Genomic DNA, 144,179 nt, shown 5'->3' with positions numbered 1-144,179 from the left:
CGCCCCAGCAATTAGTTCTGCTGTCCTTTAATCATTCAGTAAGGATAATAATATTTCATTACCACTGTATCCAAGACTTAAGTGAATTTTAACCCAAAACAGTTAGAACTGATCACCTAGGCAAAATAGGTGTGTCTATTCAAATAGGGTCTGCTCCTGAGGTCTTGTCTCCCCGTTCATCAATAAATGGCAAGAGAGAGATCATTAAGACCACTGGTTTATACTTCCTTGATTTGTGCGTGTGTGTGTCAGTGAGAGAGAGAGAGAGAGTTGTCTCTCTCACTCTTAAAGGCCCTTCATCCTGAATCATCTCACAGCACACATCTTCCCAGCAGACCAGGAGAGGACTCCTCATATGATAGGTGAATTATACAAGAAACAGAACCAACATCTCCTCACAGTTATATAGCTACATTCATCCCATTCCAAAGCTTCTAAAATGAGGAGTCCTTCTCAAATATTTTGGGCCTGATTCTGCTATCCAGTCTACATACAAAACTTCTGTCGGCTTTGGTGAGAGTTGGCTTATTATTATTTAACATTTATATTACAATAGTGCCAACAGGTGTTAACAGACCAGGGCCCTATTATGTTAGCCACTGTACAAATATATAGTAAGTCACAGTCCCTGCCCCAAGAAACCTACAATCTAAAAGACAAGACATGGCAGGTGGATGAGACAAACCAGGAAGCAGAAGTGTAGGGGAAGATGAGAGAACAAAAATAATGGAAGGTTTAAGCACAGATTAGCAGCACGTGCACAATTCTTAGCCAGTCAGGAGCAGTAATCACAACTCACCATTTGTCTGGACTTGAAAGAGGATAAGGTTTAGGGGGTTTTGACTGGAAACTTTCCCAAGTAGAAGGGGTGGTGTAGGAGAAAGCACAGAAGTACTTTTGGAAGAAAGAGACAAGTGGGCAACTGAAACTGACATCACTGACAAAGTGAAGGTGAGGTAGGGCGAGTAGGTCAGGAGGCATTAAGGTAGGTCAGGAGGGCTTTGAAGGTGAGGAGAACACTACTCAGCAATTCCAGAATAAATAGAGGGAATGATGCTTATTATTAAAATAAAGTTACTAGTGTTGTTAGCTCTCACAATACTATAGTGAATCTTGTGATATTGTGTGTTTTTCTTAAAGCCCCAGATCATGGGGGAAGGTGATTATATGAGAGTCTCAGCTGTTATTTTAAAATAAACATAAGTTTCTAAACCTCATGGTTGCGGAGAAAAGCTTGAAAACAACAACCTCAGTGTGCACCTTTAAGGCTAAAAAATAAGAAGGCAAATAAAAAGAACCCAGCACTGTATTATTGTTTAAAATTCTTGTGCTTTTACAGCCAGCCAATCTCATGACTGGGCGAGGACTTGACTCATGATTTTTTTAATGCTTGGGATTGGCAATATTGCCGAAGGATGAAATGTAAAGAGCCAGATTCTGCAACAATTATTCCCTTTGAGCATTACTTAGTGCCGCGAATAATTCCACTGACTTCAGTGGGACTACACACCTGAGTAAGGAAGCATCAAGGTAGGAATTGTAGAATCTGGCCTAAAAGTACACCAAGACAGTTAATGATAATCCTGTGGAATTAGTTTGTTTTAGCTCTGTCCTGATGAGGTTTATGGTCAGAAAAAAATCCCTGTCTACATTAGTCACACCTGTTAAAATAACTGTATTTAAACATGTTGTTTGTATGCCATTATATGCCAGCAATGCCCCTCTGCCATGTACATTGGCCAAACCAGACTGTCACTACGCAAAAGAATAAATGGATACAAATCAGACATAAACAATGGTAACATCCATAAGCCAGTAGGAGAGCACTTCAATCTCCCAGGACACCCTGTAGCTGACTTGAAAGTTGCCATACTTCTACAAAAAACTTCAAAAACAGACTTCAGTGAGAAACTGCAGAGCTGAAACTCATATGCAAACTTGACACAATCAGACTGGGTTTGAACAGGGACTTGGAATGGTTCTCTCATTACAAGAAGTAATTGTCACTGTTCACACATTCTCACCTCCTAATCAACGGTTGTGAATAGGTTTCATCTACCCTACTGAATTAACTTTGTTAGCACTTGCCCTCCCCATTGTTATGTTTCTTACCCTTGGATGTGTATATATACCTCCCATCTGTGATTTCCACTTCATGCATCTGATGAAGTGGTTGCAGCCCACGAAAGCTTATGCCCGCAGAAATTTGTTAGTCTTTAAGGTGCTACAGGACTCTCAATGCTTTTGCTGTATTTAAACACTGCTTTTGCCATCTCCAGTCTACTCCCAGTGTAGAAGGGCTGAAGAAAGCTCACCTGATAGGATGGCTTCAGAGTTTTCTTCAAGATATACTAAAAGTCCCTGTTAAATATTTTTTTGCATGTGGAAAACACAAAGCCAGACAAAGGGTCTGCACTTTAATAAAATGCCCTCTGTTGTTGAGTCTAGAGGCCTCTGTTTTCCAGCAACTGCTTAAAGCTCTTCTTTGATTATCAGAATATGACAATAGCTGAGGGATTAGGAAACTAGCCTTTCACAACTAATACTGAGTTCATTTTTCTTTACACTGGAGAACAAAATATTATTCAGTTCTCAGGAGAGCAGCGGGTTCATTAAGGAAGATAGCGTGACAAGACATCATCAAAGTGAGGAAACCTAGGTTTAAGATTCTAATTAATTAGACACTCTTTACCAGCTTTACAGTTTCAATTCCTGGCAGACTGCTCTCCACATCACATGGCCACTGGATATATTATAGGCAGAGCTGGCGGTGGTTCCTATTGCTTCCCATTATAAGACCCTGTTTTCCTTTGCCAGACTTTTCACTGTTTTGGCTGAACTTTTCAATGCTGGGTTTCTGCCTCAAGCTGAATTTTTTTTTAAAGTTGCAGCTGAAAGAGTCCCTCCATTTCTCAGGATGAGATTAAGGCAAAACACATTGCTTTCCCGATATTAAAAAAAAAAAGTTTTACAACCATTTCACTGAGAAGACTTGGCACTCGCAGGCTTTACAGCAGGAGCTTAAATTCAGCAGCAAAGGAGTCAAACTCAATTAAAGACAAGTGATGATGTTTAGTCCTTGTTTGGGAAGGACAGAAAAGAGGAGATGGGGGAGAATTAGAATACACCCATATCCAGAGCTGAGCAGTGCGTGGCACAGAAAAGGGAGGAGGGAACTGAAGGAGGAGAATTATAGCATGTGTGTCCTGAGCTGGGCAGTTATTGCTGACTGGTGCCAGGGAAACGTCATTGTAATTAAAGACACCAAATGAGGGTGCGCAAGGAGGTAAAAGTATCCAAGCCCTAAGAGGCCAATACTTGTTTATAGTGTAACCTAAGTACACTGATAGGTTGCTCAATATATTTAGAGCAGCAGTGATTGATCACAACCACCAAAAATAAAGCTGCCCGCGTACTCCACTGTATTATATATCATTCTAACACTCACCAAGTTTCGGGGCCAAACTGAGACATCTCGGGTGCTCTGAAAGTTACCCCTATAGGAGAGTCCTATAGAATTCAAGAAAAACCATTTCTCTAAGCTTTTCAGCCAGTCTGTAGAATTTAGTAGGGCATAATATCCCTGCAGTAGACTTCTATAGAACTTTTCAAAACCAATAGAACAGAAAGATCCTGCATCCGAAGACGCAGGCACCACTTGTGAATTTCTCCAGCTAAGAATGGACGCCATAGGGAAACGCATTGGCACTGAAGGACTGCACTGCTCCTAGAGGAGGGGATGTTGAGAATGCCCTAGGGCAGTGGGTCCCAACCTTTTTGGTTTGAGGACCACAAATATAATATTTAAAACCCTGAAGGGCCACCAGTCTATCAACTCATAAAACATGTATTGATGTGTGCACCATTAACTACAAATCACTACATGTTTAAAGTAAACATTTTGATGCTACTGTGCTCATTTTTACATTCACTATTTTGCACTTATAAATTAGTCACAGTAAGTCACGCTGACCGGAAGGCACTGATTTTTGGAGTCCTGCCCCTCCTCAGGCATGGTGGGTCCTGGCTGCTCTGCCAGCAGCTCCGCCTCCCATCCCACTGCAGCCAGATGGAAGGAGTCAACAAGGAGGTTGCCTCCTCACTGATCTCCCATCCCCCTGGTTGCAGCAGGGAAACCACATGCATCCTGTGGTCCCGTGCACTCCAACTGGATCCCTAGGCAGTAGCTCCCTTCTAAAGCCAGGGAGATGAGAGATCAGTGCTCCCCTCCCTCTGGCTCCATCAGGGACCCAGCGCCTAGGGACCCAGATGGAGCGCTTTGCCGTGCTCCCTGCTACAGAAAGGGGGAGGGGAGCACTGATCTCCCCTCCCCTTGGCTGCAGCAAGGAGCCTGCACTGATCTTATAGCCCCCAGCACTCCGTCTGGGTCCTTAGGCAGCAGCTCCCTTCAGCAGCCAGTGGGAGGAGTGTGGCAGGCCACTTTGAAAGACCCACCGGGCCACGGATTGGGAACCACTGCCTTAGGGACTGGCATTACTGGACCAGTCAGAGACATTTTCAGAGTCCAGGAAGCTGGAACTGAGGTCTGTAATCCACCCATATACCCCTTGGTGGTGGTGTTTCTACATCCTCCCGTGTGGCAGCACCATATCCCCTGGTGCTGAGGCTCTTGAAGGCAGAGCAGAGTAGATCCAAGACTTCTGCAAACATTGGGCCTGACAGACTTTGGATCTGAGGGAAACTCAGCACTGACAAAAGGATGCTAAGCCGGAGGTTTCCCCAGTGCTGAGATGGTCACTGGCACAGAGAGAATTGCACTAGCCAGCTCCAGCCTGAGAATAGGTATTTTCAGAGCCCTTGGCACTGACGATATCCCAGCACTAATAGCTTCAGACGATGGGTTTAGTTTCCTCACTACCAGGGAAACCCCAGAAACAGACAGTGCATTCTGCTGGCTTGGAGGATGCCAGTCCTGCCATGAAAGCCTCCTGTTTCCCTGCTTTAGGGGATTTGAAACCTGACAAAGGCCTACTCTTTTTTAGCATGGTAATGGGGCCCTGGCCCAGGTATGGATCTGGCACTTAAAGACTCTGTCTTTGGGAAAGCCTTGACGTGAGTGTGCCTGGTGTAAAGGGGTTAAGGCCTGGCGCAAAGAACAATGATCCAGAAAAAGGTCCTGTCTGAGACACATCAATCAGTGGGAATGCGTGTCCAACTCCAGGAGGATAGAAAGGCACAAAACACAAATGCTTAAACCTGGTCTTTTTCTCTTAATCTTTGCGGTCCAGCTCAGATCAGATGAGCCCAGAACCACAGCAAGAGCCAGGAATTTAAACTGTGATGGCACAGAAATGACCTAAAATTACCCGAAGCCTGTGTAAATAATTGATCCCATGTAAAACTACAGTTCTGCTACAAGGTAGCAGGTGATTTGTGTCAACAACAAACTCACTCACTCTTTGGTCATAGAATGGAGATCCCTATGCACACAATTAGCCATGAGCAGGAAGGAATTGAAGAAGGTGGGGACCACCTAGCCTTTTATAAACTTGTCTGTAAACCTGGGTGTGGCCCATGTGGTCCCAACATGCACTGCTCTTCTAGAGGGTTCCCAATGCTCATCCACATTGGGCAAAGAAGTCCACAAGTGAGAAGATGCAGAGGCCAGCTTGAAAATGAGCAATAATTATTGATTCTGTTAAAACAGGACATTGCCTCCCAGCTGCCATTCTACCACGCAGCAAAGCAGCTCATATTGTCCTAGGCAGCACACATTCAATTGTCGTAGGCTTCTTAGGTTTTGATTTTGCTGTCACTGCATTAAATTTCCTGCACTCATTATCATATTGTAAAGTGCCTTAAAATACTAAAGAAAAGAATCACATAAAACCCCAAACTATTTAGTCTGTGGTGATCCCCACATCAGATGTGAAAAGGCCCACCTCTGCAAACCATGCGCTGTCCTCCATTTCTACAGCCCCCTGGTGAAAAAACACCCACCGACAACCCACATTGCTGTGCACAGTGACACAAGAAAGGTAGGACGGTGTATGTTCTCAGAGAGATTAAATGATTAGCTGTTGTCTCTACAGCCTGTGATTCAAACATTCAAAAGCTATGTGTGCTTTGGATTGAAATCAATTAATAGTTAAAGAAATAAAGACTCAATTCTGCAGAACCTTATTGAACTGAGCAATCTTTAGTCATGCAAGAAATCATACTGAAGTGAATGGGATTCCCTATATGAACAGACCTTATGCAGGATCAGATTGGCAGATCGAGTTGTAATATAGATATTCTTTATTCTTTCGGTAAAACATCCTTTTGTTTTGGGATGAAAAACTGTATTTATTTAAATTTCCTATAATATACACAAAAAGGCTCCTATTTATTGCTCTCAGTACCTTTCACATGACACCAAAAAAAAATCAAGTTATAGTAGCAAACCTGCCAGCAGCCCCCAACAACAGTCTCAGGAAACCCAGCCAATGGCAACACTGGGTGGGTGGGCAAAGGACTACTTTAACCTGCAGTTAAAAACAATTCCAATATAGAAAGAAGACCTCATTGATTTTTCACTATACTGCAGCATGTGAAGAACATTACTGTGTAAACTAGTTGCTCTCTGCAGTCAGTAGAGAAGAGGTCATACCTGCTGCAGCTAGGCAGAGAAATCAATGCCCTATATTCAGATTATCCAAAGTGCTGAGCTGGTTTAAGTCATTAAACACTAGAAAAGCACACTGGAAAGAGTTTGTACCTTCTAAATAGGTAAATGAAGATATAGGAATGGAAACAGCAATATTATTCCCAGCAAAATATAGAGTATTTTATGAATACAAAAAATCTGTATCTTCTGAGCCATTAAATCATTTAAAACTTGGCTGGAAAAGAGCCCTAGAGCCAACCATTCAGCTTCCCCGAGTTCTCAGGAGAAGAGGACTAATATTTTTCCATTTTAATTGTTGTCTATTTAGCAGTGTTTTGAATCTTAATTCCCCTATTTACCAGGCTCCGTACACCCACTGAACTGCAGACACTTACTATCTGTATTGTTCTGCAGTGCCTTACTTCTTCTTTTGTATTTATTTAACAGTACCGTTACGATGGCAGTACAGACAAGTGAGAACTATTAAGGGAGCTTCTGTGGGCTTTAATAAAAAAAGACTTTATTTTTCATTGCGTGTGGTTTAACGCTAGACTCATTGCACTGTGAAAGATAGGTCTCCTTTCTGGGAAAGAATATTTGTTAAGTTAAGTTAATTAGCTATTTATGTCTATAACAGCGATTTGATTTGTATTTAATGTTTTTATTGTATTTGATATCCTATTCTTTATTTCAGTGGGATATGTTCTACTTTGTTGCCCAAAAATCATAAGGGAGTATTATTTTAAAAGTGTGCTAATTACTACCAGTTATGAGGGTGGTTTTGTGACATAGGCCTCTGATTATTAAGAATTAGTCTGGGCTCATTAGCTCATTTCACAAAAGTCACCATACAGCTCCCAGATGGTGGTGGTAGCATTCTGAATACTTTTATTTACCAAAAATACTGAAACAGTGTCATGCAACATATAGAACTTTTTATAAGTTCTCAAGGTTTTGCAAAAACTCAGAGTCCTTTGGGTTCTTTCCTAGTAGAATATCAGGGTAAGTCTACACTGCTGGTTCTGCACAGATCAATGCAGTGGGATCGATTGAGCGGGCTGTGGAGACCTGCACAATCAATCCCAGAAGTGCTCTCCGGTCAACGCAATAAATCCCCCTCACCCCCGAAAAGAGTAATGCTGCGTCGATCGGAGGGCGTCTCCTGTTGATGCAGTGCAGTGGAGACGCTGCGGTAAGGAAACATAAGTAAGTCAACGGGAGATACAGAAACTACGGTACGTAGCTTGCATATCTCCCGTCAACGGCCGCCAACAATGTAAACCAGGCCTTACACAGTTACAGCAGGGTTGTATAGGGGTTTTATTTTGCTCAAGTTAGCATAACACAATGCATTGATATTGCTGTCAGGTTTTGTTGAATCGGGGTAAAAGAGGGGAGTTCTCAGATGGAGAGCTCTCATTAAAAAGATAAGTGGTATGATATGTTCTTGTGACTTAACTATGGTGGGGGCTTTTTTGCTTTATCTTTTTCATTTAAAGCTGAATAATGGCATGGAAAGTGAACGTGGAGCAGAGACATTGCTAAATTTTATAGCAGGGTTGAGAATCTGCTCGAATCCCAAAATGCCCTTGAGCCTTTGAGTTTCTAAACCTGGGAAGAAGTTACAGGGAAAATAGCGAGTCTTGCAGTAATGCCAAAGGAGCAGCAGAAATACCATTAAAACATAAATGGAACAGTAGTTGCAGGGAAAATGTATAGTAGTCAGAAAAGAGGTATCAGCTAAATAGAACTGGCTGTCCATACGTACACATTTTATCACAGCTCTGAAAGTCTATCAGTGATAATCCACTTAACTCCAACTACTTTGAGTCAATGCTCTCATGTATTGGGATGGTAGTGTCTTTCTAAACTTGTGGTCACATACAAACCCTTTCGTCTGTTGGCTCGTGCTTTGACCACATCAGCATTTCTACAAGTTAGTTCCTCTTGAGAACTGAAGAAATCCTTCTGTTTGCCAGGAATACCAAAGAAACATAGCACACTAGCCCAACTATCATGACACTGGATTTCTTCCCACCAGGATCCGTGTCCTGAAAGCATGCCAAGTAAAGCCTGGTCCACACTCGAAAATTTGGTTGGTTTAACTACGTTAGTCAGGGGTATGAAAAATCCACAACCCCTGATTGGCAATGTTCAGCAGACCTACGTCCCAGTGTAGGCAGGGCTAGATTGATGGATGAATTCTTCTGTCAACCTAACTACTGCCTCTTGGGGCAGTGGATTACATATGCCATTGGGAGAATCCCTCCTATCATGTCTACATGGAAGCACTACTGTGGCTCAGCTGTGCTGCTGTCACATTTCAAGTGTAGAGATACCCTAAGGAATGTTCTCAACTCCTGGTGTGATTTCTTTATTACAGTGACAATGGAAAGGCAATTGTGAAGGGATCCCTAGTGATATGACAGCTTGTATAAATAGGAGCTCCTCATTTGGTATGTCTGCTGTCATCTTGGGGAAAAACAGTCTGTAAGCATATTGGGCTAGAGATGATGTAGAAGCCTTTTTGTTCAGCTAGTACATGTTTTGAGAGTAAATTCATCCATGTGTATAGGGCAGCATAAGGCCAATAAACCACTGAAGTCCTGTTTAAACCATCAAGATATGACATAAGTGGAATTTCCATGATATATAGAAGAGCTGGTGAAAAATGATCTGTCAAGACTGTTTTTCATAGGAAAATTGGATTTTTGACAGCCAGGAATTCCCATAGAATCATAGAAATGTAGGGCTGGAAGGGACCTCAAGAGGTTGTCTAGTCTAGTCCTCTGTGCTGAGGCAGGACCAACTATACCTACAACCCAGACAACAACACTGCAAACTAGACCATTCCTGCACAGGTGTGTGATGTTTGTCCAACCTGTTCTTAAAACCCTCCAATGATGGGGATTCCACAACTTCCCATGGAAGCCCATTCCAGTGCTTAATTATCTTATTTTACAAAGTTTTTCCTAATATCTGACCTGTCTCCCTTCCTGCAAATTAAGTCCATTACTTCTTATTCTACACAGCTGTGCTGGAACAATTTTTATAGTGGGAGTGCCGAGAGCCATTGACCCAAACTGTAAATCGTGTGTATGATGGAAACCATGTCAAACCAGGGGGCGTGAAAGCATCTATGGTCCTACATTCAGTGGATATGGGGAATGATGAAGCACGGTCCTCTTTATAACAGCTCTTAACATATTTAAAGACTTATAAGGTCTCCCCCCCCAGACTGCTTTCCTCACAACTGAACGTGACCAGTTTTTTTAACCTTTCCTCATACACCAGGTTTTCTAAATCTTTTATCATGTTTGTCACTCCTCTGGACTCTAACAAAGATGTGAACAAATTGGCAAAAGTGTAGAACCCAAGCTTGTACACAATACTCCACCAGAGGTCTCATCAGTGCCAAATAGAAACAACTACACCCACATCTTACTTACAACACTTCTGTTAAATACACCCCAAAATAACATTTGCCTTTTTCACAACTGCATCACATTGTTGACTCATATTCAATTCAACTTCAAAAGTACTCCCCCCTACCCAGTTATTCCCCATTTTGTAGTTGTGTCTTTGATTTTCCCTTCCTAAGTATATGCTTTGCACTTACCTTCTCTGAATTTCATCTTAATGATTCCAGACCAGTTCTCCAATTTATCATGACTTACCATGATGCATTGGTCTCCTCTCAGAGACCACAGTGCATGATGGGAGATGTAGTCTGACCAAAGAGCTGTAGAAACGAATGGGAACATGAGACACCCAAACTATATTTCCCATGAGTTGCTATGGCAGCATTTCCAAATTGAAGTATTTCAGGTTTTTTGCCAAAATTTGTGAGCTTTCAGTCAACATTTTTCAGTATTTGAATTTTTTCTGAAAAATTGTAATCTCCTGCAGAAAAAAAAATCCATTTTCTGACCAGCTGTAGAGCCTCAGCCTTGTGCTGGCCCTCTGCACAGGGAGAACCATACCCTGAATGCACAAATGGAGCCCCCACCACTCCCTCACTTATTTAGCATCTATAAACACAGTGTCAGCACATCTGCCTTATATGAGCGTGGGAGTAATTATTATTTATACAGCACCAGCACATGCACTACAAAGAGGCAAGAAGAAATGGCAGCTGTCCTGAAGGGCTTATCATTGAGGCAGACCATCCTAGACCAAAAGGCAGCTCTGATCAAAGTAACGTGACTAAGCAGTGGTGTTGGAATGTTGTGTCATCCCTGTGGGCTTAGGGTTTGTTTTTATACATTTTCGTGTCGCAGTTTGGCAACCCATGACTTTGTGGGAAAGAGTACTAGGGTTTATAAGGCCTCCTCGGGAAATTGTGTAGTCAGAAGGGGCTTGAAGCAGGTGATGATAGACTGGTCTGGGGAGAGGGTTCCAGGCTTAATGGACCATTTAAGAAACTCAAGCAACTCTTTTGTCCATTCCCATCCCTTCTCGAGGTGTGCTTTATTAAATTAATGACCTTCAAAGTAAAGTTTTTCGAGTCCATCCAAAAGTCCACACAAACAAAGGTTTCCCTTCTTCCTGCCTAGGGTCTTTCCTGCTTTGGCAGGGCTCTCCCAGGCCCTCTCTGGCTGGAGTCTTAGTCCTCACTCAGTCCTAACTCGCAAGACTCTGCTTATTACAAACACTCTCTAAACCTTGAGCATTCCCCCCTGCCGCTCTCTGTAGGGCAATCACCCTGACCTCGGCCAGATGTTGGCAAGCCACCCTGTTACCGACCCAAATTAAACAAAAACACAACCCCCACATCTGTAAATGCTGTCCCTTTTCATACCTCAGTATGAGTCCCCTGCAAAATTCAGTATCCACTTTGTAAAAGCTATAGGGACACTAGCAACTCTGGTGGAAAGGGTACAATACCTTATACTTTACCACATTATATCCAAGGAGATCAAAGTGCTATGCTGACATGTATGTAGATCTGGAAACGGGGTGATTGGGAGCTACATCACCTCCTTCCCCACCACCTAAAAATAAAAAAATATTTTTTTTCCCTTCTGTAAATGCCCCCACTTTAAATATTTCCATTTGCGGCAGCCTCCAGAAACTAAGAATATTCTGCTTCCAATGGCTGTAGCAGACACCCACCACCACCACTTGGATGGATACAATTAGCTGAACTTTTTATCGTGCCAAGGAAGGACAACTGTTCATCTTGAGCTGATACTATATATTCTTAACAGAGAAAGCAAAGAAGGGTCCATGTGCAGCAGGCGACTCTTATATAAACCATTCCCATCAACATTAAGAGCAGCGCACATCAGAGAGCAAGTATGTGTCAGGCTAGCGTGAACCCACACCTGTCATGCTGTTATCTCTGCTCCCTATCATTAATTCACTAGTGTTGCTTTTGGCCTGACTGGCTGGTAATTTGATCTCTTGTTATTTTTAATACATGTTCTTTTCTGCTTTATCGGAAAGAGCAGACCTTCCAAATGAAGGCTATAAAAACAGGCTGTCTCCTAGTAAACAAGTGCCAGTGCTGGGTGATAACTTGAAAATGAAACATTTCCTTAAATGTATGATAAAGTGTGTGAATAAAACATCAACTTTCAGGGTACCCCAGAGGAACCTAACATGGTGGATCAATTCTGGGTTATTCTTGACTCATTTGTTGTGTATGTTGATTTTTTTCATCTTTTGTTAAAAACATGGGATGGCTCCTCTGTCCTTCCCCCATCCAAATCCCCACTGGATCTTTTTATTTGTTATAACCAAACTTGACTAAATTCTGCTCTCAGTTACACAGGTGTAACTCTCTGGCCCACGAAGTGTATGACTGGGTAGAGGGACAGAGTGTGAGTGTGAGGAAGATTGGCCTGTGAATGTGCTTAGGTCTTTGGAATAATGTAGCCCTCTGTTTTAGACAGCACAATGCTAATAAGTGAGATATCTAAAGATGCCGAGCAGCTGCAGCTCCCATTGAATTTCAATAGGCGTTGTGGGTGCTCAACACCTTTGGAAAATCGGACCATGACTTCTGAAAACTAACAATCAATGTTGGTTATAATCACAGCAGTGATTTTACTTTTCTACATGTAAACAAAATATTCTCTACATTTTGTTAAATCCATTTTAACATAGAACCACAGCCATCTCTGGAGAGAGAAAATCCACCTTTTATTGATGGAACATTCACATCTCACTTGGAATGTACCCTATGGGGCCACGTAGGTTTTTGGATGGGTGAACTCCCAGGAACACCTAGGGGCTGTATAGGAAGTAGTATCAGAGATGCAGTAAATTACACATTTCCTTGCCACCAGTACGGAATCCATGTTCTGACACCATTTTAGGAGACATTGCTCTGTTAGAAGTGCTATCTTTCAAATAAGAAATAACATTGAGATTCTGAGCGCATGTAGTTAGCCATGGAAATTTCCATGAACAGAGGTGTGTTGTTAGCCCTGCTGTCCCAGCAAAATTCCAAATTGGTGGATTATATTCTGCCTCCCTAAATTCCCTTTATAGTTTCAATTAGATACAGTATTCTTCCTGGCCCAAGTAATTATGTCACGTTGCTGTACGCTGTTAAACAATGCTGCGTTTCGCACCAAAGGTGGTTACATTTGAGTAGAGTGCAAAATGATTCCGCTGTAGAGTTTGTATATCAGCAAATTGTAAAGCAATTTGGGTTCCTACAGGACAAAAAGTTCTGTATAAGTATTCACAAATACACATGTGTAGTGTACACATAGTGGCTTATACCTCTGAAAAATTCATGGGTTTATACAGATAGATCTCCCCCTTTCTGCTACTCCAGAGAGTTGGAGATTTGCTGGTGATGAGTCATTCCTTTGAGCATTTGAGTTCTGGCAAGGAGGGCTGTGTTTTATCACACTACGATCTAACAAAACTAAAATAATTTCAGCCCTGGCATCACAAAGCCTTCTCTTATCAATGGCCTTGCACACTATAGCCTTTGTTCGTGTGTTCTCAGTATTATAATTAACACCTATAGCCACACACAGGCTGTACTTGGCATTTGGGCCCTACAGCTGCTAACGGGTAGTTCCTTGTATGGTATCTTGGCTCTTCATGATGCTAGCTTGGTTGTTAGCTAGGGAATTAAACCGGAGGCTGTTTAAGGTTGTACTGATACTAGGCTGTCCTGTTCTTGTCTTTGAACATCCTACTCTCTTCTGCATTTTAATGCAGTCGCCCTGAATGTTAGTTGTGTCTCTAATTATACAATAAAGGACATGATTACTGGGAGTTGGGTAAGATTAAGGAGGGGGACTCGAGTGGTGATTTTTTGTTCATTAAATTTGTGTAAAATACTATTTTAGTATTTTACCTTGTTGACAAGGGTAGCCAGAGCCTGGAACAATTGTTATTTTATTTAGTGTAGTGGAGATCCAACCAAATAAAAAATACATGACATCAATACAGTTCTAGCCTTCATTGTCCTGAGGCATTTTATTCTGATACATTTTATTTCAGAATAGATCAGCCTCAGGATCACAAATTCTTTGCCCTGCCAAAATAGTGAAGATTGCCTTGGTAGAGAGGACCTAGAATGTCATTGCTTTTGAGGTTATAGACTTTCTAGTGCTCAGAGAAAATCAGTCCATCAATAATCAGGATCCATTTCTTGTGCGAAGATATGGCCCTACGTTGGAGGGGAGCTAAACTCTTCAGGTCGAAGTTACCACCTTCGTGTCCAGAAGTGAGCCTCCAACATGTGACTAATTAATTTTCTACGTAGCAGCCCTCAAACTATTTCTTTTTAAAGAAACTAACTAAAATATATCCTTCCCTGGAACTAGCTATTATATAGCACATTATAAGCTGCTTTATACAAATGTATAACAGACAGACTTCATGGAAGTAAGTTTGTTTTCGTAAGTAGTACTGAACGATAGTGAAGAAGGTAGCTTTGTACAGTCTCATGATTGTGAAGTTATTAAAGAATCAAATTCTGAGATCCTTATACAAGCAAACTATGCCCGAGTAAGAACAGAGTAAAAACTAGAGCTGAGTGAATAGTTTGTGGCAAATGATTTAGTTGATGAGTACCCATTCTATTGACTTTAATGAGCGTGAAGCCTGCTTGCGCCAGAGTTTCATTTGTTCCATTGTTTGGGAGAGTCATTCACAACCTGAGCCACAAACCTCTGATTTCAAACTCTCGGTTCCCAGAAGTGATTGTGTAACTGAGACAATGTTCCACTCTGTGAAGGAGAGATAAGTGACTTTCAGTACAAGGCAAGTGCCTAGCTGCCCTCTGGGCCTTTGAAAAATCAACCCCTACAGATTTTCCCCCTGAGAACTTGCTAGCACAACAGTGAAAAAGTTGGATCTCAGTGATAATATGTTTAGTCAAGTTTTCAGAAAGTGAAGTCTAAGATCAAAGCACAAAAGTGTTTGTTCACCTATGTTTGTATACAAATTTATTGTGTGCAGTAAGATTATATACAAACATAGATTATATACAAACATATACAAACTATTGTATGCAAGTCCAATATTAGCATGTGCAAATGGATATTTAAGTATACAGCTAGCCATGTATCTGCACACCGACCTGATTTGCACATGCATGTTTCATTGTGGCTCTCAGGTTTCTCTTTCTGAAAATTTGGCCCAGACTGTTTACTCCATGTGTCCAGTATTAAATCAAGCCATGTTGTCAGTTGCAAAGGTGTAAGTTTTCTCCCTACCCCCATTTTAAAAGCAGGAGTTGCATAAGGTTGTTTTACATAGCAATACATGGACAATATAATCTTCTAAAAGTGCTGTCTGATTTAAACAGGCTGAAGTGTTTGGTTGACTTAAACCAATAGATCCCAACAGGATCTGTTTATACAGCTGTGACTTTCTGCAAACCTGCCACATCATGCAAGTACCATATAAATATAACTTACTGAGAAGTACTTGAGGCTATAAGCCCCATAGCAACTGATGCTATATAAATAGAAAAATAGTATTCAGGAGTCCAAACTATATTAGACTTTCATTTCTTTTCCTCTGCTGGTAGCCTACAGCTTAGCACACTACCTCTCATACCTGAAGTGACCCAAACTAGACACCACTCCCATGGAATAACCCACAATCAGGAGCCAAGGAGGAGGAAATCTCTATCAGTGTTATACCAGTGGGGGGAAGGAGGGAGAAGAAGTAGTTTCCTTTCCCCAAGCAACGAACTTTTGAGAGCAAAACATGGATTACTAGTTCCTCTCCTCTGCCCCTTTCAGTCTCGCTCATATGCAATACCTCTTAATGGAAAAGACCTGTATAGATTGTTGCAGGGAGACAATGCACATAGCATACAAGGTCCTGCCCTCACCAATGTGGAGATCACTGACCCAGTGGAATGTGTTACTTGAGGGAAGGAAGAGATGGAAGAGAAATGGTGCCATGGAGGCAGCCTCCCTCTGGAGGCAGGGACTGTTGGTTGGTTGCTTGTACAGCACCTTGCACAGTGGCACCCTGATTCTAGATGAGGTTTCCAGGCACTACCATAGTATAAACAGCAATAATAATCAAAGTAACCAAAAAGCAATTAAAGCAGCTAGTTAGCCTGGTCACCTTCTGGTGCTGGAATTTATAAGTAGCTTATTTAATGTGGGCCAAATCCTGAAGTCCATACTCAAGTCTTTACTCAGGGAAAATTCCAATGAAGTTAATGGGAATTTCTCTGAGCAAGATGTGACAAATAGGTAACAAGGAGCACAGATTTTGGCCAATGAACATGATTTTACCCGGCAAACAACACGTCTGCCCATGATCTGTGCTTAACCAAAACAGATATTCATTGTTCATAATAGAAACACAAATTGTTAGTCAAACTCTTTATGTAAGTGTTAATCCATTTTATATTGTGTAACATTTATAGAAAGATTTAATGGTGTCAAGCTGAGTTTCCTTCAGTGATGGTTTTACAGGAGACGACCTGGAAAGTCACAATCCTCTGATATCAGTTATTTTTACAGTAAATAATTATGTCAGAAGATCATGACTTCAGAAGGGGCTAAGCAGCAATAGTTGAATTAGAAAGTGCTCTAAGGCCATTGGCATGAAAAACTCCATCCCCCTTAACCCCACAGAAAATACTACATAAGCTTATACCCAAAATTCTTCATGAGACATTAGTGGATCTTTAAAGTTAATGTTGCTGACATCATTACTATGTTAGAACACATTTCCATAGCACCCATTGCTTTGTTATTCGGATGCTAGAAATTTTTCCCTCTTTCCAAGAGAACTGCTTCTCAATGTCTAATACAGGAATGTGAAATTCCTTAGGTGATGGAGAGGAAAAAGACCCTTTTCATTGATGCCAACAGTCCAACAGGCACTGCAAACTTCCCGGGAATGTTAGCTTCAGTCAAGGATATATTTTAATTGTCTAGAGTTCTTAGTTTTCCAGCCCTGTCCAATCTTCAACCCCTTTAAACTTTGCCTCAGCATTCAAAAGCATGTTTAAGGTAAGCATAATAGTAATATGCAGTGGCAAATGGGTGGTATTTTTAATCTATTTTTCTCCTTACATAGTGACACGCATCCCTGTTCAATTAGATGAATCATCATCTACTCCATCAGTAGCATGCACTAAAACCAGGGCAAAATAAATCCATAACAATTAACTGCTTCTTCAAAACCTTATAATCAATGAACTATTATACAATGAAACAAGGTTAAATTCCCTGTGTGTCATTTTAAATGATATCTTATTTGGTCTATTTCACTGCAGCTCCCTCTTTTTAAAAATGGCTGTACATTTTCTGATTCATATCCATGCCCCCCTCCATCATATAATCACATGTTTAAGTCTATTTCACTGCCTACACACAACAACTTGCTTTTTACCTTCACTGTTTGCTCTTTCGTGCTTTGTGTAGGCTCAGGCAGGTTCCAGTGCTCTTTTAAGCAGCAATAATCAAAACTGCTTTATTCTTAAGTTTCACATTCAGAGCTGCACCTGTTCTCAAAACTCAATTCATAGACATTTAATTGTACATTACTACTTTCCTAAAATGTCGTCACAAAACGTAACAAGTGTTAAAAGCACAGCACAACAAATACAATCACAAATAAAGTTTTTTTGCCTGGTGCAAACCTGTAAACAGCTGTAAACAGCATAGAAAGGAAGTCTGTGCACATGGTAACTTTTCAGCCGATTCCCAGTGGAGATGGCCCTGCAACAAAACTCCAGCTTTGAACCCCCTGCATGCCCCCACACCCCATATGTCAGCTACACAGTTTGGAATCCAAACCAACATTTGGATCTGAATGTAGTGGCTAGCCTGTATGTCTGCAATGGACCAAACAAATGCTCCCAGATCTTGAACTTTTTGGGGGGAGTGGTTTAAATTTGGATCCAAGTTTTGCAGCACAGCTCCATCTCAAGTTCCCAGAATTTGGAGACTAACTCCTCTGCAATACAGATCTCATGATGTGCACATTTTGGGGTAATATGAAAATGTCACCAATATGCTTCACACACTTCACTTTGTTTCTAGAATTCACATGTCCAGTAATGCCAAAAGGCTTGACTGTGCCTTGCAGGCATAACCCAGAGCAAAGGGTGTTACGTGAAGCTGCACCATCCCTAAAGGAAAGAACACTGGGCGGTGTTCTGCCTGAACGCATCCTGCATATCCCAGGAATAGCACTCAACTGCTGCACCCGTTGCCACCTTCCATAAAAGGATGGAGCTTATTTCCTGCCATGCTGCCAGCCAGTCCTACTGACTGGCGCATGGAAAGGGTGGAACCATGGCCTTGCCTCCTCCTGCCGGTCCTCACCTCCTTCTGGGTGTAAATCACGTATGGAGAAGTAGGATGAGAGCAGTCGCTGCAGGCCATTGGCATATTTCAGGGGAAGCATCTCCCGGAGGGCTAGTGTGAAGCTCCGCATGTTGGGGTGAAGCTCCTATGCAGAAAGTGCCGTAAATAAGTAGCCTATAGAACTGGAGCAGAGCTTATGAGGTCATCGGGTGAACATTTCAGCTGCTTAGACACCATTGCAAATCTAAGATGAAAATTTACTATCCTAGACACAAAATCTACTCACACAAGCCTTACCATAAAGATTGCTGGTAATAAGAACGCCAATTCTATTTTAATTGCCCAACAAAAAAATTAGTTACCCAGGATAAGTAGGATATTGCAAGGCTATTGCTGGGTGTCATTAACATGGTAAAAGAACACAAACGGACATTTCTACAAACTGGGTACTACCAAAAGACCTCGACATTTTCAGGTGGCTACCCTAGGCACGGACAGGTCACAGGGAAAAAATTGTGAAAAGTTACAAGAGATTTCCATGTCAGAGAGAGTCATAGTCCTAGAGCTTAAGGCCAGAATGGACCACCAGATCATCTCTAGTCTGACCTCCTATATAATCACAGTCCATCAACACCCAGCACCACACATTAAATGCAATGTGTTTATCTGCAAAGATTTTGTGAACCTGTCACCATGATGTCTAGGCAAGGAGATACTCAGCAGCGCAGAAACATGGCTTTAACTCCATTTTAATTTTTCATTTGCAGCTCTCTTTTCAAAGATTTGTCTATTTAGAAATGTATGCCGTGCCTGTGACTATTGTATGCCCTGTGCTATACAGGTGGTCAGCCTAGATCTAATAATTCCTCCTAGCCTTACCAAAAAAATCTATAAATGTTAATTGATTCAAAACATAGGTTCTCTCCATTATTAATTTTTTCCTCCACCCAACCTTATACATGTGGAGTATTTTCAACTTTTTTTGTTAATATGCTTAGGGTGGGATAGATATGTCAAAAATAATTATCTTAGATTAGTTCAGAAGGATCTTGTTTAAGGTCATTCTTAGTGCTTTTAAAGGGTGGGGAGAATGGCGTTCCACAGCTGCAGGCCAGGTGTTGAGCAGTCACTGTCATCCAAATCCAGTCGAAATTCACTACTGTAATTAACAGTTCTTTTGTGCCCCAATGAACAAAATTGTCAGTTTGCGTCTGTCAGGGAAGAGGTTGCAGTCCCTCAGATAAACTAGAGCCAAACCAAGCAGTGCTTTGGAAATCTAAATTAGAAGCTGGAGTTTAGATCAATATTCAGTGCTAGTGCAGAGACTGGAATGCCAGGAGGATGTTTCCATTATATCTTGCATAGGTGAACAGGGAGGATGTGGCACGATGCACCAGCCAGTACACATAGTATCCTTCTCAGCCGTGAGGCATTGCAATAGTGAAGCCTGGCAACCACAAAAGTAAGGTCTAGTCATGTCTGTTATGGTGGGCTGCAGTCTCCTGGCCAACCAGACAGGGGAAGGAGACATTTTTTGCAGCTGTTGCTCTTTGTGTATATGGTATCAGTAAGGAATTCAGAAGGACATGCTTTGATGTCAGTTGGAGCTTTGCCCAAGTAAGGACTGAGTCAAAGCCAAATAAGACTTCAGGATTTGACCCAGAGGCAGTGGCTGTATTCATTTAATGTATTTGTGTGTGTCAAGAGCAGCCAGTTCCACAAAATAAATGAAATGTCTCATGCTTATTTGTTCCTGAGATACCCAGCATAAAATGAGTCAACTAAAACAGTTTCCCAAGCCAGCAGAAGGGTCCCATTCAAAATCTAGGGGATTGGAGGGCGCAGTGCTCTTTTTATACATTTTAGCTCAGAGGTTGGAGCACACACCTGGCATGTGGAAGACCTACATTCAATTCTCCACTCTGGTAAGAGGGGGAGAAAGGATTCGAAGTGATCCTGTTTTCTGTGCGTGTATTCATGGTTGGGAAGCATTTACCAGGTTGTTTTTGTGAACACATTTCAATTTATGCGTTGCTCATGAACTGATCATTTGGTTCGATTGCTATATTGTGATTGGTTCCCTAAGTCACATAGTTTCTGCTTATTGACTGGATAGGTAAACATTTTTAAATAGAAGAAGAATGAATGAGAAACAATGAACAAAACACTTCTAGCTAGCATGACTTTTCAGATAATCATTTGCACTAACATTCATGGAACTTTAATGAGCCACAAGCATTGTCAAAAATAAACTGACTGTCATCTGAATACTTACAAACAAAAAGTAATGTGGTCTGACCAAAACCAGACAACTCACCACGTTTATTCACAAAAAGATTTGCAAATTACTTTGCATTAATTGACCAACTCTGCTATGCCTCACTTTAGAAATACGTGCAGTGGTTTAATGATGAGGAGAAGCATAGTTGAGATCTGAAGTTATCATTAATATTCAAGTTTTTAAAGTGGAAATGTCACAGAATAAAAATCAATGTAACATCTAGTCCCTTGAGTTTTATTCTAATTCAGATTCATCTAATGCTAGCCTTGCCTGCAATTTATCCTCTTGGATACAACAATATTACATGGATAAAACATCTATAGTTAGGGGATGAACATGTCTTTTTTTCCTGTGAGTCAGAATAAGATGGATTGAAATATTCAGGTTAACTTTTTCTTGTCTTTATAGTTTCCATAAGAGGGTGAAAAAAGCCCACTAAACTTTTGGATGTTTTTTGTCATTTTTCACAACATTAAAAAAATGCTACAAATCTAGGAAGCTTCCTAACAAACAAGGGAAACTTACAACTTTTTTCTAAATTGACTTCATCCACACTCATTCCTATCAAAGCACATCAAGTGAAACTGATCAAATCAGCCTGTTGGGGAAGAACTGAAAGCATTTCCATTCAGTCACGAACCTGGCAGTCTATTCTGCAATTTTCACTCTGAGTGAAACTAAATTGTGCATCAGTGGAGGCGGTGGGAAAGCTAAAGGTCAGTGTTTAAATTCAGCAGTTCTCTCATCTACTGAGCATCTAGAAACCAGCCCACCTTGTGTCTGAAATGTGTCAGCAGACAAAAGGAGAGAGACTATGCAAACATGGGAATGTCAGCTCTGAGAGGCCACTTGAGAAATACCAGCACTAGAACCACACTGGGGCAGTACCAGAGCCACAACAGCTTAAAGAGGAGTCTGTATTGATGTGAGGTCCCTCATCACCCACACATACGTCCCACTTCTTGCAAGTCATTTTCACCATAAGAGAAGCATCTGTGCAATGGGCAGCTTTACATCTTAAAATGCAACCTATTTTTCTAGTCTCTACCTGTTCCTACTAACTTCAAAAGACTTTAGATCAGGACATATATGTTGGGGGGGACTGTGAGCAATACATAGGCAATAATGACTGCAGTACTTCAACACTGATATGGAGGGACATCTGTATTTAACACCTGCTCCTTGGGGGTTTTTAGAAACTGGATTCATAGAGTAGTAAAGGAAGTGGTTAGATAGACTTGGGAGTTTTTTTAGCCCTTATATTTGGATTTCAATTTAGAAATGGATATATAAGATATAGGAAAAAGCTATGCAACCACATATAATACCTGTAAGTCACTTACAAAAGAAATAAAAACAAAAAAACCCAGAGAAAAGAATTGAGGGACATCATTACATGACCTTTAGAAAAGGATAATCTTTTGATATTGTACCAGTAATCTAATGGAATCAATATATTGTAAAAATACAAACAAATACTCAAAACTCATATGCTAAATAGCACAGATTAGAAAAATCTGGTAGTTAGAGTGAAATTTACAGCACCGCAGCACAATGCTTAATTGTATTAAAGATACAATGCTGGAATATAAATAGAAGTGCTGTGGTGAGTAAGTGAAAAATATTTCTGACACAGAATGAAAGACTTCTTACTAGTGAGACCACATTAGAATACTGGGTGGAGAAGGGATACCGTTATTAGTAAGGCCTTACTTAATTTGTGATATTGCGGGAAATTCCGGATCCCACAATATTAGGCCTCCACCACAATTTTGAGGCTGAATTCAGGTGTATGTATGTTACATTTTATCTGTCAGCCTTGGGACAGGGCCAGGGCTGTGGTTGTCAGCCCCAGGCAGCCAGTGTTTCCAAATTACCACAATTAATAGAGCTCCATTATTACTTTTCTGTGATTTCCCATGTCTTGTCCACAACTCTGCTGCAATTATTTGACAATCATCTTGTGATTCGAGTAAGGCCTTACTTATAAGATTAAAGTATACCACAGAAATGGAGAAGGCCTAGTGAAGGAAAACCAGAATTGCCAAATATTCAAAGAGCTCAGGTGTTCAAAAAGGCTAGAGCAACTACACCATATATAAATTGTTAAATTGAGATTGTAAGTACCTATCAAAGACTTGAGTGTGAAGATCTTCACAAGATGGTATAGTTATCAAAGATCAAGCATTAAAAAGCCACAAATATTTTTTTTTAAAAAATCAGAGTTAAGGTTAAATTTGCAAGAAAAAAAAAACATACATATGAAAGTATGGAAATACACAATTAAGTTACCCAGACAAACTTAACTGTCTAAGATGATTATATGGTCCCCATCACTGTAGTGTCTGGGCATCTCACAATCTTTAATGGATTTATCCTCACAACCCCCTGTGATTAAGGAAGTACTGTGTTGTCCATTTTACAGATGGGGAGCTGAGGCATAGAAAGGCTAAGTGATTTGCCAAAGGTCACACAGGAAGTTTGTGGTAGAGCAGGGAATTTAAACCGAGTCTCCCAAGTCCCAGGATAATACCCTAACCACTGAACCATCCTTCTTCTGCCCAGGAGCAGTGCACTCAGAACAAGCAGAATTTCTAATGTCAGCAGGAGGGTTGACATTGACAATGTTATGGGTCCTGGGTGCATCAGTGCATCTAAGGACTGTGTGTTACAGAGACTTGCTAGTTCTACCCTACTGGCTGCTCATTAGCCTCCTAGCGGTTGACCACCCCAGGTGAGACTAACCCTCCCCCCCCCCCCACCCCCATTATATTCAGCTTACTTACTACTAACTACTTCTCCCAGTAATTAAACTTTTGAGGTCCTCCTTACTTGGTGCAGTAATGGTTCCAGGAGGTGTGCAATTTTCCCAGTAACATGAGCCTTGTTAAGTCTTACATGTCTGGAGGAAAGGGACCTGCTGGAGAAATCAGATAGCCTCTGTTATGCAGATACTGGGAGACTCTGAAGGTTGTGTTGTAGTAGAGCTTTGGAGTTTTGCAAGTCAGGCATTTTCCTCAGCAGCAGACCTCCTACGGTCCACAGGAGGCAGCTAGAGCATGTTCCTGATCATGCGGACACGTAATGGAATGGACTGAAAGCTTTTGCCTCTTGGAAAACGGACTGCTCAGTGACAGAGCTTCCCTTTACTAGCATCAAAACATCCAGAGACAGATGGCCAGCTGTAAATTCCGCTCTCTAGAATCTAGATTGCAAACTCTTCTGGGCAGGGGACTCTGGGCCTTGTAACACTAAGCACAATAACAGCACTTAAACAATAAAAAACAAAAATGTGTTTGTGACTAAACGCAGTGTCTGCTGTATGTGAAATATGCCTGGCACAAAACAGTAGTCAAATTCAGAACAGTTCATTTGCCTTGAAGAAGTGTCTGAACTCTTTTCCTTACCTATGCAGTAAAGAAAATAGACTTTACACTTGGATCAAAAGAAACCTTTAAAAAGTCTCCAATGGGTGCCTGGTCTGATTTGACCACCTCATCATAGTGTTACCCAATATTATATCAAGAAAATATTGTGATGGAATTTTGAGGTACTTTCCTGCAGTTCTGTGCATGACTTTAACCCCCAGTACTTTCCTGCACCACCCACGAGCTGAGGAAGGGAGACAGAACACACAGTGAGTGATTTTCCCCCCACCCCCTTAAAGCTGATTTCTCAATGAAATTTGCTGCAGTACAATCTGTAATTGTTCTTGATCTGTAACTGAATCTGGTCTCTTCAGAAGCAATTGAAATTTAGAAGCCACTTAGTGATTTATTTGTAAGGAACATTGGGGAGTTAGGAGAGCACAGTACTATCCCTTTCCTGGCTCCAAACACTCAGTAACTTCATAGCCAGGTCGTTTGTTTTCCTTGTCCTCTCAGAGGCTTTTCCTCTGTTTGTGTTCTAGTTGCTAGATATTTGACGACCTCAGTCAGCAGCAATGAAATCTTTGCCATCTTTAAGGAAATTCACAATTAAATCACTGAAGTTGGAACAACCTTTTTTTTTTTTAATTGCATCAGAGGCAAGTTGCATTCCTCTCTGTAGTTCACATGCAGTTTGATTCATTGGAAATGCTCAGTCATAAAGCAGTCCAAAAAGTGACAAATTATAGCAAAAGTAGGGACTTAAGTGATTGTGGATATCTTCCAACTGCCAGTTCAAGAGCCTCCGGATTGTCCACCTATTTTAGCAACAGAAAATCATAATTCTCCAGCCCCACCCAATTCCCTCTGCAGATAAAGACCCTGGGTATGTCTACGTTAGGGTCCATTCAAGTTAATTGATTGCTAATTTAATCAAGCTAGATAACATGTTTATACATGCTAGTCTGCACACACAAATGTTTGTGATTTACCCTCTTATGAGCCTTAGGATAAACCACAAATGTTTGTTTTATATGTGCTTTAGTCAAACACAAGTTATTAGGCTCAATGCAGGAGTAACTGAGTGAAACTCTCTGACCTGTATTATAAAGGTGAACGAATGGTCCCTCCTGGCCATAAAATTTATGAATTTATGTACCTGGAACAAATGTGTGGAGTTCCACTCTGGCACATACAAACCTGTTAGCTAATTTAAGTTAAGTGGCAATCAATGAACGAGTATAGACAAACCTCATGTGTCAGCTTAAGGAAACTTTATAAGCCTTATCAAGACTAGGAAAAAAAAAGTGTTTTCTAAAAGGTATTAACCAACACATTTTAATTAAATACTGTTTAAAAATGTGTTAGCACTTAGGGTATGTCTACACTGCAGCTGGGAGGAGAAATTCCCAGCTTGAGTAGACATATATGTGCTAGCATGCTAAAAATAGCAGTGTGGTCACCGCAGCAAGAGCTTGGGCTAGCCAACGAACCTAGGATATATCCAAGATGGGAATTACCCTTCCCAGCTGCAGCGTTGATGTACTCTTAGGGCTTTTCTACACTCGTGCTTCTGCCAGCAAAACTTTTGTCACTCAGGGGTGTGGAAAAAAAATGAGCAATGTGTTAGCTAGTCCTGGTAAACCTTCAGCTCCCCCATAGCATAGTTTCTCAACCTGTGATATGCGTACCCCTAGGGGTATGCGAGACACAGGAAGGGGGTACACGGCAAAAAATCCAGTGAAGGGAGGTGAGTGGCAGCCGCCGACTTCTGGGGAAGCCAGGTTGCAGCTGCCTGCTTCCTGCCCAGTCCCAGCTGGGAGGTAGATGGCAGCCGCCCCAGTGCTGGGAAGCTGAACAGCAGCTGCCAGCTTTTTGGGACTCTGGGTGACAGCCGACTGACTGCTCACATCCCCGGGTCCTAGCCTGCACAGAAGTCTCCTCCACCCCAGCTCGGAGCAGGTGGCAGTCGCCCACCTCCCCAGCTGGCAGTCAGATGGCAGCCGACTGCAACTTGCCCAGGTGGCAGCTCCCCTCCTCGGCTTAAAGCCTGGTGCCCAGAAAGCCAGGCGGAGAGCCCAGGCTCTACTGGCAGGCTTACTTGTCAATTTCACTGCTCTAGCTGAGCAGTGAAATTGACAACTATGGACAGCCCCAGATTTTACCACTATAAAAATCTTAAGAGGCGCCCACACAGAGTGATTTGCCCCAGGCCTGCACCCCCCTAGGGACGGCCATGGGGAGAGCTGCTATCCACTCTGGTGGGCTGCTCGTGCCTGCTCATGCCTCACAAGTTCCCGCCTGTGTGAGGAGAACACCATGTGACCCTACCATCAGGCCATAGTGATTGACTGGCATTGACCTTTGCCCCTATATGGAGAAAGGAGGGGAGAAACAGCAGGGGGTTTTGTGATCTGCCACAGCCATACAGAATTGCACAACTCAGAACTCTCCTGTTTTACGAGAAATCAGTTGTCCAGGGGTAAAGGGGAGAAAGATTGTATTTCTCAGAGTGGAAAATTGAGTGCTGGGGTACGTATTAAAATTTTCAGACATTAGAGGGTACTTGCTACTTAAAAGGTTAAGAAACACTGCCCCATAGGGCTTGTCTTGATGGGCAAAATGGTGTGTTTTTCCAATTGTGTTAGGGAGAAGCCCTCTTAGCACTTTTTAAAAAAGCAGGCTAGCATGTTTGAAGATCCGGTCTAGCACAAGCACGCCGTAGGCTTTAACTTTACCAATTTAGCACATGTTAAAAGGTAGTGGGCCTTGCCTACACTAGACTCTTCAAACCTGCTGAATGCATTAGAACAATACTCGTTTCATTCTAATCTAGAGAAGGCCTCCACTTGTTTCCAAGGGAAAGCTGACTAGAGAGATACTTGCAATTAAAATAGAATCTGTAATTATATGGCAATTTTGGAGAACTGCCTAGAGAACTGCCATCCATGCCAGGGTTGAGCTCATTGGCAGGCCAGTGCTAAAAAAATCATACTACTTGCTGTCCATGATGTCCCTGAATTGAGGGATTTCATTTCTAGTCCTATCAACTAGGTATCTTCAGTGAGCACTACAAATCAGAAAGGAGACAAAAGCCAAAGGCCCCCTGTATTCACTCTCTGTCTTAGAAAAAAGACCCCATACAAAATGCAGTGCACAGAAAGGTACAACTTAAGCATATATTTCCTAGAATAATAATGTATCAGAACAGCAACATCTCAGCCAATGTAAGCAACCCAGCTATTTGTATAAATAGGCTAAGAGCAAGGAAGCACTATCCCTTGTTGATGCCAAGAATTGGGAGTCAGGCTTTTCCTATGTGACAGTATTCCCAATATGGCACATGTTGGCACTTTCGTGCCAGCACCTAAAGGCTGTTGTGAGAATGCTTTGGAATCTGTCAGGCTCGTACAAGCAAAACATCAGAGCCACAATTTAGGAGATAATTCTTGAGACTGGAAAGAGGGATATCCAAGCTGCTAAAAGCAGCAGAAGCAGAAACGCTGACTTCTGTAGCATTATAGTCAGCAAGTCATCCCACTTGGCTAACAGAAAGCATTACCTGTGAAAATATGCAAATCAAAACAGAGTTTTAGAGATAGTTACCTTTGAATAGCCTTGATGGAGACAGGCTTGTGATACTGCAGTTTCAAAATTTGTACCATTAGGGCCCATTAATTATGAAGACATTTTCTCTCTCCATATATATATTATATCCCGAGCTCATATTAAAAAGTCTTTCATACAGTGAAAGATAGACAATAAGCTTTGAGGTGCATTTATGCTGTAAATGTTTTGTTAAACAGGTCATGCAGTAATAAAATGAATCCAATTAAGCTGCAATTCGGATATTCGGTTAATTAAATTAGTCACCCTTTTTGAAATAATAAATTCCTGCATGCTTGGCACTAACACTGTTTAAAGTGGTCAGAAAAAGAGTTAATAGTTGGATTCTGTAAGGCTTGACTGTTTTCAGCTAACAAGTTGTACATGAAAACTCATGTAAATGGCTAATTCTCAAGGACAATGGCTCGTGCAGACATCTGATGACCCAGGTAGCCAGATATCCTCTTAGTGATTTTAATTCCGATAAAAACACCACATTTGCTTTTAGAAATTCTGTCTGTCTGCTACCTATCTGTAAAGATTTCCCCCCCCCCCACTTCTCCCTCCACTCTCCTCCCCACCAAGTGTAACCCTAGCATCCTTGATGTAAGTAAAGTATTTAAGTTTCTCTGAATGTATGTAACGACCATTATCACTGTTCTCTCCGGATGGAACAATGTCTGTATTTGTAAGTGAATAGATAAAGAATCTAAACGTACTATGTAATCGATAAGAAGGGTATATAATTGACCACTGTAACCCCATGAAGTTGAAGCTGATTTTTCAGACTTCCCGGTACCGTGAATAAACCTCTCCAGTATTGCCTGTGCTGCCTGATTTTTGGAAAAAGAATCCTTCTTGCTTTACAGTTCTTACGAGTTGAGATCATTTTCTGTTCTCTGCTATGACCTTTTCTTTGTTCTGTTAGTTAACTCTTCACAAAACATTGTGATTATATTGCATCAAAACTGAAATACATGAAAAGAGATAAAATAAAGTATCTTTGGCTTATAACAGAAACTGAAGAGTATGGGATTTTCTACTAATGCCTTCACTGGCACTTTCACATCAGTCTAGTTGAAAATAATCTCAGCCAGATACATGAATCAGTGTGTGGTAAATGCTCAGTAATCCCCTCATGCCAGGATAAAGAACCATGATGCCTTTATCCCTGTGGCTTCAGCCTTAACGAACAAAGCAGGAAAACAAATTTCACCAACTTTCAACTTCTAGAAACATTAACATTTTGGCATCAGAAATTAACTGAGTCCTTTGGTGTGTGTAGTCTTAAAAACAATGATGCTTAAAAACAGATATCACTTCAGAACAATGAAAATACATCTGGAGGAGGGCCGACACCGTTAAAGAAAATTACTATGAAATACTTTATCAGTAGCACCTGGCTCCATTTCAGTTAAGGAAATATATATAAAAAAGGGAGTCAAATGCTGTAGAGCAGTGGTTCCCAACCTGTGGCCCGCAGGGTGTTTCAAAGTGGCCCGCTGTTCCCCTCCCACTGGCTGCAGAAGGGATCTGCTGCCTAAGGATCCAGGCAGAGTGCGTTGCCATAGGGCTAAAAGATCAGTGCAGGCTCCTTGAGGTAGCCAAGGGGATGGGAGATCAACGCTCCCTTCCCCCTGGCTGTAGAAGGGAGCACAGCAAAGCACTCCGCCTGGTTCCCTAGGCTCTGGGGTCCCTGATGGAGCCAGAGGGTGGGGAACACTGATCTCCCATCCCCCCAGCTGCAGAAGGGAGCCACTGCCTAAGGACCCAGGTAGAGCACATGGGGCTACAGGATGCATGCGGTTTCCCTGATGCAGCCAGGGGATGGTCTATCAGCAAGGACTCCTTCCGTCTGGCTGCATGGGGGGAGGAGGGGACTGCTGGCGGAGACTAGTGGCCCTTCACAGTAGTAAAAATTATAACTGTGGCCCTCGAGTCAAAAAGATTGGGAAGCACTGCTGTAGAGGATGTGGAAGAATAGGGGCCTTTCTGGATTTTTGGTGGGAATTCCTAAAATAGAATTTGAGAAAAATAAATAGAATTTTCAAAACAACTAACGTAAGTTTCCCACAGAACCCATGATGATTCTGTCAGGTTACAGTTCCAAGAAGATCACTAACTCAGTGAAAGATCCATTGATAACACACTATTAGCAGCTAAATGAATGATAGTTTGTTTTTGGAATAGAACGGCTCCCCCAACATTAGCAGCATGGAGAAACAAGGATGGGAAATCATTTTAAAGGAGAAAAAATGATAGACTTATATTAGGATTGAGCAGATTTTACAAGGTAAATATGCAGACAATGATATAAAGTTGACCAAGCACAAATAAGTCCTTTAAAGGTGACAAATACGGCAGAACAAATAGAAATGGAGCAGGGCAAATGATTTGTTACAGGAAGGGACAAATACAACAGCTGCTAATGACTTGCATTATTTACAGAGGAAACAGAAGAAAAACATTTCTAGACATTCTCATATGTAGCAGTTGGAAAAACTTTGTATTTGGACAATGTGTGCTTCAGAACTAGTCCTTCTAAATTGATATTGCTGTTGTTACCAGCTAGAGGCCAGAGACCCTGATTTTCTTTTAGGTTAATCAAGGTGAAATTAAAAGGTGAGATGTGTGGAAATTGTTATGAATAAGATTTTAAGATGTGGTTATTAGGTTAAAGTTCATAAGGATAAATATCTGTGTAATTTGAAAGATTAAATTTTTCTGTTCCATTTTTGTTAATAATGACAAAATAAAAGGTTTTAATAAAACAATTAGGCTTTTTTGGTTTTTGGTGTGCTGCACCTTTATATTTCTAAGATTCCTCCCTTTGTCCATTGCTCAATAGCCATTTTGTTTTTAAAGGAGCTGTACACACTGTGCTCTCTCCAAGAAAAGAACAAAAATAAAGTTTCTTGTTGTTTTTCCTTACTCTAAAATGAAAGACACTCTAGATTGGAAGAACAACTTATTGTTTTTTGTGTAAGGAAACATAAAAGGGCCAATGTGTCAGTGTGTGTAATAAAAACAATACAAAAGTTTGTGTTACCAACGTAATTTTCAACTCTGCATTTTGCATCAGTTTGTCTCAAGGTATAAATAATCTGTGAATAATTCTGCTCTGATTGTCCTCTGGTGAGCACCTAAGGTACAGTAGCAATGCTGATTTCCTTGTCTACATGATATTATAGTAAAGGAAAAACTAAGTGACTTTAAACACAACATAGTTTTAATGAGAAAAACCTAAAAAAAAAAAAAATCTCAGTAACACACATAAGCACGTGCTTATCTTGAAGCAGCGGAGTAGTCCCGTTAACTTGCTTACATGTTTTGCTGGATCAGGGCCATAATACCCATTATGGGCTATACTGTGATACCTTTTAATCCACACTGAGTAGCAGCTGACGCCACAAGTCACTTAGGAGACCCTCAAGGAGTAAGTTTCTCACTGTGAGTAAAGGTATAACAATCTTCCCCTATGTGAATTCTCATCCAAACCTCTCAAGTTCTCCCTTTTCTTCCTCTCCCTACTTTACATCCTGCCTTTCCAGCCAGATCATTCTTCCATTCCCTTCATCTCTCGGCTCCTTTTCCCTGATCCTCCCAAATTCTCCCACCTTTGGAATGGCCATTGGGATTGGCACTCTACTTGGCTTTGGTCAGAGGCACATATCAATTCTTACATACTCCAAGATTATCTGTGGGCAGAGGCAACCCCCAAACCATTGCCCCGATCTCCAGAATTTGGAGGGTGAAGGAGAGAAGGGGTTGCTCATCCAAATCTTTTCTCAATCTAAAATTTACTGGAAACTGAAGATTGGTGTTTGCATTCAAGATAGTTCTTGTTTTCTTTCAAAGCCAGTTCACCCAGGCCTAATTTTGAACTGCTCCAGCTGAATCAGCTCCTGACCTGAGCTGCATGAATTGTTCACACTGAAAAACACAAAACACAATCTCAGCTGATCTCTGGTTTCATTCAAAACTGGAAACTCAGACCAGGTAGGTCCACAGGTTCATAAAGATTCATGCAAGCAAATCTGAGCCCAGGTTCCAGTGAAGATGGACTGCCTTCTGATTTTACAATTCATTCATGCAACATTGGTAATTTCTTACCCCCACAACAAAACTCAAGGATACAGAATTATGTGAGCTCTCCTGTTTCTCAGGGTAGGTGAGGCACAGAACCAAACAATTAGTGCTGGGTACTCATGAAAGAGCCACATGTTTACGGCACAGAAGACCACAGCATCCATCAGCTGAAACACAAACTGCTCTTCAGTGATCACAACAGCAATAAATCCCATTGAGTAGTTTGCGTCGTCTTATGTAACAATGAATGCTGGGTTCAAGATTGATGCCATTGATGGAACCTGATTTCATACATTAGGCAACTTCCACAGACGTACACATGCCATACACACAATAGTTACTGCAAATTACAAAATCTATAACTTTTAATTCCTCCCCCAGATTTTGTCTGGGAAGGGTATGGACCCAGGGAGTCACCACTCTGTCACTTAGTTGACAGTCGGTCATGGCATACACTTCACTGGCATGACAGCCCATCTTATTTAGTGGGTATTAAAAAGGGAGAGAAGACAAGATCTTAAGAAAAGGCAGAGGAGAGACAAATTAAGAAATACATGGAAGCAGAACATCAGTGTTAATCCTAGCAAGTTTCACATTCCGTTTTCCCCCAAATTAAAAAAAACAAAACAAAACCAACCTCAAATTAAGGACAAAATAGTACTCACCATGTCAGTGTTTTTAATACAGGTATTACACAACATACAACACATATCAATTTGCTTTATCTGAATGGAATTTTCCATAAGGAAGAAGGCCCCAATGTTGCAATGAGATAGACCTCTGCACCCACAAGAAATCCCACTGAAGTCAATAGCGCTTTCCAGAGACACAAGTGTCCAAACAGTTCTCATTGCAGGATCAGGCGCAGGCATTTAAAAATGATATTAAAATACATAGTTTATGTAACAGTATTGAAAATACAGGATACAAAAATCCAGAGTAAAATGTGATTCAAAAGAGTAAAATAGGGGGCTAGAATACTTGCAAAAAACAGTGGTTATCACTCAGTGAAACCAGTAAGATGTCTCTGATGGAATATGCTTAATTTTAAAAAGCAATATATTAAATGCAGCGTGCCACGTATCCTTTCTGACTGCAGCATTAAAAGATCTGATTCATTAAAGCAAGTTTATTATATTATTTTTAATATAAAATGATTAATGTCAAGGAGTTTTATAGAAAATATTCATTTCAGCATTTTAGGAAAAACACTACTTTTTCTCTACTTTTTGGCTCAAACTGAGAAGTGATGGGAGAGAGATTATAAATTATGCCTTAATATACGAGTGTAACTTGCACACCAAAGATTTCAACAGAAAAAGCAACTAACCAGAAAGCAGGAGGAAAATATGCTGGATTTTACAAGCTGCTCTGTTTGTTGGTTTTTCTGCTACAACCTTGCCATTCCTTTCCTTAGGCATGCAGGTTCCTTTCACATGCACAGACCTACCAGTGTGTAACTTGGACCATAATTTACATCACTTCTGAATTTGCATCTAACTTCTTGCACAGGCCCTTACATACTTTCAAAAATACTGGGCCAAATTAATCCCTGGTATAATTACACTAAAAAGTCAGTGGCATTACATAAGAGACTAATTTGGCCTATTTATAGATCTCAGCAATGCTTTTGTTTCCACCATTTAATTGCCACTTGAAAAACTTCTTGGCATATGGGAACCAATGAATATACAAATTCTTCATTTACTTACCAGATGTCGTGTAGATTGTAGGTGGTTTAGTACTCAAGCAAACAGTGCTTTTGACTCATGCATGATTACAAACAAGATGCAAGTCCACAGTGTCCTTGAGAAAGTCAGATGAAATTATTACAGTGGAGAGCTATCGATCATATGCGTGTTGAAATAGTTTCACATTTTTCCACAGGTATTTAGTTATACATGGACACTTTTTAGTCCCCAATTCTGCAAATCCTCATGCATGTTTATCAGGTCATTAGAGAATTTTGTGGGTATCACAGCGAATTGGGACCAAGGCGATCTGTGTTCAGTTTCAGTTCTGCCACAGATTTCCAGTACGATATTGGGCAAATCACTCTAATCTCAGAGTGCCTCATTTCCCTACCTATAAAGTGGGAAGGGGAGAAAAATGCTGCCTCTCTCTCACCTTTTGTCTGTCTTGCCCATTTAAGTAATAAATTCCTCTAGGTAGAGGCTGCTTCTTACTGTGTTTATACAGCATATAACAGAATAGGGTCCCAGACTTAATTTGGGCCTCTAGCTAGTGTAATACAAATAAATAAATCATAAATATTAAGCTAAATTGTCAAAGCTTGCTTCAAGATAGCATAAATAAGTCTATTGCAAATGGCTAATGTATTAGGTGAAAAATGTGTATGCAGAAGCTTGTTTAAAATTTCAGATTGACAATTCACATGTAATAAAACATACAGAGGAGAAATGATAGAATATGAGTGTGACAAACTTTGTTATGAACACAAATCAGAGATTTATTAAGAGACAAGAGGAAAAGAAAAGATCACATAAAGAACTGGGAAAAGAAACATTCTGGAATATAGGTTATGACAATTGGGACTGAGTATATTTCAGTATATTGCTTCCTAAATTGGCTTTCGATAGCTTTCCCTCACACTGAACCAGAAAAATAAATCCGAAGGGAGCTGCTTCCATTGTTCCAAAGAGGGTGGGTGAAGCCAGGTAGTGTGGGATATGCAGAAGATATTTTGGGAATTATAGGTTAAAAGAAGACAGAATGCTTGCTACTGTGTTATTGCAGGGGCTGTTGTCATGGTAACATTTGCTGTTAAGAGTATATTTCTAAAGCCTAGTGACAGGTCAAAACATTTATGAAAGAGCTCAGGTTTTCAAGGCCAGTTCAAATAAAATGTGATCCCCTGCAAAAGTGTCAGAAACGGAGATGTGGAGGGTCATGCCTAGTGGTTGGTGTGGTGGTAGCCAGACCAGGAACCACAGGTCAGAGGCGGTTTCAGAACAAAGCACGAGTAAGGCTGAAGCAAGGGCAGGACTGCAGCAGGACTGGGAAAAAGGCCAGAGTCAGACCAGGGCTGGAGCAAGGGCAGGGCTGATGCAGGCTAAAGCCTGTGGAGTCTGTCACCACTATCAGAGCTGCAGGCCATGAAGTGAAGTTGGGCAGACTGAGCTGCTGTTACTTCTGTGAGGCTTATAGACCTGCCTTGGGAGTTACCACACCAGCTCCTGGCTTGTAACGTGGCTGAAGTTCAGAATAGGAATGACTCAATGGACATGGCATTATTTCAGGGATGACTCATCTCACAAAAAGCCATGCAATTGCAGAAAAGTCAAAAATGTAATGTGCCTGCTCACCCCCATCCATGCTCTCAACTAGATCTGGTTGGAGAAACTTCTGTTGGAATATGAGGTTGCGTCAAAATGGAAAGGCTTCACAAAAATCTGGTTTTCTTCTGAAATGAAATACCAGCAAAATCAACCTGAACAAAAAAATCTAACTGTTGAATCATTCCATTTGGACATTTTTTGGAATGAAACATTTTTATTTTAGAATCATCGAATATTAGAGTTGGAAGGGACCTCAAGAGGTCATCTAGTCCAACCCCCTGCTCAAAGCAGGACTAACCTCAGCTATATCATCCCAGCCAGGGCTTTGTCAAGCCTCAGCTTAAAAACCTCTAAAGATGGAGATTCCACCACCTCCCTAGATAACCCATTCCAGTGCTTCACCACCCTCCTAGTGAAAAACTTTTTCCTAATGTCCAACCTAGACCTCCCCAACTGCAACTTGAGACCGTTGCTCCTTGTTCTGTCATCTGCCACCACCGAGAATAAGTGACTTTGTTTCAAATTTTTTATACTGAAAAGTAATTGAAACAAAATTTTGTACAAGGAAAACATTTCAACGGACCTGAAATTATCTTCCCCTCCATCCCTCACCTACATTTTTCTTTGGAGAGAATTTTTAAGTTTTGGGGGTTTTTACTCTGGTTTGGAATGAAGCCAAATTTAAAAATCTTGTAAAACCCCTTTGCAAAACCAGATCTTCTGTCCTTCCTGCAGCTGTGCTCTAAACTAATCTAGCCAGGGGGCTCAGTCCCATGAGGGCAGGGGCCAGTAGGGGACCAGTGCATAGTCACCATGGCAATGCGTACCTTACAGATAGAAAAACATTTATGGAGAGCGTTCTAAGGAATACTGGGTGCTGGTTTAAAAAACGGTTGGCCTGAATTATCCAAGGACTGCCTTCGTGTATGGCCATCTAATGTTTTTATTCTCTCCTTTACTCCACTAATAATTTTCCACTTGCATTAGTATATTTGAGATTTTTTTTTCTACTCACTGACCTCTGGCACAAAAAAAAAAATCATTTGCTCATTATGCACATTTGCATTCAGTTGTTTGCTTACTATGTGCATTTTTTCCCATGTATATTGATGTACCGCCTTCACAATAACTCAGTTTGGTTCTCTGCCACCCACACCTTTCTGCACCAAGTAATCTTGTATTTACTTTAACCTCTTCATCTTAGAGAGGAATTTGTGCCACTCCTTAATGTCAGACATCTACATGTATATAAAATTCCTCCAGAGAGATACAAGTGAAGGCAAATGGGATTTACACAGTTCACTAGCAACTTATGACAATGTGATAGCTTTGTTACTCCCAATGGGAGTATCAACACATCTGGCTTGTGGGGCACCCAACAGGAATTCAGAGTCTATTCCCAGGCAAAAAAATAAAAGTATACATATTCCACCTTCTGCAGCTAAACATCTGAATCAGTTATGCTTAAGTCTGAGCCCTGTTATACAGGCAGGGAGGTAGGATTCCTTGGATGGAACAGCTCATGAGGAGAAGGATTTAACACCTTATTTTATTGGGGACTCTCTTATTATGCTGAAAGTCACAAACAACTCATCTTTGAGTTAGTGAAGGAGGGGTGCAGACAAAGATGGGGCCCATCAGAGTATGGGGCCCATTGGCACATGTTTAGCAATCTGGGAGGGGTTCCAAAAGGAAGGCCCAAGACAAAGCAGGAGATCTTTCTGAGCACCTCCTTCAAGGAAGCAAGTACAAAAGAAGGGGGCGGGAATAGAAAATTTAAAAACAAAAGGAGATGGCACCAGCCCAGGCTGATCTTTAAATTCTCCCATATCTATCCCCCATTGCATAGTATTTGTATCAGTAAAAAGGCAGCACCATCCTCTCCTCCGAAGACAGACATGCTTTCTCTCTGGCCTTCCAATTCTGCAGGTTTTCTAGAGTGTGGTGGTTCACTTCTGCACAACATATTGAATCCACAGGAAGCTGCTTAGGCAGAGAGGAGACAGGCACTAATCTAAAAGACACATGCAAGTTATGAGTGAAAAACACTGCTGCTGTTGTATGAGAGCCATGATTGGTAGCCAGACAGCCACGCTTTTGCCAGGTGGGCAAGTATCATGCCTATCTTGCTCCAAATAAAGTCTATTCACTTTAAAGGGTCAGATTTACCCAGTTCCTGAGATCTGGCTTTGTAGGTTACTCAGATAACAAGAGAATATAAACCCCAAGCTAAACTTTCTCCCCAAAGTCAGGTCACTCTTCATGTTTCCTGCAGGACTTCCCTGTTACTGCCTCTGCCTCTAGTTTCCTCATTCTAACCTCTCTCAGGTTACATCTACACTACCACTTATGTTGGTATAACTTGTCGCTCAGGGGTGTGAATAAGCCACCCCCGAGCAACCTAAGTTACACCAACCTAAGTGCTGAGGTGGACAATCCTATGTCAGCAGGAGAACTTCTCCTACTGACATGGCTACCACCACTTGTTGGGGTGGATTAAGTAAATCGACAGGCAAGTTCTCTCCCATCGGCTTAGAGTGGCGACACTAGAGAGCTTACAGCAATGCAGCTGCACCACTGTAAGTTTTCTAATTTAGCCTCAGCCTCATATTCTGGTGGATTTAGGTCACACCTGCCATGATAAACCAGCAGAGCTCACTCAGCAGCTTTTTACAGGGTTCTAATTTCAGCTAACAGGTGGGTCAGCAGAAGAGTCTTGCATTCCTCTATGTAATCATAGAACGTACCCACCATGTTACATAGTCCCAAGCAGGAAAATAAAAGATGATGGGGCGGAGGGGAAAGAGGGAGAGTTAACCATTGTTTTCCACACTCAAAGTTCAGTTCTGTTTAGATTCAGGTTGAGGTTTGGGCTAAGATTCAGATGAGATTTTCTTTTGTCCAGACCTATCTACCAAGGCCTAGTTTGGGAGTAAAAGTGAAACTTCTTTTCTTTGGAGCAGCAGCAGCCGGGTGTATGGCAGTGGCAATGCTTTCCATTTCAGTGGGAAGGCATAGTTTATGTTTATGTTATAGTTATAGTTTCTAGAACCACCAGATCACTAGGATTATGGAAATAAATGCTTGCTCCCTCAGCTGCAGGGATGTACTGTGATGCAGGTGCTGCTGTTGATGCAGACTGGGTTTAATGGAAGAAAAATAGGACCTAGATTCAAATAAATGTGAGAGCCAAAACAGATTAAGACAATATGGTGCCCTAAGCACAGCACGGTATAGGGCCTCACCCCAGCTCCAAGTCCCATGCTGTCCCCCCTCTCTCATACCCTGGCTCCCTTCCCCCACATGGAGTGGAACTAACAGCGTTGCCCACCCTCCTCACAGAGCATCGGGGCAGGAGTCTGGGGCCACCTATCTTACTCCAACAACAGCATCAGGAGTCTCTCCCCCCTTGTGTGAAGCAGAGGTATCAACAAGGGTCCATGCTACCCTCCAGAGCGGCAACAGAGGATCCTACTATGTCTAGCCCATCAGCTGGAAGGTATCTACTTTGTTGGATGGGCTGAGTCTACTTCCACCATCTCCTGCCACAAATGGAGTCCTCTCCTGGGGCAGTGTTGGTCCAGGGGGTTGGAGAGGGCAAAGAGACCCTGGATTTTGATGTCAACACCCCAGTGTGATGAATGAAGCAGTTTAGCAGAGTGATGGGGGGGCTTAGTCATGGACTTGGGCCCAGATCCTGCAACTTGTTCTGCTCTCATGGACCACTCCATCTGCATGAACAGGTCGCAGGAGTTAAAATAACTGCTTTGCCTTTGACTACGAACTTCCTTGAGTAGGTCACTCTGCTTCAGTTTTGCCAGTTGTAAAAAGGAGCTGCTAATAATGTTTACCAATATAGCAAAGGCGCTGAGAGAAGTATGTGGAAGACATAAAAGTTACATAAAGTATTATTAATATATGCTGAATCACTACATCCCTGGAGATGGGAGGATCCCTGGTTGTCCTGTGACAGCTGACAGAGAAACCCACGCGTCAATGGCTCTGGTTAGTTGCACGCGCACAACCCTGTGAAGAAAAAAAATCTCTCTCTCAAATGGGTGAGAATTGACTCCTCACAGTCCAATGAAGTTTTCACTACTGAAAAGTGCCGTTCCTATATTCTTGACTTCTCTCGACCTCCTTTGCCATTTATCCTTCCTCTAACGTTCTTTTTCCTTATTCTCTGACCTCCCTTCCACTATCACACTCCTTTACTCAACAGTGGTGAATTTTAGCTGCTCAATTCCTGTCAGTTACCCCTGTCTTTTTGTCATTCTTCTGCTGATTCCTGTGTGCCCATCACACTAAATGAATAATGGACGGAGATGCTATTCTTGGAGATAATAGTGGAAGCAGATGGATTTTCAGCCAAACCAACAGGGGAGCAGAATTGTGTCAGCAGAACAACTACCAAGACCAGTGGTGACAAAAAGTAGGACAAATGCTCATTCTTTTCTTGACATGATCAGAACTCTCTGTGCATTGATATTGGTTTATTGCATTTTTATATGAAATCATGAAATACGCACTTAAGTTCCTGAGGTAAAAGATCTATGAGAAAATAATTGTACTTAATGTTTATATAAACCAGCTCCAGGCATAAGAGCCTGTATAGTGGAAAAAACTGGTTGAATCTTATTACCATAAGCTATTAGGTACATTATTTCAAGATGCTGGAACAAAGTATCCAGTTAAATCCCCATTGTTTTCTGTTTGACATCACAAGATTTTAAACGAAACACCGGCAAAATAATTTCACAAAAACTGGAATTACTATTTCAAAATGACCCCAAGAAGAGTAGTATGTTAAAACAACTTATGGGAATAACTAATGGTGTGGTTTTTCCCAGACCTAAAGCAACCATATACCTCCAGTCAGAAAAGAGGTGTCTAGGTTAGGAAAGCAAACAAACAAGAAAGAACAAAAGTAAAGTCTCCAGGCAAAAGCATGTTGTGCTTACTGCCCCTGAATCTGTCAGTACAAACTCTGCCTTGTCAAAATGTTCTGATTGAAACTGCAGGCAGCAGACTCCTAGAAATGTAAAAGGTGCAATACACAGAAGACAAGGCATAACAGATTCAAGCCACACCACAGCTGTCATTTTATAACTTTGAATGGAAATTCATTTGGAATTCCCGACACTCTTGTACAAGAGTTGAATTTTGCAGCCTTAAATTTCACTACATCATGCTAATGACTGTCCCTTTAGGATGATGGACGCAATGCTCTAATAGGTATTTTAAATCTCTAATCCTAAAAGACTCTTAAATGAAGGCCTTTGGCTACATGCACATTTTCTCATTTGCAAAGGAATCTTCATATTATATATATAAAAAAATCCTAGATTATACGGAATTATATCCCTGCTACAGAATTCTATAGGATGGGTAAAAAAAAACAAAACAAAACACACACACCACACAACCTATATAAAAGGATACCATTTTTTGTCAAATGGTGTAGGATTTTGAGTAATTTATATAGAAACCTATTAAATTTTCATAGAACTTAATTGTCTTCATCCAGAAAACAATTTTCTGTTATGTCCAGAATCAGGTTTACAGTGTGAGACTAGCAAAGAATTCTATTTTAGATAGTGACTGTCAAACTCTTTGAAAGTCCTCATTTCAAAGTGGTTGGCAATGGAATGTGAATTGGATATTGGCGATGCAAACACAGCAGTCTCATGCTCAGCAATTGCGCACACATGATCTTGGACATTAGATCCTGATTTATTTAGGAGACACTGAAGCCATCCCCTACTCTACAAAATGTATCATGAAATCTTTACATTCTAGCCAGAGACACACCAACAATCTCAGTTTCACGTGTCATCTGAAGGACAGCACCTCTACCAGTGCATTAGCTCCCCTCACTCCTCCAAAGAAGTACCGGGGTAGTGTATCCTATTGGTCAGTGTGTGTTGTGTCTCGTCTCTGAGACCCATCCTCACAGGATTTAAATCTGCCTGAGTCCCCAGCTCCAGAGACTGACTCTTTAGCTCAAGATGTAGAAAAGGTTGTGTTTAGCTCTGGAGACCGTCACTTCAATCCTGGGTGCTGGCCAAGATGGACGTTCTCATCTATATGAGGGCTTGCCTGGGATGTGAGCTTCTGGGGGCTGTAAAAGCTCAAGATGAGCTTCCTCCGCTCAGAGGAAATATCCTGGTCAGGTTACAGTGTGCGTTATGTCTCCTCTTCATTGCCCAGCCAGTCCACAGAGGATGCAAGTCTGTTACAGCCCTCAATTACAGAGGCTGGTTTTACAGCTCAAGCTTTCCAATGCAGAGATCCATGCTGCAGTCCGTGACGTATTGGCCAAGAAGGTGGTCACCAGATCAACAAAGGGTATAAACAACTATTCCCAAGATTGGATTCAGCCCTGTTGCAACAGGCATACAAAGGCCACCACTGCTCTCCATTAAGGGTTCTGCTCAAGAAGAGAGCAGCTTTAATCTCTGCCAGGGGCTCTACAGGAATCCCACCAGTGGAGGCAGCAGCACAAATGTGAACCTCTCATTGCCAGAGCCAAGCACACTGCATGGGGAAGTTACAGGCACCTTGTGTCCATACAGTTCCACTGCCAGGAGCACTGCACTAAGTCTGTGCTTTCAGAAGACAACACAGGCCCTGTGTGAATCTGAATTCACAGCTTTCTGACCAAGGGGGAAAGTACAAACAAGTGAACTAGACCAAGATCTGCAGGATTGTGTGTCAATAAACGTACCAGGCACTGCAGTTGTGTCTTTGATCCATTTCTACACCGAAAAAAAGTCCTGTGTTACTCTTTTTACTACAGAGTATGTGAAAAGCAAGTCATGGTGCATCTGCAGCTTGAAATCATATTAAGTATAAATCATTTATAGTTCCAGGCGAGAGAACAAGGTGTCTTGCCTTGGGCTTTTACTGGCAATTTCATTGGGCATTTAATGATCAGTACACTCTTACAGATGGTTTCATAGTTTATTGGAATAACCAGTGCTACCCTGTCATCCGTTGGCTTAGATGAACAGCAGATGTGACAGAAGAGAATCCATGGGATATTTTTGCTGACCTCAGTACCATTTTAAATTAGTACAGCAATTGCAAAAGGCGTTATATTCTCATCCCTGCATCTTGGAGTTCCTTGTTCATTCAAAACAAAAAAACCACGGGGACTGGCAGGCCAGACTGTCCCACACTGGCCTGCTAATGTGCCTCACTAGTGACATGGAAGGACCACCTCCCAGGATGAGAGTGTAGTTCAGTCCCCATGTTCATGAGTCCTTGAGTATCAACTAAAAGGCTAATTAGTGCCAACTGTTGTGACGGTTTGAGAGTGTTGGACACCTGCCCACTAGGACAAGGGCCTAACACAGAACATGTTCTAAATCAATAAAAAGAAACTGCCTGCTTGTGGACACTGATTCAGAAAAACTCACAATCCACTCCCACCTCCAGTGCAGACAGACAACAGCCAAATGCTCAAGCGCTAGTTCAATCCCTTTCCAACAGTGAGAGTTCTATATTATTCTTTCATATGTGAATATGAATGACTTTTGAGTATCACTGCACCTTGTGATAATCAGTGGCCAGACTCAACACAATCTTCCCATCCCTTTACCTCCAAGAGGTTGGCACGCTCCCAGCCCACACCCTTTACAGTATTGCCTGGATCTGAACTCAAGTCTCCCGCCTGGGACCGAAGAGAATGTTTTAGTTGTAGTGCAGTACCAATAAGATTTGAAACCCCAGATGTTTATTAAATAAAAATGGTCAATCCTCAACATTTGACCAGATGTAGAAGTCTTTAAGTATCAGAACAAAACAACCAGCTTCAAAATATAAATGAAAAGGAACTGAAAACGTTATTCCTCTTTCTCTAGGCACAACACTGGCTACCAGTCAGCTGTTGGTGACAGAGCTCAGAGCAGAACATGGCAAACTCCTGGGAAGGGAACAGAATCAACATTGTCTTCTCCACACATGATTAATGAATTCTAGCACATTGTGTGACTTTATGGGGTTCGTTATATCTCCGCAGTTACTTCCTCACCTGGAAGAATTTGCCTCCATGGCTAACCGTTGATTAAGGGTCATTGCTCAGTAATAACTCACAAATTCACATAAAATATAAATGGGAAACTGCCAGAGTGACAGGCCTGAAGCCCTCCTTTGTTCTTCCATGGACCAGTTACAACATGCGCAACACAATAGTGGTGTCCCCCACCTGTCCTTCAGCCTTGAGATGAAGGGACCAACTCAGAGAGAAAGTAAGATTCAGACCCCATACCAAATCAGTTTCACCATGTCAAAGTGCCAAATGTGGTGGTAGCTTATGATGTGACGGCCAAGTTCACTGTTGGAGCTTTTAAATAAGAAAAAAAAAAAAAAAGTCAATCATAATAGTTCACTAGGGATTGGACTTCTCTCACAAAGGCCAAACAGCCTTCAAATGGAAAGAGCATTGATCGTTACTGACCTTGGACCGATTGGATCTGGGGATCTAAAGGTGAAAGTTTCAGAGCCCCCTCTCTTATTTCAGAATCAGTCAAAGTATATGTTACTGCTCTTTAATCATTGTATTTGATTAATATAGGTATATTAAGCTACTTCAGAAAAGCACCACTGTTAGTGGATTGTTTTGAATGTGGAATTCTATTACTGAACAGTTCTTGGTTTTCTCTCCTAGTACAGTATAATCCTATTGTTTAGGTTTTTACTTGACAAAAAGACTGTGTGCAATTTATTAACAGAAAAAGAAAAATCACTATCAATCCTGCTTCATAGTGCAGATGATTTCATTTTCTCCATCTTTGTATAGTTCATTATGTCTCTTATCTCCAACATGCATGCATTCGCGCCCATACACACCTCCTCTGACTATTAATGACACTGAGATTTATCTGCTTTGTTTAACTAATGCCTTTAAAAGTATGTTAAGGAGAACCACAGCCTAATAGGAGCGTTGAAAATAAATTAATTTTCCTTACACATGCAAATACAGAATTCCTTACTTTGAGAAGGCTTAATTTTTTTATGATGAACAATAACCTGGCATTTTTTGTTCAATAAGTTATTCATATAGGTTCTTTTCTTTGAAAATTCTTTATTGTTGCTAGTCATGAAGCAACCCAATATTACGGGGAACTAAAGAACAAAAATCCACCCTGTTATTTCTTTGTTTTATTGCCAAAGAAACCTACGAAACACCTGGTAGGAAATCAGCCCATTACACAATGCATTTCACTTCACGGAACAGCTGCATATCAGTGCAAACAAAGTTCCAGAGTTGAAGTTTTTGTTCGACACATGACACAGCCAGTGTAATTGCTATAAGCAGTGTAGAATTCTACAGCATGAGAATGTGGTCTGCACCATCTCTTTTCAATGGGTCCAGAGGAAGCCAAGAGGAGATTATAAAAGGACTATAGAAAAACATGTATTCTGACTTGCCAATAGCCAAAACAATAGGCTGGTGCCATATCCCAGGTCAGAACTAGAACTTGGACCCTGAAAATCCTTCATCATGTAAGTAATCTCTTTGACTAGCACAACTAGATGTTTGTTTCTGTCTGCATTTGAAACAAGCATCAGGTATACATATACTTTCACACAACATGCATTATGGATTAGTGTGGTATATATGTTTTATTTGCATGAGTTTGGGGATGGTCACACTACTCATCTGTGGTGAAATCAGGCCATCCCAAAACAACACACACACATACCCCCATACTCCCCAGGATGTATTCTCTATATGCCACATACAGAAAACAACTTTGGGAATGTTTTACAGAGAGTCCTTTAAAAACCACACACACACTTTCTTGAATCCCTTTGCTTACAAAGCCAGGTGCTTTAGTCACCATGAGTTCAGATGTCCAGAGGGAGCCCTAAGGAACTCTACCAGTGACCTAAAATAGCTTTCTAGCCACAAAATGTCATGACTTTGGCACCTATGGCTAGTAGTGAGTGCCCACTGAGATTTGGGAACCCTCCCATCCTAAAGGAGTAAAGCTTCCATGGTCCTATCGGGAGAAGAGATTTCAGCCTCAGGCAGTGTGGCTTGAGGAAATACCATATATCAGGGTCCTGGAGCGTACCTAGGACTCCTAGGTGCTACAATAGTCTCAGTATTGCCCACTCTCCTGCTTTTCCACAAGTGATGGAATTTCAGAGGGTGCTGGCGCTCATCTCATGACTACACAAAAAGCTCTAGCCTCCTCATCAAGTTCAGCCCTGTCAATAGCCTCTCTCCTTCACTCACTTTTTCACTGGAGGGGGTAGGAGAGGAGGAAGTAAAGAGTCCAGTCCACTCCTCCCACTGAGCAACTGCAACAGGATCATGCCGCTGCTCCTTCCCCTCCCCCCCCCCCCGCAGCTCCTGGCCTGGCAAGGTGTGAGGGTGCAGGGTGTGTGTGAAGAGCTCCTGGAGCTGCTCCCCCCAGTCTAGGAAGAGGAAGGGGGACCTCACTGCAGGCCCCCCAGGCCTGGGGGCAAGCTGTGAAGAACCCCAGGAGGAGCAGAAATGAGGCGGGAGGATGGCAGAATTGATTGGGACTGGGAGGTCTGAACTGATGTGGGCGGGCTAGGTAGGGACAGGCTTGATTTGGAGTTTGCAGGGAAGCAGAACTAGCCACTGAGCATGGGACGGGCCTGCACACCCACACACAAACCCATAAGCAATCTAGCAATGTTAGAGTGAGCAAAAATTGAAAACCCCATGACGGGTGTGTGAAAAGCTGTAATGGCAGCAGGGTGAACCTAAATGGAGCTCAGTGACAAGCTAGCATATTTCAAAAATATCAGCATAGTTGAGTATGCTCGTGAAGGGAGACTGAGAAGGAGATAGGGATTAGTGGGTACACCTAGCCTGAAGCACTCCCACTTTTGCAGGTAAGTTTTCCTCCTGGCAGGTTTTTAACTACTCAGCAGCAGCATCTGACCTTCCAGGGAGCACTCTTGTTCCGTGCCTAACAACCTCTATCCTGAGGAACTGAATAGCTGAACAGATAAGACAAACAAAAGGAAGTATCATCATCCCCATTGTATAGGTGAGGCACAAAGAGATTAGGTGACATGTCCAAAACTCACACAGGAAGTTCATGGCAGAGCCAGAAATAAAACCCAGATTTTCTGTGGTCCAGTCCAGTGTCTCTTCCACAAAGACCATCAATTCCTCTCCACTACTGATTTTTATTTTCCAGCCATACATTTGCTCTTTTTGTATGATACACTTTACTGTTGTACCTTTAAATTTAAACTCTAGTACTATCAAAACTAGAGAAATTTGATATATCAACCACTTTAATCTCCAACTATGACTAACACATCACCTGTCTACCCACAAAAATGTTTTCAACAGCATGCAGGCCATTGCACAACCATTTGTGCAGATTTCAAGCAAGATCAAATATCGTGTAGTCCTCATTCTAACAGTCTCCAGTGGCACAATCCCAGTGTGAATGAGAATCAATGGCCTGATAACCTGAATGGAGCAAATAGTTGTCTTGCCGCACCATCATTGCATAGGTGGTCTTTTGAGTCTGCTCTCTGTATTGCACAGGGGTCAAGTTTAAATAGCACATTGAATAGTCTTAGGTGGTTATTTGTGCACTTATTTCACTGTGATCAACTACTTCAGAGAGAGATTTAATCCAGCTTCAATTGCCAGCATGTTCTGGACTGACCTTCTGTTACAGCTGGGCAGAAAAATGGGTTCCCCCCCCCCATCTGAAGTTGTGACTTTTCAGTGAAAAATTGGAAGCAGAAAGCTCTCAACTGAAAACTTTTGGTTTAAAGCTGTGAATGCCACTGCAGTGCTTCATGCCTCCATTCTCATCTATAGCCCAGGCTCTATGGCTAGACTATATTTCCCATGATACACCAGGATATCACCTGTTGCTAAGCTATTGCATTACATCACAGACATCCCTGATCATTATCCATTAAGGAAGATGTAGTCCAGGTGGAGAACCCAACCTGTAGAGGAGAATGAGGGCATGAGGCATTTGAACTACCACTCCCATGGATCACCATGGCAGCATTTCCAAATCAAAAGTTTTTGGGTATTGAGCTTTTGGACAAAAAGGCAACATTTTGCAGAAAGCAGACACTTTTTGTGAAAAGTTTCATTTAGTCAAAGCCCCAACTTTCCATTAAAGGCAGTTTGAGCCAGCCCTACTTCTTATGAATGTGCTGCTAGCTGAACTGAGACCAACATCTGAGCACTGGTGACTATTTGGAGAGAGGAAGAGATCCAGGGCCAGTTGAAGTCAGTCATAAGGAACAATTTGTGATATTACCAATTATCTGAGTAACTAGGTGAGATGAGCATTACTTGGATTGGCAAACGGTCAGAAAAAGATTAGTATACTTAAGGTCCAGTAGAACAAGGCATGGGACAATAGCCGATCTGGTTCTGAAAGTAAAATTCATTTGTTCTTTGAAGAACTAGACTGAATCCTCAGAAGCCAATCTTCCATGTAGCCCAATGAGCTACTGGCTAGCACAGAAAACAGCTCCAGGCAGTGCTGTGGTGAAAGATGATGAGTAGGAGAACAAAAGCGGCATGTTATGCTCATGTGCTGCATGGATCTGGTTATTCCATGAGTGAAAGGCGCATGGCCACTGAAACAAGAACTCCATTAGCTGCTATGCTTGGTGTCTGGTTCTCCACAGATAATGCAGGAACACTCTTCCCTATCTCACTTCAGCCACTTGAGTTCCTTGTGACAACTTTTCAGAAGCTCCACCAGAATCTTCCTTATTGAGCAAGATCAGAGGGTTCATCCTGGCCTCCAGTCTAAGAAAAGAACTTGGATATGGTGCCAATTCCTGGAAAGTTATGGGAGTTTCCTAGGGAATTACAGAGACAAGAGACAAGCCTGGGATCTTAAATTCATAACTTTGTCAGACACTAAAAACCCTGGACTTAATAAAGACACTAGATTTATGGCTCATTACAACAATCTGTAATCCACTAACCCCCATTTGTCCTATAACTTCAGAGGTATTAACAGTCCACTTCACCTTGAATGGTCTCTTACAACGTGTTAATTCTTACAATGTTCCACCTTGTACTTAGCTCTGACACTCTAAGTACCTCTCCCAGACCTGAAGAAGAGCTCTGTGTAAGCTTAAAAGTGGTTCCCTTTCACCAGGAGAAGTTGGTCCATTAAGAGATATTACCTCATCCACTTTGTCTCACTAATATTCTGGGACCAACATGGCTACAACACTGTAAACAGGTACAGAATTATGGGAGTTGGACTTCTGCCAACCATAGTTCTGCTGGGTTGTCAAAAGGCCTTTTGAAATCTCCCAGAAGCCCCTTCATGTGTTGGGATAAGCATAGGTACAAAGAAGGCAGTCCACTATCTCCAGCAGAATACCGCACAATTAAGGATATGGAATAAGAAACAGCCAAGACAGCACAGCTCGTGTTAACCCTGCACAGCACTGGTTCTTACACCAGATTCTCCAATTGGTTCATCTCTAATGCAGATGCAGCCTCTGTGTAGCTAGCATTTGATACATGTTTTCAGCATTTTCCCCCTCTACTAATAATTGATGATAGAAGTAATAGCTCAGTCCTTCTGATAACAGTAAAAAAAAAAAAATTAAAGCAACCCAGCTCTTCAACGCTTTGTACAGCAGAGACATACACTTTACTAGAGAAATCTCTGCTCTCAAGTCTACTGGGATATATTGTTTTTCTGACAGAGCTGATAAGTTTATACATAATCCTCTAAATAACAGTCCTGTAAGTCCTTTTAGTTTAAGGAATTAATTCTCTCTTACCACAGAACTGGTTAATTTAATTTAAGATTAGCTGAATGTAAACCAAGCAGATTGTTTGAAATAGAAACCTCTTCTGCCCTGATTAAATGCCCTCTTTACTAAAATGTGAATGTGTTTATTTTTAAAAAGTTATCTACAAAAATGCAATATTTTCTAGCTTTATGACCTAGGCTGCTCTAGTCATTTCACATTAGGATGACTGCATTCAGAATCTTTGTCAGCAGTAGTGTATTATTACTGCCTCAGTGCAATTTGAACTCTTTTCATGAATCAGATGATTTCTACGCTTAGGCTACGAGTACACTTAAAACACTCCAGCAGCACAGCTACAGCACAGCAGCTGTAGCACTTCAGCCTGGACACTTACTATGGTGACAGGAGGGGTTTTTACCACCCAAGAGGTGGTAGCTAGGTCGATGGAATTCTATTATCTACCTAGAACTGCCTACACTGAGGTTAGGACGGTTTAACTACATCTCTCAGGGGTGTGGATTTTTCAAACCCCTGAGAGACGTAGCTATGCTGATATAATTTTTCAGTTTAGACCAGGCCTTAGTTTAAAACCAAAACTACTGCTACCAGAGCAATCTCCCTCTAGGTCAAACAAACCCAAATAACTCATTTATACCTGGGACATGAGCATGAAGTTCCATCCCCCACAAGAAAGCTAATTAGTTTGTTACATCTTTTGTGTTTAAGGTAGTTGGTTGTGCCCCAGGTAAGGTTCTACATTACAATGTTTTACCAGATTAAGCCACAGATCAACAAATATAATAAAATAATTCCCTAGAAAGCTTCTGTAAGAAGATTAATTTGGTTCCTTAGAGGATTTTCCTTTTATAGATTCACTCTAAATTAAAGAACTATGAACACAGGAATTGTAACTGACAATGAAAGACCTTCCTAAAATACACATTTATTCCTTTCTATTTTACTTTCAGATTCTCATTCTTATTCAAGTGTGCACATGCACTGCATATTATATCCGCATTCAATGCGCTAAGACAGAGAGATATTAGCCCAAGATATTAGTTTAACCTATTTCTATCTGACTCTGGTCATAGCATTACACTTAAAAAAATTATGGCGCTTCCAACTATTATATCCAGTATCTCCTTTCTCTGTATGACATCTGTAACAAGCTGGCCCAATTCCACTCTGAACAGACACCAGTCTGTTGTGAAAGGATCCAACCACTGAGTCCCACATGCTGTTGGCTTCCTGGGTCTGAGTAGTGACTTCTTACTGTTCCTAGCTCTGGATCACTCCCCGGTGCAGGCCTTATGTCTAACACCCCACTTGGCCATGGGACCTCACCATCCAGCTGCCTAAGCCCTGGAACCAGTACTCCAGCCCTCCAAAGCTCCTTACTTGCTTAGAAACATTCCCCAAGTTCACCAAACAGCAGAAATTTTGGTGTCTCTAGTTACATCCTTCAAGGACCTGGGGGCAGTAAACCAAGGAGCACACACACCTCTTAAAATGCGGAAGAGTTGCAGATCTATGGACAACAAACTCCTGAATGCAAGCCCCTTCATTGTAGTCTCACCCAGTTTGGTGAGTCCTTTAAGCAGTGTTGACAACTCTCACAATATTGGTTGCTTATCTTAAAACCCCAGTTCCTGGAGTCCTGTGATTAGGTGAGAGACTCAGCTTTCACTAAAAAAAAAAGTTTCCAGCCATCATAATTTTGGAGAAAATCTTTAAAATGTGACATCTACCCACCACAAGGGCCATGATACCAAAAAAAAAAAAAAAAAAAAAAAAAAAAAAAAAAAAAAAAAAAAAACCCCCAAAGCTCTTTGGATTAAAAATTAAAAAAAACCCTCCTGATTTCTAATTCATGATTTTGAGGTGCCTAACTTATGATTTTTCAGTGCTTGGGCTTGGCAATACGGTTTAAGGGGGTAAAGACCCTCCTGCCTCCACCTGGGTCTTCTGGTCCAGGTGATGAAAAAAGGGCCCCCTTTGGGAAGCTGGAGAAGCACACCTCTTAAAACAGCCTCTGGCCCTCTGAGACAGGTGGCCAGCTGAAGAAACTGCTGGTCTTCCAGTCACCTGCTCAGGCTGCAGAAGATTCCAGCCTCTCTCCCCACTCCCAAACAGCTCTCTCTGAGGAGATAGTCTGTTCAAAGGCAAAGGTCTCATGAATAGCAACCCCTTTGTTTTACCTGGGAAGGACCATTCAATGCTGATGGTCTTGGATTGCTTGGTCACAGTTCTCCAGACGTAACTTCCCCCTGTGTGTCCAGTTATTGCTACAAAATGGATGACCTATCATAACGACAATTACCAGTACAAGTAGCAATCATAAAACCAAATGAATTCATAATTGGACACAGACATATTCCCCAAATTGTCAAACCATTGCCAACACTTCCTTCCACCCCCCATTTTTACAGTTAGATCATGGACCAATGTTGCATTAATGGTGATTCTTTTTAAAGGAAATCTTTTGCTGGCTGTCCATTTTATCTTAACCCATGATTGCTTCCCAGATTCCTAGCATTGTTCCCTTTAAAATCTTTTAACAAAACACGTCTAATGAATAAGAGCAAATGTAACTGCCCATTTCCTGTGAGGTCGTCAGTGCTTTGTTCAGTCTAAATCAACTTTAACCAGCATCATAACCTATCCAAATCTGCCCTAAAAAGGTGATCATGTTAAACATAACAGTCATACATATCTATTTGATACGATGTTATTTTTCCATAAGCAGTTAACAGCGACAATGATTTTGATATTAGGCTACTGTATATGCATTCATGTAGAATGTATGTTACCATGATGAATATTAAATCCTTAACCCTAACACACAAGTCAATATGAAAACACATCAAGAGTAAACAGAGTGGCTATTAATAGTATTAGTACTTATTTATCCATTTACATCTTCAAAGCATTTTACAAATATTAACTCAGACCAAAAATGTTCATAACTAGCCATAATTTGGGGTGTGTCAGTGGTTGGCTGCCCAATCTGAGACACTACGAGCACCTTCAGTTTCCCTTGACTTCAGCTGAAGTTGTGAGCGCTCAGCACTTCTGAGCATCAACCCTCAAATGTCGAGCTGGGCACTCAAATGGAGGCACTCATAATCAGTTGGTGGTTTGAAAGAAGTCGACCTAAGTGACTAGCTCAGTGCCCCAGAGTAAGACACTGTTAGAGCTGGGATTAGAACTTGAGTTCCTGGCTTCCGTCTGGTGCTAGTTAGCTAGGCTGTGCTGCCTCCTCCATGTAAATACAGTGGTAAATGTTGATGTTTTCAATAAATACATGGTTACATTGAATGACAGCCGCATTTAGTGTTGTATTAAATCAGCAGTTCTGGTCCATTGTTGTGGTCTGTTGAGAAGTAGCTGGTCATGTATGGTTCTGGCTCTTTGTTTTGTTTCCAGTTGTTCACTATTCTTCACTATTCAGCAATGCTCTTTAAATTGAGTTACCAGAACTAAGTTTAACAAGGAAGGTACCATTTCCATCCTGTTCTACTCATGCAACTAACTGGCAGAGTCCTGAGGTAAGTCTTTGTTTCCCTGACCATTGCCAGGGCCAACCATTTCAAATATATTATGCAGAGGGCCAGCAGAAAACTGAAGAAGGTCTGATCACTGGTCAGAGTCTGGGTTAATGAGCAGTCACTCATGCCCCAGACTGGCTCCTAAGGAAGCTATGCTGGAACTAGGTTTCCATTCATGTGTTTGGAAAACAAACATTTCCATTTAAGGAAGTGATTTCATTTAAAATAGCCAGAAGAGTGTCACAGCGTGATTTAAAGAACTGGTATCTTTACCTTTGGAAAGAAATTATTTTTATAGTACCTGTTTGTTTTATTCTCAGTTTGTTATTCAAATTATAAGATACTTTCTGCAGAGCACATTAGCAATCCAGTCTCCTAGCAACACCCCTCCCACAGACAACAAGAAGGCAAGACAGTATTAATTCCCTCTGGGTGTTAGGAGACCATGTTCACGATACAGATTGTGCTGTACTTTTACCATGGGAAGCTGAGCTTGAAAGAAGCTGTCCCTTGTTGGACAAATACCACATGAAAAATTCTCTGTGATTAAGACAAATTCCAATCTTCTCCTTTAAAAAAGACTTGGAAAACTAATGTCCTTTTTCTCCCATAGGGGATTCCATGCACAGAGTTCTCTGAAGAAAACATATATTATCAATTTACAAGCCCTGTTGCCCTAACATTGATTTTTTAAAAATGGTCTATTTTAAACAGCATGTTCCTTTTTAAATACACCACCATGATTTACTGGCGGAGATGCACGACCATACAATTCTATTAATAGAGCCTGAACCCTCTTGAAAACCTCTGCAGCCAGCTCTTTTCAAAAATAATTTTCTGACTCAGAGCACAGTCTTTTAATTATTCTGTTTGTCGTTTAACATCTAGGCAAAAAGGTTCCCCCTCCCCATATTTATTCCACAATCTGCTTGAGGATGATATTTGATATTAAATCACTAAGGTCTAAATTCTGCCCTCAGATACATGACTCCAATTTGAAGGAAGAATTTGCCCTTAATTTTGGATTGTAGCATTAAAAAGGTATGTGGTCAGGTTTGGGTTTGTTTTAGTCTTGCCTACATTTCTCCATCCATTTAAGATAACAAAACAATGATAGGGCAGATCTCCAATTATCTGTTGACCGCTAGTGGTCTGGGGAGCATATCCAAGCTATTCATTGAGCTACTTCAGTCACCTGGATGAAGTATCTGTCAGTGTTCAAGCTGCATTGATTCTAGTAGTTGTAGCCCCATCCAAGACTTATAGGATTTCCAGAGGCTTGTTTAATGAGCTAAATTTAAAAAAAAAAAAAAAAAAAAAAAAAAAAACAAGCACCTCTACATACACTGTGCCTGCTTTGTGCCTTTTTCCATTGGTGTGAATCAATGATCAGATTTGAAGGCAGCATCAAAACTGAAGCAAAGCCAAACTGCAAAAAGTGACCTGGAGAGATTAGGCCCGAAGAAACTGAAAGCAACATGAGATTTGGTACTAATAAGTGTATAGATCTATAATGCAGAGAGAGGATATAAATACTACAGCAGGGGGCAGGCAACACAACCCAGCAGCTGTATCCAAGACAATAAAACAAGTTTAATTTAACCTTGTGTTCTTTATGCTATCCTACTAACACTGTTTCATATAACTAAGCACCACAGTAACTACACTTTTGGGAGAAGAGGTGAGCCAGAAGATGATGTAGTCTCATCCTATGTTGAGGATAACATTTTTTCCATTCCACTAGTATCTCTGGAGGATGTTAAACAGAAACTACTAAAGTTAGACATTTGACAAATCAGTTTTAAAAGAGCTGGCTGGGGAGCTTGCTGGACCACTAATGTTGATTTTCAATAAGTCTTGGAGCGCTGGGCAAGTTCCAGAAGACTGGAAGAAAGCCAACGTTATGCCAATTTTTAAAAAGGTTAAACGGGATGACCCAAGTAGTTATAGGCCTGTCAGTCTCGCATCAATCCCAAGCAAGATAATGGAGCAGCTGATATGGGACTCTGTTACTAAAGAATTAAAGAAGAGTAATGTGATTTTTGAAAATCAACGTAGGTTTATGGATAATAGATCCTGCCAAACTAATTTGATATCTTTTTTATGAGATTACAAGTTTGGATGATTAGGTAATAGTGTTGATGTAATATACTTAGACTTCTCTAAGGCATGTGACTTAGTACTGCACAATATTTTGATTAAAAACTAGAGCGATATAAAATTAACATGACATTAAATTAAAGACTGGCTAACTGAAAAGTCTTAAAATGTAATTGTAAATAGAGAATTGTCATCAAGCTGGTGTGTTTCCAAGTGGGTCCCACAGGGATCCATTTTTGGCCCCATGCTATTTAACATTTTAATCAAATGGAAGAAAACAAAATCGTCACTGATAAATTTGAAGATGACAAAAAAAATCAAGGGAGCAGTAAATAATGAAGCGGATAGGTCACTAATACAGAGTCAGCTGGATCGCTTGGTAAACTACATACATTTTAATATGGCTAAATATCAATGTATATATCTAGGAACAAAGAATGAGGCCATACTTATCTGATGGGGGACTCTGTCCTGGGAAGCTGTGACTCTGAAAAAGATTTGAAGATAGTGGGGGATAGTGAGCTGAACTTGAGCTCCCAGGGAGACTATGGCCAAAAGAGCTAATGTGATTCTCTGCTGCATAAACAGGAGTCTAAAGTAGGAATAGAGAGATTATTTTACCTCTGTATTTGGCACTGATGCAACTGCTGCTGGACTACTTATGTCTGGTTCTTGAGCCCACAATTCAAGAAGATACTGATACATTGGAAAGATTTCAGACAAGATCCACGAGAATGATTAAAGAATTAGAAGACATGCCTTATAGCAGTGTTTCTCAACCTGGGGTTTTAGAGGGGTCGCAAGTGCAGAGCTGGTATTGGGGGTGGCAAGAAAGGCAATTGCCTGGAGCCACAGGGGCGCCATGAAACTAAGTTACATGCCTCAGCCCCGTGGGGGTGGGACTCAGGCTTCAGGGGTACAGTAGTTTGGAATGGTTAAGAACCACTGCCTTATAGTGACAGAATCAAGGAGCTCAATCTATTTAGCTTAACAAAGAGAAGGTTAAGGTGACTTGATCACAGTCGATAAGTATCTACATGGGGAACAAATATTGAAGAATGGGCTCTTTAATCCAGCAGAGAAAGAAACAACAGGATCCATTGGCTAAAAGTTGAAGCTACACAAATTCAAACTGGAATTAAGGCATAAATTTTTAATAGTAAGAGTAATTAACCATTGGAACAATTTACCAGGGTCAGACAGAGTCTCCATCACTGGCAATTTTTAAATCAACATAGGATGCTTTTCTAGAAAATACATTCTAGAAATCATTTTGGGGAAGTTCTTTGACCTCTTATGCAGGAGGTCAGATCACAATGATTCCTTCTGGCATTGGAATCTATTTTTATTTTAAGATTTTAAAATACAGTGATTTTATTCATCCATCTAAACCAGTTCATCCTGTATAGCAATCACCACAAGTATAATTAATTGGAACTGAAATGGTGATGTCATTATATGATCTTTTGAATTCTATTTGCCTTTGAAATGAGAGGGCTATTATTTCTTCGTATCCTTTGGGCAAAGATCTAGTGTCATTTCAATTTTATCAGATGCTTCCTGTATTTGGGGACCATATCCCGTAATGATAGGAAGGGATGGGCCCCTTTTAATAGGTCTTTTCCATTAAAAGCTTGCCTATGTTAAAATACCCATATTTTATCATATATGAAATATGCTTAAGCAACATTAGAGTTGTGACACAAGCCAAATGAACTAGAGAAATTCATTGTGAAGGATTACAGACTATTGGCTAATCCTGTTAGAGGAGAAAAGAAAATGCATAATGCCGTGAATTAACATGGTGTCAACTTGAACGCTCAATCCTACTGCTTATGCCAGTTCATTTCACAGCATAAGCATTTTTTAGACATACTGTCAAAGTTTTCCAGTGTATTTCCCAGGATTGTTTTACATTTTGTGGTTTGCTCTTAACATGAGTTTTAAAACAAAAGCCATGGACCCTTGTAGAATTTCACTTGTACTTATCCCATCTGAAATGGTTCTTAAGTCCAGTCTTTTAGTTAACTACCTTTAGAAATTGTTAAAGATAATGGATACAGTATTGTACTGCTAGTTTTCCCATTTGATCTGATGTGATTCTAGTGAGAAACTTTCTGACTTGGTAGATGAGTAGATCTAGTTCACAGTATTCATGTAGGTCTCACGTTTCCTCAGTCAATTCCTCTGCTGAAAGTCCTGATGAGTGTTGATAAGACTAAGTGGGAATGGTCAACTCTACTCTGCATATGCAGAAGCACATCACTAGCACCACACTGCATCTAGAGTCAGATGTACAGTTGCACTAGTTGGTTTCACAAGCGTCATGCTGCTGGTGTCCACACTAGAAATACAGGGTAAGATGGAGCACTTGTATCTCAAGTGATCATGGCACTGACACTCACTAGTGAAATACTTAACTACTGGCTTTATTAACCATGTCTGCACTGTATGAGTATCCACACAACACCAACTAGGCTCATAAAAACCTGCCCCAGCATGCACTGAGCTCACTAAAATCTGGGAAGCATTCTTTGGAGTGCAAGGGGGGAAAAATGACCTTTGTTGGTACTTTTAAATCTTTCTCAGGCTTGCAGAAAAGATGTCCCAGAAAATTCTAAATAAAGTGGAGGAAAAAAATATTCTTAAAGATAAATTACCCAGTTGTTTGTTCCCTCAGCACAAATTCCATATGACTGACTGGCCAGGGACGGTGGAGTATAATATACACTGGATTTGAGGGGGGGTTAGTTACAGAAGCACAATCCCTCCTCCTCCCTCCACATACACCCTTTTGAAACTATCCCTGTTTTGGCACTCCTATAACTTTAGCCAAACTGATTTTCAATTTTTGCACAAAACCCCACAGCTATCTAGCTGAGTTCCAACTCAGAATTATATTATGGATACATTATACACCTCTGAATGTACAGTCTAACAACAACATCACTATTTACACAGCTTGCACTCAAAGTAGTATACCAGGCATTACTATGATATCTAGGCAAATTTAAACCTTATTCTGTACATCAAAAGAAAAATAAAACGTAATGAAGTTTAACCCTCTTGGTGAAGCCAACAGTGAAACAGGTGATGTCAAATCACTTGTGTGGCTGAAATGTCAGACCACTACATAATATTTTTCTGTATATTAAGTTGATGAACCTGCATCAGTTAATTTACAACAAGAATAAGTTTGATTTGACGGCAAAAGTTTCTGACTACATCTAAAACTATTTTTGAGATTGTATATTCTCATAGTAGAGCTAGAATGTAGGTCTCTCAGCAACCAGTAATCATAACAAATGTGGTCACTTGATTATTTAAAGTGTATTCTCTCCTGAAAGGATCTAGTTTTTTCCTGCAGCACCTGTTGCTTGAATGTTTAACATTTTTGTCCTGAAATGACAGGCTCGGCATTATGCTCTAGTAAGTTATCACTTAACATTTACAAGTTGTCATGCAGCATATGTACAGTCATCTCTGACTCATAGCACAATATAGTTACTCAAATCACATTTCAATACATGCATTACCAGGTGGACCAGTTGTATAGCGTACACTGTGTAATTACAGATCACACAAAGAATGGTTAATAAAATGACATCTTTTTTCCAGGTCTTAGTATAGCTGTGCTATTATTTGTCCATGCTTATGAGTTTATTTTGTGTCTCTCTACAACAGGAGGTATAGTGACACTTTATGCCCTATTCCTACTGTGCTGGAACAATTTTTATAGTGGGGGTGCTGAGAGCCAATGAACAAAACTGTACACCCTGTATATAATGGAAACCAATTCAAGTCAGGGGGTACGGCAGCACACCCGGCACCCCTAGTTCCAGCACCTATGCCAGAATAGGTGTTAGTGAAGTAGCTAAGGTAGAAAAGCCCGCCTGATTCAAAAGACATGCATAAGTAAGCGTGGAATGAAGTTATCCTTAAAAGTGGTACACAAACAGTTCCAGCCAACTTAAGTGACACCAGTGAGGCAAACATTTTGCCATGCATTTGTCCTCACACAAAAGCAAGGTCTATACTGGGAACTCAAAATTAATGGAACCTTTTGACAGTTTTGGCATTAATCTCTCTGTCCGTCAGCTATAAAATAGGGATATAATACTCATCTCAAACGGCACTGTAAACTAAATTCATTAATATCGGTGACGCAATCAGGGCTAGATCCTCAAAAGGTATTTAGGACCCCAACTTCCACTGAAATCATTGGGAATCAGGTGCCTAAATACCTTTGAGAAACTGATCCTCAGACTCTATAGTGAGAGAGCCATAGAACCTCTCGTAGGAGAGAATTAATCACTTAGTATTCAGTGTAGGTTTGTTAAATAAAGTCCAGGGCCACACACTGAATGAGGAGGATATTGAATATTGAACAGCTACCTATTCAGTGAGCACTGTCACACCTAAGCATTGAATGAGGAAGGAGTCCTGTGGAAAAAAATAGTCTGGGATCAGGTAATTAAAGACTGCCTCATAATATACTCACGCACAGGGCTTGAATTAAAGTTGCACAGGCTGCCTTAATTCTCCCGTCTCCTAACTTCTGAGTGCTTGACCTTGCAACCTTAATATTCTTTTAACATAGTGTGTGTGTGTAATAACATACATACACATGCAAATCAAGGACCTGCTTGGAGTAGATCCAACAGATCAGGGGAAAGATCAGTAAGATTTGATGCTGCCACGGGGAGGAGTGTGAGATCAGAAAGGTGATCGGAAAGTAGGAGTGCATCTGAGATATGAGGAGCTGCTAAGAAGAGATTAAAGAGACAAGGAAGTGTTGGGGAGACATGAGAAGCTCAGACGAAATCAGATTAATTAGAAAATTCTAGGGTGAGGACACTTGCAGTTTGTGACTCATGTAATAAAGTAGGCAGGCAACTAGCAGCTTAAACCACACTCACAACTGGTGTTTCCAGAATTTACTCTCCAGAGCACAGCAATGAGTTCCACATTAGCCAAGATGGAAGCAGAAATTACCATGCAGACTACTCTCCCGCAGTCCAACACTTGCAAAGCACACAGAATTCTACAGCCACGTGCAGAAAACAAGAATTCTCCAAAAAGCCAGCAGCAGACTTGGAAGGTTCCATAAGAAATAGACGCAATTTAAAGTTTGACTAGAAATCTGAGCTATAAGACATGTCTTGTACCATGTGCACTTACAGCAATTAACTCAAGGCCAGATTCTGCAAGTCTCATTCATACTGGGTAGTACTCACGTGAGTATTTCCAGCCTCCTTGATTTCAACAGAACTCATCTTGTGAGAAAGGTTTGCAGAATGAGGCCCTAGGTTACCAGACTACTAGAAAGTATAAGACAATGGGCCAAATTTTGCTGTGAGGTCAGTGAAGTTGCACCAGTAACAGAGAACAGAAGTTGGCTTAATATATTGAGACCACCAAAAAGAAATCAGATGGTGCAAATTTGCTTGACAAGGGCAATGCGGCAAATACCTTTTGAAAAATATTCATATGTGCACAAATGCACAGCTATAGAGAGATTTTGTCTGAGCATTTTATAAGTTACTATAGATACTGTCTTTACACTATTAAATCACTTTATATACCAGTAGCTCGTTAGATTCCACTTTGCACAGAACATTATACTGCATTCCTAATCCTAAGAGTGAGTTACGCCTGTTTTAACATATTATGGTTTGACACAGACTGAACATGTAAAAAGTTAGGAACTATATCCTACCTTCCTGTAATGAAACCCCCACAAGGGTGACAGAGGCCTCAGGGAACTCCACAGGTTGACCACAGAGCCTGGAAAGGATGGATAGGATGAGGAAACATTTTAACTAGTCACCAGACTTGACTAGGATCTGCGATAAAAGGAAAATGCAGCTCTCCACAGCAACTGTCTCTGGCTTGCCCCCCCAGGGATACTGGTTCTCCTCACCTCACCTGCTTGATGAGTTGCATGTGTATGAACAGGTGCAGAGAAAGTTGATGCTCCTTCAAGCCTCCTTAACTCCCATGTAGGTATCTGTCAGCTTACAAGAGGAGTGTGCTCTGAACTGCAGCTGATTTGTTGGCACAATCTGCTAACCCACGGAAACCTAATTCCACTGATCTAACACAGAGGGCTTTCAACAGACTCAGGTGGAAGGGAATTATGGCTAGAACCATTGCCTCTTCTCCCTACCATAGGCCCTCACCAATTCCACTAGCTTCTTCCCAACCAGATGGAGGAAAGCACGTGGCACTGAGGGTGTAGTGAAGAGGACTTGGAGACTCTGAAGAGACTCTTGGAGACTCACTGATGCGCTCTTGTAGCTCTGGATTTACTGTCATATGTAGCAAGATGTATTTTAAGGATGTAGGAAGATGTAAATTATTTAAGGACACACCAGGAAAGCAGCTGTCCTCTCTCTTTTGGTTTGTAGATATGACTCTTTCATTCAAAAAAGAAAAAAAAATGCATATCTTAAAGCACAGCTCACTCTAAGTGGCCTATAAGACAAGTTGCCAGATGGGATACTCCAGGAAGCTACTCGGAGGCTTTTGCTCAGCTTTACTCCTATTTACACCTAAAGGGTCTGATTCTCCAGTTTTGCACCTTCTGCAGTATGACCAACTACTACGACATCCCAGGGTACAATCCAGACCAGTGTGGGGCTGTCACACCCCTGCCCTGCAATTTTGGGTGCTTCACATTGCTTTGTTGCACTAGCTCCCACCTGGGCCACTCACAAACAGCCTGCCAGCATGCAGGTCACAGCCTGAGTGTCTATGTGCAGCTCTGAACATAGCAGCCTGTCAGCAAACACCAGCCACATTCAGACTTCCTGCAGCCTTGATTACTACTTGGAGGGTGACCCCAAACACACTCTCAGTCCTGAATTTTCCCTCCAAAATATGTATCCTCTACTGTCCAACCCTCTCCTGGACACTCTAGATATACTAGGTCCATTGTCCCTCTAAGGGGATCAATATACAACAGTCTGCAACCTTAAATGGAGTTACCCAACAATTCACAACACTGAGTTATTGTTAATTAAAGAATAAAAGTTTTATTTAACTACAAGGAGATAGGTTTTAAGTGAGTACAAGTACAAGGCATTAAAGTCAGAAATGGTTATGAGAGAAGTAAAGATAAAACACTTCCCAGGACTAAAACTTAACGAGGTAGACTTGGTTCAAGATAAAATTCTTACCACAGGCTCCCAGCAACAGGACTGACGAAATATCAGGTCAGAATCTGCTCCCAAGATCCAATGGCTGTGTCTTTTGTTTTTTTAGATGAAAGAGAGATGGCTAGGGAGAGAGAACTATAACAGTAAAAAACAGCCAAAGTTTCCTGTGGTTACCCCTAAATAAAATTCATTCCTTTTACATGGATGGAAACAAGAAGTCTGGTGGTGAAAGAGACTCCATGCTTTTATTTGCTAAGGCCTTGACTACACTAGCACTTAAGCCTGAAAAACTGTTGTTGCTCAGGAGTGTAAAACTTCCCCCACCCCCGAGCGACATAAATTTTGTCAGCATAAGTGCTTGTATGGACAGCACTATGTCGGTGGGAGACGCTCTCCCACTGACATAACACGGCTACACAAGTGCTCTTACAGTGGCACAACTGTACCGATAAAGCTATGCCACTGATTGTTTTAAGTGTAGCCCAGTAAGCTGGTGGCTCAGTCCGGCCAGGGTGTTGCGAACCTTCCTCAGGCCCAGGCTCCGAGGAAGGCCACAGCGCCTTCCTTAGGGGAAGGAACAGTGCCCATTTACAAGTCTTTAGTCCCGGCCCCCAGCAGGGCAGGCTAGCAAGCGGTCTGGTGCCCCCAGCCCTCAGGCAGGGCAGGGCAGGCAAGTAGTTTGCAGTCCCTGGCCTGCAAGCCAGGCAGGGCTGGTTGGGCAGTCAGCAGCCCCCGGCCTTACCACAGATGGGGCTAGTAAAATAGTCTGGGGCCCCGGCCTTGCAGGCAGGCAAGACCAGTAGAGCTCAGGATCCTCTGTCTCCCAAACCCAGAGGGTAGCACTCCCTCCCATGGTGGTTAGGGAAAGGAGGAGGGGAACACAGGCCCACCCAACTCCACTGTGTCCCATCCCAGGGCCCTATCCTTGCCACTGAGTCAGCGGGGATCCAGCCACAACACGCTGACAGGGGTTTCCATCCCTGACTCAGCCATTTGCTATGGCTGTCCCTGGGCCACTTCCTCCCACCCAATCCCCAGTACCTGCAGGAAGCAGTCTCCTTCCAGGTCACTGGGGTAGAAGGCGAGCGGCGGTCCCACAAGTCCCTTACTGTTGACCGGAAGCAGGTCCAGGAACATCTCTGCATCATCAGCGGAGGGCAGGTCACAGGGGTTCCTCCAGCACACAGGGTTCAGTCAGCTCCTCCAGGTCAGGGCCAGCTTCAGGGGTTATTTCCCACCCAGGAGTCTCAGGTGGCTCGTTCCAGCTACTAGGGCCTGGCAGCTCCGCTCCACTTGCTTGGGCTCAGTGACCCTGTCCAACCACCAGGGTCCAGCAATCCAGGCAGGTTTTGGATGCTCCACTCAGTGGGGCAGTTGCTCCAAACAGCCGCTGGGGCTGGGCCACAGCCTCCAGGAAGACACATCTGCCTGCAGCAGCTTCCTCCCTACTGAACTGCTAGGCCGGCCTTTTATAGTTCGCCTTCCTGCCTTGGCTCCGCCCCTCCGTTGCCAGCAGTTTGGCCTGTAGGGCCCTGTTCTTCCCAGCAGGGGCATCGTGACCCTTCCTCAGGCCCAGGCTCCAAGGAAGGCCACAGCACCTTGCTATATGCCCTAAGATGCAGATCTGTTTGTTCCTTCTCCCCTTCCTTGCCAAAGAATGGCCACTTGATAGATAATTGCCCATCAGCTTTGATGACCTCCGGTAAAAGGCATCAGCTTGTCCTTTATCTTTGACAAACAGGTTTACCCACTCCCCAGACTTGTCTGGTATACTTCAGTCATAATTTCATTTTACATTCATAACTTTACATATACTGTTGCTACATTTCACCATGATATTACTGACCAGGAAGTTAATAGTTTACAAAAGGTATATATTGTACCAACATTATTACGATTGTGTTTTGGGTGTGAATACAGAAGTGCATTCCATCACACCAATTCTCATATTTCGTGTTTTTCTTAAACCCTCAACTCCTGAAGCCTAGCAATTGAGACTCTCTGAACTTTAATTTTTAAAAAACTGTAAGCTTCTAGCCCTGAGTTTGTGTAGAAAAGCCTAAAACATGATCGAAGAGCACCCTAACAGCTCAGAAACTAGAAGACAATTTGAACATAACATTTATTATTTTTAAAACATTTCATACTTTTTAAGCCAATCTCATGATCTTTGAAGGCCTGACTTGTGATTTTTTAATGATTGGGTTGGCCATATTGCTTCTATACTTATCTGCACCTGTGGAAAGTGGATGTAAATCATTACAGTTGATTTGGCAGTATATCACATCCTATTGCATAGGTGCAAATGACTAGAAAAGGGCAAGGCAGAAAGGAATCGGGCCCAATAAGTTTTAATATTTTATTTGCTCTTTCTTTTGCTTTAAGGGAAGCTGCTGCAGTGGCCGCAGCTCCTTTAAGTGGGATTGAGGTTAGACAAGGAAAGTTCTTGTGCTATGTTGTTATATTAAATCTCTCATTCTGGTGACGGCTCTTTGGAAGTAGTCAGTAGACTTTGACTTGGTCTATACCTGAAACTTAGGTGAACCTAGTGATATCACTCAGGGATGTGAAAAATTCAACATAGTTAAATCAACCTAACCCCAGAATAGATACTGCAAGGTCAACAGAAGAATTCTTCCATCAATCTCCCTCCCTACCATCTCTCCAAGGGGTGGATTACCTACAGTGACAGAAAAACCCATTCTGTCACCTTAGCAAATGTCTACACTACGGCACAACAGCACCACTGGCCCCTGTAGCATCGCTAAGCTTTTTATAGATGAGGCTGAAGAATTTCTCCAGTCTTACAGCTTGTCTTATACAGGGAAATATACTGGTTTAATTATATCTCTATAGTTATACCAGTAAGACTTCTCATATGGACACTGCTTCTGGAATAAGTGTGTCCACACAAGGATTTATAGTGGTATAACTACAGCAGTAAAATTATACTGGTATAGTACTCCAGTTAATTTACTTGTATAGACAACCCATTATGCTTATTTGACAGAGTTCCTTCCAGAGAAGGGTCATGGTCCTGACTGACAGCTGGCCTTGAATGACAGTTCAGCTTCAAAGATTCAGCCAGTAGAATACAAATACATCTACACCAAAAATGCTACAGTGCTGCAGCTGTGCCACTGTAGCATTTCAGTGGACACACTACCTATGCTGATGGTAGGGGTTCTCCCATCTGCGTAGGTAATTCATCTCCCCAAGAGGCGGTAGCTAGGACTGCCAGAAGAATTCTGTCGACCTAGTAGAGTCTACACTGTGGGTTAGATCGGTGTGGCTTAGTTTCTCAGCAGTGTGGATTTTTCACACCCCTGAGTGTGATAGCTATGCTGATATAGGTTCCTACTATAGACCAGGCCTTCATGACTTCTGGAATAGCAAAGAAGATAGTAGCACAGGTATCCTGCTAGAGGAGGAGCTCCCTCCCTCAGCTCATCCTTAATAAGTGTGAAGTTATAAAAGGGTCCATAGGAATTTGGAAGAGGGAATGTGTCTGAACTGAATTTATAGTGATGGGATAGTGCCTCTGCACCTGGGAATTTGGAACTATCCATAACGTATTATTTTAAGAAGAAATAATTTTCTGTAAGAGTTATTGTTAGAAGCCAGAAAGGAGGGAAAAAAGTGAGGGTAGTCTCCTGTGCTCCACCTACTTACGACACCACTATCAGCAGCTATTCAATAGTTTACACATATTTTCTAATATGCTCTTCTCTTGAATGCATTGGCCAGCAGCAAAATAGCGAACAGTGTTGACACAAATAGGCATGATTGGGTGTCATAGTTAACCTCCCTCTGAGAAGACTGGAAGACAGCCCACCTCCCAGAGAAACTGTTTCAGGCTCTCTGCAGCCAGGGCAACACTGCTCTACCACCAATTCACAACTGAAAGTTATCTTCTCAACAATAAAGGTAGCCTTTTAATTGACTTTTAAATAAAAGATCAGATGCAAGCCGGGAAAAAAAGAGCATCAACTCTGTGAGCTGCTCTCTCAATTGCTGGCTATTGTTAATTCCTGCACTTACATGTTTTCACCATTAAATCCCCATTTATTTAAGAACCCTCTTTAACTACCTTGTTTTCTCCAGCCTAAAATACCTCCACTGCCATATTTAATAATAGCAATAAAACAGTAAAAAACCCCAGCAGCACCTCTTCTACCTACACTTGCCCCTGTGTGCTACGCAGATTTTAACACATGTTGAACTTTCTCAGCTACCAGAGATAAACGGAAAGATTCCTGACCTCATTTTCTTTGAAAAATGAAGCAAATGCTCTATTGGTTGCATTGTTTTGCAAGTGAGGTATTTTACGAAGCAAACCACACTTCCACTTTTCAACACATGTGACCATTATGATGTAAAGACAAGGTCACATAGCAGTAGTTCCTCTTTATGTACAATTACTCTGTTTGTGGAAAGGAATAAAGAGCTAGATCCACAAAGGCACTCAGGCATTGCAGTGCCTAACTTTTAAGTATCTTGTCCCCCAGCAGAATCTACAGTCCTGAGTAAGGCACCTCTGCTCTTTGTACACTGCATGGAGAGTTAGGTACCTAACCACGGGATTCATAAAAGTCAGCAAGCTGAGCATAGAGCCGCTTGAAATAGCCTGTAGAAATGCCGAGGAGAAGAGAGTGATCTAGTCCTATCCCCTCAGGAAACTAGATGCTAAGTCTGGGCTGGAGGAAGGCACCTCTCACTGTTTGGGATTTTCAGACATGAACCCTTTCCTGGAGTTAGTGCACTGAAGCCGTTTTTTGCAAGGAAAACAGAGGAGGAGAAGGTGCCAATGCTGCCCCACCACCTTGTAACTTTTAGCCCAATGGTTAGAACACTCAAGACCCAGGTTTAATTGCCCCTTTGCCTGATGAAGAGATTTGAATGCGAGACTCCTTTCAGGCGGGAGCTCTAACCCCTAGGCTATAGGAGTTTGTGCAACAAGTTTCTCACAGTCTGGCCTGTTGAAGCTGTTCCATTGTGTATACGTAGCTAAACAGTCACTGGCCCACAGCTATGCTCTGTACAATAGCTGCTGTATTTTACACCAGCAATACCAGTATATGAGTGATGGCCAAATTAGATGCAGTTGTTTGCAAATCAGTTTGTAAAGCACTTTAGAATCCTTTGGTGTATAAGATCATTAACACAGTCTAGCAAAGGTTGAATCAAAGTTAATTTTTGTTTCCATTATGTTCTGTCTGTCATGTAATTTGTAGGCCTAAACCCCTTTTTCCACACCTCTAAGACTATCCAATACCACCAGACAAAATAGTGTTTACATTATCCACATGTGCAGTTTTAAGTGTCATGCTATTGAAAATGTCAACCTTTGTAAAAATCAGACAGGTGTATCCTCTTAATAGGAATTGAACATCTGGGCTTCCTCTGCAGCCAATAGCAGGCAAGCAGATGAACTAACAGGACACTGAATTTTGATGCCATTGCTTCTTCTCAGCCCTTAGGTCTTTCTATCCGGGAGCGATGGCTTTTTTTTTCTTTCGAGTTATCTTTGTGGCTTTCAGTCATGCCCCTCTTGGACTAAAGCCATATGAAAAGTGAATACTAAATTACCGTAGACGCTTCAACCCTTGTATCAAACAATCCATTGTCCTGATTATTTATACAGCGTGAGGCATATGTGCTGGTACCTCCCCTGAGAGCTAAACATTAAATATCTTAAGAAATATTTTGATGGTATTAAAGATCATTTGGTACAGACTGTTATGGCGGCGTCATCTTCAAGTGTCAACTCCAAGAATTTGAGAGGATCTTTCAGTAGTCTACAGGGAGAGGGAATGTATGTGTGTGAAAGAGAGAGAGAGAGGAGGCAGGGAATAGTTAGAGATTGGAGAGTCCTAGGAGTTTTGAAAAGGCTTGTAAAACTCATAAATAAAGAATAACCCCTTCTGTTTTTCTCATTTTTGGAATCAGACGCTTCCCCACACTAGGATTCCACAGGAAAATTCCAAAAACTCAGACATCTGATTGCCCAGCTATCATCAGAGGGTCTCTCTTGAGACCGATTATGAGGCCCTTCTGCAGAGGAAATAGCTCCCTCCCAAGCTCATTGAAAAATGGATTTTAGACAGGGCTATTTTTTATTTTGCTCAAGGGAATTAGATTTTTCACAAACGTAAAGGGAATGGACGTTGCTGTTGTCTACAGAATGTAGGGTCTGTCGCCACTGCAGGCAGAAACAAGTCTCCCAGACCGGCTCCCCAAACTCATGCTAGCAGGGCTCACGCTGGTGCTCTAAAAAGAGCTGCAAGAGGCTGCAGCTCAGGTTCTAAAGCCTTCTTGGGGGTGGGGCTTGGGACCCCCACCACAGCATCAAATCAACATCTACACAGCTAGAGTGCTAGCATAAACCCACTAGTGCATGGCTGTGGAGGTACAGAGGAAGGCTCACCCCCACGTGCAGTTAGACATATCCTACAGTTCCTGGCTGTAGGGACATTCCTCCAAACACCGTTTTCACCATGAATTAATTTAATATTCAGTTGCTCTTTGGCTTCCCTACACTCTTGGTAGGCTGAAAGGTAGAGCCTAGAACAACTGTGCAGACAATTTGTCCGAGGTAGAGAAATTTGTACTGCAAGGCCTTGTCCACAGAAGTCTCTCTAAGACTCTCTAAGCCAGTAATTATCAGCAACGGCATCGAGTACTAGTGCAGAGAGGATTCAATCGTTTTCAGCACCATGTCCTGAAGCGTTCCTAGTGGCTAAACATTGGTGATAAACCACTAGGGCAGAAGGATTCTTGTTTTCATCTTCCTTTTATGTTGTAGAAACATCCTACTATTAGGATGCAAGCTCCATCCATGCAAGCAGCTTTGCTCCACAGCTTGCTGCTGATACAGTAGGGACACTCTTTTCTAGTGTAGAGGCCCCTCCACAAATAAGTCAGCCTAGCAGTGCAAAAGCAACTCACTCTCCCTTTGTCACACCAGACTTTTCTTACAGGATGTTTTCAGCTACTGGAAAAATCCATCTGACAGGATTCATGTTTGACGGAGGAGCAAAACGCTCAGCTCAAGTGAAGGAGTGGTGGGAAATAGCATCGGGATGTTGGGCTGCTCTTTGCCACTTGTGTTTAGAGCAGTACGACAAGTTATCTAGATTGGTGTCACAATTAGTAAGAAACTGTCACTTTTTAAAAATATGGCATTCTTCTCTTTGATCAATAAAGAAGTTACTGTGTTTGGTTCAACCTTTGAAACTGATTTTCAGATGGTCTTTATTGGAGATTCTGATTCAAGTTCTTCCTAAAAACCTCCTAGAAAATACCTCTGAACCAGGTGAAACTCGCCCTGTCAACATCAAGGCAAAGTCAAACAGGACACACAGCAAGGGTTGGTTCTAACAAGGTCCCTACTTTTATGTGGCAGACACACAACTTTAAAAGAAGCAAATGAAAGGCACATTCTTAATGTTAGCACATGCTTCTGCAGTACAAAAGAACTGAGGGTCACAAAATAAAGGAACAGGAACTTCCTGCATAAATAACTTTAGTGGAACTTTTAACATACATCGAAAAAATGACACGTTTAGGAGCCATTGGTCAGTGTATTTAGAACCACCACATCCTAGGCTTTTAAGCAGAGGGCAGAGCTTCTAAGTACCTTCCTCCATTCAAGTGCAGGAATCCACTCTAAGCGCACTCTGAGTGCTTTGTTTACAGGTGTAAAACAATGCACTAAGGGCATGATCTTGTACAGTACCCACCCAGAGTCTTTGCACAAGCTAAACAGTGATGAACATGACAGCTAGCCAGACAAACCCAATCCTATATTAATTGCACTGATGTCGAGCAGATGCCAAGTTATTTTTCAGTAGCTAGAGAATGGCTTGAAGGAAAGTGTAACTAAGTTATTCCTTAGGGCAGTGGTTCTCAACCAGGGGTACGTGTAGCCCTGGGGGTACACAGAAGTCTTCCAATGGGTACTTCAATTCATCTAGATATTTGCCTACTTTTACACCAAGCTACATACAAAGCACTGGCGAAGTCAGTACAAACTAAAATTTCATACGACTTGTTTATACTGCTCTCGATAATAGGCAGTGAAATGTAAGTACAATATTTATATTCCAGTTGATTTATTTAATAATTATATGGTAAAAATGAGCAAGTAAGGCAATTTTTCAGTAACAGGGTGCTGTGACACTTCTGTATTTTTATGTCTGGTTTTGTAAGCAAGTAGTTAAGAGAGGGGAAACTTGGGGAACGCAAGACAAATCAGACACCGGAAATGGATACAGTAGCTTGGAAAGGTTGAGAACCACTGCTTTAGGGTAATGAGGATCATGTTGAAGTCCACGTCTCCTCCAGCACACCCAGTTCCCAATCCAGGTTGGTTTGCTTGTTTATTTAAATCTAAACAGTACACTTGTAAGGAGCAGGAGCACAAGAAGCTTAAGGCTTAGCAAGGGCCCAATCCTGCAAAGTGCTGAAGCCCTCAATTCCCATTTCAACATCAACCAGAGCAGGCAGCAGCTGTGAAAGAGGTATGGTGACAGAAGGGAGAGAGGAAGAAGGGGGAAATGTTAAAGGAAGAGAATGAATGAGGAGAGTGGGAATTAAGTGGCAGAAAAGGTAGGGGAGGGAAGAGAGAGTAATGGTCAGTTATAGGAGAAAATTTCAGTAGTGGCATTCATTCATTCATTCCATGCCCAGCAAAATAAATGGAGAGAGAACACTGTTTGCAGCTCTTGGATGCTGCAAGTGGACTGAGCCCTGGGCAGAGGTGGAGGTAGTGCTCCCTGATGGGGTAGGAGAACATTCTGGACCAAGGGGTGGCAGGGAGTGTGGTGGTACAGGGATTTTTCGCACTGGCTAGTATGGTTTAGTTTTCAGAATGGTAGGTGCCAGATATGTTTTCTCAAGCCATAACCCTTCAAAGTCTTAAGCTTTGTCAGCCAGTCAAATATTTCCTTTCCCCAGCCACATTTTATAACAACTTGAAGCATGTTAAAGGGAGAGTTGCCCATATTGAATAGGTCAGCCATTTTATTTGCATCACTCCATACAAATCTGATCATGCGGTGTTTCTCTGAACCTAACTCCCACTGATGTGGTCATCAATGTGAGTATCAGAGGTCACATACTTAAATTTGAATTCAGTGTTTCTCCCCAACCTGATTAGCAGGCATTTGTAACTTGTCTGCAGCTATTAATTCTAGACAAAACTTTACAGCCATTGTTCTTTCACCTTATTTAGGAAAGTAGGCAGATAAGCCTCACTCTGTGCTTCTAGAGAGTTTGTGTTGCTGCAGATTTCATGTTTCCAATTACACTCCATGGCATCAATAGAGCACAGTAACTTGCTAGTCACCAGCATGAGAAAAATGATCTGTAAAAAGCAGGGCTCTCAAACTTTTTTTTTCCTGGGACCTCCTTTGAAAATATTTCAGACTGTGATGACCGCCCCATGCCATGCCACCCTTAGTTCTGCGCTGCTGCTGGGGGCGGCGCTGCCTTCAGAGCCCCGGGCCAGCAGCTGTTGCTCTCTGGCCATCCAGCGCTGAAGGGCTTGGGCTGTCAGTCACACACGGGGGTTGATAGCTCACGACCCCCCCCCCATAACAACCTTGCGACCAACCCCAGTGTAAAAGTGATGCTGCTCCAGTGCTCAGATACCACAGTGATGGGCACAGTATAAGAACAAACATAAGAAAATTATTCCTGCTTGTTCCTATTTTTTTCTGGAGACAACATGAAGTTAATGAAGTAAAATTATACACTGAGGAAGTCTGGTCTTATAGTGAAGTCATGGGATAGACGTGTTCAGTATAGGTGGTAGATACCCCTACCAATAATTACGTGCTACACTGGCAAAAGGAATTGACAGCATGATCCAATTCTATATTTTTCAACTCTGATTTGTACAAAGTAGCACAGCCCTCTAAAAGTCTGTGGTGGCAAGTGGAAATGACAGAAGTTGCTCAGAAACTGCTCTCCATCCCTAAAACAGCACACCAGCAGCAACATCCCAATTCCAGATTCTTTCTGCTAACACTAATTTTCTCTCATTATCCAGCACACTAAGACTAATCCTCAATTTAACTAAGAGTACTATTTATATAAAGATCTTGGCTTTATTTTCTGCTTCAAAATTTCTTATTTGGTTCACGTACAAGCTATGTTTTATTTCCTTCTTTTTTGGAAAATGATACTGGAAAAACATTAAAAGAGGTAGCACTTGAGTTAGATAGATGGTGCGTTGAACATGGTTGAAAACAAAGACTGTGTTGTGCCAATACTAAGAGATGGCAACCATTTACAAGCAACAGAAAAACAAAGTTGTGTTTGTACACCATCTTACACCTAGGGTGCAAGGTTAGGCAGAACCATAATGTTGCTGGTCCACACATTTTCCCATCTCTATTTCCTTCAAAGTTAGATGTGGCTTCTTTTTGGTCAAATCACATATCTTGGCTCACCAATGCCCTGGGCACTCTACTGATCTTCTGCCTCGCATAGTACAAAACTCATTTCTTCTATAATTACCCCAGAAGTGAGTCAAAAATAATTGAGAGAAACATTTGAGCCATTAAAATGTGCAGCTGCTTAACTGAGTAACTGCATTTTCTTACTGAAAAATCCCTTGGCCTACCTCATCCAGTCAATCTCATCCTCTCCGTTGCTTGTTACTCTGACTCATTGTGTCATGTCTAAATCTAAATGAGCAAACTCTAGTATTGTGAAGTGCCTGCTACTCTTTGGGGCACTACAAAACAATCTAACTACAGAGATCCCAAAAAACAATGAAGACAGTTCACAGCTTTCCATTCTGCAGCCTGCTTTATGAGAGAAGATCATCTCATCGCTCTACCCACCTCCCCTCCTAGCAATCCAGTCCCCTACATTTTTCATTCTGTAAACTTCAGGGGAAAGGCCTGAGAGCCCATACTTTTTTGCTAACTTTTTGGTGAAACACCATGATTTTTCTTAAAGTTTGTTCTGAAAACTGCTTGTTTGGTTTGAGTATTCTGAAAACATAAGCAGATGTACTATTTAACAGGTAAAGTGGCACTAATAACTATCCACTGCTTTTGTGTACTTTCTCTCCATTAGCTGCAATGTCTTTTGGAAACTTGAAATTAATTTCCCCCCCCTGCTATCTGTATTCAGAACTCAAACAATTCCATTGTAGACAGCAGTCACATTTAGTTCCCTTGTATGTACAGTCATTAACAACAAGAAGAGGAAATGTGGAAAGCTGTAGTATCAGGGTTTAGCAATTCTTACACCTTGACAGAAAATGCCCTCTTTTAAGGGATGTTAAAGTAGCCTTAAAGAAAACAGATACAGACTCAGCCAGATGTTCTCCAAAACAATTTTAATTTAATTTGGAGCCTAAAGAGCAGAGAAAAGTTTGTTATTCCTTTTTTACATTACTGTTAAAGCTTAATTACTTCACGTAAAAAAGAAATTGCAGTATTTCAATACACTGAGCTAGCCCTGCATAGGAAATCTGTGACATGATGGAACATTTATACAAAATGACTTAAAAATCAGGTAAACAATCACTTTCCACTCTGCCATCAGCGAAGGGTCCAAGTCCATACAACAGTTATTTTCACACTTACAGAAGCCAAGGGATTTGTACAGTATAAAATAGTGTCCTTCATATTACACCGATTAGCTCTTTCCCTCATTTACAACGTACTGCCATCAACTCTCTTCTCCCACAAAATTACTTCGTATTACCAGTAACCATGCCCTGTCCTTTGACTTTACAGTAAAGACACAGAAGAGTGGCATTAGTACGGTCTTCATTTCATAGTCACTTGTCAAAATTATATAATCCAGTCAGTGTTCCACTCCTTACATTTGCAAGACCATTGAATGAAGTTTGTAGCATAAAGTAGTCTCACACACATAGCCACTATTACTTTGCAATTGATATGAAAACTGAAGTGACACAGATGTTTTTCCTAATATGGATTTTATCCTTCTGTATTAAGTCTGCCATGACATTCCTTTCCTTCTTTAAAATAGCTTTTTTTAACAAATGGAAATAATTTATGTTCATCCAGTTTTAAAAGCAGTTCTCAATAGAGGGTTGTTTTGGGAGCTAGGCAATATTTAGCTATAATTCAAGAGCAGTTGCAGAATGGGATTGGAATGAAATTGGATGGCTGAGAGATTGGGATTGGTATCTGAAAACCAGGTTGGAATTTAGCATCTGTCAGTTATTTGGTGACCTATATGAAGTGAGCTGATGGTCTCATTTAAGTGGCTAGAAAATGGATGTCCATATCACAACAAAACCATTTAAAATGTTAATCTTATCTGAGGCAATAAGGACTGAGTAAGGATGAAGACTAAATATTACCCTCTCCCTCAAAAATTTTGATTGTCCAGTTCTGAAAGGACATTTAGTGCTAGAATAGTGGGGCAAAACTTACATTAATACTGCTGCACCTAATCTGCAGATAAACAGATGGCTCTCAATTCAGCCCCTTTCCACAGACAGAATATTCACTTTAAATTAGGATCTGAAGACCAGAAAGCCTACCTTTTGTATTTGCTGAAACACAATCACACTGATGTTTTAAAAGTGTCTTTACTTTGTGCACTATAGTAATCAGAACCACCAAAGATAGCACAAACATATGGAGTACTTGCTGTTAGGATGGCAACGACAGTGAAAGAAATACCAATTTCACCTTAGCATTCGGGGGGAGGGGGGAGGAGGAAAGAGTTTCATTTTATACCACTGTAGTTTTCATCTCCCTCGCTGAAGTATTCCAATGAAAGCTCTGGGGGGTTGAAGCACAAAAAATCCTTTGAGTATGTGCGTTATATATATTATATATGTATAAAAAAATCCATCTTCACATTTCTCAACAAGCAGGCCTCTCAGGGATATTGGTATCCCATCTTCTTAGGAACATGCTGTAGATTGTTTAAGTATTTTTAAATGTGTTGTACCCCAAAAATGCATAAGGTTGTATGCAATGTCCTTGACACACTTGTGGCACTGGGTTGGTACCTCTTGAACAGTACATTCAGTTACAGAAATATATAACAGGAAGGTAACAGAGGGAAGGGGAAAGAGTGTGTTAAGAAAATAATAACAGAACGGAGAAAAGAAAATAATTCATTATAATGTTCTGAAGGTCCTTTAGTTCCTTAGCATGCTTCAAGTTCCAGCTAACAGTGCTGCCGCATTTTTGCATTACTATGTTACACTAGGATAACCCTATTCCCAGCATTAAAGGAGTAACACAACCAAGAACAAAAGTAATCAGAACTCTGTTCCAGGTGGTGGATAGCTATATTTAGTGCCTTATTTACAAACTCAATGAAAGCCCATAGCACCCTACAATATTACCTACAATGGAGTCTGGACTGCTTTAATTTAAAATTGAAACAAAAATTTAAAAAGGTAATGTGAATTTGGGTGCTAAGTGGCAGTCAGGTTTAAATGTGCCAGCCTTTACCCTCTGAAACCTAGGTTTAAATACCTGGAGATCATAAAATTTCATTAGGTGGCCTCATCCCTTTACAAAAGCAAAATTTGGAATAAAAGAGGTGCTGTAGGTCAGGATGGAAGTACATTGGTAGATATATATATATAGGAAAAACATGCACAGTAGATTAGTCCCTCCCATACTTAACTATATTTGCATACATTTCTTTAAAAACAAACAAACAGTAGAATAAACTTTCATACTAAGACTTGGCAACCTTCACTGGATCACTGATAAAGAAAATGATGTGTTCCTTAAGGTTTTTGTAGCCAGAAAACTCATGGGTATGTTTTCTAATTCAGAAATTTTGCTAGCACCAAAATAGCAGCACAGTATTCCTGTTATTTTTAAATCATAGTTCTGGACTCTCAAAGGCAAAACTCTTGGAGAAAATTGTCCAACCAAATAAGTATAGCTATCCATTATCCCACTTAAAATTAAAAATTTAAACTATTAACAGTGATGAGCAGCACAGATTCTAGGATACAAAATGCAATATTGTAGAATCCCTTTTTCTATTATCCATGCTGGAGCTCCAACCACATTGTGCCTGGTTCTTGCAGTGCGGTGTTGATTATTAATTAAATCTCCTTGCAGAATGGTAAAGTGAAAGAGGAAGAATGTTCACAATAAGGAATTGAAGAAATCAAAATACTTGTTCTTATGCTCAACAATTGGGGTAGCATGTGTTTTAATAACTATAAATCAAAGAAATTCAGCCAATTAAATAGAAATTTACAACTGTATCCTTATGAGATTAACTCATCTCATACTTCGCTTTTCATACAAACAATGCAAGTGTGCCACAGGTCAAAAAGTAGAAAGTTGGTTTAATAGAATTATTGCCACGTTTGAAAATTGTATAATGTGTAAACGACAGTGCTTCTGACATGTCTGCTGGCTGTTTAAAAGACATCTCATCAAGATCTGAGGGTGACCCAGCCACTCAGCTTCACTTCACATCACAAACTAAGAGAAGGAGAGAGAGAATACACAAGCAGCCAAAAGGCAAGGAAGCACTGCCTTTTTACACACTGTCAAGGATGTGCTCAACACCAGAGTAATTCACAAACATCATGGACAAAAATATTCTAAAAATCAAATTAAAAAACTAAAATCACTAAGTTCAAGTCACCCTAGTATCATTAATTTGGCTTTTGAAATTCCTTTATCATCTACCGCAAGTTCATAATCTGATGAAAGTCCATATAAACCCACTGCATTTTTGGAATTAAAAAATCATTTAGGTATGATTACTGAACATCACTGAAAAGAAACTCCAAGTCAAATGACATCCACTGTGCTTGACCATTGAACTGGCAGTAAATTGTATTCTACTCAACCCAAAAGAATCTTCTCTTTTGAGAACAATTTTATTTTAAACACATTTGTAGGGCTAATGTGCCAGAATAAATTTTTACTCTGAATCAACAATAAAGTGCTGAATTATATTAATTACCTGAATCTTAATCATTTATAATCTTCACTTATGGATTTCTAATCAAGTCAAAAGAGCCCTTTCTGCTGCAATAGCTAAGCTGTTGTGCAAATATTATAAAAATAGGTAACTTTCAATAGAAGCTATGTACACAACAGAACCTCTAGTGTTTCTTTAAGTATGGCTGACAATACTAGAGAAGAAAAATGCATGCAAATTATCTAAAAAGGTATATTTAAAATGAAGAAAAGGGACACTGCTATGGAATTTTTGATACCTTGGCAGAGAGAGACACTCACTATAATGTAATACAATTACACTAGATGTCTAAACCTGGATTGACAAGGGTCATGCCACTGCCATGCTTTAGTTCCTTTTGTAGCTAAGGAAGTTGATATGTAATTTCAGACTACTGCATACATTCAATTTATTTCTTATTCAAGTGTATTAAGTTTGAGGTTAAAAATCTGAGCAAACTCTCTATATCTAGTCACACGATCAGCACAAACAAGACATTAGTGCAGAGGGAAGGTGTCAGTTGTACATAATGAGGACTCTTCCCTTTGCTGCATGATGCATCAGAATGACAGACTTAAATGTCAACTGAGTTACCAAGAAAACAAGAATAGATTTTTCTCCCAAATTTAGCACATATTTCCAGAGGACTAAAAGAAAGCAACCTCAGATACAGCTAGAATAAAAGTCAAACCAAAAAGTTTGGACAACTGCACGTAACTCCAAAAATTGCCATGCTGTGAAAGAAGTGTTCTCAAAAAGAGTTCCAAAAAACTGCAAAAAATAGTGTTTGAGCTGAAGTTGGCCAACTGCTGCATAGAAATATGCAAACACACAACAGTCATGTTTAAGCCAGTGCATAGAGAAGATAAAGCACTTATGGTAATTGCAAATGTTAACAAGTCCATACAACTTGTTCAGTTTAGCAATGAGTTCATAGAAAAAACAGGATTGGAGTAGAAATGCACAAGCAAAAACAAAAACAAAAAATGACCTTCCAACTGTATAAAATCCACATACCAGTAACAGTAAAAAGACACCAGTGAAAAATATTCAACTCAGTCCCAAACACCCAACAGGCAAATAAAACCAGAGTAGACAAGCCTTTGGCAGACAATTTAAAGAGTCTAAAATATGGCATTACATTTCTAAATAATCCACAAAATATATTATATGGCATATTCATATTAAATACTGGGTAGCCAATTCTGCAGATCTGATGCTAATGATGCTTTAGCCAATGAGAACACGATAGAACAAGCTAAATGAACGCTGGTGTATCACAACAGTGCTTGAGAAAGCAACAGTTAATGTCACCAACTCATGCTTCAACAGCACTGTGCAACTGTCACACTATCATCTATGGAGCAACACAAAGTTCTCTAGCTTTTCAGGGATGTGCCCTCTATAACATATGCTATGATTCACTATAACACGAGCAGCAAGACACTGCAATGTAGTATGATTTATGGGCTGGATCAAATTTTTTGCCATTTCCTTCTCATCCAGCAAGTCACTAGCAGTCTGTTTATGCAAGTTTGTCGTGTCAAAGTGTGAACCTGACTTGATAAGAAGATTCATGATATCTGGATGGTTGTTCAGTGCAGCAATGTGCAAGGGGCTGTTATCATCAGAGTCTCTGACATTTACATCAGCACCACATTCCACAAGTATAGCAGTAACTTGTAGAGAGGGGAATTTGCAAACAGGGTAACGACCCACACATGTAGTATTCTTGTCAACAGCAAGATGAAGTGGGCTGAAGTTATTCTTTCCTTTAGGCTGCAGTTTAAGAAACCTGTAAATAGTCTGCTTTTTAAAATGGTCCTGTTCTGGACTGCAAGGAACTTTTTCCAGCAAGCAAATTAAATGCAAAATGATAGAAAGAGCTTTGTTCAGCTGTATTTGGTCAGGAGGCGATTGAGTTTGTTTGATAGCCCGATCTATTTCGAGAACACTTTTGCACAGTATACCCATAAGATCATCAAATGTAACAGTGGTGCCTAGCAGGCCTTTTGCCCTATCCTGTAGCATGAAGGAGAAGAGTTCAGCAAATGACAGTAAGCTGCTGGCAGTCATAGGGCTCAGGGGGTCTAAATTGCTTTGCTGCATGTCCAAAGCATATTTCCATAGGTTGATGCATCGTTTAAAGTTTCCAGAGTCTGCATAGACGGCACCCCTGTACCTAATATAATAAGATGTATCTGGGTGAGAAGGACCGAGAATACGTTCTCTAATTAACAGTGCTTGCATTCTCATCTCATCAGGGTCTGCAATAAGATTTTCTAGCTCTTCTGCACTATTCACCTCCTTGGCATAGTCATAAGCCATGATTAGTGTTTGTGGCACAGGTTTGCTGAGGATATTAGTCCTATCACTGTACCGCATGTCCATAGCTCTTTTCCAGTATTTCAAAGCACCAAGCAGATCTCTTTTTTTGTCCACAAATGTTGCTCCTAAAAGCTCCAAAGCATTGATGCGCTCTACCTTACTGGTCTGTACATGTTGGGTCAGGAAGTCCACAATATTTGTATGACCTGTCACACTGGCTGACAGAAGGGGAGTCATTCCATAGCCATCTTTTTCCATCTTTGCACAGTATTTAAGAAGCATCTTCATGATGTCCAAGCTCCCAGATTCTGCACAGTCGTGTAATGCTGTGTTTCCTGGCAAGAAAAGAAAATCATAATTACACAATTCATGGTAAATTTATAGAGCAATATTAATAGCTAAAGAAGGAGAAATACTTAGTGCATACATGGCAAAACAGGTAAGCTGCAAGTTAATAGCTGGAATATGCGGGATTTCATTAAAATAAAGTTGTCAAGCAACTATACAAGTGGAAAGTTACTTGATCAAATTAAAAATGTTTCAAGTAAACTTTTGTTACATTACTCCAAAAACAGAAAAAAAAAAAACCACCCTGAATCCTCCATGCCGTGGTAAGTATTTTCATGTTTGCTTTTAAGGATAAAACATTAGCTCTAAACATGCTACCTCTATCCTTCTAATATTCCTTCCTTTACCCAATTAAAAAAAAAACAAAACCAAACAATAATATAACTTGTGCCAACTCTTCAGCAGGGTCATTTGCTTGTATACTGTATGCTCATCTCATAGCTTTCATCTGAGTCTTTAGCTAGTAAGCCCATCATGGCAGGGATTTTTCTTTCTGTATTTGTACAATACTAGTACAATAGAGCTCCAACTTCACAGGCTCTTAAAAAAATGTATTTTTTAAACTATGGATAGTTTCCCATCTGTACCACAATGCAAATGTATCTTGTAAAATGTACTAAGTGTTCTAAGGCTGTGTGGGGGGAGATTCCAGAAAAATGACAGCAAGGATTGGTGACATTTGACTGAAAGCCATGTTTGCAGCAAACTTGAAAGGAAACATTAGAAGCTACAGTCAACCACATTTTTCACACATCAGAAGTACTGCAGCTGAAAGTCTTGGTTTAAATATGCACATTTCACTAGCAAAAAAGATAACCAATGTCTCTAATGCAGCTGATTTTTAAAAAGTCCACAGTTTAAAACATGCTGTTCTTAAGTTCTTCATCTGGTACATGCATATGTTCCAATTTAAAGGCCGCCTAGTACACCAACAGGACACTAATTAGAGAAGTATCAAAGTTCACATACAACCACCACCTACAATTGCCATGAAAATTCTAGCAAACATTGAATGTCTTACAGCATCAGAATTAAACAGAAGTCAATTAAGGATCATATAGCCCATTAGAACTACTTTATTTACTTGCTAGCCAGTCAATATTTTTGGTGGAAAACTGTCACTCCACAGAAAATTCAGATATCTTATCTTATTGTCAGTCATTTTTAAAAACAGATGAAACAAGTTTTCCACTGGAATCTGCTATTGCATCTGCTGCATCTTCAATTATTGTTGCTCCAACCACCAGTCACTTCACTACATTTTCCTGTTCCATGTTGCTCGTGTACTCTCTGGGCCAGATGCTCAGTTGCATTCCAATGGGTTTGTGCCACCTGACGAGTACAAAGAGACTAGATCTGGCCAGCTAAGAAATTCTTTGGTGTTACAAAGCCAATATACCTGGCTCCTGCACCACCCGTTCACATTCAGCCCAAATGTAGGTGGTGTGTCAGGGTGGGGAGAAGGTATAGTTGACATATGCTATGCTCTAGCTACCCTCAATTGGTGTACCATCTCTTAGGAATACAACCAGCTGTAATCGCTGTGTAGGCCACTCTACATTAGAGTGCACATCCACCCCAATAATCAGAAGGTGCTAACTAAGGCCTTGTCTACACTAGCACTTATGCTGGCAAAACTTTTGCCACTCAGGGGTGTGAAAAAAAAACACACCCCAAAGCGACATAAGTTTTGCCGGCATAGGTGCTTGCCTAGTTGCGTTATGTCAATGGAAGATGCTCTTCCCACTGACATCATAAAACCACCTAACCGAACTGCGGTAGCTATATCAGTGGGAGAGCGTCTCCCATCAACATAATGCAGCATAGGGAGTATGACATAGCACTGTCCATACAAGCGCTTATGCTGGCAAAATTTATGTTGCTTGGGAAGTATTTTTTCACACCTCTGAGTGACAAGTTTTGTCAGCATAAGTGTTTGGGCAGACAATGCATAACGTCTCTCACAGACCCTCCTTTTCCTCAGCAGCAGAGAATCTGGCCACAGTCTCTATGGCTTTGTCTTGATTAGAAAAAGTGGTGAAAATTAGGTCAGGCTTAGGTAGCATATATTAGATAAATTTAAACTACCCTCAACTTTTTTTTTAAATATAGATACAAGGTAGCAACTTGTAGCTCAATTTAACTGACTGAGTTGAAACCCAGGCCTAACTGCTACATTTATTTCTTGATCAACTAATTTAGACAGCAATCTTCTTTGAAATATAAGAGGTAAATAACATGTTCACATGTCTGCAGGAAGCTTTTGCTCAGACATTCCTACATCACACTAGTTTAAGAGTAGGACATACCTAACAAAACAATGGAGTCAAATATAAATGATCAAAATGCATATAGCTGAAAAAGAATGGCTGGGGGTAAAGCTAAACACAGAATTACATGTATTATGGCTTTGTTTCCAAAAGTTCATTTCTGGTCTTCATTCTTAACAGCCATGAATTTAGTCCAAAAACTTTCCAGCAACTGCCATTAGTGAACTGGTGTCTCTCACATCTTGCTTCTTCCTTTTCTCTGTAATATTGCGAACTATGTTAAAGGAACAATTTACATTGAAATATTTCATCTACTATACTGTAGTTAACTTAAGTACATAAAACTTGTACACCAAAAAACTTTGGGACATTCCATTAAATCAGATCCAAGATTTCTGAAATAGTTGCCAATCCTATTGCAACAGGGTCTTTTTTAAAAACAAAACAAAACAGTATTTCATATATGCATAGTCAATTTGTTCCACATTTGAAAAACCTGATTTTCAAATATGGAAGCAAACTTTTTTAAGCATGAAGGCCTCTTATACTATTTAAAATAGTCTCCTACCATTTGCAATATAAATATTGTCTTCTGTCTTCCCAGAAAAAGCTATTTATACTCATTTAAAAAAATATCTGCAAGAAAACTTTCAGGAATAGTACTTAAAAACAAAACAAACAAACAAAAAAAACCACCTCACTCATCTACACACTAGTGACACACAAGAAACTTTCCCTGGCAATAGACCACAAATCTGTACAGAATGTAAGGGGTCTTTTTGTTTGTTTTTAAGTTTCTGGTTCATATGGTTACAAAGATACCTTCTAAACATGAACTGATGCAGTGAGGTTTTCTGGAGTCTGAATTAAAACAACTCAAATGCCTATGCTGCCAACTGCCGCAGCATGAAATTAATGGAACTCTGGTCAGTTTTATTGCCATTTGGGAAAGCTACTTACAGAGTGATATTGGCAGGCACCGGAGTTATTACCCTGAAAAGGAGGAGGATCCAAAAAAAAAAAAAATGGAAACAGATATAAAAAAAATACTGTCCCCTCATATCCATTAGAAAGGTGGAGGAAGGGTAGAGGAACTTCATCTTCACCCATTTTTCATATTCACCTCGACTGTTGGTTTTGATCTCTGGTTAGGAGTCTAAAAAGTTTTTCAAATCCTGTTTATCAATTGTCAGTGAAAGTGAAAGCATCCTCTAACAACCAAAGAAGAATGCCTATAGAGTTCTTTTTATGTCAAGTTCCTTATATTACCACAAGGTATTAACTTTCTAGGTAACCCTGCCCAAATTTATTATGCATCATAAAATGGTCGTCAGATCTAATCAACACAAGACAACAAATAAAACCGTTGGTTCATACAGAGAAAAAAAAGAGTTTGTGAATTCAAGAGAGAGAAGGTGGGTGAGGTAATCTCTTTTGCAGGACCAACTTCTGTTGGCGAGAGACACAAGCTTTTGAGCTTACACAGGGCTCTTCTTTGGGTCCAGGAAATGTAGTCAGACTGTCACAGCTAAATAAAAGATGGAACATATGGAATTGGAATTGTTTAGCATAATTGGTTAATACATTTCAAGGAACCATTCAAGGTGAAATGATCCGTTAACACCTCTCCAGTCATTAGGGGGAGGGGGAGAGGAGAGTAAAATTTGTCATACAACTAAGGACTTGTCTTCACACACCTGTGCAGCTACGCCACTGTAGCGCTTTAGTGAAGACGCTCCCCTACTCCAAACGGAAAGCTTCTAGTCAGCGTAGTTAATCCACTACCCTGAGAGGTGGTAGCTATGTTGATTGGAGAAGCTCTTCCCTTCTTGGTGGTGCACAAAATAAAATATTTTGAGAACCAAGCAATTGAGTGGAGGAGGGATTAGCGCAGGGGTTCTCAAACTGGGGATCATTCCCCTCAGGGAGTCACAAGGTTATTATGGGGATGAGTCGTGAGCTGTCAACCCCTGTGAATGCCAAGAAGGGTGGCACGGCATGGGGGGGGGTCATTACTTTTTTTTTTGAGGGGGAGGTCATCACAGCCTGAAATATTTTCAAAGGGGGGGTCCCAGTAAACACAGTTTGAGAACCCCTGGATTAGAGAGTGTTGGGTGGGGATATAAATAACAAAACAGTCTCATACAAAATGGTCTGCAAAACAAAGGATGGCTCAAATGTTAGTGATCATTTTGTAAATGATTTTGTCCCAAAAGACTGAGATATGACTCTTGTGAAAATAATCTACTAGCTTTATGGTCACTGCTCATTCCTATCAAAATGTTCATCTTTTCACAAAAACACTCCAAGATCCTAGTCTTGTCAGCACTTACTACCAAGCTTAGTACTTACTATCCAAAGTGGCACTATTGATTTCCAACAGCAGAAAGTACTATGCTTGGCAATGTTTTCAGGTTCAGGCCTGTAATTTACAAAGTATTATGAAAAACTATGAAAAAATCCTTCATTTCAACACTTCTCCAATCAAGTAAGATGTCTTTAAAAAAACCGTTATAAACATTAATTTTAATATTGATTTTGGTTACATTGTCAACCAAATATCCACATCCTCACAACATGCTTTTTTCCTGGGTTCTCTATCTATTAATTTTAATCTGATCTTACTGGTATAGTTTATAAGGAAGTATTATTCCCCTGCTGCCCCGCACCTCCCTGTTTTCCTTTTTGGCAGGTCCTCAGCTGTGCTTTCTGCCGGGAACACTGCCATAACATTTCAAGAAAGCTAACTGTTCCTAAATAGGACTGAAATCAAAGTGACAGTCTTGCAATCTCCAGCTGAATTCTGGAACAAGGATATTTTCTGAAACTATGCATGCTACTGGTCTCAACACATTGGATTCACCTTACAATTTTTCTTTACTTTTCTCCCTTAGTTTTAGCATTCTAGAATTACAAAGCATTTGTTTACTGAAAATCAAGTCAAACCCTAAGATGTGCCAGCCATATCTAGAAAATGGAACAACATATGAGCAGTAACAAACTAATAACAGGACTGAGTTTAACTTTGTAATAACGCCTACTTTCTGATCATATTATTGTATACAGACAGAGACCAAAAAAAAAAAAGTGTAGGTTATATTAGGTATTAAATATATTTGGTGTCGTAATTTATACACATGTGAAAAAATAAAAAAAATAAATAAATAAATAAAAAAGACTCTCTTACCTGTATTTGTTTTATTTTCAAATTTTATTTCACAAGAGGAACAAAAATTTCCCCCCCCACCTCCACTTGCACTTATATGACAAGTTGAATTACTTCTTCCTCCAGATTGTCAAACAGGTCAATATTGTCAAACATTCTTCAGAATATTTTGTCTTTTTACTATTTAGCTTATGTGGATAACTGTGTTTACTACCAAGGTATGTCCCTTACCAGAAGGGAACCCACTAGAGTTATGCCAACTTGACAGCAGTATCACAGGACATGCATGACTGCTCTGCAGTGCCCCCCTCTAGCTAAGGATGGCATTCCAGGTGCTCCCTGCCTCAGTTTCCCCATCAACAACCCAGTAACTCCATCTCAAGATCTCTTGACTCAGTAATACCCTCCTTGGGGCTGGTTTATTATTTAAAAAAAAACTTATGAAAAAAAACAGTCCATAACAGAAGTCCGAAATAAATGAGGTTTTTCTGACTTTCAGGGCTTCTCTGGAGTCCCCTCAGAGTTATCTTTCAGTCTTTGTCTCTATCCTACAGCAGAAGCCCCATCCTTCTTCTTGGAGCTGGAAAATTCAGAAACTTATTATCCCTCTCTTTAAACCAGAAATTTCCAGCTCTCCTCCTGGAGCTAGGTTGTAATTTAGTCCATTGTAGGGCCTTTGCCTGCTTCTCTCTCAGCTGGCCCTTTTTCCCTAATTAGTCCTCAGACTCAGAGGGTCAGCAGGCCTATCTTCTCCTGCTGGTGTCTGCCTTATTATGAGGTAGTAAAGCAGCATATATGCTAGTCCACATCTCCCAGCTCCTTCCCGATTGGTTGTGGGGGGAGTGGGCTTGCCCCTATTTCTTTGCAAGACTCCTGCCCTCAGCTTCATAAAGCTACAGTGGCAGGAATTTCCTCCCAAGCACCACTCATTCCCAGGACCACTTCCTCTATCCATATCCCCCTTAGGTTTTTATATTGGATCTTTTAAACCCTTAAAGGGCCACGTCACTTGGTGAGATGGGTTGACCATTAGAGAGACTACTGCCTTTAAAGGGCAGGCTACTCCATCACAGGCAGCATAGTTTCTCTTTCTTGTATTTACAGATTCACTACAGACACAGACACACATACACCACTTCTAACTTTAAATCAGTATCTGTGTAAGATAGGAAGGTCGTAAGCAAAAGGACACTGAAGGCAGACTAATCAGCATTAGGGCTCCACAAAGTTCAGATTTAATCACACTATGCTGAATTCTTATTAGCAATGATTTTATTTGCAAAACACTTATTTTAACAGCTCTAGCTAATAGATCATAAAAAGCAGCTTCACTAGTAACTCCAAAAAGCTTGGCTTAGTTACTTTACAACTACTTGATTCAAGACCAGGAAGGCATTTTTCTCCCCACATGTCTGGCACCACATTCCTAACTGCAGCTAGCAAAGTCAATATATACACATTAGAATTTAAGTAAGCTGCCCAGGCTACACATTAAAGGTCAATCATCAGAAAATGTTGCCTAGTTAATACCAGCAACACCCTGTCAGAAATATACATTAGACAGACAAGGTAGGTGAGGCAATATCTTTTACTGGACCAACTTCTGTTGAGCTCTGTGTAGCTCTGAAGCTTGTCTCTTTCACCAGCAGAAGTTTCTCCAATAAGAGATATTACCTCACTCACTTTGTCTCTCTAATATCCTGGGACCAACACAGCTACAACACTGCAAGAAACATACATTGTCATTACAAATCAACATTGCAAAAAACAAAAAGCAAAACACAAACTAAAATTAGCAGTTAGCTGAATAGATTCAACTCTAAATCAAACATCTTTACAATCTCATTACCACGAATGAATGCACAGAGAACCATGAAAAAAGTAGAATATTCTACAGAGAATCTCACTCCCTCTCAAACTAGACTTTCATGCTACAGATTATTTTCTTTTTTACCTATACTGAAAGAAACCATTGTTCTACTTTATCAGACTGGTAATGCTGGAAGTAGTTGGGTTTTGTTTTTTAATTTGTATTACAGTACCATTTACAGGACCCAACTTTACAGAGCACAATATAAACACAGTAAAAGACAGTCTCTGCCACTAAGGCTGTGTCTACACTTAAAACGCCAGAGCAACACAGCGGCAGCTGCGCCACTGTAGTGCTTCAATGTGGACACTCACTACAGCAATGGGAGGGGTTCTTCCATTGCTGTAGCTAGTCCACCTCCCTGAGAGGCAGTAGCTAGGTTGACAAAAGAATTATTTCTTCGACCTTGCACCATCTACTTCTCTCACTGGTGTGGATTTTTCATACCCCTAAGAGATGTAGCTATGCAAATGTAAGTTTTCAGTGTAGACCAAACCTTAAATTTTAAACTGAATTAAGATGAAATGTAACAAGTGTTCATAACAAAGAATGAGAAGGGACACAAGGAGGATAAAGTGAAAAGTTTACTAAAATACACATTTACATTGGCCAGATACATGTACAGGTAAATGGCTTTGAGTTGGCTACTTTTTAGATATAATGTATTATGAACTGGGTGAACCCTTGTTTGGGATGGATTAAAATCCCTTTGAGGTTGATAATTGAAGGGTGAGTTCATACCTAACATGGCTGCAAACCTCAACCAAAAGAGGTGTGTGAATCTGCCCAGGAGCTTTTGCGATGAGTATTGTTTTGCGTAGGTGTGTGGGAGTGAGAGAAAACACAGCTACTAAGGTTGCTCATAGACATGAGCAGCAAGAAAAGGCAGAGGAAAAAAGGCAAGAAAAAGCCAAGTAGGACAGGAGAATACAGGAGCCAGTAATCACAATGTGACCTTGAAAAAAGCTAGAGACAGAGCTTTTGGTTTGGGTGTTGGCCAAAGAAATGCTCCTTTTGTTCTTGGTTCCTTCTGCATTCAGAGACACCGGATTTTGTACATTTTTTGTAAATAAACAAAACTGTATCAAAGAAATACCTGATTATAACCAATTTCTAATTCCATCCCCAAGGCCCCCAGACTTTGACTAGCCATTCAGGTCAAAGGGGTCAACAGTCTAACAAAGTCTATTTGTTATCTACCTATCTAGCAATTATCAATTGAAGGGGGAATTTAAAGCATGGGGTGGTGACCTTAAGGACCATAGAATCATAGTTGATTAGGATTGGAAGGGACTTTAGAAGATCATCTAGTCCAACCCCCTGCTCCATCCTTAAGGAAGATGTTCCACGCATTACAAATTAATTTTGAAAGTGTCATAGAAACACATCAATTAATAAAAAGTAAAAATGTTAAATATTAATTAAGACTATAAAGTGGCTCAAATATCAATATGACAAACAGCCACTCACCAGACTGCTCTGGTTAGCATCTGTAAAGAATTTTCACACTGAGGAGTATTGGGGTTAAAGTGGAGAAGAGGATGGTTTGTTTAGAAAATATTCATAGAAAAGGCAAGTTATATGGCTAATAATTCTCTGTCCCCTGATATAATTATATGTTTAAATACGTATTCTTTCCATGTGATACTGCAGTTAAGTCACAAGTATGTATTTATGACATTAGTTTGTTGCCACAAAAATAATTTGTAACAAATTCAACATTATAATTCTGCTGTTAGATCAAAGAGGATATAGCTGGCAAGCAAGGAAAAGCCTATGTGAAGACATCTCTTTGATATGTAGTTTCCATACACCGTTTTTCCAAGGAAAACAACATACAGAAGTTGTTAGTGTATGTTAAAGAAATGGTGTCAAACATACATTTTAAAGTCTTTCTAAAAAAAATTTAGTTAAGATACTAATATCACCTTAGAAGGCTCAAAGTGAAATCTCTATTCAAATCAGTCTCTTCTGTTTTAAAAGTTAGTTCTCTTATTCCATTTCTAATTCCCATTCCTTTCTGGAGTGATGGAATCTGACCACATATCTAGTTTCTGGATATTCAGGTGGATCAGTATGACAACAAACATGAGCATGCGCCATTCTGAAAGGCACATATGCTCTCCTCAAGCTACCACAGAGAACAGAATGTAATCAGAATTGTTAATCTGTTAGAGAAGTGGATGCAAGTACATTAAATTGTTAATCATGTGTTTTTAAAAAGAGGCAACAGCTTTTAAATTGATTCCTATTTGAACAAAACCACTGGTTCATCATAAAAAAGTCATCAACTTTCTTTTCTAATAAAAAAAGATACCAGTGAATTTCTCCTCTCAACTAGTCCTCCCAAATCCACATGAAAACATTTTAATTTAATAAAATGAGAGTAAATGTGAGTTGGCTTTGTGCCTTTACATTTTACAGTTATATTAGAGCCCCTCTTTAAAACAGCTAACAAAATGAGAAAGCACTACACAAATGCTACATATTTCAGTGCAACTAAATTCCTTAACGCTCCAGTGCTACTGAAGTACAACTGGGGATTCAAACGTATAATAAAACTAACTCCCCCTCAACCTCCAAATTCAAGTTGCTATCAGAGGCAAATCATTCCAGAAATCGATAGTTTGTTTGTGATGGGGAGGGAAAAAGAAATGAAGCAGTGAAACATATAGTGATTTGGCTGGACTTGAATGATCACTAACTAAACCTATTTAATACATTTACGTAAATTTGATCATGTTTCTGGATTATAGGCTATAAGGTATTTTGGGGAAAGTCTCAATCTCTCCTACTGAAACTGTTCCAATTGTACAAGTAAATATTAATTGAAGCAGTGGGACTGGAACATGGGTCTCCCACATCCCATGGGAGTGCCCTAACCACCAGGCTATAGCATATGAGGGTGACACCCTCCCCTCCTCCATTTTGCATGAGAGGACTGACTCATCTTAGGCCCCTAGCCTAGGATAGGGTTCAAAGCTGTGAATCCTGAGTGCCTCCCTGCACTCCAGAATTAGACACCTAAGCTTCTCACTTTTGCATTTTCTATTGGCTCCCTTATGTGGCTCCCAGCTAAGCTTCCTGGCTTCCAGGAAGCCTAGTCTCTGGCAATTAACTCGCCCCAGCCATTGTATAGTGAGCCTGATCACCTGACTGGGGTCTGTGGGATTCCATGATGAAACTGGGCATTTAAGGCAGTGTTTCTCAACCTTTTTAATACCAGGAACCAGTTTGCTGCCTCCCTAAACCATGTCAAGGAGATCTCAGGGACTGGCACCAGTCAATGAACCGGTCATTTGCAAACAATGATTTAAGGCGATGTCTACTCTTAAAATGCTACAGTGCTGTAGCTACAGAGCTGCAATTGGGCTGCTGTAATACTTCAGTGTAGACACTGCAACGGTGAGAGGGGATCTCCTGTTGCTGTAGTTAATCCTCAGGAGAGGGTAGCTAGGTTGATGAAATAATTTGTCCATCGATCCAGTCTTGAAGCCAACTAGGTTTCTTGCCCCGACTGCTCCCCTTGGAAGGCTGTTCCAGAACTTCACTCCTCTGATGGTTAGAAACCTTCACCTAATTTCAAGTCTAAACTTCCTGATGGCCAGTTTATATCCATTGGTTCTTGTGTCCACACTGGTGCTGAACTTAAAGGTCATCCACATCTTGTTGTATGATATCCCAGTCTCTCTGTATTAGCAATATATCCCAACTTTGTCTCATCTGCAAACTTTATTAGCATACTCCCACTTTTTGTGCCAAAGTCAGTAATAAAAAAGGTTAAATAAGATTGGTACCAAGACCGATCCCTGAAGAACTCCACTAGTAACCTCCCTCCAGCCTGCCTGTTCAGCTTTCAGTATGACCCGCTGTAGTCTCCCCTTTAACCAACTCCTTATCCATCTTCCAATTTTCATATTAAACCCCAACTTTTCCAATTTAACTAATAATTTCCCAGATCTGGCCTAAAAGTTAGGTGTTGCAATGCCTTTGTGGATCTAGACCTCAGTTTTCTTGATGTGCACTTACGCTCATATGCTTACTGCTTAATATACATAATTATAAATATAAACAAATAAAATAATGCAACAATATAAATAATTGGTATCCCCATTCATTATTAATTATGGTTTAATCTGGAAGATACTCAACATTAAGAATTTTTACAATATGATATTGCAGGAAGAAAACTAAAGCTGTGCCTTCATGAGTGAGCTACAAAAAAAAAAAAAAATCAAATTGACTAATGAAATTGACAAGTTACTAATATAAAAAAATCTTCATGGTTATGTTTTAATCTAGTTTCTCATACCAGTAAAAAATATTGCAGAACTAAGATTTCCTTGTTCACAGATGCAGCTCTCTCAAAATTGTATTTTCAAGAATATTCATAAATGTTGAGACATCAATAAAGTACAAAAGTATTGAATCACTTAGTTTCAACATGAATTTTTTTTCCACAATCCAAATTAAATATTTTCCTTCTTTTAACTGCATCTTCTTTCACTATTTCATTTATTGGGCTGGATATTATGCATTCCTGTTAAGGTTCAGTTTCACATAGCCTAGATGCTCAAAATATCTTCACAAATGTAATGCAATGTGTCATGTAATACAAGCAGGAAAAAGAGACAGAACACATTTAGAGCAAAGCTTTTATTCCCAGGAAGCAGAGCCTTGTTTTTCAAAATGAAGCTTGGCAAGCAGGCAAGATAGAAAACCCAGAAGAGAAACAAACCTGTCAGACTTCTTGATGTTTACTACTAGGTTAATTATTTTAATATAGAATAAACCACATGCTGATTTTGAAGGGAGAAGAGTGGCTCTGCCCTAGTTACTCATTTCTGAGTCTAACAGGTATACACAGGTAAAGATTTTGTTTTTTCCCCCAGCTTAGGGAATATTAAACACATTTCAGTTTACACATAAATTATAGTCTTAATATAGTTAGTCTTCATACTTAACCAAAGATTCAAGTCTGTATATATAACCACAGGAGAAAGTAAATTGAACAAGTCTACAGCTCTGTTAATTTAGAGAGTTGCTATATCGGATTTTACACCAATGACATCTTGTGGATTTTAGATCTTATTCACGGCTATAACAGAATGTATTGCTTGCAAAACATGATTTCCCCCGAAAGTCTCATGGTTACATACCCATTACACCTTTCTTCTATACCCCTTCCTGATAAGCAGGGAAAAATTTGCCAAACACCTACCATCCAGAGATTAAAAGGTGTGAAGGACAGGGAAAGGAAGCCCATCAGGAGGGTCCAGGATCAATGCCTTCGTTAAAAAGACTCCTTACTGCCAGCTACTGAGAAATGGAAGGATGTTGTTCTGGACTCCATTCAGAGTATTTTTCATACCCTTCAGAAGAAGCAACTGTCTTTTCCTCCCACCCTTACCATTAACAGCCAGGAGGTTCTGTGTAAACAGGGTCTGTCAATTGTACCCCAACATTTTGGCCAATAAGAAAGGGTGGAGGAATCTCCACTACTCTACTCCTCATCCTTCATACCTCTCAAGGTGCAACATGACAAGTGACCATAAAAATAACACCTATATTTTGTTGAGTATCATGTTATAATTAACCAATTATAATGGTTTTTTACAGGTTCTATTGAATGTTTTTGTACTGGGAGAATTAAATAAACCAGAATTTTAAAAGGAACCCACACGGGCCATCAACAGGGTTTGAATCCTCAGCCTTCAGAGATCAGCAGACCATTACCACTAACTACAGGTGTCAATATTTTTTCTGTTGATCAGACAATAAAAAGGCTTGCCACACACATTTAGCCAGGAGATTACACAGTTTTTAATAGCAAGATATTTGGATCAAGATTCCTGGATTCTGTTTCTGATGCTGGGAAGGGAGCGTTAACTAGTGTGTAAATAACACTGCCAACTCTTCGCAGTGTACTGTGGAACAGTCAGTTGAATTCAGCCAAAACTGCAGAAGAGTCCCCAAAAAATCCAGTACACTTGAGAGGTCTCTCTCTCACTTAGGGTCTGGTTTTGTAGTCCTGCCCATGAAAAACTCCAGTGCCCGTTTCAGCTATTATTCCTAGCTTACCCAAGCAACAGAATGCAAGCAACATGATTCTTGACAGTCCCTCTACTGTCCAGAACCTTCCCTATAACACCAGTGAAACTTACCAGTCTTGTTAATTTCAACCTGCTGCTGCTAAAGCTATGAGTAGTTATGCTGGAACAGTCTACAATAGTGATTTTCAGCATGTGGTCCACAGACCCCTGGGGGTCTATAGACCATGTCTAAGATTTCCAAAGGAGTCTGCACCTCCATTTGAAAGTTTTTAGGTGTCCACAAATGAAAAAAGGTTGAAACCACTGGTCTACAAGATAAGGAAGACAGTGCTGAATTGGTTCACATTTGGAAGTTTTGTTTTTCAAATTAAAACTTCAGTTCCACAAAATCTGTAGATATTCCCTCATCCATACACAATATTAAGTGGGCAAATCGGTTTTTCAAGCCCTGTCTGTCATTTTCTTCTTTGTCTATACTTTTTGTGTGACTAAAATAAAATATTTTAAAATAGTACCATCATTTTCTAAACAAGTTCCTTTCTGATTATTTGAACTCTTGCCTCTACCCTCCATAACAATTTATGGAAACTGAAGAAGAGCATTCTGGAAAGTGATGGTAAGAAGTGAAATATGAATACATCTTGAACCAAGATGATTCAATATTCAGATAGTTTCACTTTCATCTTCCATAGTACAGCATTACTGTGCATTTTAAACTTTTTCCTTTCTCCCACTGCCATCACCTATAAGGCACTGCTATCATTGGCTCTAATCTTGATCTTGACTCAGCTGAAATCCTCCTGTCTTAATCACTTCTTATCTTTACTACTGCAATTCCTCATATCCTCTTCCAAAATGTCTATGTTTTAAACTTCAGCAGTATGGGGTTGGGGGTAAATGGAGATTCATGCATGATACATTATACATTGTACATTATAACTCAAGTTTATATATTTAAATTGTTTAGAGGTTTATGCACTCCTTTTCCTGTTTTCAGGAAAATCTCAAAGACAGCCTCTAGAACTCCTCATGGCAGCAGCTTTCTAGAAGTTCCTCCTTTAATTAGGCTATATTATTTAGCTTTCATGGACAGTTTACATTTTCAAAGTGTTGTACAAATAATTAAACAGAAAAGCTTCAGCAGATAAGGCAGAGGCAAATACTAGAAGGCTCCCCCAACAGCCAGCCTAAGAAGCAGGGGCAGGATTGAACATATGCCCGAATACGCACCAGTAGTACTAGTAACAGGATACTGGGGAAACTTCTTCAGATACTTACTAGGTACACTCCCTTAATCATCACCCTTGCCACCCTGTCCCATCCCTGCTCTGCAAAGCAAAAAATCTGGTCCTGTGAGCAAGGACAAACATTAACATATCCAAAGAACATACTGGGGTGGGAACAGCAGCAGTGAGATCTATAGTAACTGGTTTCTTTGTCCATAAAAGGCAGCAACCTAAACTTTTCTTTCCCTCCATCCTATATAAGGCCTCTCTACCAACAAGGTGACCATTTGTTATACAACAGGAGGAGAAAAAAACTGAAGATGTGCCTGGCCAGATATTCTTTCTTCCCCGCCCAACCTTTACTCAGAATGAGGGATTTTGGGAAGGAATATAACACTGTAACAGGGTGACCAGCAAGAAAACTCTGTGGACTTGTCTACACAGGTGGCAATTCACTACAAGGGTATGAATTCTAAAGCTCACCAATGTTTTGCGCACTAATTGGCCCATGTAGACCCTGCTGGTGCACATTAAAAGTTCCCTAATGCAGTGTTTCTCAACCTTTTTGTGCTGGCAATCCCCTTTGCACTTAAAAAAACTGTGACCTCCCCTACTAAGACTTGAAAAAACTGTGACCCCCTACCTTAAATATCAATAAGTAAATTATTAATAATACTCAGGGCCAGCCATAAGGGGTGACAAACAGGGCAACTGTCCAGGGCCCCATGCCACAGGAGGCCCTGCAAAGCTAAGTTACATGCTTCAGACCCCACTGCCCAGACCAGTGGAAGTCCAAGCCCGTGGGGCTCCAGGCAATTGCCATGCTTGCCATCTAGTAATGCCGGCCTTGCACTTGCAAGTCCCCCTAAACGTGTCCCAAGACCCCCAGCACACAGATTGACAAACATTGCCCTAATGCATGTTAATGTACTACTGTTTCAACAGCAGACACGTAGTACAGTTTCAACCGTGTAGACAAGCCCTGTTTCCTCTCCAATTCTAGTGGAAAGAGCCATCCTGGCAGGAAGTGATAAGATTGGTGATGGCCTTTGAAGATCAAAGCTCAGAAGGCCATTTCCAGAAGTCTGAAACCAACTGCAGACCTCCCTGCAACTCCCAGACTGTTGTGGTTCTCTAAGGAAAGCAGTTTTGTTGGATTTTGCTGCCCACCCACAGCTGACAAAAAGGAGGTCTCTGGTGCTTGCTTTCCCCTTGCCTTGCTCACTAGGTATCTTCAGAAGTCAGGCTGCTTCCAACAGCTGACAACAGAGGAGTCTCCATCTGATGCCATCAAAGTCTGTTTCCAAAGAGCAAGAAGAGGCAGGCCATTCTCTCACTCTCACACACTCACACTTTAAAAAAAAAAAAAAAAAAAAAAAAACAACCTAGACTTTTACTGGGCTATACTATATCCCACCTCACAATCACTTTTTTCATAACACAAGGATCAACTACACTGTAGCACTTCAAAATCTCACCTTCAAAGCGCTCATCTTTAGATTACAGTTGTGTGACAATACTATAGTAAAAATGAATGCTTGGCATAATAGAGAGGTGTGTAGTTCTGATACCAAATGCCTTTGACAGCAGCGTGCTTCTGCTGTTCACAAAATATTGTTTCTCTTAGGTGTTGCTGAATGGGTGAGACTTGTGCTGTTATGCTTAAGTCGTGAGTCATGCAGAAATTGAATAAAGTGGAGAAGGGAAGAAACAAAGATAGCAGAGGAGCTGAGATCAGATATATAAAAAATGCTTATGAGTAGGTGTCTATAAGATGGTTGTTTAAATAGACCAAAGAACAAATAATATCTTTTACTAGTGTGCTGACATTAAGGATCAGTAAGTTTGAGATCATTAACAGTCCACTGGCAGAGAGAGAAAAAGGGGTAGCCTAAATCAGAGTTTCTCAATGACCAGTCCATGGACCGGTCCCGGTCCCTAAGATCTCCCTGACACAATTTAGACAAAACATATTAATCTATCAGACAGTCACTTCTAAGACTACTGAAATAAATTTAAAATATACCCAAAAAACTGCTTCTAGACACTTGACATTTTTACCTTCACACAAGTCCATGATGACTGAGTGTTTTATGGCTTGGGAGTTTTTCTCCTTATAAACAGAAATAAGTTATTACATTCTGCCCACTGTGTATCTCCTATTTCTACCACCCATTAGCTTTTAGCTTTTTTTATATTACTCCCAATATATTTTCCACTTGCACAGTATGTCTACAAGTCAGTGAACATTTGCAGTGTTATTGTAGCCACATTGGTCCCAGGATATGAGACACACAAGGTGGTGAGGTAATATCTTTTATTGGACCAACTTCTGTTGGTAGAACAGATTAACAGAGATGTTAATTCCCACTTCATTTCAAGTGGTTTCTTGCAACATGCGTTAAGTCCTTACACTTAACAATCTGCCCCACCTTGTATTTAGCTGTGAGACTCTGGTTACCTTTTCCAGACATGAAGAAGAGGTCTGTGAAGCTTGAAATCTGTCTTCTTCACCAACAGAAGTTGGTCCAATAAAAGATATTACCTGACCCACCTTGTCTCAATCAGTGAAAGTGTCAGTTAGGTGTTCATCTTTTTTTCTACTAACAAATCTTCAATTTAACAAGTAATAAAGATAACATACAATGAACTATATACTAGAAAGGTCACTTGCCGAATTAAAAGGTCACGTCTGGAAAACTTAATAAAATTAGTCAGAAACAGGAATTAGAAGTACTATGTCATACACAGGCTTTAGTTTAAGAGGAAATACCCTTGACATATATCAGAAATCACAGAAGTCAACTGTCCAAACACAGACCATCTTTCCAGGATTAAAAGTGTGGTAGCCTGAACTAACCAATACACCTTGTGAATCAAATACCACAATAGTACATGAGCTGGTGATGCAATTACAAAAAGCAGCAACATGTCCAGTTAGAACAAGAGGTCCATGCAACTATGATCATAGCAAAAAAAGACAGAAGTCTTCACTTTGAACAATAGTGCCAGGATCATTGTAAACAGAAGCAAAAAGACATCTGTTGTGATAAGAGCACCACTGTGTACTGAAACTCCTTTTTTGGCATGATCAGAGTCACATTGGTGCTTATTTTTTACCCTAATCTCCATTTCTTTGTTACTATAGCTAATAGATCAAAGAATTCAAGAATCAGTGTGGAAAATTTAAAATATAGAGAAGATGTTCTTCATTTCCCTAGTCTGATTTAATAGTGCAGGCCAGTGAATTCTGTTCAATGCACAATATATTTGTTTTGCCATGAACAACATCAAATGGTAACAAATGTTCCAAATTTCACTCAATATATGTTTATCCATTTGAAAAAGTTATCACATGACCCACTATATTTTCTGCAAAAAGCCCATTTGTCTTCTACATACACACTTTAGCCAAGAGTATGCATTTATGTAGCAAAATCTTTTAAGAATGGGGGTTTATAAATTAAAACTTGTTGATTTAGAATGAAATTAAGTAACTGGTTTTTCTAAGTTACGAATCAGCAGGTACACAGAAAGATCAAACTGAAAAACGTATTTAACTACATACAAACTATAAACCTAACGTAATTTTATCTTCTTGCCGGCACTTTGAACACTTACATTATCAATTAAAATGAACATTTTTCAATAGTAGCCCCCTACCCAAAAAAAATAAAATAACTACGGGTAGATAGTCTCAGCAACTTTGCTACAAGAAAAAACAGGATATTGATCTTACCTTTAACACTTTTTCTATTAACATCAGCACCTTTTTCAAGCAAATACTGAGCAATTTCTCTGTGTCCTTTATAACACGAAATCATCAGGCATGTATGGCCATGTCGGTTTGATACTTCCAAGTCAGCTTTATGCTCCACAAGGTACTTCACTATTTCCAGGTGCCCATCAAAGCAGGCTGCCCTTAGTGGGGTTGAATTTGTCAGTGTTGTGTTGTTGACAGATGCTCCATGATCTAACAGACACTGGACTACCTTCAAATGACCAGCAGCAGAAGCTGCCCATAATGGTGGAGCCCCCTCAATGGTCTCACCATCAAAATTCACCGAGCCTCCAATTTCTATAGAAGCACAGCAATGCTCCAGCAAGTATTCCACCATGTCAAGGTGCCCATAACGGGCTGCCATCAAAAGTGGTGTGGCACCACTAGTTTTTTCAGACATAAGCAAGGCCACCTCTTCCTTAGTTTTGTTTGCCAGTAACTTTGCAAGGAGACGCAGTTTGCCATCACGAGCTGCATTGAACACTGCTGTCTTTAGATCCATTTAGTCTGTGCCTCTCTTATCCTTCAAGGATACACACTTGCCTTTCTTCAGTGTCACAGATAACGGGACTACTGGAACTATAGAGTCCAAACAGAGGCCCTGCACCCTTTTTCTTAGATCTTTGTTATTTCTGTGCACAAATATGAAGACTCTGATGAACTGAATTAGGTCCTAACAACTCAGAGCACAGAGTGTGCTCAGCAATCTGCAAGAGAAAAAAAGATTGAAATGTTTTCATTTTGTCTCTTTAATACACTCAAATCAGTGGTTTTCAACCTGAGCGTCTGCAAACTATGACTAAGATTTCCCAAGGGGGCCGCAACTCCCTTCACGTTTTTTTTTAGGGATCTGCAAGTGAAAAACACTGAAAACCACTGCCCTAGATGCAGTGACATTTTCCTATGCCTCTGCTCAAACTGACCGCCCACTGCTAAGGCTGCGCACCGCTCCGATTCTCCCGAGAGGAAAGGAAGTGCCACCTTCGGGGGCTTCCCCGGGCTTTGGGGAGCGCCCCCTCTCGGGAGACCGTCGCGGCTGAGAGCTCTGATCTTGATCCTCCCCCTGCCCCATTCACACGAGTGGCAGGAGAAAAATCCTCTGCTCCGGCTGGATCAGGAGCCGCGCGGCTCCACCAACTTCTGCCGGACCCAGCCCCGAGGCAGGGCGTCACCGAGCTCGCCCTCTGGCCTGGCTCCTCCTCCGAGGAACCCCCGGCCGAGCCGATGCACCCGGTCCCCGCCCGCCGGGGCACGCCTGGGACCAGGCAAGGGGGACGAGACCGACCTCGGTTCAGTTCCGGCCCGGGAGAGGCACCTCACCCCGCCCGCGCCAGCTCTCCTGGCCCCACCTCGCCCCTTCCCAGGCAGGTCCCGGCGAGGCAGCCCCGCGCCCAGCACCACAGACCTGCTTCCTGGTCAGCCGGGGCCGGCGGCGCCCGGGGACCCCACCCGCCGGCCGGCCGAGTCCGAGCTACCTTCCCCCCCAGGCGCGGGGGCCCCGCCGGCTCCTTTTCTCCGGAGCCGCCTTCACAGGGAAGCCTCCGCCGCGCCCCGCGCCCCCTCCAGCGCCTCCATGACAGGCGAGTGTCCCCACAGCAACGAGCTCCGTTCGGCGAGCGCCCAGCCCAGCGCCAGGCGCAGCCGAACCAACTGCCTCCTAGCCTCCGCCAGAAGCTCCAATGAGGAAAGGGCCGCCGCCCCGCCAGCCACTCAGAGTGGCGGAGGGCCGCGTGGGGGCGGGGCTTTGCCTGGCTCAAGCTTGGCTGAGAGCGCGCAGAGGCTGCGGGCGGAGGGTGATCAAGTTTCTCTAGCCGGCCTGATCCTTCCCCCGGCGGCAGCTCGCTACGAGCCCCAGACCTAATGGGCATCCAGTGGTGGAGCCAAAGGGGTGCCACCCTCGCCTGGAATGCGGAAGCTGACCTGGGAGGGGCGGGAGGGGGACGATGGGTCTAGTAAAGCCATGCTCCCGCCAGCCTAAGCCCGTCACTGCACCTCCCTGCCTCAGTTTCCCCCCTTCTGAAAAATGATGATTCCCAGCCTTTGTAAAGTGCTTTGACAGCTAAGGAAATGTAAGAGCTGAGCATCGGGATGGGCTGTTCCCCTGGAGTTTTGCATAGTGGCTATCCATGTGTTCTGCCACCATGTGAATCCATGGAGTGAGGGACTGGTGAGGTGCTGCTGACTGGCAGCTTTGTAAATGGCAGCCTCTGCAGGAGGCTGGATTGGAAAACATAATCCCAACTACACATATAAATTTGTGGGGGAATTTAAATTACCACTCAAGAAAGAGATCGTGGAGTCATTGTGGATAGTTCTCTGAAAACATCCCCTCCATGTGCTGCGGCAGTCAAAAAAGTTAACAGAATTGGGAATCATTAGGAAAGGGATAGACATTAAGACAGACAATATTGTATTGCCTCTTTATAAATCCATGGTACAGTCACATCTTGAATAGTGTGTGCAGAGCTGGTTGCCCCATTTCAAAAATGATATATCGGAATTGGAAAAGGTGCAGAAAAGGGTACCAAAATGATTGGGGGATACGGAAAAGCTTCCATATGAGGAGAGATTAATAAAACTGGAACTTTTTAGCTTGGAAAAGAGATGACTAAAGAGGGAAATGATAGAGGTTTATAAAATCATGACTGGAGTGGAGAAAATAAATAAGGAAGTGTTATTTACTCCTCAACACAAAAACTCGGGGTCACCTAAATAAATTAATAGGCAGCAGGTTTAAAATGAACAAAAGGAAGTATTTCTTCACACAACGCACAGTCAACCTTGTAAAACTCCTTGCCAGAGGATGTGTTGAAGGCCAAGACTATCATGGAGTTCAAAAAAGAACTAGATAAGTTCCTGGAGGATAGGTCCATCAATGGCTATTAGCCAGGATAGGCAGGGATTGCTGTTTGTCAGAGGCTGGGAATGACATGGGATGGAGCACTTGTTGATTACCTGTTCTGTTCATTCCCTCTGAAGCACCTGGCATTGGTCACTGTCAGAAGACAGGATACTGGGCTAGATGCACCATTGATCTGACCCACTATGGCCATTTTTATGAAAGAGCATAGAAAGTAAACTGTCTTCTGAGCCCTAGAAGAGGTCATTCCACATTATGATTGGGGTACGTTAGTGAGGCAACACGGAGAAGTTTGCACTGCTGTTATCCATGCTGGTACTTGCTCTGCAGCTACTGGGGCTATCAATCTGGCACCTTTCACAAAATTAACTACAGTTTAAAAAGTGAGGCTCTTGTAATTCCAAATGGATGCTGCGATGCCAGCCTTGCTCTGAGACTGAGAGATGTTTATGAAAAAAAGTAGGGAGAAATTAGGGAGGTTGCTTGGACCTCTCCCACTTCTCTCTTCCCCACCCTTTGCCCCACAGAAACCAGGACCTCCCCACATCCCTTTCTATGGCCAAGGGGGGCCTTGGCTCCCTCCCACCTGACCCCCGTTGTGCACCTGACCTCCACTCCCAAACAGAGAGAAGGGGAGAATCAGCCCTAGGAAAGCTACTTTCCTATGCTGCCTAGGGCCCTTAATTACTTTGATCAGTCACAGGCTTGGACCTCCTTCCTGGGATGATCCTCCTCCTCTATCACATTCCCTTTCTCCTCCTCTGCTGCCTCCTTCTGCCTTTCCAGCTTCTCCGCTGGCCTGCTCTAGCTACCTATAGCGAGTTAACAGAGTCCAGCAGGGACCACATGGGGCAGTTAGAGTGCAGTCAGCAGTCTGTGGCTTGGATGGTGAATCCAACAATGACCCAACCCATTTAAAATTGCTACCACTTGACTCCTATCACACTCTCACTGCACAGTCTGTACACGTGCCACAGGAGTGGTGGAGAAGAAGTCTTGTGGCTGCGGCACTATTTGCTGTGTTCATTGGACTCGAGTGGTGACAAGTGACTGGCACGCTTATTACATTTATAAAGTAGGTGTGCTTGCAAAATTAGTAGATTTAATCCTGATTTTGTAATTTTATGATTAAATGTAAAAATCAGGATTACTGAAAATTAGGGAGGGTTAGCATATCTGGTGATGTAGAAACATTGGCATTTATACAGCTCTCTTTCTCAATATTGTCTGTTGTAGTGATAGGCTACTACTTGTCCTGAATTGTGCAGGTCTATCCCATATCCTGGAAGATGAGCTTGAAGGAAATTTACAAATTCTGAATTTATTGTGGCGAGGGAATCACCCAGGATGAGGTAACCATCATGAGGTAAAGCTATGCTACAGTGGAATTTGTCCCACAGGATAAATCCCTAAACATGGCCACCTTGGATCCTCAGAAATCAGAAATGCTTGTTAACCCTTAGGACAATGGCTAGTCTGAGTTGTTTGCTCTATCAGGACTGGCCAGCTAACCTGGGACGTCTGAAGAATGCTGTGCTAGGAAAGAGAGAGAGTCTACTCTCTTGTGAACACACCCAGAACCTCACCTCCTGTAGACACATATTTAGCAGTAAAATTAATGGCACATTTGTGTCTAACTTTTCTAGACTAGAACTTGGCAGGCTTTTGAAAGCTGAGCCCCTACTATGAGAAAATGAAAGTAATTCTCCACTTTCCCCCACCTAGTAATCCTACACATGAGATGTAAAAGGCCTACTCATCTTAATTATACATTTTCTGTGCCCCCTCAACTACTCCTTTGCAGCCCCATTCTTTGGGAAACGCTGCCCTAGATTGCTATGAAAATCTCAACTCTAGTATATGTCTAACAACTCAACTTGCAGTTTTAAAACGGCAATTTTGAATATTGAAAAAGAAATTTTTTAAAATAAAATTGTGCTCAACACACTGTTCGCCATTCATGAAACCTCTCAAATCCATTGAAAGTTGTTTTAATTCAATAGTCTTTTCGGAGGTTATTTTACATACCCAGACATATATATATATTTATATATACAAAATTGGCTGCAAATGTCTAAAAATCGGTGGTTCCCAACCTGTGGCCCAGAAAGTGGCCCGCCACTCCCCTCGTGCTGGCTGCAGAAGGGACCCAGGCGGAGCGTGTTGCTGCGAGGTTACAAGACCCATGCAGGCTCCTTGCTGCAGCCAAGGGGACAGGATATCAGCACTCCCCTCCCCCGGGCTGTTGCAGGGAGCACGACAAAGTGCTCCTGTTGGATCCCTAGGTGCTAGGGTCCCTGCTGAGCCAGAGGGAAGGGAGCACTGATTTCTTGTCCCCCTGGCTGCAGAAGGGAGCCACTGTCTAGGGATCCAGTTGGAGTGCACGGGGCTACAGCATGCGTGCAGTTTCCCTGCTGCAGCCAGTGGCCAGGAGATCAGTAAGGAGGCAGCCTCCTAAACTTTAAAAATCTCTAACAATCAGTGCTTTATGGTTTGGCCTGCACTTAGCAGGCCACCCACCGTGACTTAGCTGCCAGGCCATGTGCTTCAGTGTGTAGTGACGGTCACTCATCTACACTAGTGCTTTGTGAGTGTGTGACATACTGTGAGTAATTTGTAGGTGTAAAATAGTGAATGTAAAAATGAGCACAGTAGCATCAAAATGTTTACTTTAAACATGTAGTGATTTATAGTCCTTTAATGGTGTATACATCAATACGTTTTTATGAGTTGATAGACTGGTGGCCCTTCAAGGTTGTAAAAATGATATTTGTGGCCCTTGAACCAAAAAGGTTGGGAACCACTGGTCTAAATCATGCCCTTCTTGGATGCATGCAGAGGGTGATGCTTTCATGTTGCTGGCCACATCAAGCACAAGAGGTATTTTGCTACAGTACGGCAGGATTGTTTATGGTGGACTACCAAAGTGGCTTGTTCATCATATGTTGTTGTTTCTCTAAGCAGGAACAATGTAAGTTGTTTGACTAATTTTCTGCTGTGTTTGCATCCTAGCCATACCATTTTACCTTCAAAAGACTCTCCTACTGGCTATGGTATGGTCCTTGGTGCATTACAGAATGTAGCTGTCTGAGCAGTCTTGCACACCATGTCAGATTTCCTCTGCCTCCCATCCCTTACCCCATATGCAACACACTCCTATGCCTTCTCCCTTCATTGCTCTCCATCACAAGGAAGGGATATACCCCATAATGTAGACATGGATATACAAAGCTATAGGCATTAAATCTTCAAGTAAAATATAATATTTTCATAGTGGGTAAAGAACCACATCTAACACTTCCTGCTTTCTAAATACAGAACAGACATTTCAACAATAAAATCAACCAGACTAGTTGTGATGCATGGGACACACCTAACTCCCTGAACATCAGTAGACTCCTAAATTAGTTTCACTCCAGATAATAATTACATAGCTGTAATTCGGGGAGCTGTATATGCCAGTAAACTGGTAAAGAGCTTGAAAGGTTCTGTAGGATACAGCATGGTTGAAAGCTAGCACCCATGCAGAGTTATTAGTTTTCCTGAAATAAACATCAGTAGAGGAGGGGAGGGGGGGGGGGAAGATTTCAAATGTTCCATTTAGCATAAATGTTACCTGGGGCTTTAAACCCAAAACGGAGGTAACTTAACAGTTTTATTTTAGGTGGTGTTAGCAATAATTAATGGGAACATAGCATTTTTGGCTGATGAAAGATTGATACAATAAACATGCTCTTATTGAAAACTATTATTTATTAGCTTTTAGCACACAGTCATAAGCAATAAGTTTAGGACATTTTAAATAATTACCTAAAATCTGAGATGGTATTGAGTATTAGCAGCAGGTCAATAATGGCCGGTCGCTTCCCCGCCAAGGAGTAGGGTGTCAGGAAAAAAGGGTGTTAGGAAAAAAGTCTTTTAGGATAGCTTTGGAGAATTGCTTTAAAATATACTTTATCATTTAATTTTTTTATAACTAGCTTTTAGTGACCCCTATTGGATCATTACCATTTTAAATTTTAATACACTATTTAGTAATAAAATATTTTCAATGTTTTAACCATAATAAACTTTTATATTAAAGGCACCCAAACTTTAAGGTTTTTATTTACTTATTTTTATAATTTGTTGACTTTTTCTCCCTTCCTCCCATTCTCATTAGCAAAAAACTGCAAGCCTGCAGCTCAGGTTGGCTCCAAAAGCCCTCCTTGTCCAAATTAACCGTTAACTATGTAATAGTCTATTTTATTAATTAATGGGGGCTAAATGCCATACAGTGGTTCATAAGAACCACATAGTATGAACAGAGTGAGAAAACAAAACAGAATACAACTGCTAAGCAACGATCGGATTGCAACATTGCAGTTCCTGTAGAAGCTAATATTTGACGGAGAACATTGCGATAGTATTTCAGTCTTTGGCTTCAGATGCAGATTGCTATACGTGTCTTTATATTTTAGTCATCTGCAGCTGTAACTGTCATTGGAAGTTTGCAAAAGCACAAGTGCTGAGTAATTTATACTAGTCATGACCTCTAAAATGGTCATACTTACTAGTGACTTTCAAATTCCTAGCAAAGAATCAAAATTCACAGCAGTCAGTTTTTGCTATTTTGTGTATTGTTACACATGACTGTTGTGGCCACTGCCAAGGTGGGTAATATTATATAATATGGCAATACAGTGTGTGTTGAGAGCTCATGTGCAATGGGCTGTTTTGGCTCATTTCTGTTTACTGTTTTGTTTTCTGCTCATATTTCCTATTTTGAATCACCTCTGAGTTACTTGCAGGAGCTGAGTGTGTGACCTATTAGCTCATGGACCTGTCTGGGAGTGGCTTCCTGTTAAATTATTCATAAAGACTTGCCTATTAATCTGCTCTGATTGTGTGATGACTTAAACCTGTCTCGAGAGAAACTGAGAGGAGGGTCAGACAGGATAGTTATGTTCAGAAGCATAGCTGCATTCTATTTGAAAGACATCAGCAACCCCCGTGTTTGTGGGTGTCATGTGTTCCAGACACTGATGCTCTGGTTGGTCCTCTGAGGCCAAACATGCTGCTGTTGAGCATGGAGAACAAGAGTTGAATTTTCTCCCCGTTGAGGAAATTGTGCTGGCATCAGTTTGTGAAGGAATATACAGAGGACTTGCAATGTCTTTGTTTGTATCATTTTTCTTTCTCCCACTCTCTGCCCCTCCCGTCTCACCTATCAGGGTGCCTGAGGCAGATTGGCTCAGTTTCTTCTGCTGCAGTAGCAATCATCAGAGAAGCTGATGTAATTCCCTTTCCGAGTAAACTGCCTACTGAGGTGTTGTGCCTATCCTTTGTCAAAGAGGGCAGTAATTGGGGAATACTCCTGGATCTCTTATCTCCTCTAGCATTCTTGGGTGGCAACCATAAATTCCTTTTGCTGTCTGCATTTGACTAAGGGGTTGCAACTTTTATTCTTACTTATGACTTGCAATAATCTATTTAGTCAATTTCTCTCTCTTATCCAGGTTACCTGCCTCATTGATGTAGTTTGTGAATGCCTACTATGTGCTCTCTAAATTGGATTACTAAAATGCACTTTGTATAGGAATATGCATGAAGACTCCTAAGGAAGCTTTAGTTACAGCAGATTGCAGCTATTTACTTGCTTTGTAGTGCTACCTGTATGGAGTTTATTACATCTATTCTCCATAGATTACATGGGCTCTTATTTTATATCTATAAATCCCTTGGGTCCTGGCTATTCAGAGATTGCCTCTTTCGTTATGTATCATCCTGACAATATATGTCAGATGAGGAATTCCTACTAACAGAGTAGAGTTCTGAGGGATTGGTGGCAGTGCTGACAGTGCATTCTCAGAGGAGGGCCATTGGCTTTGGGACCAATAGAGGAAATGCATTCCACAGAGCTAGAGTCTGTTGATAATCAGGGAGTGATGGAAGGCGTATGTATTTACTCTGCCTTTTGTCTAAGTGATGAATGGGGGCTGGGGTGAGACAATAGGAGGACAGTTCATGTTATACTACAAGTTGATTTGGTTGATAGGTATTTTCTACATTCTCCCAGAATTTTGGTAATGAGTGCATTTTTAGAAAAGAAACAACCCTCAAGGGCCTAGTCATGTTAATTATAGCCTTAGCATTTTGTTAGGCCTTTAGGAAAATTACAATGCATCTCTTCTAATCTATAGTATAGTCAGTCAAAATATATAATTACACATACAACATAATTACCGTTGGAGAATATGGGTCTTTGTTGGACTTGTCTTCATACAGATACTACTTTCATCCCCCTACCATAAAATCTCTATGTACCTTTTAAATACCACATTTATGAGGGTATCGGAGCATCTTATAGCATTGTATTGGCATCAGAACATGTCCACCTTGAAAGTGGTGCTGAACAGGAATCATGACAGAATTTCATTTTATGATAGACGTTTCATTTGGCTGAAGTGAGTAACACTAACTCCCAGCCAGACATTCACTTAATTGTCAGAGACAAGGTGGGTGAGGTAGTATTTTTTATTGGACCAACGTCTGTTGGTGAGAGAGACACAGAGCTCTTCTTCAGGTCTGGAAAAGGTACGCCGGGTGTCACAGCTAAACATAAGGTGGAACAGATTGTTTAGCGTTAAGTAGGTAGCACATATTCTAAGGAACCATTCAAGGTAGAGTGGCCCGTTAACACCTCTTCAGTCATAGGATACTCTCTGACCAACAGAAGTTGGTCCAATAAAAGGTATTACTTCCCACACCTGGTCTCTCTAATATCCTGGGACAGCTACATTACAATTATACTGCTTCTCATCAGGCAGTCATTAAGCTGGAGATCACACTGAGTACAAGTTCAAACCTGGTAGGTTGGCGGATTGTGATCAACTACAAGTTCCTTTGGATTACAAAGGAACTGCAGGATTTAGGAGTCTCTACAAATTTGGTAGGGCATAAAATGGCAGGGTACAAATTGTCCCATGGAAGCTTGCAGAGGGTCATTTTTATTTAGGGTCACGATCGAGTTTGCTTTACATTCTTTTAAAGACATGTTGTCGGCCTGTCTTCTGGTTAAACATGCAGAAAAAAGTTGACACTAGAATTAAAATAATTTTGGGCTTTAGCAATCTACCATCATCCAAAAACTACCTATTAGGATATTTACCCTTGAATTTGGGCCTCTCTCCGGCATGGCATTCGTGGTTTCGGAGAGAAGTCACCACCACAAAGCGAATAGTTTTATAGATGAAAATAAATCATGGTACAGAGTAGAATAGTGTTCTGACTTCTTCGTCCTAGCCGCCAAAGGGTCACCTTCTCCACAGAGATCAACTACCTGAATTTAAAGAAATCTGAGCTCCGTTTTTAGGAACATTTGACTAAGGAACTCCAGTGCCCAGTCCAGACCTTCTTCCCCTTCCTGCACCACTTTCTTCACCTTCTTTTCCCCCTGCTTTCATACTTTTTTTCCTGCCTTGTTTGTGTTCTCCCCCCATTAGTTGCAAAGCATTCAATTATTTGATTTCAAGGTTTAGTATTAAGGTGGCTGCATATGCATGTTAATGGTATGCTGTACATTACAGATAGCAACTCTAAGTTTATAGTTTTCAGGGTTTTTTTTTTTTCCTATTGTGATTTTTCTATTGAAAGTAAAAAAATTAATAAAAAACAGACAGTAATTAAATCAAATGGATCACTGTTGACAAATGAGCTCTATCAACTCTCCACAATTAAAATCCTCCTCCTTTGATCCACCCGTCCCTTTAAGGAAAGTTTGGGAAAGTAGATACGCCTTGCCCGCTGCACTGCAAGGCAATGGATCAGGGTTCTGTTCATGCTGATGCCAGTTTTGTTTCATAATCCTAAAACCAGTCCTTACATACTCTTCTCTCTGCTATCTCTCTGATGCTGCCAGCTGCTCTAGTTGTTGCTGAGCAGTTGTAGTCAATATTGTCTGCGTTTGGAGACTGTACTAAGCCACTAAAGAATTTCAGGGGTTCTCCAGCTGCTAGGAAAGTCCCAAGAGGACTGGAGCAAGACCCCTCCTGGTGAACTTACCAGACCTTGGAGAGAAGGCTGACTGACACCATTTCACCCTTAGACAATTAGTATTTATTCATTTCTGTGTGTGCAGCAAAGCTTTAGGTACCATACAGCTTTAGTACCTTGTCCGTCAGCAGGGGTCTCACAGCAGGTGTTCGTTTTGGTACACCACACACATGACAAGAGATTCATAGCCAATAAGAAGTTTCACGCTTTTGTCAAAGTCCCTGACATCACAACTATCACATAATGAATAGGCCCTGATCCTCAGCTGCACTTGGGGGACACCTTGTGCAGCTCTATTGATGCAAAGCAGCCCTAAAGCTAGGATGCTGCAAAACCATTGTAGCAGCTCCTACAACACAGCCAGCTCGTTGGCTGGTGTAGGGTGCATAGCCAGAGCTTTCCATTGTCTTGGTGATTCCTAGCTGCCATAACACCCCCTGATGGCGGTTGGTATTGGCTGTATTTTAGAGCAACCTGAAAGCTGCTGTAATATAGGTGCACTTGACCTATCCCTGGCAAAGGCCTAGGATCAGGGAAGCACAAAAGCAGCTAATGAGGCCACCAGCACTACAGCTGGTGTAGAGCCAGAGGGTCCTCTGGGGTTCTGATGGGTTTAGAGTGCATGTACCACCTTCTCCCCAGGAGGGCAAACCTCCTTCTCAACAAGATGATGTAGCAAGGGAGCTGTATGAGGGCATGCATGTGGAGATTTCCTCCCCAATTTCAGCTCTCTTTGGTTTTAGCACAGGATAGGCTGCTGTGGCCTGATAGTGCAAAGCATTTATATAGCATTTTATATGTTCAAAGCATTGTACAGACATAACTAATTCTCATAACACTTTTGTCAGGAAAGTGTTCAAATATTATTCTCATTTTACAGAGAAGGAAATGGAGGCAGCAGGATAAATTGCTTCTCTGAGCTCCCACAGCAAGTCAGTAAGTGGCACAGCCAGGATTAGAATGCAGTATCTCCTAACTTCCCACCACTACTGGGCAGATATTGTGCCAAGGATCAAATCATATTGTCTTTTCTCCTCAACCAGGGACAAGTGGTTTTCATCAGAAATTCACTGTTATCAGTCGCACAGCATGAGTGTTTTCAGAGAATGAAACCCTGACTCAGAAATGGATATTAAAAAAAATATTAAAATACCCAAATGTCATGATTCTCCTTTCATTTGAAACAGAGAAGACTTTACTACAGGATTAATACTTCCTTCGCTCCCCATCAATTAAATCACCTAAATCGGACAATCAAACAATTGGATCATGTACAGGAAAAACAAACATCAGTGTAGATCCATTTTAATAATTCTGGGAAAATATGCCTAAGAACTGGGATACTGGAAAGGTTTTAAATTTAAATACCTCAAAACGATTTAACTTCTAAAATTTCACCCTTCCTTCTTTTCCAACATGAATGCATGATTCTTATCTCTATGGGAGACAAGGTGGGTAAGGTAATATCTTTTATTGAACTAACTTCTGTTAGTGAAAAAGACAAGCTTTTGAGCTACACAGAACTCTTCTTCAGGTACATCGTATCTGTAAGACATTCATACAGTCTCCAAAGTTCTCTATTCATCACTAAGTTTTTTCTTTAAAGAATTGAACCAAAAACAAGTTTAGTCAAAATAAATTAAGGAAGTGTGTTTTTATTTTAATTTTTAAAATGCACCTACCCATGTAGTGAAGATGCATCAATAGAAAATACATGCTATTTAACAATTGCAAACATGACAAGAGTAGAGCATTCACCTATTTAGAGCTGTTCATTTCTTAAAATGGCAGCATATATTTCATAGGGTGCAGAATGTATGTTTCTGGTTTCATAACACTGGAAGTATTTCTAATATATAAAGATTGTTTTTAATAGAACAGGCTTCCTTACACGATGTTATGCTGTGCCACTTCTGTCGGCTCTCAGTAGCAGAAACTATTAGTAGTGCACTATTTACTATTTGTTTCCAGTAGCAGCTAAAACATGTGGGGAGCTGTATAAACATAAAGGAAGACACAGTAACTCCCCAGTAGAGCTTACAATATAAAAAGAAGCCAGACAAACAGATAAAGATAGGGGAAAGTGGCATATCATACCAGTAAAGTGGTCAAGGTGATGATTGGCCACATCTTGATAATACTGCTGAAAACATTCAGGTGTTAAGTAATAACAAATAATGCCTTTGTGCGTAACTCTACCACCATCTTTTCTGCAGGTTCATTTCTTTTGGCATTTGTAAGAGCAACTAATATACTTTCTTCAATTTAATTATCTATTTAACTGTCTTAATGCATGTCTTTCATCATTCCCATAGCACTAGTGTATCTCATTTGTTCTTTCTTTCCTCCATATTGCTTGCTGTTGCCTATATTTAGACTCCTGGAAAATCTTCTCCACTTGTTTAGCAAAGCCAGGACTATCTTCTTCCAGTGCATTAATGGCTTGCAGGACACAAGGAGTCTTCTCCCTTGGAAGTGGATTATTCAGTGGCCTCAGTGGTATGACAGAGTTGTATTTATGCTGTTTGTTAAGAGCGTTCATCAGGGAGGTATAAGACTGGAACTCACACCAAGCCTCACTCAAGAAATGTTCTGTCAACAGAATAATAGTCCATGCTGACCTATTCACAACATCATTTAAGTTTTCTAAGAGATGTCTACCGCCAGGCATTTCAGCAAAGATTATTCCAGGTTTAATACAAAATTTATTTTGTAGCAGGTGCTGAAGTCGGCTCGCTTCATTGGTATCATTCTCAGCATGCAGAATCACAAACTTGTAAAACACATCATCAGGATCCTCATCGCTGCTGTGAATTTCTGGAACATTTGTAGAGATCTCTTCTATTTCAAGAGACAGGCCACATAATCCATGATTTTTCTTGAAATCTCTATGGCCTGCATTCCCATTGGTACCCTTTTCCTTGTTAGTTGGTGGAGGTGGAGGATCTCTTTTGGATGTAGTGTTGCCCATTATGATAAATGTACACATCAGATGAGGATGTGTTCATTTCATTCTAAAAAACAAAAAGTAAAAAGCTGTTGAATCCTACAACAATCTAAAAAAGGCATTCATAACAATCTAGAAATAGCATGAACTGTCCGAAGTGGGCTATTATACATCCTAATGAAAGAGCACAAAAATTCTGAAAAAGATCTGGAAGTGGACAATAAATTATATATGAGCAAGCAATGAAATATTTCATGAAAGAAAAAATAGCCTAAAATCAATCTACACAGCAGTATGGTGTCATGGAACAGGGAGTTAACTATTCAACTATATAGATCTCTGGTAAGATAATACCTGGAATACTGTGTTCACCTTAAGATGTTCACCAGGAATAAGTCAGCAAATTGGAATAAATTCATAGAAAAGCAAAAGCCCATGTATTATACAGTGTTAGATCTAAATTATGCCACAAGGCTTCCCCAACATAAGTGGCACACATGCACTGAATTCTGCAGCAAACCAAAAACCGTATGAGACAATGGTTAGTTGATTATGAAGCCATTTGATAACCTTCAATTTTATTAAAATTCCAAAAACATTCGACAAAATTCTATTTCTGTGGATTCATGCAACGCAAATGAATTTTTAGGTCTGATTCCCTTCCCACTGAAGGCAATGAAAAGTCTACGATTGACTTCAGTGAAAGTTGGATTAGACCCACATAGCCATACAATCAGATTATACATGTGGTCTTGGAGAAGAGCTATAAAAATGCTTAAAGAACTGGAAGAAGTGACCTATGAGGAAAGCTGCAAGTATGCGTAGATTGGTGAAACAATAATTAAGGGAGAAGTCCTAACACAATTTATAAACATATTATGATGAGTCCAAACAACAAGTGGAATTGTTTTTAGTGGGTAAAAAGGGTATGATGATCAGTGATGAAAAAAAATTAAAAGAACAATTTAGGCTGGATATCAGGAAAAAAAAACCCTTCTGGTTGTGATAAGTATTAAGTTGTAAAATAATCTCTTCAAGCAAGTGGTCATGGACTCTTTGCTAGACTCACATTATAACTAAATTAGTTAAAGCACTACAAATTGTTTGGGATCAATCCTGTATTGGCTAGCATTTTATAATTTAATTTCTCATCTCCAATTTATATGAAATGACACCGTGAAAGCAAAGATAAACTGGTAACCTTTTTCCACTTTTTAAAAAGATTAAGATATCATCAACAAGTGAATAAATAATAAAAAACCCATATTATGCAGAATATTTTTAGTTAGAGTGTTGCACAAAAGGCTAGCTGTTCATTTGGAACATGACAAGGAGTGTGATTCAATTTCTGAGTACTCCAATAAAGGGGCATCCATATTACTTTAGTGACACACATAAGTCGTGATGTTCTGCTAATGATAAAGTGACAGCTTTGACAGAGCCCTACTAGAATGACACTGAAAAGGATAAAAAAATCTGTACATACGCTGAAGAAAACAGATGGATTGATAGTAATTCCTCATGAAATGCTGACCTCGACTGACAGACCAAATCATTGTAGTGGGATTTTAAGGTCAGCTCTTTTCACATGTAGTTCTTTTTCTAAAGAGAACACTGCTAAATTTCTATTTTAGTACATCACCCCCAGAAGAGGATTTTGTGTTTCCCAGTAAAACCACTGATCCGTGACAGCAGCACACTTTCACTAAAATCTTCCTCTCTCATGTAACCAGAATTTGATCAGCTATTAAAAATGTCAGCCATAAACTATAGAACTATATCTGCTGATAATATAACAAAAATGAAAAGTAATGGGTACATGACAATTACTGAATTGTTTCAAAATACTTTTATTTACATGTAGATTAGTATCTAAAAACCCTTTTCTGGGATTTTAATAAAATGATATTCATCCACGGTGGTCTGCTGTTTGTTTGTCTATTGATGAGAATGCTTCCTTATTTATTTTGCTAAATTACCGCTCATATTGGCAAAAACCTCATAAATCTCACACATTTCTGCAATAATAAAACACTACCTTGCATTAAATAGATTAGCTATATTGCCATTTTATGTGTTTACTTTTTAGAAAGCCATACTGTGAAATGGATCATTTCACCTAGGACTATTACTATGGCTCCAATTCTGTAAATATTTACCCACGTGAATAGCCCCACTGACTTCAAATTAATGACAAACAACATTTATTAAAAATTGATAAAAGGATATTTATTCCTGTTTATTAACATACCCTAGAAACTTTAACCTAGCCTTTGTTGCCTTAACAATGTATTTGTCCTCCAGAGCACAAATACAGCTTTGTTAATGTTTTTAGTGCTGAGTGACGCATTTGTTTTGAAAAGGGATGCATGAAAACTGCAAATTTTGCAAACTGGTACAGTATAAGAACAAATGTTAGGCCAAAAAATGGGTTTATCAACCATGAACATATCTAAATGAAAAAGCAGTTTGCTCTTGCATTGCCTGTATCTGCTCTATTTATTTATTTATTTTTTTAAAGTGCCTATATTCTGATTTTCTTTTCTTGGCAATATTGGAACAGATTTTATTTTAGCTGGAACAGCACCACCTTGTGACACATATACATACAACACAACATCAGCATATACATCATCCTTTATATTAAATGTACTTCAAAATGTTTTACAGAATTAATACATGGCCAAAATGATCCATTGCATTTCAATGAGCAGAGGAGTCTGAGATCCAGCAGATCTCCTTCTAGGACACAGAGGGTTCTGTTCTCACACTGTTTTTACAATGGTATAATTCCACTGACCTGAGCGTAGTTACTCTTGATTTACATTGGTATGAGCAGATGATGTGAGGCCACAGCTCTAGGGTATTTTCTCCCTTCCTTGGACTAGAAGGAAGCATTCTGAGCTTTGAGAGCAAGAGTGGGAAGAGGTAAAGCTGAGCCTCAGCCAGCACTATCTGTTATGGACAGGATGATTTTGTCCAGATTCTCATAACATGAAGTGTCAGATCATTACTATTCACTCTTTGGGGAATACATATTTTTGTTGGCAGAGCCCTATAACGAGCATTTCATCAGAGACAGAATGTAATTATGTAATTTCTTCTTCTCCCAATTGATTTTTTTAAATAAAATTATAACTTTTGAAGTAAGCACAGAATGTCAATTTGGCCCCAATTTCTGTCATTTAACTTTTGCCAAAATAACATTTTATCTTTTTAACTACAGAATGGAGACGCATTTTGGGAAGGTTTACACAACACTGTCATATCTTTTTCAATAACAAACACCCAGACCCAATGGCTGCAATGTATGCTTCAGTTGTGATGGGTTGTTTGGTTTGGTTATTTTAGAGAGGGGGTTGGGGGGGGGGGGGGGGCGGAGGGGCTGCAGGGAAAGGAGCATAGAGGAAGGAAAAAATAATTCCTAAATTACTGGAACCCAAACATGACAGTGTTCAGATGAAGATGTAAAATACATCTCTTTGATAAAGTCTCCCCCCACCAATAATTCATGCCCTTAAAAGTAAATACATTAAATCTGCAAACAAAAATACAGGCTAAAGGAATTTGCAGAGAAACCTCTTTTACATTATGGACTTTTGCACTATTTATATTTTGTGCAGCACTTAAGCATAGGACACTGCTAGATGCTTCATAAAATCTTTAGGTGAACAGAAAAGATATACTAATGCCAACACCTTGAATTTTGCCTAGAAATAATTAGGAAACCAATGCAGTATTCAAAGGATTAGTGTAATGTTCTCCTTGCAACTGCTACCACCAAGAAGACAGGCACCCATAATCTGTACCAGTTGTAGCTTCTGAATGGTATTAAGTGGGAGCCCTAGATTGAAATTGGAGTACATCATCATTCTGTCACAAAGGCAAGGTTTACATAAAAAAATTTGCAACAGTCGCAAATTCTTTTCCAGATGTATATAAACATTGGCTTTTGGAACGCCAATCCTCCCAAAGAATGCAACAGCAAATGGGGATCTCAAAGCACTATATTGTGAACCTTTTAGACACAGATCTAATAAACAAACTCATAAATGGAGAAAGAAGCTACCCATTCCATAGCATCCAGCAGTCAATCTCAATAGCTCTTCCAGAAACCAAATATATATGTTGTACAGGAGGCGACAGAATGTAGCCCTGCAGAATCATGTATGAGTGAGTCCTAGAGGCAAACAATTATCCAACATATCTGAAAGGAAGGGATAGATTAACTCAAATGCAACCCTATGTATCAAAGAGCTTGTCTACACATACAGCAGTGCTGCTGTAGGACTTAGTGAAGACGCTACCTACACTGACAGGAGAGCAGCTCCCATCAGCAAAGGTACTTCACCTCCCCGAGAGGTGGCAGCTATGTCGATGCGAGAAGCCCCCCTGTCTACATAGCACTGTCTATACCAGAGGTTAGGTCAGTTTAACTGTGTCGCTCAGAGGTGAGCAAAATCCATACCTCCGAGTGACATAGTTATACCAGCATAAGTTTGTAGTGTAGACAAGGGCTCACAAAGGGACCACTTGTCAATCAACAAAACCTCATGGTCAGCAGGAAGAAAAAAAAAAAAAAAAAAGACTACTCTAGGCTCTAAAAGAATCAGCACTTCATGGTAATTATTATTTATATTTTTGGGGGTTTCTAATCAAGGATCAGGGCCTCACTGCACTAGGTTACTATGCAGACACAGTAGAAAAACAATTCCTGACTTAGATCATGTGACATGATGCAAGGGGTGGATAATAGGAACAGAGAAGAAGAAGGAGAAGTGAGTTAGGATGTAGCAACAGTAAAAACAGCTATTCATCATACAGTAAGCATAGGTCTTGACCTCTAACCATCACCAAAAGCAGATTAGTGTTATTATATGCATTTATAAAAGGTACACAGTACTGTAATATCTGCACATTTACAACATTAAATTAAAAATACAATATTGACCAAAATACCAGAAAACGTGTAATAAGCAACTTTCCCAATCATCAGTCAGACTACCACTACAGCTAGTTGGCTGTATCAACTTCCCAAGAGATAGTAATACTCATTAGCATAGAAAACCCTGACCTAAGGGTTTTGCAACACAATCTAAAAATGGTGAAATTCAGACTCTGATGATTCAGCATTGTGTGCAAATGTCAAAGCCAATATTCCTGGCACTAAGGACACTCCTCCCTAGAACCTCTAAATTTAACCCTACATACTGACATCCATTGTGACATTCTAGTATTTCTGCCAGTCATCTCTTCCATGATGGGACACAGTATGAGGTGATCACTGAAATAACTAGATTGTAGACCATTTAGAGCTTTACAGATAGCAATAATCAGCACCTTAAATTACACCTAAAAGCATACCGGCAAGCCAGCCCTAGAGAGAGATCCAGAGCCTGGAGCTCTAGTGTAATATGCTCTCCTTTGCTTGTCCTTCCTAAAAGATATGTTTTTTACTAGCATTGTGCGTCACACTGACTCCAGTAAGACACAGAAATGGTGTTTGTTTTACTGATGACTACTTTTACATCATCCACCACCAAGACTCTTGCAATCTCCATGCAACATCCCAGCCACTGGTAAGGATCAAAGAAATCTGAAGACTCCAAATAATATGCAAGTTTCTCCACAACAATTTTCAAAATAATCTTACCTCAAAAAAGAAAGATTTAAGATAATTCCTGGAGAGATCATCTGTGTTAATTGACGATTTCTTGAGCTTGGCTACCACTCATCTGAGAGAAGCTCATCCCTGCCTTCAGACCAATTCCTTCTGCTTTATGGGTCATGAAAGGCAAGTACCATACTCACAAGATGAAGATGAAGCTCCCCCAGCACCTCTAGACTCTACTAAGTGAGATCAGGTGAGATCCAACCAGACAATATTACTTCCAGACACGGAACGGTCACCATTAAAGGAACCAATGTTATCCAAATCTGATTAGGCCTTGTCTATAAAACAGAAAACTCCACACTGAGAAATACTTGACTTTGCTTCAGAGAACCATCCAGACTCTCAAACTCCTAGAACAATTCCACGGTTAAGGATTTCCTCAACATCTCCACATTTCATAATTCATTTTCAGATATCCAAACTGTCAATTTATTTGCTTCAGAAAACTCAGTTGCATACCATCCAGTACCATGAATTTACTGTAATCAAGTAATTCTTTTAAAACCACATTAGTTGCACATTAAAAGTTTCCTTAGAATAAGAATATCAAAATCTTAAGAGTTAAAATCTTAAAAGAGAAGTGACCTTCAACTTTGGGATACTAGAAACTGGGCTGAAGCGAGGTCTAAATTCTGTTATGTGGCGAATGTACTATGATTTGTGTCATTCAGCACTATAACATGGTATCTAAATCTATGACACTGCATAGGGAAGCATGGCTCCTCAGTGACCCACCCTGTTAGTAAGAATTAGAAGCCTGTGTAAGCTAATCCGATTAACGCCATTAGAATATAGAAATAGGAGCGATCCTCTTGTCACAGAGAGCTGGGGTAGAGACAAGGAGGTCCTTCAGGAAACTTTAGGAACAGGCAGGCTCGAGGAGAAAACTGAAGTTAAGGTTTATGTTATCTGAGCTACAATAAAACCAAACCTGAGAAAAATGGGTAAGTGTAACCTCATACTGTACATACAATGTTTCTCTGGAGCAGGGAGGGTACATCACCTACTTCCATAACAAAATTATTTTTATTTAAAATATCTTCATGTCATCTTTCAGAGAATATACTTTTCTCTCTCCCAGTTTTCTTGTTTATTATATTATTTGGTCAAATACATTACTACTAGTTTCAGATATGCTTTTTGTGACTTTGATTACTTTCTATAAGCTGACCAGTGTTTCTTTTCTGTAGGTGATTAGCCACAATTCATCTCATTACCACTGACTACACAGTTTTATTTATTTGTGGTAATTCAGCATTGTTTTTTTTAAACCTGACTTACTTTGGAATTTTCAGAACTAACTTAAATTTGGCCTCCACGTCCCATTTCAGCTATTTATTACTGGCATTTTACAGAAAATCACAAAGGAAGAGACAATAGTAGTTGCTGAGGATTCTAGTGTCTGACATTCAATCTAGACTTGGTGTGTTCTTTCAATACACTGTAGACTTCTCCTTCACCATTATCATTCAGGTATGAAATAAAAGCAGCTAAAATGAGAAAAGAATAATAGAAGTGCAGGCACAGAGAAAGCACTTTATTAATAAAGTTATAACATTTTTATTATTATGCCTTCACTGCTGTGGTCTACATAGAAGCAACAATGAAAAAGAACAGCAGCAATTTGCACAATTGCATTCATGTTGCGGGTCCTCAGGCATCAACATCTCAGCCACTACTCATCTATTTTAGTGCTGGACAAGACTCTCAAGAGAACAATTGCTGAGCCCCCATATTCCCAGAGCTGCCTTTCAACTACCAGTTTATCTAATACATCTTTATATGTTGCAGGGAAGGAGTTTATTTGAATCATTTGAAATGGTAAAGTCCTTAAAGGGATGTGAATCATCCGCGTTTGCCTCTGAATGAAAATCAGTTTAAAATATATTGGGGCATTGTTTTATTTCCATTGACAGCGGAGTCCTGAATATTCCACAGCCCAGTTTGCAAATGGAGTTAAGAAAATGTCAGTTTTGAGCCTGCCTCAACAGTGCTAAAACTGCACTTTCACACTAAAATCTTCAAGTTCAAGATAACTACTTTTAAAGCAACCGAGATTGAAAATGATGGGAAAACTTAGTTGGTGGTGCAGATGTAACACTTGAATTAGCATGGACTTCTACTGAGTGACATAATGGAAAATGCATTGAGACATACTGACTGTGATGTGGGCTGCAACCAGAACCAACACCAAACTCACAATAAGACAGGATTTTGCAAAGTTTAGGTTCCAAGGCTCACTAGGCATTAGGTTTATTAATATAGGCAACATGCAGCAATCACTTCAGTGTAAAGAGGAATTTTTCTTTGTTATCTGAAATTATTTTAACATGCTTATTGTGGTATTTAAGCCCTGAACATAAAGTGTTTTGTGCTTACCCTCATTTTCTTTTCAGTAAGTGGTTAGCCACAATTCATCTCATTACCACTTTCTACAGTTTTATTTATTTGTGGTAATTATTTGGAAGTGAAAAAAAAGCAAGTTAAATATACATAACATATCTAGGCTCAGAAGGATGTGTGTATCTTCTGAATTTCAACAGGTGATATCAAATTATTAAACACTAAATATTGTTAATTATTTTAATAGATTAAAGGAATCATTCCACTTTCACCACAGCTCACACACACTGGGTTAAATGTGCGGAATAACCCCCTTTCAGGGTTTCCATTAATCTCAGTAAAAATGAACTATAGCTAGGCTTGACAGAATTAATTTTTTTTCTTCATAATTTTGATGTTTATTTTTAAGTATTTTAAAATTTTTATTTAATTAACTTTTCACAGTTGCAGAAAATTATGAGGATCAAATATTTATTTAATGACAGTACACAGTGAGATTAAAAAAGTTAAAGCTTTATAAACTGTTATAACATGAACTGTCAGCATCATGTCAAAATATACAAAATAAATCCTACCCATTTTTACTTCATACTGTTTGAATTCATTCACTAATTCATTTGTAACAACCCTAATTCAAGTCTAAATCACTTGATTTTTTACTCTAAAGTTCTTCTGCAGTATTTTCCTTACTTTGCCTATCTGTAAATTTCAATTATCAATGGAAATGTGTTTTCATCCATTTGCGACTGTATGGTGACATCCATGTTTATCGACATTTACCGATAAAAATCTAATCTTTCCAAGCCTCACTCCCTCCTGAGACAGCTGCTTCTAGGCATTTCTCCCCTAGAATTCCTCTCTCACCCCCACGTCTCTACTTTCCCAGAAGAGAGGTCTGTATGCTGTAAAACTGAAGCTAAGGAAACTATGCCCTAGTTTCTAGCTTGATTCTCCAGAATGGTACTGCCTCTGTTTTTAAGTACCTGACATTTCTCAGAGTAAATTTAAAAAAAAATTTTTTTTTAAATCACCACACTTTGATCTGAAAATTTGTACCTACTATTGTTACAAGTAACATCAAAAACAGCTATAACTGACAGATTTGGGAGAGAAAAAAAAATCCGTTTAATTACAAAAGTCTGTCAAATGCTCAAAGTAAACCCTGGGTCCCAATGTTTTTCCTGTCTAATTAATTTCCCTCTTTTGTTTCTGTGACTCTTTCACACAGCAAAAAAGGAGAGAGGGGAAAAAATCTAAATACGAAAATTTAATTGTAAACCCTCCAAAACTGACAAGGGGCTCAGTGATGTGTGTATTGCTTGAAACTACTTTTAACTCGTTTTTGGAATGGACTAGATTTCAAGTTGACAGGGTCCCTTTAAGTTTTAAAACCAGCATTAAATAAAAAGTAATACATTCCTATTTATTCAAAAGTTAATGACTGTGGAAGTGACGCTTCAATCCTGTCTTTAAACAATATTTTATATTACTGTCCTAAAATGTAACCACGATATGCAGAACACAAGCAGACACTTGCTCAGCCATACCAGCAAGCTGCCATACATTTAAATTTGCAGTCTTTTTTAGCTTTGACCTATGCTCCTTTACACCCAATACACCCGGACTCTTGTTTGATCTGTAGTGTTAATAAATGTTTTAAGTAATACTTGTCGGTCTAGCTTCACTCAGGCTAATATAGGAAGGTGCGTTTAATGTACACTTTGTCCTCCTCATGGAGAATTCACCGAGAGGGACAGGCAGGCAGGGGTGTTGCCATCTGCCATCCCCGATGTAGAGCTGGAGCAAACGCCTATAAATCACCGTCCCCTGGAGAGCTGTGAAGCGCTGTTTTTCCATCAGTGCACCCCTTAGCCAGCCCAGCTATTCGCCTCTACTCTTCTCTCCGCCGCCGCAGTCTCCTTCCAGTAAGATAACAGCCCCAGCCCTGGATTATAGCGGCAGAAATCGGCAGAGAGCCTGGGACCAGACCAGACCACTCTGTGCCAGGGTCCCTCCCCCGCCCGCAGATCGATCTGTTTCTGGGCGAAGCGATAGAGAAAGCGCGTGGAAGCCTCTTGCGCGTGGCCTCCAAAGCTGGGGGTGGGGTGGGGTGGGGGGTGTCACTGCTGGGGCTGGCCGGGGAGAGGAGAAGGCGGCGGCGGCGGCCGGGCTGCGACCTCTGGTGCTGGGGTGCGGCGGCTCTAGGGCCCGGCTCCGCGTCTGAGCCGAGAGGGGCGGCCGGCCGGTCCCGGGCTGGCGCAGGCAGGGAGCCGCAGCGCCCATCGGTCCAGGAGCGGTGCCGGGGGGAGAGGCATGGAGGGAGCCGCCCGCGGGGCCGCCCGCACGAGCAGGGTCTGGCCGGGGCGCGCCCGCTGCCGGAGGCTGTAGCGCGGGGGGGGAAGCAGCAGGGCCCAGGCTCTCGGCGGCTCTGCCCCGGGGAAGGGAAGCGCCGCAGGCGGAGGCTGGAGCCGCCCCGCTGGGCTGGGGTCACTCACCGGGCCGGCGCCGGGTCGAGGTGCCCGCCGGGGCCGCTCGCTCGTCTTTGCCGCAGGCGGAAGTGGTAGCGCGGCTGGCCGGGGTGGGGCCTGGGGCCGGGGTGGGGGAACAGCCGCGGGGCGATGGGGCAGGGCCCCGCCCCGTCACGCCGAGCACGCCCGGCCCCGATCCGGCGCAGCGGACGGTCGGAAACGCAGCCCTGTTCAGTGCAACCAGCGCCCCGGGCGGTGCTTGACAAGCAGGGCAAGGGCAAGGGCAAGGGCAAGGGCTCTCTGCTCTCCCAGCCGCAGGGCGGGATAAGCCGAGGGCCGGCGCTGCAGGGAAGGGAGGAGACCCGGGAAGACACTTCCCCGCTCCCGTTTTCGATAAACCTTGTGCCACAGGCGGGAGAAGAAAAGGCGTCTTCGGTTTTGGAGTAACTGAGGCGCAGCAGGTAGGAATCCCTAGGAAAGATCTCGCTCATCCCTGCCCGGGCTCCTTCTTTGTTTTTGTTTTCTTCTAAACCCAGCACAAAGCTGATCCGATGAAGTGAGCAGAACAGTTACTTATCTGCCCTTCAGGAAAGCTTTGGATACTTACCACCACCCAAAACACTACAAAATTAGGTCGACTTAAGTTAGGTTCACCTACAGCCACTCAAGCAATTAAAGTGGCTGTTGGTGTCCACACTGCCCTCCTTCACCCTGTAGTGCGGGTTCTCATCAGAAGCGCTTGCACCTGAAGTGGGGCACTGACAGTCATGGAGGTCTCACAGCTGGAACTCCACCCCCACCGCACAACAGTGGGAACCAGAGCCCAAATGTGAAATAATAGCAGCCATGAAACTGACAAGCATGTCAATTTCACGGTTGGTAGACACCTTGCTGTGAAACTGAGCTGGTGACTGACTCACAGCTCAGGCTGTCAGTTCCAGGTAAGAGGGGGCCTCTAGCTATGAGCCCAACTCCCAGTAGGGCAGGGAGGCCCTAGTTGTGAGCCCCTGCTGGGCATGGGGGAGGTGGGGGGGGGGGGGGCGAGGGGCTGCAGCTGTCAGCCCCATCCAGGCTGACAGTCAACTGGTGATGTAAGTGACACAGTGTCTGCATGGACACTGCTTTGCCCTAAACTACATCTACCCAAGTGCTACACCTCTCACAGAAGTGGAGTTATTAAGTCCATATAGTGGGTGACTTAGGCTACCTCTTCACTGAGGGTGGCAAATTCGCTGCCATAAGATCAATTTATCTGAAACTGACATATTAAGACCACCTTCTCAAGTAGCACAGCGATGCGTGGAGGGGAACAGGGTTCCTGTCGGCGCAGTGCAGTGAAGATGGCGCACAGAACAGAAGCAGAGAAGTCGACAGGCATTACGCAAGTTTTTTGCGTAGCTTGCGTAACTCTGGTCGACTGCCGCCGAATTTCAGAGGTAAGTGTAGACAAGCCCTTAGGCTATGCCTACACTGAGGGCGGCAAAGTCACCGCCTTCAGATTGACTTATCTGGATCGACTAAGCCGTCAGTGAAGACCCACTCAGTCGATCCAGAAGTCGATGTTATTAATCCACCCCTGCAAGTGGTGCAGCGCACAAGGTTCCCATCGGCGCAGTGCAGTGCAGGCAGCGCACAGAAGAGAAGCTCAGAAGTTGATGGGAGTTACGCAAGTTCTTTGCGTACTTTGTGTAACTCCTGTCGACTGCCGCCATATCACAAAGGTAAGTGTAGACCAAGCCTTACATTGGTCGGAGCAACATTGTAGGGTAGACACTGACAGAGTTAGGTTGAGATACAAATCAGTAGGGATGAATGACCTGAGTATATTTTACCGAACGCTGAAAAAAAAACCCAACCAGCTTTAAATAGAAATTGCAATGAGACCATAACTAGGGGCAATTCCTGCCGCTCTGTGATAAAGCCGTGGCTTGGAGCCCAATTGTGTTTCCACTGAAGCCAAGTTTTGCCATGGACTTCAACAAGATAACCAAAAGACTCTCTTTTGGTTCAGGGATAGGTAATGAAAATGATTAGAAGCATGGGAAAAACTTCCACATGGCGAGATTGAAAAGTCTGAGATTAATAAAACCACAAACTAGTGAATGGTATAGAGAAAATAGACAGGGCACTGTTATTTACCTTCTCTTAAAAAAAAATGATATTCAATCAAAGACAACCAATCTAAAACTGATACAACGAAAGATATGTTTTTATGTGACAGCCTTCAGAACTCATTGTTACAAGCGTCACAACAGCTAAGGAAGAGCATAGTAGAATTCAGAGGTGGATCAAACATACATATGTATAAGAACATCCATTGTTAACATTAAAGATTTTAAAAAACTCAGAATGTGGAAAAGCTAAAAACCTGAAGAAGAGCTTCATGTAGGTTGGAAGCTTGTCGTTTTCACCAACCGAAGTTGGTCCAATAAAAGATATTGCCTCACCCACCTTTGTGTCTTCATCCTTCAAGGCATAAGCCAGCTGTTGGAGGCATTCAGAAGCTTTCTTCATAATGGCATATTATTGCATAAATTCCCATTTCAGGGATTCTTTCACTTTCCTCTGAGGCATCCCTTACTGGCCAGTGTAAGCAAATGAGAGCACTGGACTAAATGAACTCTTGGCTGAGTTGGAATGGCAGTTGTTATGGAGTAGGATCCAAAAAGGTATTTAGACATTAAGTTCCATTTTTAGGCACCACTGTGATAAAACTCCTGCTTGGCTGCTGCGTAACCCTGGGAGCTCCTAATGTCACTCAGCACCAATGTTTTTGCCTCTGGCATGCACTCTACAGCCTCATTTGAGGTGGCTGGGCACCTGTCTCTTACCTGAGCATGCACACTACTGCCTCCCGTGCGGTGTCCAGCATCTCCAGCTAAGCTTCAGAGCGATTCACAAACTGGGAAACAGAGGCATTCAGCCACTTAAGTTGCATGTGGTGGGGCCCAATCCGGTAGGCCACCTCTGAACATACTACCAGAGTGAACCTCTCAGGCAAGTTTCACACACAGCCAGGAGTGGGGGGAGGAGGAAGCCCTCCCTTATGTAAGCTGGGGAATGGTCCTGCTATTGTGGGGAACTTTCCTGGCTCATACACTACCCCTAGGGAATTGGCTAGCAAAAGGATCTGAGTCCTTACTTCCACTCTCTTTACCCAGAGGCCTGCCTGACCTCGAGGGCTCCTCTTCCACTCTCCTGTGTAGCGGGGTCCTTGTAACCCTAAGGCAGAGCCCAGGATTCCTGCGGGGCTTGACCCCAAATCTTGTCATGGTCCCTTAAGGCAGGGACTACTCTCTCTGCACGGAACGCTTCCCTCACCCACGAACCATTGCATACAGTTGAAAGCAAATACAATTTATTAAACAGCAATAAATAACAAAAATAAAGAAACCACCTTCTTGGTTCCCTCATTGGCCTGTCCGCCCTGTCAATCAGGCTGACCAGAAGCATTGGCCTCTCCCCACTGGCCCTGGGGGGGCCTGTCCATTTCAGGGTCCTGCTTCCTCAAGAGATGCCAAGCAAAAAGACCCACTAAATTTCAGTAAGGGCTAACAGTCCCCTTACATTTCCCCCCTGCTAAAATTTTGCCACACCCAGGAAGTTTACATTTACTCACCTTAGGAGGAGGGTGGACTTGAATCAGGGGTCTTCCACATCCTGTGGAGCACCCTAGCCCCTGGGCTCCAAGTTATAAGGGAATTGCTCCACCTTGTCCCCACTCTCCTCAGCCATTTTGTTTTGGGCCTCATCCATGATTTGGGTGGCCAAATTTCTATGGTCTTCCAGTTGATAGCTCTCTAGCAGACCTAGGCACCTATCTCAGAGAGGGACAGGGCTTAGGACAGCTGTATCCTCGGCACCTCTCATTGGCTACTTTAGGCAGCTCTCCTCCTAGCATGTTGGCTTTGTGTATTGCATTCTAGGGTGCCTGTGTCTCCCCCTTCATTGTATAGGAACCCCTGCCTAACCCAAGCTTTGTTGTAGTGTTACTCCTGTGATTTTTTTGGATGTGTAAAAGTTAGGCACTCTGATGCTTGATATTGCAAAACTTAAGTCCCTTCATGGATCCCCTCCATGGTTACTGCCATCCTACTTACTAACACTAAGGATACAAGACCAAATACACAGTGGGGGGAAAAGATAAGAGAAAATTAACTCACTATTCTGTAGGGAAATGGAAAGCCATGCCCCTCTAGACTGACTGAACTGCATCATAGAAAACAACAAGAGAGCTAGCAAACGGGAATTTTGCAAGAGAGTTCTCCGGGTGAAGGAGGAGTGACTACACAATCCTGGGGGTGTTTGTCATCTTAGTTTGATTATTGTTGTGTGCTTGCTTGCTTGAAGATCATAGTGTGGTCTGTTTGAAGTGTGTTGCCTGCTAGGCAAGGCTGAGAACTTCCTAATGCTGCTCTAGCCTGCAATCTTTTGATCCCTCATCCCTTCAGACTCCCTTGAGAAGAGGGTAATCAGTGTGATGGTAATATATAGGAAGAGTGGCACTGTTTGTGAAAGAAAGCATAGAAACAAATATAGAAATCTTAATCAAACTGTATCACGGTATCTCTATGGATAGAAATTCCATGCTTGAATAATTACAGTACAGAAGTAGGAACATACACCTGACCACCTGCCCAGGATGGTGACGATGACTGTGAAATGCTCAGGGAGATTAGAGAGGCTATTAAAATAGAAAACCCAATGGGGATTTCAACTATCCCCATATTGACTGGGAACAAGTCACCTCAGGAGGGGATGCAGAGATAACATTTCTAGACACCATGAATGACTGCTTCTTGGAGCAGCTGTTGGGATTCCCTCTGAGACCTTCTCCACTCAGTTTATCCAGAACACCTTGGACAGTTCTGGGAGAACACATCATCCAGTTCTCTGGGATCCAAAAAAAACCTCTCAGTTCAACTCCATATTTAGTCACTCAGGTTCCTTTATTTGGCATACAGTAAAGCTATGCTGAGTTGAGCAGGCTCAAGCATAAGGAGTGGGTAAGGGATGTACCAGACACCCAAAGTTACACAGCAAACCTCTTCCTTTATATATATTTAAATATTACATTGCATTTACTACACATTGCACCACACATTTTTGGACCACCATGGTTACTTTGCAGGAACCAATCCCTGGGCAGCATGCTCTCACCATGCTCAGCTTACTTTTTACCTCTTATCTACATTGCTAATTTATTTTGTCTGTCCATTGTGTGAAATGGTGAACTGGGTGTTCTCCCTTTTGTCTTAGCTAGCTTAGACATTGTCTTTTTAGCCTACTGACCTATTTACTTATCTTATTTAGCACAAATACTCTGTTTTCAGCCTAATCATCTTTTACCTCCCTAATTCTGTTCTCCAAGAAATGAGGCCTCCCTCCAGGTGTTAATTAGCTACAACAGCTAGCCCTGAACCCACATGGGAAGAGGCAATTCTTGATTTAGTCTGAAGTAGAGCACGGGAACTGGTTCAAGGGGTGAATATAGCTGAACTACTTGGTCACAGCAACCATAATGTAATTAAATATAACATCCTTGGAGAGGGAAAAATACCAAAGAAACCCACCACAGTAGCATTTAATTTCAAAAAGGGGAACTATACAAAAATGTGAAAGCTAGTGAAACGGAAATTAAAAGGAAAATTCACAGAATGAAATGGCTGCATGGAAACTTTTTAAAAACACCATAATGGAGGCTCAAACTATATGTATAAATAAATTTTTTTACAAGACTGTAACAGGACCAAAAAATACCACAGTGGCTAAATGACAGAATAAAAGAAGCTGTTGGAGACAAAAAAGCATCTGTTAAAAATTGGAAGTCAAAGCTTGCTGAGGAAAATAGAAAGAAAAACTCTGGCAAATCAAGTGTAAAAGTATAGGCAGGCCAAAAAAAGAATTTGAAGAGCCACTAGCAAAAGACACAAAAACTAATAGCAATCTTTTTTTTAAAGTATATCAGGATCAGAAAGCCTGTCAAACAATCAGTGGGGCCTCACTGAACGATCAAGGCGCTAAAAGAGCACTCAAGGAAGACAAGACCACTGGGGAGAAGCTAAAAATGAATTATTTGCATTGGTCTTCACTGCAGATGGGTGAGGGAGATTGTCACACCTGAGCCATTCTTTTTAGGGGACAAATCTGAGGAACTGTCCCAGACCGAGGTGTGACTGGATGAGGTTTGGAACAAACTGATGACTTATTACTGTTTAATTTATCAGGACTAGATGGTATCCACCCAAGAATTTTGAAGGAACTCAGATGTGAAATTGCAAAACTACTAGCCCTGATATGTAACCTATCCCTTAAATCTGCTTCTGTACCAGATGACTGGGAGATAGCCAATGAGATGTCCATTTTTTTAAAAAGCTCCAAAGTTGCTCCAGCAATTACAGGCCAGTAACCTTAGCTTCAGTACCAGACAAATTTGTTGAAACTGCAGTAAAGAACAGAATTATCAGACACAGATTAATATGATTTGTTGGGGAAGAGTCAATACAGATTTGTAAAGGGAAATCATGCCTTCCTGATCTATTAGAATTCAGTGAGTGGGTCAACAACTATTTGGACAAGGTTGATCTAGCTGATACAATGTGCTTGGACTTTCAGAAAGCCCTTGACAAGATCCCTCACCGAAGGCTCTGAAGCAGTAAGCAGTTGTGCGATAAGGAGGAAGGTCTTCTCATGGATCAGTAACTGGTTAAAAGACAGGAAACAAAGGGTAGGAATAAATGGTCAGTTTTCAGAATGGAGAGAGATAAATAGAAATGTCCCCCAGGGATCTGTACTGGGATCAGTGCTTTTCAACATCTTCATAAACGATCTTGAAAAAGGGGTAAACAGTGAGGTGGCAAAGCTTCCAGATGATACAAAATTACTCAAGATGATGAAGTCCAAAGCAGACTGCAAAGGATTATAAAGGAATCCCACAAAACTGAGTGAATGGGCAACAAAATGGCAAATGAAATTTAGTGTTGATAAATGCAAAGTAATGCACATTGGAAAACATAATCCCAACTATACATACATAATGGCGGGATCTAAATGAGCTGAAACCACTCAAGGACGATTGTGGGAGTATTTGTGGATAGTTCTCTGAAAACAGCTTTTTTTACTTCTGCTGCATGTTGTGCAGATAACAGAATGGTAGAAACCATTAGGAAAGGGATAGATAACAAAACAGAAAAATATCATGCCAGTATATACATCCATGGTGTGCTCACACCTTGAATATTGCATGCAGTTCTGGTCACCCCAACTCAAAAAAAATATACTAGAACTGGAAATAGTATGGAGAAGGGCAACAACGGAACAGCTTCCATGTGAGGAGAGATTAAAAAGACTGGGACTGTTATACTTGGAAGAGAGACAATTAAAGGGGGATGTATCAGAGATCTATAAAATCATGAATGGTATAGAGAAAGGGAATAAGAAAGTGTTACTTACCCCTTCTCATAACACACGAACCAGGGGTCACCCATGAAATTAATAGACAGCAGGTTTTAAAACAAACAGAAGAAAGTACTTCGTCCCACAACCCAGTCAGTCCATGGAACTCATTACCAGGGTATGTTGTGGAGGCCAAGAGGTATAATAACTGGTTTCGAAAAAAGAATTAGACAAGTTCATGGAGGATAGATCCATCAATGGCTATTGGCCAAGATGGTCAGGGATGCAATCGCATGCTCTGAGTGTGCCTAAACCTCTGACTGTCAGATGCTAGGACTAGATGATGGGATGGATCATTTGACAAATTGTCCTATTCTGCTCACTCCCTCTGAAGCATCTGGCACCAGCCACTATTGAAAGACAGGATAGATGAACCACTGGTCTGATCCAGTATAGCTATTCTTATGTTCAGGTTACACTGTGAAGAATACTATAAGACAGAAAAGGAAGGTTACTCTTGGAAGTAAGAGAGAAGTAAAGTGCCATGATGACCCAAAAAACAGTCTCCAGTACCTTTAATAAAAGCAAGATTATAGACATTCCCAACTATTAAAAGTTACATTTCAAAAGTTATTAGTAAGAAGTTTATGTAGTGCTTTTTACTACATCTTAAAATGGCCAATGCCATTTTATTATTTATTCTCCTGTAAGGAGAAATGAGTTTAAGTATCATCTCCAGCTTTTAGATAAGAGGGGTTGTTTTTTTTTGAGCGATAAGGATACTTATCTCTGAGAAAGAGAAAAGTGAATTACAAAGAATTGATTTGGGAGCAGAGGAGGGAAAACTGAGAGGCTGAAAAGACCTTTTTTGATAAATTAAAGTGAGTTCTCAAAAATCTGATTTCTTCAGAATACTGGGAGTTATTTGAAATGAAAATAAGCTGATTCCTGCCCCTTTTTCTTTGATTTCTCATGATGCCTGGAATAAGGTGGCATGTAATCCCAAAATTATGACCTTTGGTCCTAGAGCGCAGGCATTTTACACAACAGAAATTCTATACTGAAGAAAATGTGAGCAACCATATGTGAATCAGCCCCTCCAGCTGGTGAAAGTGAGTCAAGAAAAAAATAGGATGCCCTTCTCCAGATGAAACATCTTCAGAAAAGGAATTCAGCAGATTTCCCCCATGCTGCTGAGAGTACCCCAGCCTGGCTGGAACTAGCAGCTAGGGGCCCCCGGCTGGGGTGTTCCCAGCTCATAGGGGAAATCGGAAGCCTCTTCCAGCTGCAGGAACCTTCAGGGCTGCTGCCCAATCCCAAAGTTTCCTGCAGCAGGGAGAAATACCAGAGGTGGGTCCAATCTCTGTGCTTCTGGGAGCATCCCAGCCCAGCCAGGACTAGCAGATAGGGGCTCCCAGGTGAGGTGCTTCCCAGCAGCACAGGGAATCAGATTTCATGGGGAAGGACCAATTTCATAGTCTGTGACATGTTTTTCATGGCCATGAAATTGGTAGGGCCTTAAACATCAGGTTAAGTTTAATGTCTCAGTCCTTCAATAACCTCAACCGATGGGGACCAATGGGGTAGGTCACCCTACCATCAACCTCTCGTTAGATCAGCGGTTCTCAACCGGTGGTATGCATACCACCAGTGGTACTTCGAAGAAGGCTGGGTGGTACGCGAGACGTACCGCGCCGCTGAAAATCCTCCCCCCGCTGCCACGAAACCCCACCGCCACTGAAAGTCCTCCCCACCCACCCCCGCGAAACCCTGCTGCCAAAAAGGGGCAAACGGCAACAGGGTTTCGGCGGAGGGCATTGTTCCCCCCATGTAATCCTGCCGCCGCTGCGAAACCCCACCGCCGCTGAAAGTCCCCCCCATTTTTTTCCCCGAGTGGTACTTGACCTGACTGTACCTGACCTGAGTGGTACTTGGGGGGGAAAAAAAAGGTTGAGAACCGCTGCGTTAGATGATTCCATTGGTCCTATATCTCAAGGGCAACAGTCATGTATACAGGAAACAACTTTCTTAGCTTGAGTCTGCAGAATTCAGTCCATGAACAAAAAATGACCACAAACCACCTCTTTAATCTTGCTTTTCTCTAAAAGCATTTCAACTAATTACTTGCTGGACGAAAATATGTAACAAACTCCTAAAGGGATATGGTTGTGATGAGCGCAGTATAAAAACCAATAAAGGATACTATATAGATGGGGAAGAGGAAGAAATGGAAAGTCAATTTATTTATTTATTTTGAAACTCAGTCTGGAAGGTGCCCACGTACAAGAAGATTGGTAACATAAAACGCTGAATAGAATAGTTTTCAAAGTATTTTTGATTTGCTTAATTTACTAGTATTTACCTCGTCAGTTACTCTTCTCAGAAGCAATTTGATATAATCAGAACTCCAAGTACTGTTTAAGAAAAGCAAATTTGTAAGAATTCTTATCCTCCAGCCATAGGCACTTAGAATCATAAATATGTAGGGCTGGAAGGGAAAAATCATCTAGTCCTTCCTGGCCCCATGGCTCCGCTGAGACAGGATTAAGTATACCTAGACCCCCCCCGACTGATGTTTGTCTAATTAGTTCTTAAAAACCACTACTGCCAGTGATTGACAATCTCCCTAGATAACCTGTTCCAGTGCTTAAGTATCCTTATAGTTAATTTATTTTTAAAATATCAAACCTCAATCTCCCCCTTGCTGCAAACTAAGCCCATTACTTCTTGTTTTTACTCTTGGGGAAGATGAAGAGCAACTGATTGTTATAAAGAGGATGGCAACCTTTTATATTTTAAGACTGTTGTCCCCCTCAGTCTTCTCTTCCCTAGACTAAACATGCCTAGTTCTTTCAACCTTTCCCCATGGATCATTTTCTAACCCTTTAAATTTTTGTTGCTGTCTTCTGGACCTCTGTCCGATTTGTCCACTTCCTTAAAGTGTGGTGCCCAAAGCTGGACACAGTACTGCAGCTGAGGTTTCACCAGTGCCAAGCACAACAGAACAATTACCTCCCATGTCTTATACACGACACTCCGAATAATGCTTCCCAGAATTACATTTGTCCTTTTTGTAACAGCATCAAACATTGTTCTCATTCAATTTGTGAACCACTATAACCCCCAGACCCATTTGACATGTACAGTTGTATAGTTCAAATAGTCTATGTAATTACATTTAGAGAACTCTACCATTCTGTAACAACCTCAGACTTGTGGCAGTATCCCAAAAAGGTAGTCTCTTCAGAAGCCAAAACTACACCTTAAACTCCACTCAATTCAACAGGCACATATCATGAAGCACTGGTGCAGTACACTACGATGCACGGCTTAAGAAGCAGGCAACCACACTGCACTAGTTCAAGTTTCTAAATCGCCTTAAAGTGTAGCCTCAGATGGAGTGCCTTGAAGTAATTCAATCTCAAGTTTAAAGAAATGTGGATAATAAGCAATCAATTGGCATCTAATAAGCTAATGAATGGATACATAATTTTTTAAAATACTTATTCTAAAATATAGGTTAATTGGCTCAATCCCACTTATTTTATTCCAAGACAGCTCTTTCCCCATCCAGTCTCAAAATAAAAATCCATTCAGACCATGTTCATATATTAATTTTTATTTTCCCATACAGTATTCACAGGGTCTGCCTTTTGTTTTATTCAAACTAACAAATGTTTTCAAACTAAAACAGGAACTGACATTTCAGCCAGAAGAAGAGGTTCCGTAAACATAAACATCCAAAGAATAGTCAAAAAGCTGTCTTTTGTGGTATATAATAGATAAAGTTGTACTTTATCTAACAGTGGGTGACTTAGTTGTGTACCATACACCTCTTATTTGAACAATGTCCTTAATATAAAAAGATGCAGCTTGAACTGTCACACACCTTAAAATGTTTTTTCAACCAATCTGATTTGTTACCATGTGTCTATTATATCCTATTATTTTTAATCAATCACTTATTCTAAAAAATATATACAGCTATGTTTAAACATGTGTTTTTGTGCCATGTTTTTAGAACAGAAAAATAATGGCTTTTTTTAAAAACTACTGCTGCATAGTATGCAGCAAGATACAGGAGGATTGGTTTGAATACCCAACTTCAATTTAACAGTCAATTTCACAAAGACATCTGCAATGGGAGGTATATTGAACTAAGCAGTTCCACTTTATACAGTCAAACATTAGGAAAAAATAAAAAGACATGAAAGAAACTAAGTATGTATGTATCTCTATCTGTGATGGTATAAACCAATATTTGGCCTACACCATTTACCAATTTTGACAGTAACAGGAAACAACTGATTTAGAAAAACTTTGTTTTCATTGCAATTAAAGCTACTCATTAACTGATCTACTTACAAGTGATAGTTCAAGCTTCAGAAGATTACGAGACACTGCCAAAATTAGATCACATTTTCATCAAATTGTTGTAATAGCAATCGTTCAACACTTGCACTAATTGTCCCCATCTGCTTTATTGCGTGTAATTAAGTTTATAAGAATCCTGCAGATCAGATTGCTGCCACACACAAGAATAAAGCAGCCAGGCACAATCAAGAAAGAGTATCACATGCAGCCACAGGCTTGTGGCATTCAGGAGAAGAGTCTGTGCACTAGTTTATTTTTGCAAAGTTGTAATCAGCACTGGCATTGTTTTTAACCCCTCTGCAAATAAAGGGGGTTATAGTGCTTTAAAAATATTCAATAATAAGTATGAGGATATCAAATAGATTCCTGAAACTAACAAAGCTGCTGTTTTTCACCTACCAATCTCAGTGACCCCTACAATAGGAATTAGCTCATTTTTTTCTTGGATGTCCCAGACTACATTGATCTACTCTCAGTAAGAATAATTCTAGTACCTCCTTTTACTACAATCACTGCATTTTAAATTGTTTTAAGTTGATGGACCTGAGTTTTTGCCATGTGTCCAAGTATGACATTTATATATGTACATTTTACAGTTTTTCTAGAGCTGGAACTGTATGATCAACACTGGAAACAAATCAGAATTATAGTCCTTTTACTGTGTGCTAGCTTAACAGTTTAAGATAAAGCAACCTCTTTTGAATTAATAGGAAAATCAGGGAAAAACCCTACATTTTCTTGTGTTTTAGGTTAGTTGTAGTTTCTCCTGTGCACTTGAGAATTGGTAAGATTCCCTTAGTCCTTCCAGACTAGTCCGTACTAGTTTTTAATCTAATTTTGAATACCTCAGTTCAAACAATTTATGTACATATGTTTGCCAACTTCCACATCCCACTAAAACAAGAGTTTACAGAGTAGGCATTACAGACATGAGCAATGATAACAATGTAGACTTACAAACCTACCAAAAAAGACACTTTGAAACTTTTTAAACGTTGCATGACCACTAGCAAATCAGAAGAGGCAGTTAGATACACAAGGCAACAACGTATCAGTGCATCACAGCCATGGAGGTGCAATGTATGAACAACAAACTGGATTCAATAATGATTTAATAAAAAGCTTTGTATGTGCCTCACACAGATGTCATACAACTATGTCCAGTGTCAGTGCTGTGTTGCTTAACAAGCCAGTATGCCTCTGTTGTCCTAATTTTGAAGAGCCACAGCAGCATACATGACTACAGAGACTGCACAACTTCAGTGACAAAGTTACAGGATTCTCCCTATCTTATTGCATTTTTAAAAAAATAAAAAGCCTTCGAAATTTTGATTTTTAATAGACTATAGAAAATTGGTTTCCTGAGTAGTCTCAGTTTACAATTTGTTCAATAAAACAAATATTGTAAAACAGGAAATTCATTGTATTTTAATATAGGAAGAATGTCTGTCTTTTTTAAACAAACTTGTTTAAATATAAAACTTAGCAAGTGTGAAAGGTGGAGACTTACCATTCTGTAGCAGAACAGTATTTGTGCCATGATGTAGTGTTAACTTGCAACAGTTTTACAAATAAGCAAAGAAAGACACATGGATTGGATTTTTACAGCAAATCAAAACAATGCAGTTCAATGCTTTGTGACTACAGTTCATCACTTTTGCTTTTGTTTTTAATCCAACACCTTCAGCCTGAAAAGCTAAAATAACATCAATTTTTCATATGTACTGTCTTCCATATCATCTTTTTTGGGGGTTTCAAAGCATACCACAGATTAATCAGTGAATACAAATAAAGGAAAAAAAGATCACTGCTCGATGCTTAACATAAAGAAATAGTAAGTTCTCAACTTTTCCAAATATTTCAAATAAAAAGGTGTCCCTTTCACAACTTGGACTACGTTTTGTGATTTTTTGGAAGGGGTAAAAAGGTATTAAAATGTTGCCCATCTTTAGTTCTTTTGTATCTACAATTAACTGGAGAACAGCAAGTTTACAGATGGACAGTGTACAGTGGATCTGAAGCATCATTTCACTGGTTATGATCCAACACGGGTTGTGGTGGTTCTTTTATCTGAGAAGAAGCTTTTGAGGAGAAATACCTGCCCAATACTAACTACTAGAAGAATGATGGCTTCCCCTACTGACCAATAGGCTACTCTTGTGTTTAGATCCTCTGCTCTGCTGCGACCTTGTGCTTCTCTCAAGCGGAAGTGAGTCTGATAATCGATAACAGACTTCAAAGCTTCATGAATTGAAACACAAGCAGACTCCATCTAGACAAAAAAAATATTTCTGAATTAGAAAAATACTGGAAGAATTCTATCTTTTTGTGCTGTATTTGAGTATTATATAGCCAGGACTTCTCTAATTTTAGATGCGAATATGTTTAGTCTTTCAACTATCATGCTTTTAAGCTCTGTCACATCTAACCCACATCCACCAACATACTAAATATTTTTCCCCTCAACCACATAAACATATCATTAAAGATGCCTGACATTTTCCATTATATGGCTCCATTTTCAGTTGCTTATTACTTGACCAAACTAACTGTTCAGGCTGAAAAGTTCTATGCCAAGTGTCTGTCTCAGGGTTTTTATTGTTGTTCTTTTTGTTTTGCTTCAGCTAAAATGGTTCAGCCATTCCAGAGAACAAGATTAGGGAAACATACTTTGTTTTGCCCTGTTTAAAAACTTCTTTCAGTGGTTTGTTGAGAAACCCTAGAGCCTTTGAAGCAATGACTTAAAATGTGACAGGAGCTACCTGGGTGTCAGGGATATGCCTTTTGCCATTCCTGTGAAAATCTGTCCATGTTGGCCAGGCGCTAAGTCTTATAAAAGTTGCAATTTAGACCTGCTCAGTTAAAGTTTGACCCCTAAATTCTCTGATGAGTCTGTCTGCACTGAACAGGACCTCTCCTGCAGTCGCTCCTTTTGGCAGCAAAGGGACACTATGGTGCAGGACAAGACGACCAGGAAAACTCTCTCCTGTGCTCTTAATGCTCATGCTGCTGATGCCCAGGTGGCATGGAGAAAGGAACCACACTGGAATGCACAGGGGGATGAGGAGAGAAAGAGAGCTACAATAGCATGGGATGTGTCAGGAGGAGAGGGAGTTGCAGGAGCCAGAGAATTGGGGGGGGGGGGGGGAGAGGAAGGGTGGGGGACAGGAATCAGAATGGGGTAGGGTAGATAGCAGCAGAAGGGGGACAGAGAAACAAACAGGTCTTTAATTACTAGAGCAAACTCCCATATAAAACCTGGAATTGAACTGAGTAGTTCTCAAGTCCCTACATTCATTTGCCAACAGCAAATAACTGTGAAACGCAGTGAAAGGGTGAGATCTTTGGGTCCACTCAAGCCAGTAAAAAGACAGCTGGGAGATGGTGTTTATATCCTTGGTTCCAAAGTGGAACGGTGAGCACGTTCACCTAAATAGCTGTTTTGGCAGCACATAAGGTATCTGTGGGAATCTGCAGAAGTAATATACTGAACACATTTAAATGGGTTTGGGTTTAGGAGAAGCAAAGTGAAGCGCACAGAAATACATGAAAAAACAAAAACAGAAATAAGTGCTAAGGTTTAAGAATAAAATTTCACACAGTTGAAGCCTTTTTGAGGGATAGCAGTGATTTTTACCCTACCATACATAAATAAAAATCAAACATCTAACATCACTAGCTAACTAGATGTGAAACAGGTTTTATTTTCAGTTTGTTTTGCTAGGCTTTTCTTTGCTTCTCATAATTTTGACTTGCTGGACAGATTTCTAACCTAAATATACTAATTATCTTATTAAGTCCTGAAATGTAAAAGCCTATTTTTACTTCACTTGATGTTTCTGCAGAAAGGTAGAATTTAGAAATAAATCATCTGAAAAGCTCTAAGCACCAACACTTCAACTTTCAAATACGAGTGTAAGTCACACCACTAAAATGCAGCTCCCTTAAGAAAATATATGTCTGTGATATAAACAATTCAGAGAATTATTAGTTTCATCATATGTAGCTGTTTTTAGTTAAACATTTAGTATCAGAGGAAAAACAGATTAGCTTTTATTATAAATCTCAATATTCTACCATGATGGAAAATGATAAGTTGCTATTACTAAAATATTGGGAATTTAGATATATTTCCTCTGTAACCTTTCAAGTGCATTTTATTCATCCACACATCATTTCTTTCTAGCAATCCCATTCATGTGCACAAATCATCCTGAGACTGGGACCTCTTGTGGCTACAGACAGATGCACTCACTGTTGCCAAAACAGTAGATTGTACAAAATACAATGAGACACTAGGGCCAATTAAACTCTACTTTGACCTACAGCCTATAAGAAAGAGGCACAAAAATAATGGAAGAGGCTTCCTTGCCATTCCTTGCCTATCTGCCACGTCCTTCCAGAACTATGTCTGCTGTTGAATTCCTTCCTGTCCTTGCAAAGTAGTGTTCCTCTAACATCTTCTCATCCTAATCATTTCCTTAAACAATGTCTGTTTTTAGAGACTTTGCTCTTTGCTAACTGGAATATAAATCCCTAAATATTAGTTCTACTTCCATGATGAATGACTGCTACTCCAATTTGCACAAGCTCAGTTTTACATCCAAACTTTAAGCAGAGAAAAGTTAATTGTTAATGTTAAGTCTTTGATTTAATAGAGCTTCCTAGTTAACTCAGGCTGGGATTTTCAAAGAAGCCTGAGGAAGTTAGATGCCTAGTCTCACTGACTTTCAATGGGATATAGGAACCTAACTCCCTTAGGCTCCTTTGAAAATCCATCTGCTCTACCTTTTGTTTGGCTTTCAAATCACTTTAAAGCAGCCCTTTACCTGGGTAAGTGCAGTGACTCTGTTCTCACTAGGAAACAGAGGTGGATCTTCTCCAACCTGGAAGTCGAAGTACACAGTTTTGTGTGTGAAAGTAGAAAATTCATTGCTGAAGCAGAATTTGTATGTTCCATTCCTAGATGCAGTGAAGGTAAAGCTATCATATTGTTTTTTCATCTCTTTGTACAACACAATGCCTTCAGGATCTTCCAGCCGACAATCAACATCATAATGCCCTCCAGTGATCACCTGTGGAGCATGAGAGATTACTGGCATTTTAACAGAGTAGAAAATTATTCTCAGTACTATACTTTACAAAGTACCGCTACAGATCATTCGATCTGACATATTTGGTTTTATAACTACTCCACCAAACCAAGCATAGAGAATATACAGGGAGCTGTAATAAACAGAGTTCACCAGTGAAGTTGTTCAATTCAAAAGTACCCATTTATATTGGCCTACAGCACTGAACTGGGTTTACATACTAACAGAACAAAAATAACCCAGAATAAAATACTGAACATCCATTAAGTTGTAGAAATAGCTATGTTTTTCTCAAACATTAATTTATATAAATACATGAGAGTTTTGTTTCAATTAAATTATTTTACTTAAGGTTCTCAGACACTTCAGTGATGGGTACAGTACAAAAACCTGACAAAGACAATAAAATTAAGTTATACTGTGTTAGAACAGTACGATTTACTATATTTTAGGCCCCTCCAAGTCCAGACAAACCAATACAGAGCTAAACAGGATGGAGCTGTTCCAGAAAGTTGGAATTGCTAGGATGCAATCATGTCCCAGATACACCTGCTTCCAATGTAGCTGGAAGGGTGTTGCGTTTCTTTCCTACTTTGTGCCGCCAGAGTGGCATAAGCCAGGTAGAATGGGGACTGGGATCTGGCCCCTTGTTTTTACAAATCTTTGCCAGCATAATTTTGGAAGTGAGAGACAAAAGCAAAGTAGGTTTAAATAAACCTAGATACAGACACTATGCATTTAAGAATTCTCTATAGGTTTTAGATACACAGAGTCCTCGTAGTAAACCTAATTTTTAATTTCAGTGGAACCTTAAGTCAGATAGGGTTTACTTCAGCACAATTTTACATAGAAAACTTTGTTGCAGTTGCATTTAGGGGATTTTGCTGCACACGTATGAATTCTGTTGCCTCCCTCGAGCAGAGCTTGTGTCTTCTCCCAATACTGAATGCAGTTAGCCAAAGTTTATAAGTGTCCCAAAATCTCAGATGACTGAATCCAACTCAAAGTAAAAATATATAAAACAAAATATTTTCACAGCACCTGAAATAAATACTGACAATCCCTTTATACAATGTAAAAGAAAGCCTTTGACGAATTTAGAAACCAAACCACTGATGTCTATCTGGATAAACAATGAGACACAAATTTAAATGTGAGCCAGTATTTCCCCCCCTTTTAATACAAACATTTGAGTGCCTCTTCCACTCTGGTGGAAGAAAAACAAACTCATCTGACTGGCAACGTCTATAACAGATTGCTTAAAAGCCTGCCATTGGAGAGATAGAAACATCACTTAAATTTTAAAATAGATGGACAAAGCACTAGAAAACAACAATCCTGCAGATGACAGATTAGACCCTACAGGGCTTAGCTCCAACTTCCATAATTCACATACAAATGGGTGCATCAGTTTGAAAGGTTTGTCCCAAAGATATTACATTTAAACATAACTTAAAGATAAATATTTTAGGACAGACTTCTACCCATACAAATTAAAAAAGCTCAGATATCAGGAGGAGGAAGCCCAGGTTTTGTGGAAAATTTTTCTGAACAAAATATAGAAGTTATATTTTAAGTTCTTGATGACTGAAATATTTGGGTGTCTATTCAAAGAAATCTTTTAGTTTCTGTAGATGCAGGTAGCCTCAGAAATTGCACATTATATCAGCAATTTTTAACTACAAGTTGGAATTTCAATTAGTATCAAAGAGCTACAACTAATTTGCCTAAGTATCAGATAATTAGAAGTTATTTTAATGCTAGATTTGAAAGACAAAACTGATAGAAACAGATCACTGGAATCATTGGTTTAGTACACACTTACTGGGAAATTTGGCGGTAGTCTACAGTAGTTACACAAACTACACAGAGTAGCTTATGTAACTCCCGTCAACTTCCTAATTTCCCTTTAGCGCACCGTCTCCACTGCGCTGACAGGAAATGAATTCCCATCGACGCAGCACTACGCCTTTTGAGGAGATTATTTAATTGAATCGACTTCTGGATCGATCGAGTGGGTCTTCACTGCTGCTCAATCAATCCGGATAGATTGATCTGACGGCAGTGAATTTGCTGCTGTCAGTGTGTACATACCCATTTTTCTATGGGTGCAGAATAAGCTGAAAGACATTTGGGGCAGGATGCACAATTCGTCCAGAAAGCATGGGCACATGTTAAACACTGAAAAACAATTGCGTTGATTCCTATTTATTTTTGATGTAGTCTATTTAGGCTTCTCAGAATTCACTTTTTTATATATATATATACATATACATATACACATATACATATACACATATATATACACATACACATACACATACACATACACATACACATATATATATATATATATAATTTTGATGGATAACATCAATGTTTATTTTTAAGCAGTTTTTAAAAATTTTTATTGATTTAAACTTTCAGAGTTGTGGAAAATTATGTGGAGAGCAGATGATAATTATTTAATGACAGTAGACACAGAGATTTAAAAAGTTAAAGCTTTATGAATGCTGCATAATCATGTGCAACTTCAACTCTGTGACACCAGAGCTGGCTGTTAGTTGTAAATACGTGCTTTATGCAGCATTCATTACAACATGTTTTATACACATTAAGGTGAGACTCTAGTTCTTAAGCAACATTTTTCTTACTTTTGCCCATCTGTAATTTCTATTATCATCGATGGAAATATTTTATCAGTTTGTACATGTACAGTGAAATACATGTTTACTGACATTTAATAATAAAAACACAGTTCTTCCAATGTCAAGTATTTTATCTATAGCAATCTAATTCCACAATATACCTCCTCCTCCAAGTCTCAAAACACAATATAAAACAAGAAAGTGCCTTTCACAAGTGAAATGTTGTATAGTTAACAGTGATTCACTTTTATTGGGCTGGCAAACAGTCTCAATAATGAAATGAATAAGGCTCAAAAGCAGTACACTCTCTAAGAGGCTCAAGGAATATCTTGTTATAGCAACATCATTTTGGCAAAGTGACAGTTTACAAGGTTGATTCTAGTTTCCCATATACACACAATATAAAACATGCAATGGATCCATTTTGGGAAGTTTTCCAAAAAGTTTACAACTATCTTATATTTTCACCGTAGATCAAGAGCATAACATTTTTACATCTTTGCCTCCCACATAAAATTGCATATCCGTGCGTGTGTGTTATTGGGCAATAATGTGCCAGGATCACAAGTGATTAATATTTAGTCACCCAAAACCTAATATTGAAGTAGAATTTTGACTCAGAATCACAATGAAATTCAGGGACAGCCTCCACTGATATGGCAAAGCACATTTATTTCACCAGTGTTAAAAATATCAATCATGCTGCAAACCAGATAACCACAGTGAAAGAGACAGGAGGGAAAGTGAGCCCAACAGGTGTGTGACAAAGAGTGGTGTGGGTTAATCCAGTTGAACAGCTGGCTTTGCATGGAAATAGGATATTAGCTGGCTGGTTGTGTGAGTGGAGCAAATAGGACTGTATGAAGCTGTTTTAAGGACGGTGTAACCTGGCATTGTAAACTGCACTTGGTGCCCTACAAGATCACTTTATAAGAGCATTAGTTATTACAAAGCTAGAATTATTAAGTGGAGCTAGGCAGGTGAGAGTGTATGGGGTGGCACTTTTGTGTCTCTAACTGTCTAGAGGAAGCAGAACAGTTACCCAAAACGCCAGGGGGCACCGGATCCCCTCTGCAATCTGCTCAGGGAAATACTACTTGACACTGTAAAGCTGGGAATAGCTCTGCTTGGTGAGGTGTACGTACGGGTGCCTCAGGCCTCCGACAAGACACGGGCTCGACCCAAGCCAGGTGTCTGACTATGGATGGGAGGGGTGTGTGAGGAGCTGTGTATCTGGCACGCCGCACAATCCCCCATCGAAGCACGGCTTGGCGCTGCGATGCCCAGGGGAGCCCCTGGCAAGCTCGGGCGGGTGTCGCTGGGAAGGGTTATTATTACCTGAAACTCCAGGGTGCACTTGGTGCCCTGCGTGATCTCCTCGTAGAAGCACTGCTTGGCGTTGTCGGGCAGCTCGAACGTGATCTCGGAGGCCCGCACGGCGCCCCCCAGGCACAGCAGCAGCAGCGGCCCCCACAGCCCCAAGATCGCGGACCAGGCCGCGGCACCAGGGCCCAGCAAGCCGCGCAGCAGCATCTCCCCAGTGGGGGAGGGGGTCTCAGCAGTGCAGCCGGCGGCGGGAGCTAGGGGACAAAGGGGGATAATGAGTCGGGGCAGGTCCGGGAGCGGCTCTCGAGGGGCGGGGGGAGGGGAGAAGCAACGGCGGCCGCAGCGAGCCGGCCTAGCGCGCAGCCCGGGACCAGAGTACGGCACGGAAGGCGGGAGAAGCGGGCGCGAGACTCACTACGAGGGGCCGGATGTAGGCGGCGGCGGCCAGACAGTATCTGCGGCGTGGCCAAAAGAGCGAACGACAGCCAACGCACTGGGCCCCGGAAGTGGCTACGCACTAAAGCAGGTCGCGCCCCCTTCGATCTGGAAGTACTTCCGGTTTAGCCCTTTCCCCTCCCCTCATTCTTTTGTCGACGTGGTGTTCGGCGATGAGGGGGCGGGCACTAATAGGGGGCGGGGCCGGGGGCGGGCAGGACTAGCTGGGTGGGAGGAAAAGGACAAAGGGGCGGGGCGGGGCGGCAGCAGGGAGCGCGACGATCGTCGCAGCCGCAGCGATGGGGGTGGGGCTGCTGCAGCGCCAGAAACCGCTCCCCTGTCCCTGTCCGAACGTGCTACCTCGGTTGTAAGGACCGGCTCTGCTCATAGCCACTGGGCATGCTCAGTAACACCCGATGAAGCTGCTGCCCTCACTCTGCCCTTCCTTGGAGGCAGGTGCTGCCGCCTGCCCTTTAGAGGGGCTAAAAGGGAGCAAATGGGAGGGGGGATGGGAAGTGGGTGGAATGTTACTGGCCGGGGGGCGGGGGGGGGGTCAAGCAGCTGGAGGCAGAAGGGCAAAATGAGGGATGGAGGGGATGGGGGCCGGGGTTTAGCGCAGGGTAAGGTGCTGCTAACCAGTGGCAGAGGGCAAAACCCCAACGCAAGGAGGGGCACAGAGGGTCAGAGTTATCCTGAGGGGATGAGCTACCCGCCCTCTTTGCAAAAATGGGGGGAAGGGGACGGCAGAGGGGCTTTTTTGTTTCCCCTCTCGGAGGATGGTACATCTCAGCACCGGAGTCGTAGGGCTTGGTTCTTAAAGGCACAGGTCAGGCATCCCACTGCTTCAGACACAGCAGATCCTCTCTAGCTGCTGTAACATACGGAGGTACTACAGGAGATGTGATTCAGTGAACTATTTTACGTATACTCCGCAAAAGCTATGCGTCACACAGTTTGAGTATTTAAAAGAATCCCTTATCAGTTTATATGTCTCCATAAAGTCTCAACAC

At 41.0% G+C, this 144,179-nt stretch overlaps 3 protein-coding genes across 3 annotated transcripts; all 3 read right to left on the bottom strand.

Moving 5' to 3' along the window:
• Positions 1–72,915: 72,915 nt before the first annotated feature.
• On the bottom strand, positions 72,916–99,173 carry FEM1C (fem-1 homolog C). Its single transcript, XM_067568490.1, has 3 exons — positions 98,978–99,173; positions 97,531–98,279; positions 72,916–79,193 (listed from the first exon to the last, which is right to left on the bottom strand). Exons 2-3 carry the CDS (start codon positions 98,072–98,074, stop codon positions 77,884–77,886), a joined length of 1,854 nt encoding a protein of 617 aa, XP_067424591.1. The 5' UTR covers positions 98,075–98,279; positions 98,978–99,173; the 3' UTR covers positions 72,916–77,883.
• A 10,928-nt stretch (positions 99,174–110,101) lies between these two features.
• Positions 110,102–122,043, bottom strand: TICAM2 (TIR domain containing adaptor molecule 2). Its single transcript, XM_067569126.1, has 2 exons — positions 121,926–122,043; positions 110,102–111,480 (listed from the first exon to the last, which is right to left on the bottom strand). The coding sequence occupies exon 2, from the start codon at positions 111,453–111,455 to the stop codon at positions 110,784–110,786; it is 672 nt and encodes a 223-aa protein (XP_067425227.1). The 5' UTR covers positions 111,456–111,480; positions 121,926–122,043; the 3' UTR covers positions 110,102–110,783.
• A 10,853-nt stretch (positions 122,044–132,896) lies between these two features.
• On the bottom strand, positions 132,897–143,278 carry TMED7 (transmembrane p24 trafficking protein 7). Its single transcript, XM_067569125.1, has 4 exons — positions 143,150–143,278; positions 142,747–142,988; positions 138,497–138,742; positions 132,897–135,939 (listed from the first exon to the last, which is right to left on the bottom strand). Exons 2-4 carry the CDS (start codon positions 142,939–142,941, stop codon positions 135,703–135,705), a joined length of 678 nt encoding a protein of 225 aa, XP_067425226.1. The 5' UTR covers positions 142,942–142,988; positions 143,150–143,278; the 3' UTR covers positions 132,897–135,702.
• Positions 143,279–144,179: the final 901 nt, after the last annotated feature.

The sequence above is a fragment of the Emydura macquarii genome, unplaced genomic scaffold, assembly GCF_026122565.2.
Source record: "Emydura macquarii macquarii isolate MOO-44397 ecotype Brisbane River unplaced genomic scaffold, CSIRO-AGI_Emac_v2 contig_2897, whole genome shotgun sequence".
Classification (NCBI taxonomy): Eukaryota; Metazoa; Chordata; order Testudines; family Chelidae; genus Emydura; species Emydura macquarii.
The sequence above is the reverse complement of the archived record's forward strand: the minus strand, read 5'-3'. Positions and strand labels throughout refer to the sequence as shown.

What these genes read in the sequence shown, in the direction of transcription:
- FEM1C (XM_067568490.1), bottom strand. Translation starts at nt 98,074, where the DNA reads ATGGATCTAAAGACAGCAGTGTTCAATGCAGCTCGTGATGGCAAACTG. An exon ending in TAATAGAAAAAGTGTTAAAG is followed by an intron (nt 79,194 to 97,530) that starts GTAAGATCAATA and finishes TTTTCTTGCCAG; the next exon opens with GAAACACAGCATTACACGAC.
- TICAM2 (XM_067569126.1), bottom strand. Translation starts at nt 111,455, where the DNA reads ATGTGTACATTTATCATAATGGGCAACACTACATCCAAAAGAGATCCT.
- TMED7 (XM_067569125.1), bottom strand. Translation starts at nt 142,941, where the DNA reads ATGCTGCTGCGCGGCTTGCTGGGCCCTGGTGCCGCGGCCTGGTCCGCG. An exon ending in AGTGCACCCTGGAGTTTCAG is followed by an intron (nt 138,743 to 142,746) that starts GTAATAATAACC and finishes CATGCTCCACAG; the next exon opens with GTGATCACTGGAGGGCATTA. An exon ending in GAGTCACTGCACTTACCCAG is followed by an intron (nt 135,940 to 138,496) that starts GTAAAGGGCTGC and finishes TTTTTTGTCTAG; the next exon opens with ATGGAGTCTGCTTGTGTTTC.